The sequence below is a fragment of the Mustela nivalis genome (genome assembly GCF_964662115.1).
Source record: "Mustela nivalis genome assembly, chromosome: 5".
Classification (NCBI taxonomy): Eukaryota; Metazoa; Chordata; class Mammalia; order Carnivora; family Mustelidae; genus Mustela; species Mustela nivalis.
Window position 1 is genome coordinate 19856127 of NC_139024.1, and position 144179 is coordinate 20000305.

Consider the following 144179-nt stretch of genomic DNA (forward strand, 5'->3'; position numbering starts at 1 on the left):
ACACTGAGCCACCAACACACTCTTAAATAGTTTCATTTTGATGAAAAATTATCAGGGAGGGAGATTTGGTTTACTAGGAATTAATTCTTGCTATAAAGATAGAGGAATAAGCAAATGGAATGGAATAACGTGGCAGAGTCCAAGATGTGCCATGCGATCTGCCTTTCTCCGGAAGGGACTTCTCTCTCCACTTCCAATGCTGTGGGCAGACATCTTCCAGGGTCAGTTGCTTCAGGATTTGCCTCAGCAGAGGCCTGCCTTCCCCGAGTGGCCCACATCCAAGGTCTGATCATGGAGGATATAAAAATCAGAGCTTTTCAGCCATGGGACAATTTTTAGGGCTTTGGCTATCCGGAGCCCCCGTAGGGTTGGCTGAGGCTTTCCTGGCTCCGTATCACAGACTGCCTTCCCATCTGCTTCATCTTACTTTCTCCTCCTCCTTCCATAGGTGCCAATCCCTAATAAATATCCTGCAGACTGAACTCCATCTCAGCACTGCTTCTGGACATCCCAACCTGTTACATAGAGGGCCAGAAGAAATCCACTCAGGGAGGAATCCTGATAAATGATAAGCATTGCATTGCAAATCAGTGGAGAAGTATTTTGTTCAGTGTACAGTGCTAGGACAATCAACTCCATGGGAAAAGTTAATTGTGTCTCACATGGTACACATTGCACATAACAATCTATGGATTCATGAACAAAGTTTGAAAAGGAAAAACTTAAAATTTTAGAAAAACCTTGGGCACAATTTGTATATGACAAAAGGCACTGTAAATAAGATTGGAAGAGAAACCTCAAGCTGAGACAATTTATTCAATGCACATTTAAGTAAGAAACCTCAGTACCTGAAATTTATAAATAACTTCCACAAATCATTAGGAAAAAGCAATCAAATAAACAAATGAGCAACGGTGGAGAACAGTCAATGCACAAGGGAAGAAATTCAGATTGTCAGTGACTGTGGAGAAAGAGGTTCAAATTCATAAGCAATCAGGAGGAAGCGAATTAAAACAAAAGAAGATATCATTTCTCTCCTGCTAGTTTGGTAAGAATTTAAACATCTGATAGCATCTAATGACGGAGCAATTGGCTTCCACATACGCTGCTGGTGGGATCATCTTTATTGACCTTTGCAGAGTGATTTACCAATAATTCCCCATCAAAATAGATGTCTTAGTGATAGTCTCCTGCATTTTCACAAAGAAATCCAACTAAACTATTCATTTAGCACCACTTAGAAAGAAAAAGAAAGAAAATTTGAAACAATCTACAGCTGACCCTTAAACAGCAAGGGTTATAGCTATGTGGGTTCATTTACAGTTAGAGTTGTTTTGGGTTTGTTTGTTTCCTTTTTCTTTTTTTTTTTTTTAAAGATTTTATTTTTTTATTTGACAGACAGAGGGCACAAGTAGGCAGAGAGGGAGAGAGGAGGAAGCAGGCTCCCCGCCGAGCAGAGGGCCGGACATGGGGTCCAATCCCAGGACCCTGGGACCATGACCTGAGCTGAAGGCAGAGGCTTTAACCCACTAAGCCACCCAGGCGCCCCTGTTTTGTTTTGTTTTTTTAATAAATGCAGTAAAGTACTGTAAATGTATTTTCTCTTCTTTGTCATTTTCTAATAACATTCTCTTTTAACTTACTTTATTCTAAGAATACACGATATTAATACATATAACATAAGAAATATGTATTAATCGACTGTTTATCTTATCAGTAAGCCTCCCAGGCAACAGTAGGCTGTTCAGAGTTAAGCTTTTAAGAGTCAAAAGTTATGGTGGGGTCGGGATTGTCAATGTCCCAACCCTCATGTGGTTCAAAGGTCAGCTGTACATAGCATTTAATAGGAGATGGATAACTATATTTGGTATGTTCACAAAGGAATATTATATGGTAATGACTATTCATGAAATAAAATCACTGATATCATTGAGAAAAAGATCATAAAAATAATGTGGAGGGGAAAAAGTTGTATAAATAACTGTACAGTATAGTACTCTTCGTTGAATGTTTTAAAATAATCCAAACAACAATGTATACTTCTTATGTGTGTACATATAAGAAGTAGTACAAAGACATAATATAAATAACAAGCCCCAAGTTCAGAATGCAGGTTACTTTTGAGTAGGCAGAGGAGGCGGCGGGATCAGAGAAAAGTATACAGTGGCTTCAACTCTATCAAAATGACTTATTGTTGTTCTTTCAAAATCTAAAGCTGATGGCATTTTTTTATGCTAAGTACAATGCTGACATGTACATTTTAATCTGAAGTTTATATGGCAAAAAAAAAAAAAACAATTTAAGAACCTAAGTTGAGAGTTAAATGAGTATCAAGTTATTCACCGGAGTTGTTTCTGTTTAATGAAAAATACAATCTCTAAAAACAGTAAAGAAAATAAGTTTAACAGTTACAACCTAGTTTAAAGTTGACTAAAGCATCCTTAACAGTCCTGCAGTGAGTCTGTGCTGAATCATGTATTATCTTTAATTTTTAACAGTCTATAACTATTATTCCATGTACCATTGGTTCACTCCAATGATAGTTCTAATTATTCTTACCTCCTAAAAATGTTCTACACTGGGGCTGAGTCTTATTTATATGCAAAACAATATTTTGTGTTTCCTTCCTTCCTTCCTTCCTTCCTTTCCTTCTTTCTTTTTAGATTTTATTTCTTTATTTGACAAAGAAACAGTGAGAGCAGAGGGAGTAGGAGAGGGAATGCAGACTTCCCGCCAGGCAGGGAGCCTGATGAGGGGCTCAATCCCAGGACCCTGGGATCATGACCTGAGCAGAAGGCAGACGTCCAATGACTGAGCTACCCAGATGCTCTGTACAATATTCTGTGTTTTCAAACCTGGAGACTTTTTGACTCTAATGATCTTGGTTAATGGAACTTATCAGGTCAGTAAAGCAACAAACACTAAAAAAAAAAAAAAAAAAAAAAAGCTCAAATGTTGGGAAAGAGCATACTGGCTACATGCATATAGCTCAAAATAAAATTTTATACCCTTTTGCATACTGTTGATGTGGATTCAGTCTTCATTTTAATTCCAAATACTTTTCTTATCTTTCTTAAAGTAAATGATATCTACCAATTATCTGGCATTAAAACAGAGCAAGATAAGATACTGGATATGTTTATAATTCTCTAATTTCTTAAGTACACTCAATGAAAATGCTTTTTCATTTCTTGATAAATTACTCAATGAAAAAGAGCCCTCAGGACATATTCTTGGATAAGTTATATTTTGGATTTAGAATGAAATGTTTGTCTGACTCTGGTGATATTCCATAAATAAATATATGGCAAACATGAACTCAAGCAATCCTTTTACTTTATTTATTCTGAACTATATTTTTCCTCTTCTCATTACAAAAAAAAAAGGAATAATAGAAAAATAGAGTACAAGAAAAAAAGGTATTCATAATTACACTATTTCAATAAGTCAAACTGTTGTTAATGTCTCGTCTTTCATTCTAGCACTTGAGCATGATTGTATATAGCATGTTGTTCACATAATCAGAAACAGATCCATCAGGCACTACTGCTTAAAGCAATTTGCCAGCTTAGCCAGCCCAACCTCATGTCCCAATATTTAACTTTAATTCTCTGTTTGCTTCTCCTTAATGCAAGGTTTCTATGGGGCCAAGACTCATCGTGTTTACCCAGATGCATGTTTTCTTCTCCTCCATGAGCTAAACCCTCCCACATCCAGGAAAAATCTGGCGACTTGTTCTTGCCAGCAGATGTGGGGGAGAGTGCCAAGCCAACACAGTAAAGCACATCTGTACTTTCTCCACAGGCATTTTCTCATCTCCTGTGCTGGCCCAATGAGGACAATTCAGGGAGAGGCAGGGGTCTGAGCAGTTAAGACACTGGAGTTCATTCTTAGCCTTTTTTATTGTAGTAGGTCTTCAGCTAATTGGATGAGAGTCACCCACATTAGGGAAGAAAATCTGCTTGACTCAGTCTACTGATCCAAATGTCCATCGCACACAAACAGCCTCACAGACATGCCAGGATAGTATTTGACCAAATGTATGTGCATTCCGAGGTCAATTCAAGTTGACACAAACTATTAATCACTGCAGTCTTAAAAAAAAAAAAAAAAGTAAGCTGCCGTAATGCAACTATCTGCACTACAAATAAAAGGGAGATAGATCAAATGTCAATATCCAGTCTGTCCTCAGTATGAAAATGATAATATAGGGGTGCCTGGGTGGCTCAGTGGGTTAAGCCTCTGCCTTCGGCTCAGGTCATGGTCTCAGGGTCCTGGGATCGAGCCCCGCATCAGGCTCTCTGCTCAGGGGGGAGCCTGCTTCCCTTCCTCTCTGCCTGCCTCTCTGCCTACTTGTGATCTCTGTCTGTCAAAAAAATTTAAAAAAAATTTTTTTAATGATAATATACTTTGCTAGAAATGTCTGAGAAATACATCTTTGCCTTATTCCTCCTTAAATTCTCATCATTTATCCTACTTCTGTGTAGTATGTGATCCCCTCTCCTGGGCTAGTTGATCGCGGCTTCCTTGTAACGGACCTTATATGCCTCCTTCTGAAAATTCTCAGTAAACAGTGTTCAGATTTTGAGCATTAAGTCTACCTACAGATATCCTTCTACAACCCTCATAAGCCCTACTCTTTATTTGCATTGCACAAATCTTTGCAACCCTAGAACTTAAGGGAAGCTTGCTGCTGTTACTGAGTTCTGAAAAACGCCCAGAGCAAGCCTCCACTTGCCAGCAACTGCTGTTATCCTCTGTATAATGTCTAAGTAAATGGTTTTGGAATCACACAGTCCTGGCTTCAGACACTGGCTCTGCCACTAACAATTTGCATCACTTTGGGAAATAAAATTAATCACTCTGATCTTCAGTTGTCTCACCTAAAAAAATTGGAGTAGGTAAGCCCTTACGAATTTATGGTGACAATGAAAGAAGATGATGAATATTAAATATTGAGCACAGTGGTGGACAGAGTAGAATTTTAAGGGCTGTCAGATATTATTGTTATTTTTGTTGGTTGTGGTTGTTACTTATGTCTTTGCCTTACCGGCTCTGGAAGAAGGTTGATATAGGCCACTTTAATATTGGCAAGATGAAAATGGTTTCTAGCCAAGGGACTCACTCAATAAGCCCACAGAATGCTTGACTCTGTGAGATACCCTGGCATGAGTAACATAAGATAAGCAACCCCATGGCCTATGAAACTGGCCAAAAGTTTACTCTTTAACTATTATTTGTTACATGTTAGGAAGAAGACAGAGAAATAACATTAATTAGACTTGGGTATGTCCCTGGCACATTAGGAGGAACTTCACCTTTTTTTTTTTTATTAATTTTTTATTTTTTATAAACATATATTTTTATCCCCAGGGGTACAGGTCTGTGAATCACCAGGTTTACACACTTCACAGCACTTACCAAAGCACATACCCTCCCCAATGTCCATAATCCCACCCCCTTCTCCCAAACCGCCTCCCCCCAGCAACCCTCAGTTTGTTTTGTGAGATTGAGAGTCACTTATGGTTTGTCTCCCTCCCAATCCCATCTTGTTTCATTGATTCTTCTCCTACCCACTTAAGCCCCCATGTTGCATCACCACTTCCTCATATCAGGGAGATCATATAATAGTTGTCTTTCTCTGCTTAACTTATTTCGCTAAGCATGATACGCTCTAGTTCCATCCATGTTGTCGCAAATGGCAAGATTTCATTTCTCTGATCCTCAGTTTTCCTATCTCTGAAATGGGGATAAAAACAGCACAAACCTCAGAGTGTTGCTATAACAATAAATGATATAATGGATCAAAAGTACAGCACTCAAGTAAACAATTACTATAGATAATGAGATACCATGAAGGTAGAAGTATATATACACATACATATACATTGATATATAAAATATTGCGCTTTCAGGAAATTACAAATAAATGCAAGTCCAATTGTCAAGTGTGAATGAGCCTGAGGAACTAATCAGAAAAGTCAGTAATTTGTACAAGGTCACACTGCCTCTAAGACAAAGAGCTTTTGGGGGCCTGGGTGGTTCAGTGGTTAAGCATCTGCTTTCGGCTCAGGTCATGATCCTAGGGTCCTGGGATCAAACCCCACATCAGGCTCCCTGCTCCACAGGAAGCCTGCTTCTCCCCCTCCTGCCTCCCCTGCTTTGTTCCCTCTCTCACCGTCTCTCTCTTTCTGTCAAATGAATAAAATAAAATCTTTTTAAAAATAAAATTAAAAAAAATTAAAAAGACAAGGAGCTTTGACCCAAATCAAAGTCTGTCTGTACCTATTTTAATACATTGCTTCCTCCCATGCATTCATATAAGATAATTATCCATAATTTTTAATTGGTTGTTATATTAGTCTGTGGAGATCAGCAGTTAAAAACTTTCAGTCTGAGGACTCTAAAATTCTTAAAAATTACTGAGCATGTAGTGCTTAGATCTTACTAGTTTCTAATACTATTCTCCAGTAAAAGGAAACAAGTATCCTTGGAGAAATAGTGGATTCTAGCTTGGGGCAAGAAATATAGAGGATAATCCTGGAGTGATTAAAGGGAGTGATAAAGAAACAAACAAGCCTACAATGGTAGAAGTACTTCCTCAGCACATAGGAGCCAACTGAAAGATTGGTCAATGATCAAAGTTGTGGAGCAATTTTAGCAACCAAAATAAATAAAATAGGAAGAAATTATAACTCAGCATATAAAATAAGTGTTCAAGAGTAGTACTGATACAGAAAAGAGACAAACCTGCCATGCAGAAAAATTCCAAATAATCTATGTAGATATTCTGCTTTCAATGAACGGGAGACTTCAAGTGTGAGCCACATAAAGACTTTCCTCCAAAGAGTACAGTATCAAAAGGTGGGAGAGAAGAGGATAACTACATAGGAGAAACCTGAATGTATGACCTTACCAAGGTTACCAAGCTCAACATCAAGGTGTATAAATCATATTGATAGTAGGTACCTTGATATGATATGATGAACACGACACTTCATCTTTGTGTTCTTTGTCCCCAAAACATGTCACTGCAACCTAACCATGAGAAAAACACAAGGCAAATTCTGCTAGACAAGTATCCTACAAAATAGATCACCAGTACTCTTCAGAACTGTTATGGTCACTAAAACCCAGGAAAGTCTGGGAAACTTCACAACCAACAGACACCTAATGAGACATGAAAACAAAACATAATGTGGTATCTTGGATGGGATCCTAGAACAAAAAGAGAAAGAGAGACAGAGAAACAGTACATCAGGTAAAAAACTAAGAAAATCTGGATAAAGTATGGACTGTACAAAACAATAATATATCAGTGTTGGTTCCTTGATTGTGACATATGTCTCCTACTAATGTTAAGATGTCACTAATAAGGGAAACTGGTACAAAATACATAAGAACTCTTTCTATTATATTCCCAATTTTTACTGTAAATCATAAACTGTTCTAAAAGATCATCAACTAAAAAAAATCTGAAGCAAATAAGAAAGAAATTGATTAGAATCGAGCTGCTGGCATAAGCCTCTTCATTGTCTTATTTCTGTACTTGTAATTATATATGAAATATTTTTTAGTAAATACAATTTTAGAGAATATTTTTGTCAGAAATTCCCAAAACGGAAGTCAATTAAGTAAAAGTCAGTTGATTGAAAGAAAACAGAACTTGGACTCACAAATACTAGTAATAAGAATTGTTAGAAATTTCTGGATGTAAGTTTCAAAATAAAAAACAAAAAATTTCTAATAAGAAAAAATATTGAAGACTCCAAAGAGCTTTTATATATGACATGTGAATTATATTTACCACTAACTTCCTTATTATAACTTAAAACCAAGGAAATTTTAAAATACAAGAACTATGAGGCACAAATTTCATGAGTTATCAAAACTACTTTGTTATCACACATCATGTAGTCACTGGAAAACTCTACTGAACCGTCACAAAAGAATAAAGTGGAAAAAAAAACTTTATAATTTTGGGATAAAGCCCAATTGGCTTGGAACTATTTTTTATTTTATAATTGCTGGGTTTGAATTGCTGATAATTTGATTCTTTATTTTGTCATAGACAGAAGTGCTGCAACAATCATCCTTACACATATATCCATACATGCAGGTACCTTTATTCTGATGAATGGTTTCCCCAAAGTGGGCGGAATGGTGTGAACATTTTGATTATCAATGGGTACTGCCAGATTTCAAACCCAAAATATTATAACAATTAATTCTTTCTCTGGTCTATTTTTTCATAATCTTAACAACACTAAAAGTTATCCGTCTTTTTGTCAATTCTTGTGAAAAAAATTAAATCAGGAAATTCTAGTTTTGACATAAGTGATGTTAATACATTTTTGTAGAACAGTGTGTAAATATCTCATGCTTAGAGCCCTTACACAACTATAAAATAAAAATCAAGATTACAAATTAAATATACACTAAAACCCCAAAACAATTAAAACATTAATTCAATGTGACAGATGACACTGATGTGCTAAAACAGATACCAGACGTTGGAGTTAATATTAGAGAAATGTAGCCTCAGGTCTGTTTCTACATTTAATCTGTTTCCTTGTTTTCACTTCAATTATACTAATGTAGAGAATGAATGCCTGTTCACATTAGCATGCTTTACAAAATGACATTCATAACTTGAAGGTTTTGTTGCTGGTTTATGATAATCAGACTCCACACTGAACTAAAATTCTGCTAATAAGCCATTTGCAAAGCAGGTTTTCTTGTAGTATCATTTAACTCTTTAAAACTCTCATGTGAAGATAAGGTTGTCATGTGGTTCCTTTGAAGCCTACATGAAGTATTACCAGTTTGTAATACTTGGTTATGTGCCTTTTTCTTATTTATTTAGTTGTTTGTTTTCTGATTCTTCTCACTCTCACAGTAAAATGTAAGCTTCGTGTTTATTGTCATAGCTTCCTACCTACTGAATCCCTGGTCAAATAAATACTTGAATGAATAAATATGCAATTTAATTACTGCTGAAATGAGATGCAGAAATGACTTCATTGCCTATTTACTTGCACAGAGGTAATGGATTAAGTAAGCGGTATGTACACAAACACTATCCATATAATGTCCTGTTTTCAAATTTTAGTTATAGCATCAATGACTGTGGCACCTATAGCAAATTTCACTTGGCAAATCCAATTTTGGATGAATATAAACAGAAAAACTGAAATTGCCTAGCATTGCTCCATTAGAAGGCGATTATTTAACTCACCAAGAATTAACTTATATTAAGGTTTTATTAGGGATAAACTTTGAAACAAACAAAAAATTCTCAAAGACAGTATATTTAAGAATTTTATAAAGGTTATTCCTTCTGGGAAATATTCGTGTATGGCATATCTATGTATGGTCCTTTGGTCTCCATTGGACCAATTTTTTGTCTCTAGGAAATTTACAGTTTCCACATTCAGAACCAGCTACATTCGAATTATGGAGAGGGCTTGTGAGGTCAAATTAATTTGAGAAATTATGGATGGTTCAACTCAGGTAGAGACAAGGGGCAATGGTGACAACCCCAGAGTTCAGAGCTACACATAGAAGGTCAAGGGGAACTCAGTCTTGCAAACCTGCTGCTGGGAGTCAAAATCCTAAAGGAAGATTTTTAGATATAGGGATTAAAAATAGGTGGCTTCAGAGGAATATCTCCTTCTTCTTTTCATATCTGTGGAAATTAAATTTCTTGACCTGTGAAAGGTGGTTGGACTTGATAAACCCTCAAGGTCTTTCCTATTTTTATGGAGTTTATGCATAATTCTAAGTCTGTGTATAGACAAAATTAATAAGAACTGTCACTTGTTCAGTCCTAAGTTATTTTGCTACCCATATCATATTAGAGTGACAAAGTCTCAAAATTAGGCAGAAGGACCTAAAAAATATTTGGTAGAGATTCACTTTATTTAAATGCTTATAGAGAGTATATTTCTTTTAAGCTTTACATGTACTTTATTAGCAAAATCTTAAGTATTTTCTTCAAGAATTCTAAAGAGATTTTTAAAATAATCATTACAAACAAGTATTGTAATGGAAGACAGTTTACTTTGTAATGCCTTTATACTTGAACATGTAAATAGATCTGTAAATAGAACTCCAATTCATTTTAATAAAACTGCTTTTAATTTTCCTGTATGTTTTGAAGAAAATGTATACCCTTGCTAACATTTTTAAAATTAGTACCTTCTGATACCTGTAAGCTACCTCTTATTTTTTTTTTTTAAGATTTTATTTATTTATTTGACAGAAAGAAAAATCACAAGTAGAGAGGCAGGCAGAGAGAGGAGGAAGCGGGCTCCATGTTGAGCAGAGATCCTGATGTGGGGCTCAATCCTAGGACCCTGGGATCATGACCTGAGTCAAAGGCAGAGGCTTAACCCACTGAGCCACCCAGGTATCCCTAGCTACCTCTTATTTATACAATATCCTAATATCCCAATTTTTATGACACTTCAATTAAATATACACTCTGTACTTATCATTGTCATCAAACTAAATAAAGCTATTAGCTATCAATGACTCTTTATTAATTAGAGAACATGTATTCCAAGGTATTGTTTGATCATCGATGCAGAAATAATCAACTCTGGTTCTGCCTTCTGTCTTCCAAATGGATATAGGGACACATCTTCCAAGTCAAAAATTAAAATACCTGATCTGAAATGAATATTTGTTTCTCTCAAGTTTATAAAGGAAAGTCTTGGATTACACTGAAATTTTGACAATTTCTAGGACATTTTAATGTTTTGAGAGTAATAAAATAACTTACATTAAGTTAAAGACCATGATTGGAAGGTTTTCCAATATCGCTAATGGGTGTATATTATAGGGTCTCAATATATTTGAAAAGAATAAATTGACTAATAAATGAGTGAATGGCAATGACAACAATAAGAAAGAGAGAGCACCAAGACTCAAAAACTATGTGGCTTTCAGGAATCATGAATGGAAGATAGAGACTCAATTTCAATGGCTCTCCAAAAGGCAAAATAGTACCCTGTGATTAGCCAAGTGTGAACAGGGCTTGAGGGCTGGTCAAGAATTCACAGATTCCCCAGCCTGGATCCACCAAAAGTTTCTCAGATGAAGTTGCAGATGGGGATCTACTGTGATGGCTCATCTGCAATGCAGCCACTGGGCATGGAAGACAGAAGTAGAACCAATAGTACTGGTTGACTCAAGAAAAGCAAATAGCATGAGGAGAAGAAAGGGGGATAAACAGAAAGGCAATGCGGTTCTTGTCAAGAGAGATTTTACATTATGCCTGTATAAAAGAATTTTGGAAGGTTTGAAAAAGTGGTTGTATTATAGCACTTGAATATTTCCCACTGAGTAATAAGTTCTACTTTTCTCCCTGCCTGACAGGATGATCCATTTGGAAAACATCTACATGGCCCCTGGCTCTCCAGCTTTCACTTGTCCTTGGCCAATGGAGAGCCCAGGATGACTGAGGGAGGAGAGTGAGGTCAGGGTGTTTCTCTCCCTGGTGCCCTCCCTGCAAAGCCTCCTAGAGCAGGCAGCATGATGCTCCTTTCAAGCTACTCTCCTCTACCTGATGCTCCCTTTCCAGGTTAAATTGTCCCTTTTTGTCCTTAACGTTGGATTGTGATTCTGGTACACTTGATCTGTAAATGAGAATTTTGGAAAAAGTTTCCTCAAATTATCCTATTTCAGGTGAGCCTATGTTTCCTTACTGGTACCAGATTGACAGAGCAACACATTGCTTTTTTCTGACTTTAGCCAACTTCAGTTTCTATCTACAAAGTTCCATCTCTTCATCATCTCCTCCATCTCTAATTTCTAAGAGAAGACAAAATAGTCCTTGCAGCTTGCACCCCAGGAAGTCTCATAGTAGGAGTTATCACTTAGGTCACAGATTTCTTAGGTCACACGGGACTCAGAAAGCTTAGGTTTAAATACTTTTCTGGGTTGGGAAACAAATATATTTGCTGAGAAAATTCACTTTCTCTTAAAAAGTATGTATTTTTTAAATTGATCTGAAATCCATCTTCTTATAGCTTCTCTATACTGGTTTTAGACAGAATTCGAAGGGATTGGAGAGAATATGCACACTGCATTCTCATATGCTCTTAATTACAGAAAAAATCAGAAAAATCAGCATTGGTTGAGGACCTACTAGTTGCCATATGCTTGCTCTCCATTCACCACCAAGCACAGGCATGCTACTGATGAACCACTCGTGAGGTCATAGCTCCTGTGTGTACCCAAAAGTCATCTGCAGTCACAACTTTTCTGCCTTCAAATCACATACTTCTGCCCAGAAACCATACTGGTTCTCTTCAAATACCTGAAAATAATGACCTTGCTTTCGATCTCATAGTTTTCTCCTTTGAGTTAAAAGTGTACAGATGCTTAACCATTTCTGTGTGACACCATTTCTTTTTTTTTTTTAACATTTTTTTTTAAATTTTTTATTTTTTATAAACATATATTTTTATCCCCAGGGGTACAGGTCTGTGAATCACCAGGTTTACACACTTCACAGCACTCACCAAAGCACATACCCTCCCCAATGTGACACCATTTCTAATTGCTCTTCCAATTGGCCACTATCTACTCTATCTCATCTCTTATACAAAATATTACTTTTTAATTTTGCATTCACATGGGAATTCAATCCACTCGGGACCACCACCCTTTTGTCTTACACAATACCACCTGCTCACACATACCTGTGCTTTGAAACTCACATCATATCTGTAACTCATGTTAATGAAAACCTTCAATTCTGTCTGATATTTAACACAACCCATGATTTTTCTTTTGGGAGTTTGAAACTGAACTCTAAAGAATGTGATTTTTTTTTCCTATTAGCAATCCCTGTAACTATTCAGCCTGTCCTTGTAGCTTCCTGAGATGCTTCTACATTCTGAGTCTATGTTCTATTAATGTCATAAAGCCAAACAGATTTATTATCATCTGAATATATCACCAAATTCAAATAAGCATCTGTATGATCCTCAAGGGCCTTGAAGGAAAAGTATTATATAGGAATACTTCTCTAAAATCATTGATGAATACATCTCTCTTTCCCCCAAAATATCACCCTTATGGCAAGAGAAGAAGTCTCACCCTTTATATCTTAAGAATTTGTTCCTGGCCCTCAAATCTCTATGATTCACTTTCTGAAGCTCCCACTCTCTCCCCACAAAGCTCTTTACCCCTGACACTCCTCTGAAGCCCATCACCTGTTATGGAAACTTGACTTATTTCCACTCTACTTTCTTCCCACTAGCAGGTCTCTGGAAATCTGAGGAATTAATGCTCTTTTTCTATCTAGCATCATCCTAAATACTGCAGTGGTCTTGTCTAGCCTCTTCTCCTATACAAATTGAATGAGTACACCTTTCGTATCTTTATCCAACTCAGAGCTGAAAATTTTTGTCTAGTTATTTACCCCCATGACGTTCCAAAAAAGCTCAAGAGTTTAACCTTATAATAAAATATCTATCCCTTAATAATAAGTATATAAAGTCAAGGCCATACAAAGGAAAGGAAGCAATTAAAGCTTATGTAATTATAGTCTATGAATGGTACACTTGGTGCTAAGCTTTCTGGCAGCAAAAGCAAACAAGAGAAAGATTCTAAATACTATAATTTCCAATATCTGACAAAAGAAAACATACCAATTCTTTGGGTGAAATAAACATTTTCCTCACATAGTGAGGCTTAATAAATGCATTCTTTGTGACAGCCAAATGGATTTTAGGCTCCTTAAAAATGGGGACTATTTTTAGTTCCCTCCTCTATCCTCATCTCTCTCTGACTTCTGCTGTGCTGGGTGAGCATGATGGTGGTAATATGCATTCTTTAAGAAGAACCACAGGCAAGTGGCTCTTTCCCATATGTGGTATAAACCAGGGAGGAAGTGGTTGCAGTTTATGGATATGGCAGTTATGAGAGAAGTAAACAAAATGACTAGGTCCATGAGATACTCCAGAGACACCAAAATGGTAGGGGAAACATCAGTCAGTGCCAGAGATACAAAAAGAAGGAGCAAAGGGGAAAGATGCAAAGCCAAAGTGAGAGGGGAAGGGAAATGGATGCTGTCAAGTTTTGAGCATTGCAGAAGTTATACAGGGCAGGAGCAAGTTCAGCTGTAATGCCTTACATGATTACACATGGCCAGCATCCATTAATTTGCTGGTAGCTCCTGTTTAAAGAGTTAATTTGACCCAGTTACCATGGTGTTCGACTTTGTCCGACTTCCCACACCTAGTTGAAATTCTTTTCTTTCTGAAAGCTATGATGGTGGACAAAACAACACATCCTTGTAGGGTAGTCATTGGATTTTAATGAGCATCTGGGCAGATCCTGGGAGAGAACTGTGTTCTCACAGTGCAAGGACAGGCTTGATGCTTTCAGCTGTTGGCACTTCTCACAGTAGATAGTGTTCTCAGGAGAAAGGGTGTTAGTAAAACTTCATTTGTGTGTGTGTGTGGCGGAGGAGAATTGGCTGCAAAAAGAGAAGTTCAATTCTCTTGTTTCTGAAAGCAGTAAAGAGATTTCCAAATGACTTCCTCTAATGCATTTGGTAAGTTGCCCTCAAAGACTATTGCTTGAACATCTCAAAATACAAGCTTTAAAAAAAAAAAAAAAAAACAAAGTTGATCATTTCAAATAATCTGTTTAATATTTGCAAGATGAATTTGTTAACAAATCTTACTAATGTCCATATTTGGGAATAATCCATTATTCCCAATAATATTTTTAATAATATTATCCATTACTGGGAATACTGATCACTTGAGAAATCCTGGAAGAAGAAGATGAAGAATGGGGAATTTCAGTGAGAGTTGGTGTAATCGATCCAATATAAGAGCTATCCAGAAAAATTCCTTTGACGACTCCACCACTGCAATGGTGGAGGTGCTGATGGTGTCCATGGTGCCTCCTCAGGAGGAGAAGAATCAAATATAGCTAGAGGTAACTACAAGTATGGAGTAGCTCACTCTGTAGCTTCATCTACTCTATTTCTTTTACCCAGAATAAGTTTTCTTCCTTATCCTAGTCCCTGTTTTTTTCAAACTCACTCATCCCTCAAATTCCAGCTCAGTTTGTACTTCCTTTGTAAAGCTTTATCTAGGTATCTTAGGCAAAACCTCTTCTGTAAAGCTATACCCAGGCAACTCCCATTCTTTTTACTAAGTCCTATGCGTTCCCAAAATATTTTTATCATACCTCAGTTGAAGGCCATATATCTTTCATTCTTCTACTTAAAGATCTTCCTTCTATCAGGTTATGAGTTAGTTTAGAACATTTCACTTTTCATTCTCATTTGCAGGACAGTACCTAATATGGCTGAATGAATGAGTCAATGAAGAATGAATGAATAAATGACTTAATTAATTTGTAAAAAGTCAGGGCAGAAAAAGGCAAGACAAATAAAGCTGAAGAGAATGGACAAAAGAAGAGAAATAAGCAAACAGCATAGGCCAAAAGTATGTTAGTCTGGAGAACCAGACCAAGTTTAGAAAGGGCAGAAAGAACATGTGGTATGAGGATAGGTGATAAAGGTCAGTCTGTATCATAAACATAAAAAGTAGGGAGGACAAGGAAATTTCCTTAAGGCCAGGAACTGAGAAGCATGGGATAGGGCAAAGCAGATCCAAAATGTGAGAAGACCTCAGCTCCTTTCAGGAAGCCAAATTGGTGACCTACCAGCTGGAGCATCAGCCTCAGATCCTAAACCACTGTTCTTCTCCAGGAAGTAAAAAGATGAAGACCCTGGTAAAAGAATTGCACTTGTTGCAGGTAGAACAGCTCAACTCAACACTGAAAGGAAAATGAGACCTATAATAGGAAAGCAGTTACTTCCAAGGACAAGAAGAAATGTGCATCAAATCAGCATTCCATGCCTATTCTGATTTAAATAAAGGATGGAGTGACCAATGAGAGTGTTGCTGCCTTCCTAAGTACTGACCTCCCACAGGGAATCTCACCCAGCTCTGAAGGGGTATTGCAGCCATGCTTTACTTGGGGTCTCCTTTAAATCTGGGAGGCCAAGAGTTCTATTTCTATTTTGATTTTTATCAAATTATAAAATTCTCAGTAAAAGAGACTAAGAGTATGTTTCTGGTATCAATCCTGGCATGAAATTAAGAACCACTTCAAAAATTGATTGGTTCAACATGGTGATGGTTTTGTTATTGTTCTAATTTGACCATGAAAGTTAACATTAGATGACAAGATTTTAGCCCTCTGAGACCTCTTTTCCCCATTGCTTAGTCTCTATTTCTAATTATTTCATACTCCAGTTAAGGGAGGAATGATCATAAAATTTTGTGCCTGTATTATCCCTCTCATTTTTTTCCCAAGCTTTCCATGCTACTGTTAATTTTATGGAGTTCCATTTTCTTCCTCAGAGACCTACTACTACCCAGAGCACCTCCAACCTTCTCTTGATTGAGACGTCTAGGCCAGTCATGCAAGTTCTTCTATCCTTTCACTGCTTTCTGGTGTAGAAATTATTCCCTAAGTCATTCTTTCTTTTAATCAAGACCATTATTTTGTTAACATGCACCCCAGATTTCTGAAGAAAGAGTATTTGGCATATTAACTTTCTTAATTTTATAGTGGCCACACTTTGCCGCTACCCCTGAATGGTATTCTGGCTACATTTAGGATTCCCCATGGGAAATGATGTGCCTTCATTTTTTGGAGACATCATTTATTTTCTATCACAATAACGTGAATGAAAAACCTTAAACCAGTCTGATTGCCATTCCTTTGTAGCTTAACTACTCCCTAAGTTTCCTTTTTTTTAAAAAAAAAAAAAAAGATTTTATTTATTTATTTGACAGAGAGAGGGGGGAAAAAGTGCACAAGAAGAGGGGGCTGCAGGCAGAGGGTGAATAAGGAGTCTGACATGGGGCTTGATCGTCGACCCCTGGATCATGACCTGAGCCCAAGGCAGGTTAACTAATTGAGCCACTCAGGTGCTCCCCTCCCTAAAATTTTCTAAATATCTTATTTTTATCATTGATGTTCCAAAATTTCATATTGATATGTCTCAGTATGGGTCTTTTGCAATTTAGCATATTCAGTAGTACACAGGCCCTTTTGGATATATTTCTTTTCACTCTGATAAATGGCTTTGCATTGTTTCTTTCATAATTTCCTTTCTCAGTTTTCTGAGTTGGCACAGTTTCTCAGTTTGCTCTTACTATTCAGCTATTGGATCCTAGACTGAGATTTTATGTCTTTTATATTTTCTTTTATTTTTATACTACATTCTAGTTGACTTCCCAAATGTTATCCTCCATTTCTTTTTTTTTTTCTTTTGTATTCCAGCAAGCAAATTTTTAAATTACCAATAGCTCTTCTTGTTCTCCAAAAGTTCTTTTTCGTATCACCTTGTTCTTTTTTTGAGGATACAAAATCTTCTTAAATCTCTCTAATTCTACTAATAAGGGCACATGTATATTAGCATCAACCAAGAAAAAATTCACTGAAAATTCAAGCAAATAGGCATTTATTTGGACAATCCAAAATTTGGGAGACACAGATTCAGGTAGAAACCTGACTCAGGTTCTCAGGAAGACAAAGAAGGGGCAGAGTTTTATAGACAAAACTTTGTGAGTACAGTTCTCATTTAGGTACTCTACGCAAAACAGAGATTGAAACTAAATTAATTGGGCTTGGTTGGATTAATATGCAAACAAAGGATTGCAACTTGTCAAATCCCACTGGAGAGTGAAGAATTTTAGCTATTCAGTTTCATGGAAAGATTATCCAGGCTGAAGGCTTAAAGCTGCCATAAAGTTCATAGTTGAAGAAATGAGGATGTGCATAAATTCCTCCTCCTTTATGGCCTTCTGACCCTATGTAAAAACCTCCTAACCCTCCTGTTGGGGCCCTGGGTGGTTCCATCCTTTAACCAAAGGACTCTTGGCTTTGGCTCAGGTCATGATCTTAGGGTCATGGGATCAAGCCCCACACTGGGCTCTATATTCATCGGGGAGATGGCATCTTTCCCTCAAATTCTCCCTCTACCCCTCTCCCATTCACACTCTCTTTCTCTCTCTCTCTTTAAAATAATTTTAAAAGTCTTTAAGAAAAAGAGAGAGATTCTCTTAGCTAAGCTTGCTTGTTTCATTTTAAAATTTCCTTTTATATTAGTTTGTTGTTTTAAGTTCTTTTGCATAGCTTGAATTTTCTTTTTCTACTGAAACCCACTTTTTTTTCAAATTTTTAAAACTTCATCTTTCTTTTATATATTGCGCAGTTTCCTTGAGGGTTAGATGAACCTTGGTTGACTATACATTTTAAAATTAGGAAGGGTAGGGGTGCCTGGGTGGCTCAGTGGGTTAAAGCCTCTGCCTTCCGCTCAGGTCATGATCCCAGGGTCCTGGGATTGAGCCCCACATCGTGCTCTCTGCTCAGCAGCGAGCCTGCGTCCTCCTCTCTCTCTGCCTGCCTCTCTGCCTACTTGTGATCTCTGTCTGTCAAATTAAAAAAAAAAAAAAAATCTAAAAAAAAAAAAAATTAGGAAGTGTACTAGAAGAACTAGATGATGGGACAGACTTCACTTTACCATGAAATATCAGGGGGCTACTTCCAACACTGCAGGGATCCCAACTGCCAGAATGAAAAGGACAGAGGTAAACCTCAATTACTATAGGCAGTTCTTACGAGGAAGGGGTTTGGTGTGGTTGTCTCTTCTCTCCACAAATCTTTAACAAACAATAGAGACTGAGCACCAGCATCAGGGCACCAGAAAGATGGAGGAAAAAGGAAAAAATAGTGACTAGGAAGCCAAGTGATGGATGGGGATAAAAATATATGTTTATAAAAAATAAAAATTAAAAAAAAAGAAAAAAGAAAAAAAAATAAATGAATTTCAAAAAAAAAGAAATGGTCATTCCTGCTGTTGATAAACCAAGTACATTGTTGCATGACCCTGTCTCATAGCCAGTAGCGATTTTTCCATGGGTGGGTCATTTGACCAAAACTGGGCAATGAGTAGTTCCTTCTCCTATTTTTGACTCTTTTATTTGTTTTAGATTAAAGAAAAAAGAGTTAATGCAATATTTCTCTACTGGCTTTGGCCATAGCAGACAACATTTAGATGCTATCATTATTCATGTTTCAACTGTGTGACTAAAGCAGGTCTTCAGTGAGAAAGAAGCATGGAGCCAAAGAGCAGGGACATGCGGAGGTGAGTGGTGCAGAGCATCCAGGCATTATCTGAGATCTTCATTAGATTTTCCCTTCTCACCACAGTGCTATTTTCACCTCCAGGTTCTGTGGGTACCCAAGCCAGCCCATAATACAAATTTCCCTTTGCATAATCAAGCTTGTACTGTGTTTGTGTCATTTGCAATTAAAAGAATCCTGATCCAAACAATAGTATGTCATCTATCCCTTGTCTCAACTTTAGAATTTCTTAATACACTAGGATATCTTTTTTAAAAATGTTGAAGGAAAGAAGCTTGAAAATGGTAATGGAAATATATAGGATTTTCTCCTAAATATGGAACATGAGATGTAAAAGCAAATTTTCAGAAAGGTACTACCCCTTCCAAGATGATAGAAACATTATAAATAAGTTATAGGTGAGTACATGTTGGGGTTCCATATTTGTTATAATTCTAAGCTAATAAAAACCTCATTCCTTCGGCTCCCAATATTATATAGGACATGCTGTGTATTAAAATGGAAAGAATTTTGCTAGGAAAAAAAAATCTGAAGTCTATTTGTTAAGTTTTGAGAAGCTCGTAAAAAATAGTTCTCCTTGTTGACCATTTGTTTTTTAAAAAATGTGATTCTGCCTTTTTCAGAAAACTGTGTTTGTAAGATACCTACAAGAGCAGAGAAAAGGCATTCTTTAGTTGCTGTAGCAACAGCAGAATGAGTAAAGCAACATGAAAGTTAAATACTTAAGCTTCATCAGGAGCCAAAAGAGTGGAGGAGGAGGGGTGTTTCATTTATATTCTGATGCACACATCAGCTAAGTGGTGATTTCTGCTAACATTTTGTCTCCTTTAGGATACCTATTTATGGACTTCATCAGTTACTATTGAAAAAAATCCAAGAGGAAACCCCACGGCTTCATTGTTTACTAGCTAAAACCAGATTAAATCTATGTTTATGTCTCTCTCTTTCTCTCTCTCTCCCATTTACCTCTTTATTTCTCTCCATATTCATACAGGAAAAGACATAGTACCCATATATTAATAACCCCTCTGTGCCTGTGTTTCCTCTCATGCAACCTAGAGAAAAAATAATACTTCTTCATAGGGTTGTTATAGAGATTACATTTGTTAACAGATGTAAAGCACTTAGAATGGTGTCTGTGACATAGTAATTCCTGTGCATTAACTCTTTTATCAGTAGCACATCAGACCATAGCCATTCACAATGTCAAAGAATGTAAATAAAGAATATGAGAGAAGGTGGGCTGGCAGCAAGTAGCCTGACCCTGAGAAGACACTGCTGACTACTGAAAGCTTCTGGGGGTTACTGTGCATTCATCCAACAAATATATATGAAACACATGTCATAGCAACAATACTATGCTGTGCTGGAGAGAAAGTATGAAGATGAATGTGACATGGTTCAAATATCTTTTAGGAAAAGAATAAGAAAAAAATTGAAAACATTAAAGAAAATGGGGGATGAATGATGGCATATGAGAAAAGGCAGGAATATACAGTATGAAGAACACAGAGGGGAAAGATGGCCTTGAACAGAAGAATAGACATTTAATCTCTGGCACCCAGGCACAAGGCATTAAGGATGAGAATAGGCTTTGCCAAATTTGTAGGTTGACTGGACAAGACAAAGAAATGGAAATGAGATCCCACCTGATGGGCCCAATTTTCCCAATTATGCTTGTCGGATGAGTAAATTATCTGCAGGGGGAATGAGTGGAAGAGAGTCTTGGGGTGACTTGAAGACAAAGGGAAAAGTTTGAAATAGACAGTGAGGGGAAGGGAAGTGAAAGTTGAAGCAGGAGAAATAAAAATGCTGAGAAGCCCTGGAGATCCAGGTGATATGAAGGCCTTGATTTTACAGGAACATGATTCAACAGACTTACATCGTCTTCCCAGCAGTTTTCCACGGATCAGATAGAGGAAAGATAAAGTGAATAATCACACTGACCCAGGGTTGGGAATTTGCCTGGTACCAGGAAACACTAACAATAACACTTACGGAGAATTTGCCATATGCCAAACATTAAATGCTAGATGTTTTCCCTCCTTAATCTTGTCTCCAAACCTGTACCTCTTTCTAGGTAAGAGGCTCATTGATCTGCGACCAGAGTGCCTCCTCTAAATATGCAGCTTTCTCAAACCAGTAGAACATGAGAAGTGGCAGTGTGCCACCTCTGAGCAGAAGCTTCAAAGGGGGTCCTGATTCCACGAGAGCACTTGCTTATTTTCCATCTCGACACGGGATTGTTCCTTCAGTAGGAGTCCCAGGATGAAAAGACACATGGAGCAGATCCATAGCAGCTGACTCACAGCTGCTAATGTGTAGCCTGCACACACACACACTCACACACACACACACACACACACACACACACATTTTTTAAGAAGCCAATGAGACTTGAGAGGGGAGAGGTCATTTATTACCCAACTATTATATGTAGATCCTACCCATCCTTATTTTACATACAACCTCCCCACCAAACTGAAAGATGAGGGCACTTTTTGACAGCATGCCAATAAACACTTTGGGCACTTATGTAACATGATAGGAAGTATAACTAAGATCAATGCAGCTTAGTGCCTTGGAGAAGAGAGCTTGACACCACTTAGGAGACTGTCTCCATTCACTGAACAACAGGTGCAGGGTGGAGAGGTCACTGGGGAGGAGGGGAGTCCCGGACTCTGGCACTAGCAGAACAATGGAGACAAGAAAAAAAAACTAAAATGACTACAAGAACAGCTTTGATATTTCAGAACAAATAATATAATCAATGTAAAATATTCTCAGAGTAAAAATTGTATCAAGAGGATATTTTAAAATATTATTAGATCTCTTGCCCAATTAAAGTTAATGCTGTGCCATTACATCTCAGTTGTGGGATTTATAGCTTTAGAGTTATTTTGAATTCATTTCTCTGCTGATGTTTTCACCAACTCATTAATTCTTACTTTTCAAGGAGAACTGCAGCCCTATAGAAGCTGGGTGCAAAACTAGATGAGACGGTGAAGAGGAGATTCCATGTTTTCTCCTAAACTCAAAGGAATCCAGTAAAAATTTGATTTTGTACCATAGAATCAGAGCCCTTTCTAGCATATGGACGGGGGTCCAAACTGTGTGTTTAGAGGAAAGTTGGCCTTTTTAGTCTGAAACCAGCCTGAAAGGCAGTACTGAGAGGATGTGGGACTCAAGGAGAGATTGAGGAGGGAAGGAAAGTATGGCATGTGGGGCTCAAGGCTCATTTTATTTATTTATTTTATAGGAAGTATTACAAATATCCAGATGCAGCCAGCTTCAAGCATAAATGCTAAGTAATTCTAATATTAAATAAATAACTGAATACAACATAAGGATTCTCATTATACTGTTTCATTGCCTGGAACATTCCTTCCCAGAGATTTCTGTGACTCCATGTCACCTAACAATAGGACCCTCCCCATGCCACCCCTGGTTCTCCTTTCTTAACTCCCCTCCACTGCAAGAGCTTTCTTTCCTCCTAGAGTTCTCTCAATCTGACATATATTTTTTCCTTGTTATTTATCCTTTGCTCCCTGAGAGTGTCAACTTTGTGGGGACAGGAACCTGGTTTTATTCACCGCTATAGTCCACTTTGAGACAGCATTGGGCATATGTTAGGCACTTAACAAATATTTGTTGAATGAATGAATAAAAATATCCATAAACTGAAACCTATAAACTTTGAGAATCATTCTGGAGAAAAATGCCTTATTCTATGTTAAAGACAGACACAAAATAAAAATAAAACAAAACAAAAAATTTGAACTCCTATGTCCCCATGGGGGATATAGGAAATCTAAATGTATTAATATTATCTTTTAAAATATTCAGACTCTGGTGACAAGTCATTTCGTGTCTACTTTTGAGTCTACATTTTTTTTTTAAAACAGGTGAACTTTCCTGTTTAGTTTTTGTATGCATTTACTTTGTTTTTGCCAATTCAACTGGACCAAGACCAATCTTTCTCGTGTTCATCATCGTGCCTTGAACCCTTATTCTGTAGAAAGGTTGTTTGAAAACACAAAGGTTAAAGCAAAATGCTCTTTTCTCTTCTGTATTATATCATCCTGGTAAGTAGAATTGTAAGAATTTTCTGAATTCTGAAAAGAATTATTTTTATTTTGAAACAAGTACTATTTCTACAGCTAGAAATTTTGGCTGAAAATATAAAAGATATGCCTCTGTTTTTAGGGTGAGTCTGTGCTATAATTAAGCTGTTCCACAGAATCAGTGAATTCTAATAACAAAGGCTTAGTAAATTCTTTTCCTCATGCATGAATTTGGCACTTACAAGGAACTGGGTATTAAACGAATAAAATAAAATTCTTCACTAAATCCACCACCTCTTTTCTCAAAGCCATTTCTTCTCCACATCAATCCACATCCAATCCACCCCCCAGCTGAGACCATTTCAGATGCCTTCTCATCACTAAACCCACATGAACTCCATCAGGTGCCTCACCTGTCAATGGGTCCTCTTCTTCATTTCCCCCATACATCCCCCCTCTTCATCCCTACTTCCAAGATGTTAATTCACCTATAGTCATTTCTCCCCTGGATTTCTGCCACAGCCCCTTGACTGGCATTAGCCTCTCATCTTGTTCTCCATAGATCGAATCCCTTTTTGACACCAGAGCCAGACGATCTTTTTAAAAGATCAAAAGACCAAACCTCATGATACATCATTTACTTGCTGCAAATTCTTTGGTTATTTTTAATATGTTTGAGGATACAATTCACAGTTTGGTTGTGTATGGAAGATCTCCATGATTCCTACTGAAGTTTCCAACTCTAGAATCAACAAGTATGATGGCCCGCACATCCTAACTTTTAAGTCCACTCATGTAAAATGACTGGTGCGTTCTGGTTTCAGAACACATTTCATGTTATTTATTCTTACTTGCCTCACAAATTTCAGGGGAATTATTTACATGTTACTTTCTTCCCATAGCATCATGTAAAACCAATCATTGTACTTATGGCAAAAACAGTTAAAGCCTCCACAAGCTTAGAAACCACAGGTAGTCCTAGGTCAGTGGCCCATGATACTAAATTTGCTAAGAGAGAGAGGCAAGATGAGGGGAAGAAGAAGACTGCTTGGGACAACATAAAAAATGGTGAGAAAACAGCTTTTACAGATTCCTTGGGGAAAGGAGATAGAAAGAAGATACTTTTAAGAAGCTGTCAGACTAGAAAAATATCAGAGATATTTAAAGATGATTTACAAAAAAGTTGTGGTGCGGAAATGAAGAAATTACAATCACCTCGCAAAAGTCCCTTACCAATAATATTATCTTGTGCTTTAGACAGTGTTTTTAAAACATTTTATCTGATACATTATGTGTGTGTGTGTGCATGCATATACATGTGCCCTGAGGAAGAGCTGGGACCGTCTGATTCCCACTGCCTGAGACTCAACGCTCTTATGGGGTATTTCTAACATGCAAGGTCCAAGGGGTGGGATAATCATGTTCTGAGATAACCCCCCAACTTTGCTTCTAGTGGGGAATCTGGAATCTGAAATCTGGCAGTCACCCTGGTGCCTCACAGGCTCTAGGACAAAAGGCTAATCCCATGTCAAGAGGAAGCCAGAACAGATCAAGCCATCCACCTGAAACATCTCCTGTGGTCATTAGTCTAATTAGCTGCCTTGCTGCATATATTATAAATAGCTTCAGTTCAGAGCCAGGATTACAGTCATTTGATATCTAAGACTCAGTACAAATAAATATTTTTAAATGAATAAAGATCTAACCTTACCTGGCAACTGTCACTAGTAATATCAGACCTAGTTCATGGAGAATGGAATTTCTGTAATGTCTAAGATTATAAAACCTTTACCTAAGGAATGACAAGTATAATATAACCATCGCTGGGTCCCCTTTCACAGGCTCAAGGTTTAGAAAATGTTACTATTTGGGCGCCTGGGTGGCTCAGTGGTTAAGCCGCTGCCTTCGGCTCAGGTCATGATCTCAGGGTCCTGGGATCGAGTCCCGCATCGGGCTCTCTGCTTGGCAGGGAGCCTGCTTCCTCCTCTCTCTCTCTGCCTGCCTCTCTACCTACTTGTGATTTCTCTCTGTCAAATAAATAAATAAAATCTTTAAAAAAAAAAAAAAAAAAAAAAAAAAAAAAAAAAAAAAAAAAAAAATGTTACTATTTTGTGTTAAATATCCAGACAGAATAAATACGGGTTTCTTTAAATTCCATGAGGCACCAATGTCAGGGTTCCTATGTGAAAGGCCTTTGTTGTTGCCTCCATTAAAACTCTGAAATGATTGTCAGGTGTTCTTTATTCATGCAATACCCCAAAGAGGGGAGAGGAGACATGGTTAACCCTGAAAAGAAGAGAAGAAATTGTATGACACTCCTGTGAGTTAGTACTACTTCAGACATAGAAACAAAGGACCTCTTTGAAATCACTTTGACATTGAGAACCAAAGTTTACTTTCAGAACTGAGATTGAACATTAAGCTCCTGCCTCCCATTTTTTGGTTTGATCCAAAATTCAAGTTTATCTGTAATCAATTATCATAGTTAATCTCAGTATTACATCATACTATAAGTTCTATGAAAGATTTCCACTCTCATAACTTTTTTTTTTTTTTTTTACTTTTGATGACATTTAACATATCTATCCCATTCTTAATCTGGGGAAGATTTTGTGGCTAATTTTTACATTAAAAAGTGAAAATAGTGTTTTCAAACCTTCCATTACATCTTCATGATTTTTGGCATATCAGCATGCACGTGGTGTTTGCTTACAGTTCTCCATGATTGAAATTACTTTTGCCACATTTATTTTTAAAAAAATTATTGTTGTGTAAGTGAAAAATCACTCTTATTATATAATAGAATATAAATATAAAAATAAATGAGATTAAAATGTTATCAAATAGGAATTAAATTTAAAGTGTAAAATAAAATGCACATAGTACTGAGCATTATTAATTTTAAAACAGAATTGAAAATGTTTTTCTCAATAATAAAAATAAAACACTTTAAGATTAGTCAGTAATGGAAGGATAACAGATAGATATCATTCAGTTTTATATGAAAATAAGGTTTGATATCAATGGAACAATTCCACCTTTTGTTTTCTTGTTCCTTATCACTGAGAATTTCCTCTCATATGTGTGCATTCTAAAATGGTAGAAAGCATTTCACTCAGTTTTTTTATAGCATTGGACATGGAGAAGTCTTTCCTAACCAAAATGGTGCGACTGTCATTCAACAAACTGAAATGGTATCTTGAATGTATCAAATTTGGTTTAAAAAAGAAAGGGTGAAAACAAACTGCTTCTTAGCCACTCAACAGAGGTTGTCTTATTAAGGAGAAGGATTAGAAAGTTTATTTATCATGTGTTTTTAGTACTTCATCAAACTCAGTAAGTGTTTAGAAAAACCTCCATGGGTATTTCAGTGAGGAAGAGCTCCCCTACGCATACAGGATTGAGTGGAATTTGTTCTGGGTGTGCCCTCTTGAATACAGAGAAATGACCTCTGAGCAGAGGATTCAAATCACTTACAACCTACCATCTATGTTGCAATTTATCACAGACCTACCGATGGGTTAAAATTCTTTTCTTCAGCTGGACGAATTATCAAGTTTGGCCAAACAACAAGTTTCAATGGATGCTCTTATATTCAACTTGTATTTGAAAGAAAAATATTGCATAGAAGGTCGAGTTCAAAAATACATGGATCCATCAGTCAGTGATGACTTTATGGCATAAAGGTTTATATTTGGTGAGAATTGTAAGACTATCACAATCTATGTTTGTTTTATAAAATTCCCAAATCATCTTTTGGATATTTATTTTTTAGTTTTATTAAGCATCCACCAATATTATTTGTAAATGTAGATCAAGCAGCAGTTTTAAACAATTGCTTTTGAAGGGTATGTTAGTGTTTAATAATCTGCAGTCTCCCTCTCCCACGAACACAAGCCATCAACAACAACAAAATACCTGTAACATATAGTACATCATAAGTTTTTGATGTAGTGTTCAACAATTCATTATTTGCATATATGCTAGCTAACTGAACATAATAAATACATAAATACATAAACAAACAACCTATAACAAAACAGAGACTATATTTCCAGTTTTTGTGGGATTTATGACCTGAGTTAGTGGCTCTTGCCTTAATTTGTATGTTATACTGTGAATAAGGCTGCTGTGGATTTTTCCCTTCTATCCTCCTCATATTGTTCATTACTGATCAGGAGGTCAGAAGGTTAACTATCTGTCCTTCTACTTTGCCAAGAAAAATTCTATAGGTTTTCTTGGTGTTTGTTGTGTGTTTCAAAGTTGCACTTGAGTTTAGGTGGATTTATACTAGAATTTGAGAATGTCTAACATAACAAACATAACATAACATAACAAACATAATAGAATATGTTTACTCTGTTAACAGTTAATAAGACTTCTCATTTCAAATAATTTTTATAATAAATAAATAAATTAATAAAATAATTGTTAAATAATTTTTAGCATATTTGTCATATTTTCCACTTGATATTTTACAGCAATTAATAAGATTCAGGCTAGGTGATTCTTTTTTTTTTTTTTAAGATTTTATTTGTTTATTTGACAGACAGAGATTACAAGTAGGCAGAGAGGCAGGCAGAGAGAGAGAGAAGAAAGCAGGCTCCCTGCTGAGCAGAGAGCCCAATGCAGGGCTCAATCCCAGGACCCTGGGATCATGATCTGAGCTGAAGGCAGAGGCTTTAACCCACTGAGCCACCTCAGCACCCTAGGTGATTCATTTCGTCCTTACCTGTGTCTGAGAGTACTTGCTGATTTCATCACATTAGCTACTAGTTCTAACATTTGCATCACAAATGTCACCTTTTCCAAACTTAAAAACATCTTCTCTCTAATGGATAATAAAAAATTATCATTGAACTCTAATATAAAGTCATGTATATTAATACGTTCTTCCCAATACCTCGCAATTTTCAACATGTGGAAATATGGTGTTAATGAGCTACAGAGGTGTAAACCTGGATGTGTCTCGCTATGGCCACACCAAAAGGCACATAGAGCCATTCTGCACACAGATATTTGAGAACAGACTAGGTTTACAGACACAGTGCCTCCGTGGAAGAGTTTGAGACAGGAAGTGTCTTGAATCCAGACAACTCTGTAGTTTCCAGGTCTCATCTTGCCTGACACTTGATAGCATTTTTGTCCTTGGGTTCTAAGTGATAATTTCATATCCTAACAACAAATTCCCCAGTTTTACTTAAAATAACTCTAGCAGATTACTCTTGCTATAATCAAATGAACCTCTTCTAAAGTAATTGTTGGCTGACCTTCATGTTTGTTTAGGTTAACTGAACAGCCATAAACTCCCAATCCTAAACTAAATTTGTTTCTGTATACTCAGGGTATGAAGGCTTTTAGGAATTGTTGGTATGAAATTACAGTATTTCCAATAATGAAATATTTTGGTACAGGCAGTGTACTCCCACCTCACACCTCACACCTTCTCCCAAAAAGCTAATGGCAAAGTAAAACACATTTTTCATAATTGTATTAGATTTGAGACTGAGTCAAAATTGAGAAAACAGACATATAAAATGAATATGGACAACATTTGGGTTACTGAAGTTTCTATGGAGATGTGGCTTAAAGTCTCAAGAATCCTCTGATAATTTTGAAAGACTGATGTAGATTTATTATCTAAAAAATCCTAAATTCACAAGAAAATTGAAAGTCAAGACATCAATTCTTATAATCAATACAAGATTTCACTATAAATTCCTTAAGGCCCTGGCAGACTTTACAAAGTGCCTGTGGCGTGCGTCCCTCTGACTATCCAAGAAATCGAGGTAGATGTGCACCATATGTGCAGCTCATTACTAAATCAGGCCTACAAGTCTGTTTTGAAAGCATATCACTAACCACTGGATACATTTTTTTTTTTTTAAATCACAGCAAATGTCTAGTACAAAGAAGGAATTCTAAAATAATGGAATATACAATGTGTTGGCTTAATTTCAATAAAACTAAAGAAAATATAACCAGCAAAAAGCCTAATCATATTACTATTTAAGGGCAAAAATCAATGTCCACATCCATTCTCAGAGCTAATAATGATGTTATGTAAAACTTCTATATTAAATAAAGTGTTCTCAAATAACCTACACATGTTAGACTCAAATAAATGTTACTTTATTTTCTTTCCCTCAACTTTTGGATGAAAGAGTAACAAAATTCTTTAGAGGATAAAGGTTAGAATTTAAATTTTCCCCTTATGAAATATGTACTTGAATGGTGAAAGAATTGGCAAAATTAAAAAATGAAATGCCAAATTTATAAACATGGCTTTGTAATTAAACTCCTTTCTTAAAATTATCAGATTGTTTTATTCTTGTGCTCTCATATGCAGATTTAACTGATTTCCATCTTTATGGAAACTGAACTGAACACCAAAACTTCAGTTTAGGACTGTACATTTTCATGTTTACTTCCAATAGCACTAATCCCTTATTCTTAGTAATCATCTTTAATGATAGTTGGAGGAATCTCTCCAAAACTTAGCTTTAGGTATTACTTAAGGAAATTATGTTAGCTCACAGTTCTGATTTTCATTTAATTATTTTTTATCTATAATCACATTACTCATTTGAAGTTAAATTAATTCGAAGTATGTGACTTTGGGAAAACCTCTGACTGCATATAGGGAGAAAAGATTTCTTTGATTCAATATTGAAGAGCTCAATCTTCCACATTTATGTCTCAAAAGCAGTAAACCTTTCCTTCCCTGGGATTTCAGCTGTGGAGATACATGGCATAGTACTCATTTAGGCCAGGCATTTATTTTGTAGTGTAAAAATAATCATGGATAGAAGAGTCCAAGTCCAGGAAATAAAGTAAACTCTAATGGCCCCAAATATATATTTCAAGCAATACCAAGAATTTGGACACAATGCCTATATTTTTTGCATGAAGGGCTCACCTGGCCATTCTACCAGGTATAAAGAATAGCTTAGTTGTTCCTAGCAGACCCACCCAAAGGATGTCCTGTCTCCTGGTTTACAGTATCATCTGGACAAGAGAGTAAATGGAATAGGGCTGATGAGTTAGCTGAATGAAATTTCATTATATTCAGTTCAATGACAACTCAGAAATTCTAAACACTGACACCATCCAAAGTCAGCCCCTCTTTGATCTGTTTTGGCCCTCATTCAGTGGGCCTGTTTCTGCTCAGAAAGTGTAGATATCCTAGGAGTCCTACACATCAGAACCCGTTACAACTACATCAGATTTCATAAAGCTTCTTGGACCCATGAACCTGTACCTGTATGTTATCTAAAAGCAGACCCTACTATGCTAGTCTCAGGCCTCTGAAAACACCCTGCACACTAAAACAGTAACTAACATCTTCTCCAATAATTTCATTTATCTTAACAACTTGTTTATAAAATAGGTAGCAAATTTAAAATTCTGTTCATATTTATAAATACACTCAGGACACAAATGAAGAAACTTGCTGGTTCTTGTCATCTAAATTATAGTCACACAAATTCTAGCATCCTTTCTCACACTCAAGACATCTTCATTTTTTTCTGATTCAAAACAAAATTATTTCTGGTCTTCATATGTAGTTGAAACCGTATCTCACATTGGTTGTATGTGACCCCACAAAGAGAGATCTGTTTTCATAAAATGCAATTTAAACAATGACCCAGGGGCACCTGGGTGGCTCAGTGGGTTAAAGCCTCTGCCTTTCACTCAGTCATGATCCCAGGGTCCTGGGATCAAGCCCCACACTGGGCTCTCTGCTTGGCAGGGAGCCTGCTTCCTCCTCTCTCTCTGCCTACTTGTGATCTCTGTCTGTCAAATAAGTAAATAAAATCTTTTTAAAAAATGACCCAAATTATACCCTCCCTGACTCCCTATAATGTACAATGAGTCTTTGAGTTGCCCAGGGTACTTGCCTTATTTAAAAAATTGAACAAAACAAAACAAAACTAGTTCCATGTTATACAATTTAATATACTTTTATGAAAAACCCACTTTATTGAAATCAGCATTTATCTAAACCACTATGTTCATTTTCAATTAGTCTTTCTTTTTTTCCTTATGAAAAGTGAAATCATAATTTGGGGCTCATTGTGGTGTTTCTTCCAGGAATTCATGTATTAAGTATTAAGAGACAAGTGCCCAAAGGGTTTCATTCACTCAGGCATGTATTAGAGTCAGATGATTTTTGCTATAGTTTACTATTAAGTATTACCTGTTGGAGTCAAGTCCATATCCTGGGTGATTTTACGCCGCTCATCAAAGAATGTGAATAATAATCACATAGAATGTTAATGATGGTCATAACAAAGTAGCTCTACTCAGTTACTGAGTGCCAATTTTGTGATGAATGCTGTAAAAAATGAATTTTTAATTATTTGAAGCTGATTCTGTTGTATGATTTATTTGGCAGAACATTGAGAATATTTCTTTGGTAGTTCAAGTTGTTAGAATTCCACACTAATACTATTTTAACTTGGTTTCTTTGAGGATACAGACCTGTGGAAGTTAATTACACTAGTAGAAAGTCAACCTGGGTTGAGATATATCAGTTCTCGAATTTGAACATTCATCAGAAGCACCTAAAGGAACTGTCAAAAAAATTTTGCTGAAGCAAGAATTTTTACAATAGGTCTGGGGTGGAATCTGAAAGTTCTCAGGGACAACACTTTGAGAATATTGAGATAGAGGGCACATATTATAAACTTCTAAGAAAAACCCTAAAAAAAATAGTGGAAAAAAATTTTTTAGAATAGAATTTAAGTAACTTACCTAAATTTTAGTATTGCCAGATAAAATACAAGATGCCCAGTTAAATTTGAATTTCAGATAAATAACATATAAATATATTGCATGGGACATACTCATAAAAAGAAATAGTCATTGTCTATCTGGAATTCAGATTTAACTGGATAACCTATATTTTTTCTCCTAAATCTGGCAACCTGAAACTGTACAGAGGTATTAGCAATTTGTTTCTTGGTTGTGTAGACATACACCTCCAAACTGTTAAGATCTCATACTGTTTTTCACCATTGCCTTGGTGTATATCTTAATTGCACTCTTATTTTTCCATAAGATCCAATAACAGAGCATTTGAAGCCCCAGAAAAATCTAAGGCTTCTTTAGTTTCTACTCATAAGGGAGGCGTTGGGCAAAAGGATTTAACACTCTTTGAGTGAGAAGTATTTATACACTCCTGGGAAATTGCTCATGGACACACATTTATGCCTCAAAACTCTGTAGAATGTAGAAGAAACAGAAATCTATAGATGAAGAATTCTATTCACCAAAAATGTTCCACAAGAATTTTGTACCACACACACACAAAAACAGAAGACTCCATTTTTCCATGGCCCTAGGTGTCAGGAATATGGGGCCACATGGTCCCTCCAGGTCTCCTATGGTACCTGGCAGAGCAGGATGACTGGAAAAGGAGGGAAAAGAGGGAAACCAAAGAAGGAATAAGTGAAAGAGGGTGCATAAATGAGAGAGAGAGAGCGAGAGCATATAAGAGATTTTTCCTTTGTGGTTTCTGTAAATATGAAACTATGGAGAAAAGTAGTAACATCTAGAAAATAATCTAGTGAACTTTCTGTAGGACACATCATGTAAAACTACAGCCAGCTTCTTTGAAGAAAACCAGTTGCAGTGATGAAATGATACATCCCATTTGCCATCTTTTTCTTCTTTATATATGATTTCAGCCAGAGTCTGTACTAGATTTATTTAAGGCAGGATTGAGTATATATATGTGTGTGTGTGTGTTACAGTGGATAGGAGATAATAATTATTAAGGATCTTGCATTTTGATAATTTTCTCACTGTGTTGAATCTTGAATTAAAATATGTGTCCTTAAACTTGGTTGCACATTGGAATCACTTGAGAAATTTAAGTATATAAAACCTACATTCTCAAAGATAATAATTCAACTGATCTGGAGCCTGAGTCTAGTCAATGAATTTAAATTATTAGACTGTCCAAGAGTATGTTTTCTATATGAACATCACACTGGTGGGATAATATAACAGAAATTGGGAGGCAGACAAGCCCCAACTCTAATGATTATTGAAATAACAACAGCAACTCAAAGGAATATCATACACATGATTCTGAAATTGAGGTTACAACTTTGGGGGCGTGTTGTCAAAATTGTAGAACTAGCTAGAGAACTAAACTTAGACTGTGGTATATGAGTTTATCAAATGTAGGAAGAAAATTGACAGAAAATTCTCCAGAAATTGAAAGCTAGAATTTTGTCTACTTATTTCCCAATTTTCCATGGTTATCTGGTTGCTATAGAAATTGAGAGGAGATTAATTTCTGATTTACTCATGTTTGCTAGAGCCTTCTACCCAGATTTATCAGCTAAAGTGGATCTCCCAGGATTAGTCACAACCCATGGTCTAGAATTAGGAGGCCTTGAATATTCTGCTAGAGGTTAGCTGCAACTGTAAACTTGAGCAGTATATGTTCAGTATTGTGCCAGGGGCAAGAGAAAAGAACTTGAACTGTGTTATAACATACTACGAAACAGCACAGAAATAAATAGACTTAAATGCCAAGATGGGCTATCATTTATGTAAAGGGCCAGGCACTGAGAGTGCACATGGATTTGAAGTTCTGAAAACAAGTATTTCTGTGCAGAGTCATCCTACTGTCCTAAAAGGAGGGAATACACAGAAGTTCAGGTACAAGGATTCACATCCTTGAGTAGTGAGGGTGAAAAATATGCTCCTTCTTCATGTTTAGAGTGGAAGAACTATATCAGCAGGCTGTTTACTCCAGGTCAGTGGAGAAAGACTTGGGGCTCAGAAGTTTGTTCACATAAGGTAGGAAGGAAGTTCCCTTCATAAATTTTTAACAGTTAACTGAAATCAACAAAGACCCATACATAAATTCCCCAAAGACCTGTTGCACCACCTAAGGGGAAAAAAATTCTGAGACTTTTATGTGATTATCTGTTCAAATTTAGGAAAAATGCTTCATAGAAGGTACACTTAATACATCTGAAGGAGGCCTTGAATAAACCACTACACATTCTAGGACCAAAAAAAAAAAAAAAAAAAAAAAAGAAGAAGAAGAAGAAGAAGAAGAAGAAAGAAAGTTCTGTTAAAATATGAGAGTTTTTGTCTACAAATAGTATTTTGTCTACAAATAATATTAAACCCAGTTCAAAGTAGATTAAAATTAGAGAATTTATTGGCTCATGGTATTGGAAGTCCAGAGAGAAGACTTTCAGAGTTGGCTTAATTGAATGGCTCTCATTCTTTTGTGTTCTCCCAACTGAGACTTCTTTTATCTGTTGGCTCATCCCCCTGCTAACTTCCTAAGTAAGAAAATTGGTGTAGCATTCCAGGCCTTATATCTACAGAGGATGGCACTCAGAGGAAAAGAAAGCTTCTTTTCTGGTGCCTCTGTTTAAGAATGAAGGAACTCACAAGAAGCCCTAAGGAAACTTCTTCCTTCCTATTTGGCTGGATTGGGTCACATGCTCACTCATTAACCAATTCTTTGGGATAGTGGAAATGCCGTACCTTAGATTACTTACTGTGGAAAGAAGTATGTGATTACCCTTTACCCAGTTAGGTCCATTAATCCTATCTCTATCCCCCTGAAGCTTCTGTGCTCCATGGCAAGGATTAGGCTTCTAAATGAACACCAAGACACTGTCCTGAAGGGGGAAGGGGGATTGATGACTAACAGGTAACAGAAATCCACTTCAAGAAATCTCCCTATCTACAGAAATGCCCCCTGACATTTTCCAAGTAAAGAAAAGGAAGGAGCCATTTGCTGTCTCAGTAATACATTTGACCCCTTCCATGTTCTGCATCATTTGATAAAAGTGCCTTGTTGACAAGTTTACACTCCATAGATTTCATGTTTCTCTGCATTCCAATGTAATCGTGCTAGTCCTCTCCAACTCAGATGCCATGGTGTCAGTTTGCTAGATGCCATTCTCCTTGATGAATCAGGAACGGAAATGTTTTGGAAGCTCATTTGATGTTTTTCCCAAGTATTGTTATTTATTTATAATGTAAAAACCTTTCCCTGGTTATAGCAACACTAATGTTATCTGATAGGTAGCCCCAAATGAGAATTGTACTATCTTAAGGATTCAGGCAAAGTTTACTAACCTCACTGTATATTAATATATGCCAATCTTATTCTGCAGGAAACTTTATAGTAACTCACATGTGTGACATTAATACCAATTTAAAATTATCTCCATTGTGATTGCAGGGAAACATTAAGAGAAAGTTGTTCTGTCAACTATGTTCATGAAAGTTATCATGCCATAACATTTTAAGATAAGCTGAAATGAAATTTATTGATAGTTTATAGTTTGAGGATGCTCACAGTAAAAGTTTGTTTATTTTTCATAGAGATTTTGTATATGACCAAGCATAACGCCCTTGAGGCAAATACTGCTGTAAGAACTAACTTGTGGCCTGAATCTTTATTCTACAGGTATTAAGTTGGTAAGTAGTGTTATGTTTATTTATTTATTTTTTGACCACACAAATCAAGAAGACACTTCTTTGTTAACACAACTGAATAAAAATAATAACCAATAATTCTAATCAGTATATTATAAAATATACTATTTTATATTTATATAAAATATTTATAAATAAAATATTTATATTTATATTTATATTTATATATTCTATTCTATGCCAATAGAACCCAATTAGGGAAATTCAAGTAGCTGTTGTTTTTTGTTTTTCTCCTTTTAATCAATCTTCAATGGTAAGAAGTCACAGCTTACTTAAAATTTTGTTTTCCCCCATACTTGAGTGTTTTAATAAAATTGCCCAGAATGTTTATTTTTCTGTTCAAGGATCTCTTCAGAAATATATACAACTTTAGTATTTTATTCTCTTTGAATATAACTTGGCTTTTACTCCTTGGTACCTGGTTTTGGGCTTTCTCATTTAGAGAGTGTTGTTGGAGACAATGACTAATCAGCCATTTTCTTCCTGTATTTTAGCAAAAGAAAGAAGTCATCTTTTAAGCCAGTTTGCAGATAAAAGGAAGGACTCTGATAAATATCTGTATTGGCCTCAGGAACTAGTAGATTTGCATCCCAGCCAGGTGTGACTGTACATAATGGGTGGAAGCCAAGAATATGATAGTTGGAATTACAGAGATTGATCATTTTAAGAGCAGAATTTCTTTAAAAAGCATATGGTAGAGACATATGATAAAATTTAAAAAAAAAATTAAAATAGTGATGCATAGCTTTATTTGTTAATCTAAAGAATATCCAGGACATGTCAAGTAAAATAATAAACTTTAAAGAAGTATGTAGAAAATGACTCTGTTCTTATGTAAACTCACACATATTTTTGAACAAATATTTTGTTAATAGCATTTATCTGGAGTTGATTACAGGTGATTTTTATTTTCTTCTTTATACTTTTCTATATTTTCTGAATTTTTAAAAAGAGCAAGTATTAATTTTCCTTTCAAAAAAGGTAGTAATTCTATTTTATTTTCTAAGTATAGTTTAAAGCTTTTAAACAGGAACAGACATAAAGTGATTTCAACAAATTAATCATGAAATCAATTATATGCTGTTGCTCTCCCCTCAACCTACCATATTAACAGTTGATATTTGTGTCTTTTTGCTTGGTATCAAAGCATAACCACTTCTCTAGGCAGCAACTCTATATCATACAGCAATATGCCTGTAATGCTTTTCTATCCCTGAATTCAAATCATCCTTAGTTAGCCTCAAGCTGCCTTTCAAATGAAAAGACATGTTCTTTACCTAATGTGTGGACTGTTATTTTCCAGAAGACTGATTTTCCTGATGGATCAACTGACTTTGCTTTTTCAGCGGCTGCACTCAGTCTCTTTCTTTCAGATGTAGCATGCCGGCCTCAACATCAGGATCAAGTGGAGGAAAGAGCTTCAGTTTTCTATGCCGGTGACCCTTCAACCATGGGTTCTCCAGAGGTTTCCAGCTTTCAATTCTTTCCCTTAATTTAGTTCTTCCTAGGAGTGGTAGGTGAATCTGCAACATTGAGTGACTCTTTCTAAATTTTGAAATGCCCACAGTAAACCAAACTTCTAGTGCTCCTGCTAAAAAAATAAATAAATGTTTTGCTACATTTTTTTTCAGTTAATATTATATTCCTTTGGTCAATATTTCATTTCTTTTCTTTTGTTTATATTTTTTAGCTAATAGGTTAAAAGTATTCGCATTAACACTCCTGTTAATATGCCTTGCAAGACAGAGCAGCTCAACTCTACAAAGGCAAACTGTACCCACAAATAAGTCTAGAGTTAGATTGTCTCAGGACCCTAAAGACATTCCTGTGTAGTGTAAAGTCCTGTTTAGTGAAAAGACAATCACTGCTCTAGGGAATTCAGCAGGGCTTCAGGTTAAGAAACTCTACCCAAGTGCCTCAGTGACTCAGCGGTTAAGTGTCTGCCATCAGCTTAATTGATGATCTCAGAGTCCTGGGATCAAGTCCCATGTAGGGCTCTCTGCCCAGGGGGGAGTCTGCTTTGTCCTCTCACTCCCTCTTTCTGCTCTATCTCTCAAATAAATAAATTAATAAAATCCTTTAAAAAAGATTTTTTTTTAAAAATCTACTCAACATGATATAAACTAAATCCTAATATAGCTTAGAAGGGCTACCAAAATATTGATTTTATATCTCCTCCTTTACTGGAAAGTATATAGGCTACTAGTCAATTACCCTATAAAATGGACTGAGAAGTAAACAGAATAAATCACAATGAAAACCCTCAATGTACTCACCTCTCCAGTTTTAATGATGATTAAACTAAAATTCTTAAAATATTTCACAATAATTTTTGAAAGATATTACCAGTTATTTAAGATACTAGACTAGAAACAAATATTGTACTGTATGATCACTAAAATTGAAAGAAATAAAAAGGACCATACTGGAATATATCTTATAATGAACAGCTTTTTAGAAAGAAAATTTAGCTAGTATTCAACTTTCTGTCAGTTTAGTTTTCCAAAGGATTTTTCATGTGTACAGATATTCTCAATTCCCTTCCTCATCAGTAAAAGTCACAATGATGCTAATAAAAATGGAAATTGTCTTACCATCTTCAGAACTGAGGTGGTCATAATACACTCAGTTTTCTCGACATCTTTAAGCTGGCAGAACCCCAAACTTTCTAGTCATGCCTTAAACTTCAGTGTCTGTCAAGAGTAGAGACCCTGAAAAAAAAAAAAAAAAGAGTAGAGACCCTGTAATACAACTGTATTATGAAAAACTCCAAACTTCCATAAAGAACTTCCCCTTATGTATTTCCCTTAGAATAAACAAAGGACTGAGAAGAGAAAGGGGTCTTAAATGAAATGTAAGGTGAGGTCAATAGGCTCATGGATCACTGGCAGAGCACAGCTCTTAAAAATTAGAGGACAGATCAGTCTCTGATAAGGAATGAGCAGACGGCTAGAGTTCATTGGAGGATGGATGAGGAAGGGAAAGATGGTAGAGATGGAAAAGCCATTTGTGTAGAACGAAAGCCAGATGAGCTGCCATTGTTTCCATCCCTGCCCTCAGCACAGGGGCTGACCCATTCAGCCAAAAACGTGGACCTAGAGGGAGAAGCATCATTATTACACATCAGCCCAGAAAGCAAGGGTGAGGCCCGAGCCTGTCCCTCAAGGTATGCCAGAAGGTAGGAGCAGCTGAATGGGTTCCTCTCTAACTCAGAAGTTAAGTGGGAGCTATGTGGGGGAAGGAGCTAGGAATGAGAGAGCAGTTTTCTGAGACACCCAGAAAGTAGTGTGTTTAACAGTACCTTATTCTCTAATGTAATCTGAGTATTATATAAAAATTTTGGCTGGCCTTTGTTTCTGGTTCTTGGGAGGGAGCCTCAAAACCTTTGGAATTTTTTTTTTAAGATTTTATTTATTTATTTGACAGAGAGAGAGATCACAATAGACAGAGAGGCAGGCAGAGAGAGAGAGAGGGAAGCAGACTCCCCGCCAAGCAGGGAGCCCGATGCGGGACTCGATCCCAGGACCCTGAGATAATGACCTGAGCCGAAGGCAGCGGCTTAACCCACTGAGCCACCCAGGTGCCCCAAAACCTTTGGAATTTTTTAAGGGACAAGAATATCTTTGTTATTCATGATACCGTGCCATGGGACCTCAAGGGTTTATGCCAATGAGATCACTCCTAGTTTTAGGATCGGGGTGGGTGTGATGGAAGGACCAACTACATGATTAGAAAGTTGCAATTTTGGTGTAGTCCATCCTCTGGGAACCAGATGGTTGCTGGAAATTGAGTTCAATCACATAATCAATGATTCAGTCACATCTGTATTAGGAACCCCGATAAAAACTCTGGACACCTGAAGCTTCAGAGAATTTCCAGTTTGGTGATCAGGAAAGTGATGCATCCTGAGGACATGCATCTTAGCATTTAGAAACCTCCCAGGGCAAGGTCTGAATCTCTTCTTTTGGCTGGTTCTGATTTGCAGCCTTTTTAAATAAAATTGTGATGATAAGTATAATGCTTTCCTGAGTTCTGTGAGGCAGTCTAGCAAATTTTCAAACCAGAGGGTTAGTGGAAACCTCCAAATTTACAGCCAATTGGTCAGAAGTGCAGAAGGCCTGGGAACCCCAAAGTTTGCAGCTGGCATCTGAAATAAAGGGAGATTTGTTGGGATTATGCCCTTAACCTATGAAATCTGACCTAACTCCAGGTACAGTCAAAATTGTTTTACACCAAGAAGGCTTCTGTTACTCTTGAGTGGCTTCCAGATTATTTTTTTAAGAACTAATGTTTAAAGCAGTATGTTCTTGAAACATCTGAAGTTACATGTGTCAAATTTCTCAGTATCCAATTTTCACTTGATCATTCACAAATTAAACTCGACCTCCTTCTACGGTAATTAACTTACACCCCTTGCAGGCTAACAAACAATTCATCTTGCTCACCCCACCCTCTAACATCCATTCTTCCTCCCATTTATGTTGAAATATTTCCAAAGGGGGAAAAAACGTGAAACTTTCTTCTGTATTTACCTAAGCTATTATCAAACCTCTGCTCATGTTAATGCAGTGAGACAGACTAATAGGGCTATCTTCACCTTTGCCCTGATGTACCACCCCTTCGTTCTGTCCACCATGTCAGGAAGGATAGGCAACAACAGGCCATGACTCAGAAATAAGTCTTAACCAGAAATGAGTCTTACTTTCTCACATACCCTCAGGGGTCAGGGGTTGTGTCAAACATTTCCTTGCGTTGCCCATTGAGTTAGCTTTCAGTTTTAGAGGCCTCTTTCAGATGGTCGTTCAGAAGTCCCTTTTTCCCCTGATCTCCCCAGCCTTTTCTCTTCTCACGATCTCCTCAGAATACTCTATGCCCCTCTCAGACTCCATGGAGAGAGTCCAGAGGAATCCACTCAGTCTTCCATTCTACAGAAGGTGACTTTACGTCTTTCAGTTTCCTCAGAGGTAAACACCTACAAGAAAAACACATGTTCCTTGCCACCAGCAAAGCCCTTCCATAGCAGAATGACTTAACAGAATCAGTGTCTCTTTTCCTCTTTTACCAAAAGATATTCTCCAAGGAGTGGAGAGGAAGAAAAGTAAAGAAAGCGGTAAGTGAGTAAGAAAACCCTGTAGACAGGACAGTAATCATTGTACTTACAGCTTCTGACCCTGGTCTTATCGTAAAGACTATACTTCACTAGCTAAAACCCTCTAGGATGTAGTAGAACGGTAAACCATGCACTGAAACCTCTTCTTTCTAATGCTTTAAAGACTTGGCTTGGTAACAGAAAGGGGCAAGGAGCTGTGCAGCCACAGGCAAATTCGTAACTATCTGAATCTTAGTTCTCTGCTATAACAGGGAAATAATAATAGCAAACTTTCAGTATTACTGTAAGGATAAAATGAGATATGTATGAAGGATATGATGCATAGTGGGCTTGCAAAAAGGATTAGCTCTTATTATTGCTATTATTATTTACTTTTTAAAAAATCTTATTGCCGTAGTTAAAATTTTCAGTATAACATTGAATAGAAACAGTTTGATTTCAAAAACTCTAGATTTATGTATTTAGAAAAAAATGCTAGATGTGTAAATTTAGAATATTATTATAATAGGGGTACCTGGGTGGCTTAGTCAACTTAGCATCCAACTCGTGATTTCGTCTTATGTCATGATCTCAGGGTCATGAGATCAAGCCCTGCATCAGGCTCCACACTCAGCAGGGAGTCTGCACGAGATCCTCTCTCTCCTTCTGCCCCTCCCCCGGCTTGTGTGCTCTCTCTTTTTAAAATAAAAAAACCTTTTTAAAAAGATATTATCATAATATATTAAATATTGTTATACAGTTATGTCATATTAGAGTTTTATGTAGTATATTTGCAGCTGTTCAAAAGTGAGGTTGGTCCATACATTTCTTATCATGCTATCTCTGACTCTAGTTTCAAATTCTTTTAGTTCTATAAAATGCGGCACTGCACCCATTTGTAAAATTTTTTGAAACCGTTTGCTATGAAGCTTGGCAAAAGAAATATATAAAAACAGTGGGATCCTGGAGATTTGGGGGGCGGAAGTGAGGTCACTGGGGTGTAAGCTCTTTGATTATCAATTCAACTGATTCATTGGTTATTAGTTTACTCAAGTTTAAAGTTTTCTTGATCAGATGTTCAATGGTTATAAATTAAAGCAGAATGCTTAATAGTTATAAACGGACTGTTCTTGAATCTGGCAGCACAAGTTTGAAGACTGTCTTGCCCATTCACTAACTATTGACGTTGACCAATTTTCTAAGCCTCTCTAATCTCTGATTTCCTCATCCATTAAGGGAGGATAATAAATATTGCCTACTTCACACAGTTGTTTTAAACATCAAGTGAAATAATGCGTATAAAATGCTCACCACAGTGCTTGGAAGATTGTGGGTATTCAGTCAATGTTAGCTATTATTAGCAGTGGCTGTGGTGTAGAAAAGTGTGGATTTCAGAAAATAAATTCCTTTTTTATCAAAAACTCATACATTTTGCACATACAGCCATTTAGCTGGATAATTTTGGGGAAGGCAGGTGCTGGCTAAACAAGTCAACTTCTAACTGAAGATATTCTGCTTCTGTGCTACTTGCTTCACATTTAAAAAATAGTTTTGTGGGACACCTGGGTTGCTCAGTGGGTTAAGCCTCTGTCTTCAGCTTAGGTCATGATCCCAGGGTCCTGGGATCAAGCCCCACATTAGGCTCTCTGCTCAGCAGGGAGCCTGCTTCCCCCCTCCTCTCTCTGACTGCCTCCCTGCCTACTTGTGATTCTCTCTGTCAAATAAATAAATAAAATCATAAAAATTAAAAAAAAAAAAGTTTTGTCCTTCTGATTCTGCATGGTCTTCTTGGCTATCACAAAGACACAGTTACCCTGTATTCATGTACATCCAAATTCAAATATATGCAAGATAAGACTACATGAGTTCTCATAGGATTTCTCTTTCCTCTGCATTGAGGTCCCTGGTTGTACAGAATGAGTTTCAGGTGGCTTTAAGTCCACACCCAATGAGGACAACTGGCTAAGGCAGATTCCACAGTTGATTTCAGTGTTCCCTGGATTCACAGAGAGCTAGGTCTGGCTCTACTACCTACTACTCAGCCTGGGGCAGGTTAGTTAAGTCTTTAAACATCTGTTTTCATTCGTGGAAAATTTGAGTACAGGTTGTAATCCCTTATTGTCTAATATATTCTGAAACTGAGACTTTCACAGATTTTAAGACATTAATAGGGCACACGTACCATGTATTATGGACTATTTTAATTAGGGTGTTAAACAGTTCCCCATAATCACACTACTATTTCAGAAGAGAAATGCAGGATTATTCACAATAAATCAAATAAAGATTACAAACACTTTGCTATTAATTCCATTCAGGGATGGCTAGATTTTGCTATCAAATGTGTTAGGAGGGGCGCCTGGGTGGCACAGCTGGCTAAGCACCAGACTCTTGGTTTCCACTCAAGTTGTGATCTCAGGATTGTGAGATCGAGCCCATCAGCAGACTCTCCATTCAGCTCAGAGTCTGATTAAGACCTTCTGCCTCTTCTTCTTCCTTTACCTGCCCCCGTGCTCACTCCCTCTCTTTCACTCTCTCTCAAATAAATAAATCTTTAAAAATATGAATTAGGAAAAAATTTCAATGTTCAGTACTGTTTTCAATTTCAGTACTGTGGGAAAGAAACTGTGAACCTGGAGTATCAGTACCTGCCTCATGGTATTTTTGTACACATTGAATTAAATTGTACACAACAAAGTGATCCTAAACCATATTCCTGCCACTGAGTAGTGCTCTTCAAAGAGTATTTCTTTCTTTTTCTTTTTTTCTTTTTTTAAGTAGGCTCCATGCCCAGCGTGGAGCCCACTGCAGGGCTTGAACCCATGACCTGGAGACAAGATCTGAGCTGTGATCAAGAGCCTGGTGCTTACCCATCTGAGCTACTCAGATGCCCCCACACAAAGAGTATTTTTTTAATTAACATATAATGTATTATTAGCCCCAGGGGTACAGGACAAAGAGTATTTTTAACTCCAGTGGCATTCAACATCATAGAAACAAATACAACACATCTTCCTATGCCCAATTTTTTTTTTCTTTAATGAAACTTTAATTAAACTTTGCTTTAATTTGGATCACAATCAAGAAAATAAGGGACTTTTCATCTTGCCCCATGTGGGAAGTGTCAGTGTCTCCCATGAATAAAATGCTCTATGCCCAATTTTTATATAATTATCTTTTTATACTCTTTCCCTCTCTATATATGTAAATATATAGATATATATCTATAAGTATACATATCTATATAGGTATATAGATGTATACATTCTTTTCCTAGCATTCTACCTTGACCATGAGTAAAGGGGAGCCTCAGTGTTCCATCTTCTATAGACTGGCATTCTAATCTCCCCTTTCCTTAAAAAGGACTAAAAAGGGAGCTCCCAAACAAAGTGTGTTCCATGAAAATGTTTCTTGTGTCTTCACAACACCATTGGTGAAAATGAAAAAAAAAAACCTTCAAATTTTACATGCATCTAACAAGACCCACCCCTGGCCTGCCTCCCTAGGACACAGAGTCTTACCACTGCCTGCCTTGGCACTTTCAGAACTAATCTTACAATGCCATATATCTCTATTTACATCAAATTCTAGAAGGAACCCCAATACTCACAGGCCATCTCTCAGTTCCAAGACTCTGAACTCCATATACACCCCATCTCCCAACCTCTGTTCTAACTCCTGAAACTCAACCACTGTACACTCTGACACTTCTGGTCAGTTACCCACAATATTCCTTTCATCCTAAACATCTCCTTCATATGTTTTCTAGCTCCAACTGGAATAACAACATTCCTTCTCTTGTCATTTCTTAGAAGGTGATTTTCACTCCCACAAACCTTATATCCCATTGCAGCTTCCAGACCATCTCCATTCTCTCCTTTCTAAAAATCCCCGGTTTTGAATGCCATACTGTCAGACTACAGCACTCATTCATTCTTGTTATGGTCATGCTCAGAGGTACAAGTCCTTCTAACACAGGCCTTGAGGATATTAGCTCCCAGCTCACTTTTTCTCTGTCATTTAATTCTTGTCATAATTTATGGTGATTTCAAAATTTACATGTGTAATGTCTCTCATATCGTGTCATCTCAGTATCTTGACCATTTACCCTCTAAAGATTTGTTCTTCACTCTTTGAAGCCATAGACTTCTATCATTCCCTCTTGGACCATTTCATTATCAATAATTGCAACTCCTCCAAAATTCAATTGCAAGCAACACATCTCCTGTATAAACAGGATATTTCAACAATTCTCCAATGTACTGGAACCTAAAATCCATTTACTGAACTATCTTTTCACTATCTGTTGCTACCTTGGCATCTAATGCTTCTTTACCCAGCTCAAATTCCATGGTTCTCCATAATAATCACCTCTTTGAATTCCCCCATCTGCTTTCCCCTTTCTTCCTTCATCATTCTCATCTGTCAAAAGCCCATTCCTGTTAAATCTGACTTCCTACTCTCTTTGTAATTTTACTCACCCAGCTGAGCATTGCTGGAATAAGCAATACAACCACACTGAATGTGGTTCAACCACACTGAATGTATGACCTTGAATTCTTATTCAACAAAATTTTTGGCTGTACCACTCTGGTCCCACTACCATCTCGCTATTCTAGATGACTCTTTCCTACACCTCTTCTCTCAAAATTTCCTCTGTTCTTACCATCATCAATCTCAGATGATGACCATGCTTCTTACTTACTAAGAAACAAAAGTACTCAGAAAGATTTAATAACCTCCCCCACCACATCTACCTAACTATCCACATATGTGCCTAAATTCTCTGTGGTCCTCTGGTTATCAAGGAGGTGGAGTGCCCCTGGACCCAGATATTGGAACATCTGTTTTCTCTAGTGCGGTTCACTCCCTAAATGAGTATAAATGGCTTCTCAGCACCTCCACATGGAAATCTAACAGGAATCTTAAACTCAAACCATTTGAAATCCAACCTTTCATTCCCCATCTCAATAAACTGGCTCTTCCTTTAGTGTCCCTCCTCACAGTAAATAGCAGCCCCATTATTACGGTTGTTCAAACTAAAAAGTTTGTATAATCCTCAACTTTTTTCTTATCTCTCCTCACACAGATCTGAATCCACCATCCATTCATGTGAATTCACATGAATTCAAATCATGTGAATTCAACTTTCAAGCATTCAGACAAGAAGCTTGGTCCCAACTCTAAAGCCCTACTGATGTTAATAGTGTCAATTCTGAAATACTAAGAAGGATTGAAATGAGGGTCGACAGATTCTTTTTTTTTTTTCAAATCCAAATTTTGAACCTTTACTTTTGTATAACTGTTTTATTGAGATATAGCTCACATAGCATACGATTCATCCACTGATGTATATAAATCGGTGTTTTTTTAGTATATTTAAAGAGTTGTGTAACCATAACCACAATCTAATTTTAGGACATTTTCATGACCCCACAATGAAACCTCTATACCCATTAAAATTGTTCTCACTTTCTTTCCAATGCTTATGAACTTTAAAAGCTCCTGGCTGTAGTCTGGGCATGAGATTCAATGAAAATTTGCCAAAACAGAAAGATGGAATTTATTGAAATAATATGTTACCCAAATGTATGTACTGTATAATCTCATTTTGCTATTTTGTTTTAAAAATGCTTGTGTAGGTGTGTAAGTATGTAGACAGAAGGGTGGCAGGATAGATGGACAGATAGATCTAGGAAGATGCACAGTGGGGATTTCTGAAATTGTGTCTTTTTTTTTAAACTTTTGCTTGTCTGATTTTCTTCAGTGTAATTGTATTTCTTATGTAATAATAACAGACAATGTAAAATAAAATAAAATGGAGAAACTCCCAGAAATCAGTCAATCTATAAATAATATTTTTGATCGTAAATAGGCTGGTTCAAGATAGCAGATGAGGAAATCTTACTAAAATTAGAGCAAAGTAATTTTTAAAATATATGTTTGAAGATAAGACTAAAAATGAGGAAAATATGAGGGAGACCATTCCCACATTAAAACAATATGTATATATTTAAACTGGGAGAGGGAGGGAAATTATGGTGTATTTGGTAAATGAGGCAAGGCAGAGAAACCTGAAGACTTGAAAGCATACTTAGTGGCTAAAGCTAAGAAAGGAGATCTTTCCAGCAGAAATTTAACTTTTCTACAGCTTCAGAATTAGCTAGTATAGAGCATGGAGAAGAAGTGGGGCTAAAAACTGGAATTAATTAGAGGTTTTGGAACAAGATAATACCTCTTTATACTAAAAGTAGGGTCACTCAAGAATTTACCCCTAGGCAAAAATGCACAATAAATACATACAGAAGAACACAAATTTGAGAGAGAAGATCAGAGCCTTAGAGAATCCATTCAGAACATCCCACATCCAATTATTAGGATTTTCAAATAGAGAAAACAAAGAAAAAAGAGAGAAGAAAATTAAACAAAAAGATAATAGAAGAAAAATTCACAGATGTAAAGACATGAGCCTTCAAACTGAAAGTGCCCACCAAATACATGATTAATTTTAAAAGATTTGTTACATATAATACCCAAGTAACACTGGAAATTTTTAATACTATTTAAACAAAAGTCTTACAGTTCTTATGCATGAGTTACCTTCCCACTTCTTCAGACTATCAAGCATCAAAAGCAAGTTGTTCATTATAATTATTTATATAACTATGCTCTCAAAAAGAAGTGGTAGCTGGGGATAAAAATATATGTTTATAAAAAATAAAAAATTTAAAAAAAAAAAAGAAGTGGTTGGTAGGTAGAAGATTTGCTTTTAAAATTGAAATTCTTAGACTAGGGGAAACAAAGAAATCATCTTTAATTAGAATTTTTAAAAAAGGCAAAATTTAGGAAAATGAAAATTAATATTTTATTTATTGTTTTAAAGATTTTATTTATTTATTTGAGATAGAGAAAGTGTGCACAAGCATGGGGAGGGGCAAGTAGAGAAAGAGAACCAGGCTCTCCATGAGCTGGGAGCCCAATATGAGACTCCACCCCAGGACCCTGAAATCATGACCTGAGCCCAAGGCAGATGCTTAATCAACTGAGCCATCCAGGTGCTCCCAAAATTAATATTTTAAATAACACAAAATAATATTATGAGTTCTGGTTCTGTGAGAAAATGTATCCAAGCATAAAAGGAGACACAATGTGCTCTAATTTGAGAATGAATGTATATCTGCCATGAACAGAGTTCACTTTTTAAAAGATAGGATTAAAGATTGTCTCTATCATGTTTTCAACCTTAATTTATTATAGAAACACTAAAGAGTGTAATAAAGAATGAATCTATTACACAGAAGACCAAAAGTTGTAATCTGTGTTGTCTCAGTCACATGACAAGAGGAAATACCAAAGTTCGGACTCTTGATTTCCTCAGCTGTAAATGGGCATAAATCTCTGTCCTCCTTATCTTATAATAATATTGTTGGACTTTATTTGTTCACCCTACACGTATTTATCAAGTGCTTATTACATGCACTGAATATGAGTTCACAAAGTAAGCAGGCTTGCTGCTCTCCTGTGGAAAGAAATAATGATAAAACTTACATTAACCTCTTCTTAAATTATTTTAAAATGTAGACACCAGTGAAATATTACTAAATGTAAATTTATTTTTAAGTTGATTTTAGGCTTTCTAGCGCTCTTGTGCTGTGCTATTACAGTAAGTATTTTCAATAAATACATATATATTTCAGTATAAAGTTTTACAGGTACTAGACAACATAACGGTATTTATATAACACTTAAGTAGAACTTTCTCCTATCAACCTGACTTGCAAACTTTTAAGTAAACCAGGGTATAAATTAATAATCATAATAAATGTAGAAATTTTACCAGTACATTAGTGTTAAAAATAATTCTAAATGATTGGTCCAGAATAAACAACCAGAAGTAAATTATCTCTAAGAGATTTTGAGAAATTGTGTTATCTTGCTTTTATCTCGTGAGTAAGCATAGCATTTCTAATGCTGTTGTGTGACTAAAGATTATAAAAAGAGTTGATTTGCACATTAAATTTCATCTAAAATGTACTATAGTTCCTTGGGTCATAAAATATAGACATTCCATTTGGTTTACAATGCTTAAGCAATTTGGAGTCAGATTTTTTTCTTTTTTGCCAAGGGAGCTTGTGAGTCTCCCCCGTTTTTTCAAACAATAGATCTTTTAAAGACAAGAATCCAATGACCTTTTCAAGGGTCATTTGGAACCTTGGGCAAAATGTAACAGTTCTTCCTGATGGATTTCCACACAAAGTTACTGGAGACTCAAAGTCTATGGTAAATAGAGTCTAGGGAAACACAAACCTGGATCTGTCTGCCAGCTCATTATTAATACATCTGAATGGTCTGAACCCCTGACCTACGCACTGAATCTCTAAGCAAAACTTCCCTTCTTCCTCTCTCTCCTCTATGGCACCGTAGTCTTACAGGTTTTGCTTATTTTCTTCTATACTTTATATTCATGTAACCCCCATTACAATATTAAGTCAGATTTATTTTGGTTTCCACATCTGTTCTTCTCAGCCCTGTTGGTAGCATTTCGTGGCAAGATGAGCTACGGAAAGAAAATAAGCAGAATGTGTGGGGTTGCAGGAGTATAAATGGGGCTTTTTCCCTTTGATCTCCAAGTCATGTTTTCCCTGTAGAGTTTCCTCTACGCATTTTGACAAACATTAGATGCTGAAGTCACACTACTGTGAAGTTTGGGACCAGGAAAGGAGAAAGAACAGACAACTAAAGACTGGAATTAAAAATAAGGATTGTAGATAGCCCTTAAATATTAACCTAAATATATATAGATGTATAGATAAAGATATATTTAGTTTCTATATATATATTTTAAAAACTTCAAATGAATTTGTGCAAATAACTTTGTGCAAATAACAAGAGTACACATAAATAAAAATTTTGACATAAGACAAAAATGAAAGTACTATTCAAATGATTATCTGACAGAAAAAGAAGAATCATATCAACAGGAACATATTAATGCTGCTATAAAACTTGAAATCTTCTCCTGAAATTCCCTATTAATATTTCAATATCAAAGCTTAAAGAATTTAATCTTCTTTGATAATTTATCTCCACAGATTTAATTATCGACTTAAAAAAAAACTAATCATTAGTAGCAAGAGAGACATGTTCATTGACCAACTGATTCATGGCTCTTTGAATGGCTTCACCATGAAAAACTAAATTGTAACCTCTATTTTTTTCCTAGAAGAACTAACAAAAGTTCTCGGGGCACTGAAATCTGTACCTCAACATGATTTTAATTTTGCCCCACTAGTATTTTACTCCCCATTTTTCTTCAGGTGGAAAACACAACCATCAAATTGTAATTCCAGTTTTGCCCAGTTATTTCAGCCCTAAAGAGATTATAGTGAATCATTTTAAAAATTTAATTACATTATTGTTAGGCAGGAATAGTACCATTCCTCCCCTACGGCTCCCCTCAAAAAACTCCAGAAATGAGTTCATGGCTGTGAATGTGAACGAAGTTATGCATAGCGTTTAGAAGCTTTAAATCTGAGCTGAGAGAAAATTAGTCCTTTTGCAAGCAGTGAAAAACCAGGAGATCATTTCATTGTCACCACCCAGAAGCCACCAGATGCTTAGAATTCCACGTATTTCAGGGACAAACCATTCAATGACTCCTTTGACACCCAAAGTATGCCAATAATTCAATGTATTAGTTGGATGCAAATTTTATACAATAAGGTATGGAAAGCAAACTGTAATTGGGAATGCCGAGTGAATGGAGCTCTATCCTTTGACAGAGCCCATTGTTGAACTCCAGCCTGAACCTCCGACCCTTTACTTTGCAGGGATACAATAGCCTTTGATATGAGATGGTGGGAAACGGACTTAGAGACTCATTTCACATTCAGTTGCAATTCATCAGTTTGGCGAGGACTTTTAGCAGCTTTAATGACCACAGCAATTGATGGTTAAATCAATTTGTGCCGGTGACAGCATGGCTGGCCTCTAGACTGTAACAATCCAGGATTGCACCAGGCAGAAAAGACTCTGTTATTCAGATGTGCATGGCTCCTACTCAGCTCTGAGTGAGAACAACGGGGAGACAGTGTCTCACAGGGCAGGCCCTGGAGAATGCACACATTCACTCCAGTTGACTACACAATGGTGAGACTTCTTTGTAAAGTGATGCAGTAGATATTTTTTTTAAAGTATTGTTGCAAGTAAAAATATACAGTAGAAGACAAAGATTTCTAATATTTGACTATATCCTAAGAGAAAGTAGCAAACCAGAAAGAATTTAGTCTTTGTTTCCTTGATCGAAATGGGTGGTCCTATTCCCGCCACCACTAGACCACCCCTCCCCCTATTAAAAAAAAAAATTAAAAAAAAAAAAAAAGGAAAATAGAAAGGAGGGAAAAGAAAATCCACAGGAGAGATTGACTGAGGGGCTTTACATTTAGAGAAAAAAAAAAAAAAAAGTGAACTAAGAATTTAAAAAACAATGCTGCATTCTGTATCAAAAAGGAGGAAATATTGCTCCCTCTTCTGTTTATCAAAGGGATTTTTTCCAAGTAGTTGAAAGACATTTTTTTAAATGTTTAAATATAAATATTTATAATAAAGAAATGGCAGTACAGCATGTGGGATGACTAGTATGGTTTATAAGATTTATTTATAGTAAAAAGTGTTAAGTAAATAAATATTTCATTGAGCCTATTTTTTAATGTTTGAGAAATTTATATGCAAAATTGACATTTTAAAGGTGGGGGCAAGGACAGAAAGTCATTTTGCCAACAAAATGTTTTGTATCAGAATGAATGAGGGTAAGAATGACTAATTAAACCATACACAATACTTTACAAGTCTGCAGAAAATGTACCAAGGCATCTAAGAATAAATACACATAATGAGGAATATCAATATATTATTTAAACATCTGACTTAAAATAGTTGGAATGACCTAAAGTCCACAGATATACTTCAGTGGACTTCTAAGATATGACAGTGAACTTAAATAACTATTTAGGATTTTAGCATTAAACAGGCATTAATGCTACCGTTTTTTGCAAAACAGAAATTGTCTTCCAAAGTATGGAAATAATGTACACATAATATTAAATTTAGAATTTCATGAAACTGACTACAAGGATGGAATCTCTGTGATCCTGAGATTTTTTTTTTAATTTCTTTGTTAAATTTTGTTAATTTCTTTTTGTTAAAAATCAGGCCAAATAATGTTACATTTTTTTAAAGCTATTGTGGAAAGGAGAGAAAAAGGATCTCTTTAAGAACATGGGTAGATCCATGGGAAATGAATTGCATAAAACATGCAGCTATAGCACTGTGGAAAAAATGTAAACAACATTTTCCACCAGATTTGTCTAAACATTGAAAGAATATTGAGGTTGTACAGAGGAGGTCTTGGCACTGAGTCCAGAAGCTGTACTTGGTAACTGGGGAGGGGGAAGCAAAGGAGGCGAGTTTCCATGGCAACGCTGGTGCTGAGAGCAAATGAAACAAGCAAGCATCTTCCCAAGGGAGGAAGGGAGCATGAAAAGTGGAAATGGAGGGGGAAGGGCAGTGGCAGCTTCTGAAAGGCTGGTTTATGCTGAATAAGTGTTTTGTGTAAAGCCGTGACGTGATCCATAACAGAGCGTATATTCTGAGAGATCTGACATCCTCTGGTAATGCACTGCTTCAGTGATTAAAGATCACTTTGCATGGGAATGTATATTTGCCTTACAATTTTCAGTTTAGATGTATAAAGATATTAAACTCATCTTGGTGTGTACATTGTCTTCTGCCATCACAATAAAATAATACGAGGTGACTAGAATAGAACTTTGCATGCATTTTTCCTTGTCATTGTACCCAGGAGTGAAGTTTATATGGAGGAAAAAAACCTTTTATTTCCCTCTCTTAGAGGAAGAGAAGGAAACATAAAGGCAGATAGATATGGTTCCTCATACTTTTGACTATAAAACTCTGATTCACAATCCTGACAACAGTGTTTCATGTGTCACAAGGCAGTATATCGTTTCTAAGAAATACGACTGTGTAAAAGCTGATTTTATTTATCTGATTAAAATGATCATTATGAATATTTTCTTCCAATTATAAATGGCTTAGTGTAAAGAGTAAAACAGTAATGGTACCAAGAAGAGGTGACAGATGGAGGGCTAACTTTCCTCACTGCTCTGGAAATACACATTACCATTGAAGTAAAGCCCCTTTCATTAGAGGTCAGATTATATTGCAAATTAGCACTGAGAAGAATAAAATAAAATACAAGCGTGGGTGCACTGGAGTTAAGCTTACACCATGGTCCAATAATTTAAGTAGAAACAATCTACACCAGAATATATACTGGTCTATAAACTGTGTGAGGCAGCGGTTATGTTTACCCTTCTCGCATAATACTTCCAGCACCCCCACAGAGCCTACACATAGCAGATGCTCAATACACATTTGTTGACTATTCAAAGAGTAAGTAAGATGAATCATTTTTCAAAATTGTGAGACACAACTTGTAAATTCACAGGAAAAGAATGAACCTTTATTCACCATCTCCAACGTAACAAGCAGCACACTCGTGTTCTCTTTTTTAGCACTCACTAATACCTAGGAAAGTAGTTGTTTATCACCCTCACTTTGCAATCAAGAATAGAGAATCCCTGGAAGGCTTAATTACTTGCTCAAATTTATACCATTGAATGAGCTGAGACTCAAACCCAACCCACTCGTGATTTTTCAACTTTACCATGCCGCTTACTTTATACCAGATAGCATTGACTAACTCCCACTTTGCTCTAACCTAAAGAACTAAAATGCAAAGGATTCATCATCATACTCTTTGCACTTTCTTTGGGACCCCTCTAAAAACCCAGGGATCTCCCTTAGTCCTGCTCCTTGGAAGACAGTGAAGGCCAGGATCTGAAATCCAAAGCTAGATTAACCAAATACAGCTCTCAGCCCTTCACCTATAACAGAGTTAAAACTCCGTGGAAGTAAAAGTAGCTGTATTCCTAAGTTCAAATGGAAACTTGGTGCAACCTACATTTCCACTGTCTACTCTTATGTGTTGCTTCCTACATTCTGTGGTTCAGTCTCTGCCAAGACAGCCGCTCTGAACTGACGAAGCTCTACCCAGATCCAGCTCAATCCCTTTCCTTCTCTATCTTCTATTGACCCCATTTTAAAAAAAACCAATGCCAGTGAATCCAATAGCACTTCCATTTCATTTCCTATCGACACGTTTTACTCTACACTTAGTCTCTTCATCGAATAATTCCTCCACTACATGTTCATGATCTTCTTTTCTCTCTGAGTGTAAGCTGTTTTTCTTCTCCTTATACTCCAAGGATCATAACACTCCCAAATTACCCCCAACACTTTCAGATCATTATTCTTTCACCCTTGTTTAAAAAGGTAGGATGCGCCTGTATTTGTGTGTCCACTTACTATGAACAGATAATAATATGACAGGCATTGACTGAGGACATTATTTTGTTTCCCATAAATCTCACTTCACCCCATTTTTGTCTCCAGTAATACTCCCTGAAAGTAAGTTTCAAGCAGATTTAATAACTGACCTCGTTTTTGAAGTGGAGTGGGAGTTGAACTCCCACTGACGTTCTCCCCACATCATCGTATTTCCTCTCTGTCCAGTTAAACCAATTTTTTTCCACTCTTATTTCTGCCATTTCCCAATTTTCATATACATCCACAGACTCTGAAGACTCCTTCACTTGATTCAGATTATTCCTCTCCATTATTGGCATCTTGGGTCTTGCCAATGTTCACCTTGAGCACACATCTTAGTATATCTCTAAGCTCTGTCCTGATAATCTTTTCCAATATTTCAGAAACTTACTTTCATGAGTATAACCTAATCAGTTTCTCAAAATGTGGTCTAGAAGACCTTTGATGATGACCAATGATGTCAGCAAACTTGTGGTGATTTAAAGCAAAAGACAATGAAATTATCTTGTTGACTTTCATTTCAGAAATCTCATTCCCTTATTCCATATATATTCATCATGCACCAAGGAATTGCCAGCCACTATTGTAGGCATGAAGATATAGTAGTGAACAAGACAGATAAGAACTTGTTTTCATGTGACATGAACTTAGGGAGAAATAAATAACTATAGATTATCAAGAAAGGGAAAAAAAAGCAACATAATACCAAGTAGTCAAATGTAATATTCATCTACTCAGCAAATATTTATTTCCCTGAGTTCTTACTCTGCATCAATCACTGTTACACATAGTGGGATGCAGCAGTAACCACAAAATGCTAAATCCAGAGAACAGTCACTTCCAGGAGGGGTAACAGTATGAAGCCTATCATATGACCTTAACATTAGTGTAGAAATTACTTTAGTCAGAGTTGGCCCATGCTCTTCAACATATTACAAGAACTTGTCCTTTATTGTTACCAAGGTGTCTTGGATTAAAACATGCAGGTGTTTGTGTAATCATCTCTTCTTTTCTGTATACATAAGGATTAGCTCAAGTGTTTAGCTGAGAACTCCTCAGAAGCATGAGTCTTCTTGGTCAAGAAGTTGAGTAGGTCTAGGGTTTCTTACAAATCTGAACAGGTTGGGTTTTTTTTTGTTTTTGTTTTCTCCAGAATAATCAATGCTCTTATTCTCTTGGAGACTCCTTTTTAGTGGGGCAGATCATCTATATGCAAATAATAGCAAATAAATTTACTTCTGAGTACAAGGCATGAGAACATAAAATATATAAATGATAAATATAGTGTATATATATATGTATATATATATGTGATAAATAATGTGATAAATAAACATGTGATAATAAAATAATTTGATAGAGAAAGATGACGGTTAGGGTTTGAGATATGTGAAGTAGTATTGTTGGGGAGGCCCTTCAGAAAGAAAAGACTTGAGAGCTAAGGAATCAGAAGTTCCAGAAATTCTATTGTTTTTAATAATCAACACAGGCGGGACACCTGGGTGGCTCAGTTGGTCAAGCAGCTGCCTTCAGCTCAGGTCATGATCCCAGCGTCCTGGGATCGAGTCCCACGTCGGGCTCTTTGCTCAGCAGGGAGCCTGCTTCTCCCTCTGCCTCTGCCTGCCATTCTGTCTGCCTGTGCTCTCTCTCTTACCCTCTCTCTCTCTGATAAATAAATAAAATTAAAAAAATAAATAAATAAAATAAAAAAAAATAATCAACACAGGCTTACAGGGCACATCTAAGCAGTGTGGAAACAGTCAATATGTTGTATCCAACATTCAAGTTTAAAGTCTTCTCAGCTAATACATTTTTTTTTAGAATTTATCTGTTTTTGTTTGCAGTTGTCATTATGCTGTAACATATCTCAAATTCAGGAAAAAAAATGCCTCAATGACTGGGAAGTTGTTTATTAAGTCAGAAAGGTGACAAAAATAATCAAAAAATTTCCACAACCAGGAAAGTTACTTACAATAAACCATACTCCAGAATAACATCTGACATGAACCTCTCTGTGAAAGACAAGTGAATCTGCAAGTGTAATCATTTCACCTAAATAAAAGGACAAAATAAGAATACCCTACATAGTAATGAATATCTGAAAATTCAATTTTATTGAACTGGAGATCAATTAGTTTCAGTGCATTTCCTCTTGAAAGTACCTCGAATAAAGGTATAAAACCATAAAAGCTTTTACATTGCTTTCAAAAAAAGCACAGTGACCTCTTTGCTAAGTCAATTGAGTTTTTCTAGAATGAGGAACAAATAATGGTTTCCAGTAAAGAATAGATGAATTTGCTTGCCAGAGGCAGAGAAGAAACTAAAACAACAGAGACAACATTGAAAATCATACGCCTCATCGCACAAACAAGTATAAACCTACTATAGCTGAGAAGTTTATAAGACTATTAGCAAAGTCAATTTGAGAGAGAGAGAGTATTGGAAAGAAGGCCAAAAGACCTGCACACAAGATACATCAGCATATATTGCACATTATCATCAATGTATAATGCATAAGAACAATTACTGTTATGTTTGTGTGCTAACCAGTATTTTGCTTTATGGTTCTACAAATGTCATTAATATGTAGTGCATGAATTAGGGGTTCTAGTATGTGTGACATGTTTATGAGGGGAAAGTACTAGGTCCTTACTTGTTCTGTTTATCCCTAAAAATCTACTGATGACGATGTAAGCTTTAGTACATAATGAATATTCTGCAAGCCAGATATAGATCAGCAAAGTTCATTTAGATCAATGCTGACAAATTTCAACTGCATGTTGTATAAATAAAACTATTTGCACCTGCATATCAAGCAATACACATCTTCATTCACAGAGACTGTTGGTAATGGGCATCTCTTGGTGTAGATTCGGTATTGAAAGAAACATGGAACTTTTCGAACACAATTAAATGAAATCCTTGGGTGTATGATTTTTGAGTGCTTTAAGGAGAAACATGTTGGACAGAAACTATAAGAAATTTACTGTTGTTGTTGAAGTTGTTGAAGGGGAAGGGGAAAGGGGAAAATACATTTTGTTGAAGGGGAAAATACACTTATTTTTGATCTAAGGAATAAGTTATAAACACTTCGTAATGACTCTGATACTGCTCATAACAATTTCAAGTGGCTTTCTCAAATACTACCTCAAATAACCTGCACTTAAATATTAAAATTACATGTTTCAATGTTGAGAATCATTTTTTTTTAAATATTTACTTAACTCCTTTAAAAATAACAATAGTGATCCATTCCACATGAACAGAAATGACATATTTTTGAGTGATTAATTTTTTTTTTTTTAACTTTTTATTTTTTATAAACATATATTTTTAAAAAACTACCAGGATTTCTTACAAAGATGGAATTACTGTGTTAACGGGTCAGTTGCTCAAAGTTCTATGCTTTCCCAATACTTCTTCATTTTTTCACTCATTAGAGAAATTGATACCATATAACCAAGTTTTTTTTTTTTTTAATTATGGTTAAAAAAAAGCCCACTAAGCAAAATTTATCATGTCAACCATTTTTAAGTGGACAGTTCAGCAGTGTTAACTGTATTCATATCATTGTACAACGGATTCCTATAGCTTTTCCATCTTGCAAAATTGAAATTCATACCCATTAAACAACAACTCTCCCTTTCATCCTCCTCTTCACTCCTGACAAATCATTCTACCTTCTATGTCTAGGAGTTTGATTACTTTAGGTACCTCATGTAAGTGGAATCATATAATATTTGTCTTTTGGTGACTCACTTATTTCAGTTGGTATAACATTCTCAAAGGTCATTGGTGTTGTAACATGTGACAGGATCTGTTTCTTTTTCAAGGCTGAATAATATTCCATTGCATGTATATAATGCATTTTGTTTATCTATTCATCTGTTGATGGACACTTAGATTGTTTCCACTTCTTGACTATTGTGATTAATGCTCCATTAAATATGGGTATGCAAATAACTCTTGAGATTCTGCTTTCAATTCTTTCGGGTACATACCCAGAAATGGGAATGCTGGATCACGGGATAATTGTATTTTTAATTTTTTGAGGAATTTCCATACTATTTTCCATAGGGCTGCACCATTTTATATTTCAACCAACACTGCACAATGTTCCAATTTCTTCACATCTTTCCCAAGATTTGCTATTTTCTGGTGGTTTTCTGTTTGGTTTATTTTTATTTTATTTATTTATTTATTTTTTTGGCCTTTTTATTAGCCATCTTGATAGGTATGAGAGAATAACTCATCATGCTAACCCTAACCCTATCCCTAACAATTAGTGATTTTGAGCATCTTTACTTGCCTTGTTGACGATTGGTATGTTTTCTTCAGAGAAATGTTTCTTCAAATCCCTTGCTCATTGAAGTTCTTTATCTTTTCTGAATATTAATCCTTAATCACATATAAGATTTACAAATATTTTTTTCTCATTCCATTAGATGGTTTTTACTCTGTCAATTGTTTCTTTTGATGTGCACAAGTTTTTAAGTTTGATGTCATTCCATTTATCTATTTTTACTTTTGTTGCCTGTTGCTTTTGTTGTCATATCTAAGAAACTACTGTCAAATCCAATATAGTAGAGCACTTGTATGTTTTCTTCTGGGAGTTTTGTAGTTTCAGGTCTTACATTTAGGTCTTTAATCTAGGTCTATTTTGACTTAATATTTGTACATGGAATAAGGTAAGGGTCTTACTTTATTTTTTTGCATGTGGATATTCAGTTTGCCCAGCACCATTTGTTTAAGAGTCTGATCCTTTCTTATTGTTTTTTAAGATTTTATTTATTTATCAGAGGGGGGGGGAGCGAGCACAGGCAGACAGAAAGGCAGGCAGAGGCAGAGGGAGAAGCAGGCTCCTTGCCAAGCAAGGAGCCCGATGTGGGACTCGATCCCAGGACACTGGGATCATGACCTGAGCCGAAGGCAGCTGCTTAACCAACTGAGCCACCCAGGCGTCCCTGATCCTTCCTTATTGTGCAGTCTTGCCACCCTTGTCAAAGATATTTTACCATACATGAAAGGATCTTATTTTTAAACCACATTCAAATTCTTTAAAATTAAAAAATTTTTAAATTAATTTTTTATTTTTTATAAACATATATTTTTATCCCCAGGGGTACAGGTCTGTGAATCACCAGGTTTACACACTTCACAGCACTCACCAAAGCACATACCCTCCCCAATGTCCATAATCCCACCCCCTTCTCCCAAATCCCCTCCCCCAACCAACCCTCAGTTTGTTTTGTGAGATTAAGAGTCACTTATGGTTTGTCTCCCTCCCAATCCCATCTTGTTTCATTGATTCTTCTCCTACCCACTTAAGCCTCCATGTTTCATCACCACTTCCTCATATCAGGGAGATCATATGATAGTTGTCTTTCTCTGCTTGACTTATTTCGCTAAGCATGATACGCTCTAGTTCCATCCATGTTGTCACAAATGGCAAGATTTCATTTCTTTTGATGGCTGCATAGTATTCCATTGTGTATATATACCACATCTTCTTGATCCATTCATCTGTTGATGGACATCTAGGTTCTTTCCATAGTTTGGCTATTGTGGACATTGCTGCTATAAACATTCGGGTGCACGTGCCCCTTTGGATCACTACGTTTGTATCTTTAGGGTAAATACCCAATAGTGCAATTGCTGGGTCATAGGGCAGTTCTATTTTCAACATTTTGAGGAACCTCCATGCTGTTTTCCAGAGTGGCTGCACCAGCTTGCATTCCCACCAACAGTGCAGGAGGGTTCCCCTTTCTCCGCATCCTCGCCAGCATCTGTCATTTCCTGACTTGTTGATTTTAGCCATTTTGACTGGTGTGAGGTGATATCTCATTGTGGTTTTGATTTGTATTTCCCTGATGCCGAGTGATATGGAGCACTTTTTCATGTGTCTGTTGGCCATCTGGATGTCTTCTTTGCAGAAATGTCTGTTCATGTCCTCTGCCCATTTCTTGATTGGATTATTTGTTCTTTGGGTGTTGAGTTTGCTAAGTTCTTTATAGATTCTGGACACTAGTCCTTTATCTGATATGTCGTTTGCAAATATCTTCTCCCATTCTGTCAGTTGTCTTTTGATTTTGTTAACTGTTTCCTTTGCTGTGCAAAAGCTTTTGATCTTGATGAAATCCCAATAGTTCATTTTTTCCCTTGCTTCCCTTGCCTTTGGCGTTGTTCCTAGGAAGATGTTGCTGCGGCTGAGGTCGAAGAGGTTGCTGCCTGTGTTCTCCTCAAGGATTTTGATGGATTCCTTTCGCACATTGAGGTCCTTCATCCATTTGAGTCTATTTTTGTGTGTGGTGTAAGGATATGGTCCAATTTCATTTTTCTGCATGTGGCTGTCCAATTTTCCCAGCACCATTTATTGAAGAGGCTGTATTTTTTCCATTGGACATTCTTTCCTGCTTTGTCAAAGATTAGTTGACCATAGAGTTGAGGGTCTATTTCTGGGCTCTCTATTCTGTTCCATTGATCTATGTGTCTGTTTTTGTGCCAGTACCATGCTGTCTTGATGATGACAGCTTTGTAATAGAGCTTGAAGTCCGGAATTGTGATGCCACCAATGTTGGCTTTCTTTTTCAATATCCCTTTAGCTATTCGAGGTCTTTTCTGGTTCCATATAAATTTTAACATTATTTGTTCCATTTCTTTGAAAAAGATGAATGGTACTTTGATAGGAATTGCATTAAATGTGTAGATTGCTTTAGGTAGCATAGACATTTTCACAATATTTATTCTTCCAATCCAGGAGCATGGAACATTTTTCCATTTCTTTGTGTCTTCCTCAATTTCTTTCATGAGTACTTTAGAGTTTTCTGAGTATAGATTCTGTGTCTCTTTGGTTAGGTTTATTCTTAGGTATCTTATGGTTTTGGATGCAATTGTAAATGGGATTGACTCCTTAATATCTCTTTCTTCTGTCTTGCTGTTGGTGTAGAGAAATGCAACTGATTTCTGTGCATTGATTTTATATCCTGACACTTTACAGAATTCCTGTATAAGTTCTAGCAGTTTTGGAGTGGAGTCTTTTGGGTTTTCCACATATAGTATCATATCATCTGCAAAGAGTGATAATTTGACTTCTTCTTTGCCAATTTGGATGCCTTTAATTTCCTTTTGTTGTCTGATTGCTGAGGCTAGGACCTCTAGTACTATGTTGAATAGCAGTGGTGATAATGGACATCCCTGCTGTGTTCCTGACCTTAGCGGAAAAGCTTTCAGTTTTTCTCCATTGAGAATGATATTTGCGGTGGGTTTTTCATAGATGGCTTTGATGATATTGAGGTATGTGCCCTCTATCCCTACACTTTGAAGAGTTTTGATCAGGAAGGGATGCTGTACTTTGTCAAATGCTTTTTCAGCATCTATTGAGAGTATCATATGGTTCTCTAGTGCACATGGAACATTCTTCAGAATAGATCACATCCTCGGTCCTAAATCAGGACTCAACCGGTATCAAAAGATTGGGATCATTCCCTGCATATTTTCAGACCACAATGCTCTAAAGCTAGAACTCAACCACAAAAGGAAGTTTGGAAAGAACCCAAATACATGGAGACTAAACAGCATCCTTCTAAAGAATGAATGGGTCAACCGGGAAATTAAAGAAGAATTGAAAAAAATCATGGAAACAAATGATAATGAAAATACAACGGTTCAAAATCTGTGGGACACAACAAAGGCAGTCCTGAGTGGAAAATATATAGCAGTACAAGCCTTTCTCAAGAAACAAGAAAGGTCTCAGGTACACAACCTAACCCTACACCTAAAGGAGCTGGAGAAAGAACAAGAAAGAAACCCTAAGCCCAGCAGGAGAAGAGATATCATAAAGATCAGAGCAGAAATCAATGAAATAGAAACCAAAAAAACAATAGAACAAATCAACGAAACTAGGAGCTGGTTCTTTGAAAGAATTAATAAAATTGATAAACCCCTGGCCCGACTTATCAAAAAGAAAAGAGAAAGGACCCAAATAAATAAAATCATGAATGAAAGAGGAGAGATCACAACTAACACCAAAGAAATACAAACTATTATAAGAACATACTATGAGCAACTCTACGCCAATAAATTTGACAATCTGGAAGAAATGGATGCATTCCTAGAAACATATAAACTACCACAACTGAACCAGGAAGAAATAGAAAGCCTGAACAGACCCATAACCAGTAAGGAGATTGAAACAGTCATTAAAAATCTCCAAACAAACAAAAGCCCAGGGCCAGACGGCTTCCCGGGGGAATTCTACCAAACATTTAAAGAAGAACTAATTCCTATTCTCCTGAAACTGTTCCAAAAAATAGAAATGGAAGGAAAACTTCCAAACTCATTTTATGAGGCCAGCATCACCTTGATCCCAAAACCAGACAAGGATCCCATCAAAAAAGAGAGCTATAGACCAATATCCTTGATGAACACAGATGCGAAAATACTCAACAAAATACTAGCCAATAGGATTCAACAGTACATTAAAAAGATTATTCACCGCGACCAAGTGGGATTTATTCCAGGGCTACAAGGTTGGTTCAACATCCGCAAATCAGTCAATGTGATACAACACATCAATAAAAGAAAGAACAAGAACCATATGATACTCTCAATAGATGCTAAAATTAAAATTTAAATGCAACTAAAGAATGCTTGCATTTACCTCCCAAATTCTAATTTGAGTGGACAATGCTTGTTTATAGTACTAGAAGTGGTTTAAGTGAGGTATCTCTCTGAATTTCTGCACACATTCAATCCGTTTATTCAATACTATTTGACAGCTGCCAAGTAATTATGTCCATGCTGCAAACCCGTGATTGTGAGGCTAAGATTAACTTAATACAAATAGACTGAGAATATTGTTGAGTGCATTTCCTAATCTGTGCATTAATCTATCTATAACTGAGACTGATATCAAGACTTTGACGGAAAGCTAGGAAAATCACTTCACTAAAACTAAGCAATAATCATCATTCTTTTTCCCCCATTCTGCTTCACCCATTTTGTCCATCCCCCAGTGATCATTTTTCTGAATACACATTAAAATGTTGTATACCCTTTATTTTTTATACTATGATAATTTCTCTACTAATTTCAAATATTGGTTTATTATGCCCCATATTCCCATTAACTGATGTAAGACCTCATTTTGAAAAGCTATGTCTTAAATCTGACCATAGAACAGCTTTAATAGTGCCATTCGGTTGAAAAGAAATGCAAGCTGCATTTGTAATTTTATCTGTTTTAGTAAGGTGTAAAAATAAGATGGAACAGGTGACATTAACTTTAATAATAAATTTATTTGAAAAATGTCCCAAATATTATTATTTCAACATGGGATAAATATTTTAAAATACTGAGATATTTTGCAATCTTTTTTTCCTACTAAGTTTTCACAATCGGTCCACATTGTACATTAACAGCACTTCTCACTTGTGCTTACATCTCAGTTTGGAGGAGCTGCATATGACTGGTGACTACTGTACTGGACCACACAGTCCTAAAACTTTAACCTTTGAAATCAGATTCTCCTAACTTAACCTTCTATCCATTGACTTCTTCCAATATCTTTCTATCATTAAATCTAAATTTTAACCCCAAGGAGACCCTTTCTTTTGATGTTACTCTTCTCTGAGTCCAATGGCTTCCCTAGCCTTTTTTAGGAAAGCACTCAGTAAGAAAAACTCTCTAATCAATGTGCTTCATTGGCCAGACCATTCTCCAAGGCTGATTCAGTTTAAGCACTCACTTTCTTATTTCTTCTCCAGACCAGAGGCACTACCAAAGGAAGTTTATAGGCATGTTCACTGCCAACGTCTCACATTGATCCCTTTAACCTCCGCAGGTGTGAGTGGGTCTTCAATTCTCCATTATATATTACAGTCACTGTATTCATTCCTAGGGGGATTCACTTTCCACTCCTTCGCCAGATGGTCAATATGTGGAACCCCCTTCTCCTGTCCCACATTATCCCTTCACCTTGCAATCCTGGAAGACTGTCTAGCCCCCTATGTCAGAGGAAGTAGAGATGACCAAGCATACACAACAGGCAGACGCTTCCCTTTTCAAGACAAATTCCTTCTACCTGAGCTCTTCAACCCCTCCCCTCCGGGATTTCTCAGTGACTTTGGGTGAAAAGCAAGAGCACCAGTTGACATCTAAGTTAAATACTGATGGAATTACTCAGCTTTTTAAGGAAACTTTACATTATTAGTCCCATTCTGGCACTAGATATGTGACTTTAAGCAAATGTTTCCATACCTCAGCTATCTCATCTTGAAAGTCAAGCTGGGTGAATTCTGTTGTTGCTTTTAGTTCCTGTGTTTTAAACTCTACAGTCCAGCACGATAGAAAATGGGCTTTGAAATGCTGACCAGATACAGAGGAAAGGAAAATGAGTATGTTTAAAACTAGGTGGCCTCCTTTCCTTTCTGGCTCTGTAACCCCACATAGACCTGAACCTCCTTAGGACACTGTTTCTTCATCTATAAAGTTGAGATTAAAGTAACCAGTTCAGAGAATGGCTCTGAAAATTTGAAGGCACAACACCTTCGTGGGCAAGTCTCTCCTAGCACAGTACATATGCCAGAACAGGGACTCAACTTCCATTCTCTGTTTCAGGCATGGGCAGAGGCATCATGGAGGGCATTGTCTGTCTGCACACAGATGCAACTGCACCCTGTTCTTGCAAACTACATTTCCCAGGCTCCCTTGCTAACTGGCTTTCTGACATGTTGGCCACTCAGAAGCACTGGTTGATGACTAAGGGTAGGAGGAGGGGAAAAATAGAGAATTTCTCCTTCTTTTTCTATGCCTCGGATAGCATTTTACATGGCTCTAACTCCCTGCCAGACACCCCCTACCTTAATGGTCCTGTGTCTTTAGTCACAAGAGATAGGCCTTAATTCCGGGTTCCAACTTCTATGTCCTTCTCCACCTCCCTGAGGTTTCTCCTTTGTTTAAAATTCTCTACTTCCTGGCTGGACCTTGGCTGACACAGTGATGAGAGTGCCATCTGTCTTTGGAGAATAGGTGAGGATTTTAACACTGAGAGTAAAGGAATGAGCCAGGTAAATTATCTAGACCCTTTTTCAGTTTCAGTCACCTAATTCTTATATTTTTGTTACAGGCAGACATTCATTACATTAATTTCATAGCCGAATGTTTAATTTCAAAGCTTTTCAGAGAAGTGCTAGGTTCACAGAATGAGCAAAATTTGGGAGTATAAAACTTGGTGAGTCCAATGCACCACAGCTGGTCTTAATAGCAAAGCCACAGGGTAGAAATTGTATGCATCAAACTACCCTGTGCCAGTCCAACTGTATTTTATGATCCCAGGTCTGGTTTTCCCACAGCATATCCTCCCACAGCTAATGGCTTCCATGACTCTTTCCCCATTCCTGCAGGCCTTGCTGCATTGGAATGTTGAGGTTTCTAATGCTAATCTTAACCACATTCTCCCCTCTGTGTGCTGCACTAAGACAGATCAAAGCAGATGCATATGCAAAAAATAAGATTTTCGGGAAACAAAACTCAAACTTTTCTTGGGCTTATATGCTAAATGAGAGTTCATTTCTTGTATACGACAATATTTTTCAGAAATATATTCTGTCTTGAGCTAATAGTGAGTTGCCTTGCCAAAAGTTCAAACCTCTTAGAAAAGCCACATTAATGGTTTCCCCTTACCTCCTGACCTCTTCACCTTTGCCAGGCTCCTGTGTTGCAACGTCAAACATTTCAACATTAAACCTATCTGCTTCTTCCTTAATGAATTTGTCTAAGCTCCTGTATAGCAATGAGATATACAGTTTCTCATCTAGAGATAGCATTACAAGATCTTATTATATTCTAGTATTCCCTATATGACAATTGTCACTGCACAAAGAGGTTTCAGGATTCTAACAAATATTTATTGAACCGGGCAATTTTCTCAGAACTCTAAGGACCTTAGTTCAATCAATATTCACAACCATACTGCAAAGTAAGAAGCATTATTGTCTCTATCTTACAGATAAGGAAATAGAAGCATTTAGAAATTGATTCGTTTGAAAGTTATACAGTTAGCAGGTAATAAAATAGAGATTCAAACCCAAGAATGCTGTTGTCACAGTCTGCATTTTCAATCCCTACACAAACTGAGATATAGATTCTTTAGTAAATGTCTCCATAGTTGTAATGTTTTCTATCTAAAAAAATTTAAAATTTAAATAATTTTTATTTTAAAATTTAAATAATTTTAAATTTTTTATTTTAAAATTTTAAATATTTTAAATTTTAAATAATTTTAAATTTTAAAATTTAAATAATTTAATTTTAAATTATTTAAAATTTAAATAATTTCAAACTTACAAGCAAGTTACAAAAATTATATAAATAATTTCCATATTCCCTTCACCCAGACTCCCACAGCACAATTACCAAAATAAGGAAATTAATATTAATACATTAATTATTAATATATTAATACATTAATATATTAGTTAACATAGTTCTAATTTATAAACATTCAAATTTTGCCACCTGCCATGATAATGACCCTTTTACTGACCCAGGATCCAATCCAAGACCAAACATTACATTTTGTTGTCATGTCTCCTCGGTCTCCTTCATCTGGAACAGTTCTTCAGCTTTTGTTTTTCATGACCTTGATACTTTGACCCCATTATTTTGTCAACTGTCCACTTGACTATCCAAAATAATCTTAAGGCTCAGGAAAACTGACATTAACCAGAGGAAGGTGCTTGCAACATCACACAAAGATGTAACACGGGTGTACATTAACATGTGTCTAATGGGATGCAAGACCCAGCTTCTCAAGGAGAAGGCCAGTGAGGCTACTTGGCTCAGTTACCCTCTCCCTTGCAGGCACTCTTCTGACCAATGATCCGTTTTCAGAGCACGACTGGTTTAATAAATTAGAGAAATATTTCATTCCACTGGGTAATCTGTGTGAATATGATCTCTCAAGCATTTTCTACCATAAACCAATTATCTTGAGAGGCATATGAAGAAATTTAGTTTGTTTTCCTGTATATATTCTTCCTGAGCATTTCCAGATAATTGGCTCCAGATGAATTTCTTGTGCAGATGAAAGCCATAAACACCACATTTCTATTGTGATATAGATATGACAGGCATTTTTCTCATGTTTAAAATCTGAGTTAAATACAGTTATTTGCCAGTTTCAGGCTATTATCTATTTTAATTCTTTAGAGGATCAAGACAATACAGCAGTTGATGTTGCTTAGACTAGTCTATGTGTCAGCTATAATTATCACACTAGAATTCTTCTCAGTGGATATTCCAACACTGAATATAACAACTTGGGTAGAAGGGCAGAGATTCTTTTAAATGTCATATAGTTCATGTAATATAAAATAGGCATGCTTCAAATTGGTGACTGCTGAGGAGTGAGAGCTTTCTCATACAGTTCAATAAAGCATTACTCCTTTCACTACCAAGACCATTCTTGGCTCCTTCCTGGACTTGATCATGAAAATTGTCATCCATTGGTCAATGTGCTTAACTTAATACTTTTCCATATTTATAAGTAAGACTACATTAATTCTTTGTAAAGTAGCAATAGTTCTCATGCCTACTGGTTTTAGGACCCCTTTATGCCCTTAAAAATTATTGAGAACTCCAAATAACTGTTGTTTAATTAGGTTATATCCATTACTATTTACCAAAATTGAAATTGCAGCTGAGAATAGGGGTGCCTGGGTGATCAGTCAGTTAAGTGTTTTCCTTCAGCTCAGAGCATGATCCTAGGGTCCTGGGATGGAGCCCCACATTGGGCTCCCTACTCAGAGTTTGTGCTCTCTCTCTCTCTCTCTCTGCCAAATAAATAAATAAATGAATAAAAATTTTTATAAAAAAAGAAATTGAAACTGAGAGTAACTTAAAATATTTACTTATCAATTATTCACTTAAAGTAACTCTTCTTATATCATCCATAGATGGGCAGTACCATAATTTAATAAAATCCTTGCCTCCAGAAAATATCTTTCTTTTTTTTTTTAAGATTTTATTTTTTTATTTGAGAGAGACAGAATAAGAGAGAGAAAAGGCATGAGACAGGGGAGGGTCATAGGGAGAAGCAGACTCTCCCACTGAGCTGGGAGTGCCCCCCACCCCCCCAGGTAGGGCTTGATCCTGAGACATCAGGATTATGACCTGAGCCAAAGGCAGTAGCTTTACCAGCTGAGCCACCCAGGTGTCCTAGAAAACATCTTTCATCACCACTTTTAGCACATGAACTTCGAAGATATAAAATTGATTAGGGAAAATAATAGGTTAGGACCCATAAAAACTTCCAAAAATAAAATGGGACGAAAATGATCAAGAAATTATAAACTGCCTCAAGTAGCCAGAAGATGACAATGTTTTAGATTGTATTATATCATTTTGAAATTTGTTACCAAGATTTAAGTCATGTTCCTACTGCATATTCACTGATCAAAATCAAATCCTAAAGTCTTTGCTATCACTCAGTTCATATAGTAACTTCTTATGTATTACCAGACTTTAAATTAACATCACTCAGCTTCAATATTCTTACAGCAACCTACAATGTATGACTACTTGTCATAAACAACGCTTTTATCTTTATTAAAGTCCTTTAGAAAATAAAGGCTTATTTAAATCTCCAAACACAGGAAATCGATAGAATAATACTTTAATCACCACCATTCCACTAGTCAGGCCTGTGGACAGTTTCTGGCTCTGCACTAGCCTGGTTCCTGACCCAACCCTTTCTCATTAGAGGCTCTGTGTAATGTTTGCAATATTTAAATAAGTTTCTGGAGCATAACACAGCTCAATAGAAATAACCTTAACCAAAACAGTATTTTTAATTGTAGAGTTACCAAATCTTATGAAATATTTAATAGTTATTTCTGATGTATTTCTTCTAGAAATCACTTTCTGTACTACCACCACCACCACCACCACCAGACATTTTTGATAATAGAGTGAAGTGATAAAGTCAAGGCCTTTACTTTGTCTATTTCCTTATAAGCACTGCCCTAAACATAACCTGTTTATAAGTTTCAAGTCAGACTGACATACTTACAGATGAATCACTTCCAATTAATAATCAAAGCTTAAGTTTTTAGTTTTCCTAATAATGTTATCTCAACTTATTGGGAAGTATTCTGGTAAGGATTCTGGTTATAAGTGACAGAAGCACAACTCAAAGTATTTTACAAAAACAACAGAGGTCATTGGGTATATACAAGGCAATTCATTGAATTGAGGAAGAAATGCAGAAATTGAGACAGTTTTACAGACTTTGGGGCCACAATCAAAAGTTCAAATGCTGTAGGAGCATCTGGGTGGCTCAGTGTGTTAAACGTTTGACTCTTGCTTTCAGCTTAGGTCATGATCTCAGAGGCGTGAGGTCGAGACCCTGCATGGGCTCCACACTTAATGGGGAGTCTGTTTCAGATTCTCCCTCTCCTTCCCCCTCTGCCTCTCCCCTTGCTCACATGTGCTCTTTCTTTAAATAAATAAATATATATATTTTTTAATTTCACATTCTGAAAGTACTGTCTCTGTCTCTCTTAGTCCCTCTCTGTCTCCTTTCTCTTTTTCTCCATGTGAATGGTACATGCAGGTGCATCTCACCTTGACTGCTCTCTGCTTGTGGGTTATTCTCCCAAGTTTCTTCTCTTCCAGGAAACCATGGCCACCAGGAGCTCTGGGGTTCCATCCTTGCAACTCCAACAACAGAGAGAGAAGGCCTAGCTTGTGTCATGTGCTCACCATTTAAATCAAACTAGCTAGGAGTTGAGAACCCCCCATTGGACAAGTGTAGGTAGTATGACCACCTCCAGGGCAGGATGTGGAAGCAAGTCCAGCAGAGCTTCTGCCAAAACTACTTGTTTGGAGTCGAGGAGAAGGTTCTCAAGGGAGGATGAAAGGTACTTCTTCTGGAAGAACGGCAAAAAGTGGTGCTTTTCAAAAAAAAACCAAAGATACCAACTACAGATAGTTTCTCTTACCTACGACAAATGCTGTCTTTAAAATTACCAAGTGTTTTAAATTTAATTAATTGTTTAGTTCCATCAACTTCTGTTTTCCTTAAAATAACTAATCTTTGCTTTACTCCCCACTTCACAACCACTACTCTAGTAGAGCCCCCCAATATTTGGCCCCTTCAGATGTCCTCAGACCAATAGATTGAATCCTCTTTATTCAATTCCCTAATGCCTTAATTTCACATGTATCCTGCCCTTGTCAAAGAGATCCCACCAATAGGTCTTAGTTTCCCTTTCCTCCTGCCAGCTCATTTAATTGAGTGTACATTATACAAATATTTACTGTTGCAATTCTTGTGTATTAGACCAGCGGCCTGAGATAAGGTGCTATAGTTTTGTACCTGCTGTTATATCTACCTAGCCTACAGCTCCTCAAACTCTCATTAATCCTGAGTTTACTCTCATCATCCTTTGCTTAGATTTTGTATTTGCCTTATATAGCATGGTTCACAGTTTTTATCATATCTTTTCAATGGAATATTCCCTAAACAGCACAATGCCTTAGTAAACCGTGGATAGCTGGATATCATTCCAAGGCAAAACTTAAAATGCTCTACTTTTTAAATAGCATTTGCATCATTTGAATTGTCTGTGACTTTTTCTTACTGCAATACATTGCCAAGAGTTCAACTCTAGTTTACTGAGTAAGCAAAATAATGTTTAATAAGGGAAAGAATTCAAGGAAGAAATAAATGGAAATAGGTAATTATGGAATCTTATAGTACAGACCTGGATTTATTGCAGACCCAAGAAAATGGAGGAAAATGAGATAATTCCTAAATGAAAAATATATCAGTTGTGAGGAAAGACAAGAGGGAACATGAACTAACCAGAGAAAGAAGTAAAAAAAGATTATACACCATCACATGTTCTTCAGCTCTTTGATGTATCTGCTTTGAGCATTATAACTTAATCGTGTTTTCTTCTTAGAGCCCTCTCCCACTTCAAGTAGTTTCTGGATAATACATCTAAAAAAAAAAAAAAAAAAAAAAAGCTAAATAGAGCAAATTAAACTACCTCAACTGTACGATTTGAACCCTTAACACATGCAGCTCAAACGACTGCTGCTGTTTGGTCACTAGCCTGTCAATGACACAGCTTGCCAGTGTTTGCATGACTTTCTCTGTGCCATTGGAAAGGCATGCCCCAAACTCTAGCAATGGGATGTGTGTGAATATATTTCATGTTGGACCCTAGAAAACAAGACCTCCCAAGACTCAGACAAGCACATCAGGTGTTCTCTCTCTTCCTCTTCTGCTACCATACCAGACCAATGCTACTGACATTCAGGACAGGGAATACAATCAACTGTTTTGCTTCTAAATTATCCTTTCTGCCATTTAGGAAACCAAGACAATATCTTGGCATGCATGATGAGTTTGTGGTGTTCTTCTCTCTTTTGAAGCAGAAAGCAGATGACACTCTAGCTCTTATGGAATTGAAACATGACATTATTCCAAGTCATAGCAGCATTTAGATCATTTAACTCCAGTACTTGTTGAGGGCTTGCCTCCAATAACTATCACTGCTCTTAGTGTTTTGTTAGATGGGGCCAGGGTGGGGAGGGGGTACATTACACCCATTATTTCAAATATCTCCCATTACTGAGAATAGATTAGAAAAAGAATAAAAGTAGATCTCATCATGAGGAGACCTTAAAGAATGCCATTCTCTGCTGGTTTAGGATGCTGTGGTCTGTAATTCAATGATAGTTTTATGAAGTATGTAGTCTACAGAGGTGACTGTGTGAAGAGAATCTTGGTATAACAGTGTGAAGTGCCTTAAAATTAATTTTTTAAATGGAGGACAGTTCTTGCTGCACCATGTTTCCAGTAGAAGGCAAGGCAGGGGAAAAAAAATGCCTGATACTGGTTGCTATGGCAGCAAGTGCAAAAAGTGAGTCTGAATTCTGTGTCAAGGTAATGAATTTAGCATCTACAGGAAAAGAAATGGATTTCCTGTCACACACTGTAAATCCACCACAGGAAATGAACACATTGTAGTCATTTTGGGATGTTTAAAACCCATTTAAGATGTGCAAAAGTGGTAGATAGAGTGCATCAGATTTCCTCAAGGGACTCAGTTTTTCCCCATCAGTGTGTTTTCATCCACGTCTGTGATTGGGAGGAGGAAAGAACCTTCCACATGAATGTAGCAGTTTGGACTCAGCAGGTCCCAAAGTGATGATGGCATTGCCAAGAGTTTTCCTCAAGGCCTTATTTTTGCTCTGGACTGCAGAAAGCTTCTTCTCAGGGAATGAGTTCAGGAAGGCATTTCGTCCCTCCTTGACTCTTGACCATTCTCTTGTTCTTACTGTTGTCAGTGTGAAATGGTATGGTGGGCTCAAAATCTATGTGAGGAATAAACATCCTTTAATAGGAGCTGCATTGAGCTCCCTAATGCCAACATTCATCCTTCTCTATAATTTCTTTAGGTCTCCGCTAGTTTTTCTAAAACAGAAGGGTACAAAAAAGTATCTCTAGATTTTGTTGGAAAAAAAAAATTCTGTATTAGAATATTTCTGCAAGGATCAAAAACAAGGATAATGGTAATAATGCTCTTTCATTGTACTTTCAGACAAAATTGAAAACTTGCTATCCTAGGAACCTCTTTCCCATCTTTCAAGTATGCTTAGACTCAATCTTCAAAGAAGTCCACATAAAAGTGCTATTAGCACAGAATATCTTCACATCACTTTGCAATTCAGTAACAGCATACTGGTGCCAGTGAAATCATAATTCACACCACTGTTATTTCTATTGTCTCTGAGAATAATGCAGTCAGAATAAAGTGAAGTACAAAATCAAATCCTCTGTCAATTGTTGATATTGCTTTATCAAATGCTAATTAAAGACTAAAAACAGAAAGCATGAGTTGTCCCAGTCCACTTAGGTGGAAAACAAAGAAACAGAATTCCCAAGTATAAACTTGGCTGAACCCATTTGGAAGCCCAACTTGCTTATTGCTTTAGAAATTAATGGACTGCAGATGTCACTATATTTTAACAGCATATTGTACCCAGATCAGAGACTGTGCATGGTCCCAGTAGGACAGATGTTTTGTGCAGTCAGTGGAAAATTCAATCAAATAAGCTGTAATTGCAAAAGTAATTAAAGTTCATTACTTACAGTAAATACACTCAGAAAAATTCAATGGCTAAGAAAAAGCAACTTTCTTCTTCTACCAGCATACCAGACAAAATTGAAAATGAAAGAATTTGATCACTAAAACACGGAGGATTCTCTTCCAGTGTAGAGGCAAGTAAATATTTGCAAAGTAATAAAAGTTAAGTTAAAATATCCAGCAATGCTTCTTATAATGAATATTTGAGTTGACAAAATTATGGGCATAGAATATCACCAAACACAACTGAAAAAGATTTAGGCATATAATAAACTTCAAAATAGTTATGTAATTTCAAAATTGTACCATCGGGAATATTATATAAGAGGTTAAAAATGTAATAGATTTTGCCAGTTTTCTCCAATCTCAATATCTGGTCTTTTAGAATAGACCTGAAGAGTGTTTGAGGACTTTTTTGTCCTCAAAAGTTCAGTGAATTGTTACCAGTAATGCATATTATAATAGTAAAATAATATCTATCATTTTTATCTACCTCCCCTGTACTTAGCAAAGTGCTAAGAACTTTACAATAATCCAATGAGATGGGTTCTGTTTACCCATTTTACAGACGAAAATAATGAGCTTTAGAGAAATTAAATAACATCCCGCTATCACACCTTAGTGGAGAAACCGTGATGACAAACTACACAGTTATACTCCAGAGGCTATATTCAAATACTTGACTATATTGTCTCGGAAAATTGGGGGTCTTATTTATTCAAATGTTATCTATTTCAAATAGTTATTTGAGGTAGCTATAACATTTTTAAAATCACGAAAGTTATTCATGAATATTTAAAAATCTCTCTTGAACTTATTTACATTTTCACTCTGTAGTGATCATTATGTAAAGTGTTTTTTTTGGTACTAATACTTCAAGAGTCAAAGAGAGCCCCTTTATTTTACATACTCTGCATTTAATGAATTAAGAATCCAGCTCACATTTTCCATTAATTAAAAAAATTTTAGGTATGTCTTCATTTACTCTTGGTTTTTTTCATTATTTTTATTAAGCTCTCTTTTCTTCCCATTTGTACTAATATGGAACCCATTTATCTACTTTATCACACTATTATTATTCTTTAAATTATTTTTCATGATTTTTCAGGTCCTTTATCTCTTAACAGATGGCAAATTGGAATTATAAAAATCATTTAACTTGAGTAAGGTCAAGCTAATATTTTCCATATTGTTTTTTCCTGGTAATGATTTTTTATTATAATAACACACTGGTTAGGAGATTCAAGAAAAAGCAGCTACTTCTTCCTAAAAACTTTCCTAAGCTATAATTAGTAATATACTAGTTTCCAGTTTTTCTTTTCATTTTTTCTAAGTATCTCATATTTACCAACACAAAGGATTTAAAATTTCAAATACTGTTATCCTGAATTTTTTTTTTTTTTAAAGATTTTATTTATTTATTTATTTGACAGAGAGAAATCACAAGTAGACGGAGAGGCAGGCAGAGAGAGAGAGAGAGGGAAGCAGGCTCCCTGCCGAGCAGAGAGCCCGATGCGGGACTCGATCCCAGGACCCTGAGATCATGACCTGAGCCGAAGGCAGCGGCTTAACCACTGAGCCACCCAGGCGCCCATGTTATCCTGAATTTTTAAAATGCGCCAATTGAGAGGTTTTTTTTTTTAGTAGAAATGCTTGTTTTTGATGATGTTATTGATTCTTCTTTTGATTCTATTGACTCTTCTTTTAAACTTTCTGCACATGGTAGCTTAGTTAGCATTGAAACTGAGGTATCTGCTTTCAATTATGTTTCACTAGAAATAATTTTACCACATTGGAGGTAATTTACAAATATAAGGAGAGAAAAAAGCAAAATGCAAGTTAAGAAAAATAGCCTGAAATTTAACCTCAAAGCCATTCATATATAAATGTTGGGCTAATCCACTGCTTCCTAAATTATGGGTCTTGGTACACTAGCTCCATAACATTAAATGAAACAGTTCTATTGTTTGGGAAATCAGTAATTAAATGAGTTAAACAAGTTTCTATACCCCAGAACTCAGTTCTTAAATTATACAAAAGTTCATTAGGAATTTCCAAGGGAAAAACATAATATAAACTATTTTCCACATTCCTTTGGCCCCAAAGCCCTTGTATTTATGGATTTGCTCTCAATTCTAAAGCTCTATGGAACACACACTGGGAAATGCATGGGTAATTAATATATTCCACAAACTACCATTATAAACTAGAATGATTTCTACATACAAAATGTCTAGCAGTGGATATTTTGGGTATTGTTATTATATAAGGATTTATTCCAGTTGGAAGGATTCTGGAGATGGTCAACACAGAAGGAACATTGTTGAGGAAAGGCGAAGCAGGGTGACAGGCAACATGTACTATTTATTACCAACATAACCTCAAAACTTAGCTAATTGACTTTATTAACATCCCTCTTGTTTTCAGATTTTCATTCCCATGTAAGTATTTGAAATCATCAAGACACTTTTTTCACTAACTACATTTAGCTACTTCCATTTTCCTGTAATATACATTAACACAGACATTAAAAAGTATGTAAAAAGGTTGTCCTTTCCGTTCAAAGTATTTAAGTTGTTAAAGCACAATGTTAGCAATATTTTTAACAACAACAACAACAAAAAAAAAAACTGTGGTTCTCTTTAAATAGAGTAAGTCTCCAGCTGGCTCATTGATTTTTTTCTATCAAAACTTGCTATATTTCCTAAGATCCTTCAAAAATCTCCTGGGAAACTGGGGACCTGCCAGCTTATAAAAATACATCACTCCCCTATATATTACATCAAGTTGTTGAATATGTATGGATTGTGCTTACACTATCTGCTGAGCAATGAGAAAGCTGAACCAGTGGCAGTATGAAGGAAGTTAAGAATCACAAATTACTTAAGGTTTTTAATTTTTAAATGTTCATACTACTTACACTTTTTCTAATACAATATTAAAAATGCTGCAAGGTAAATGTCTTTTCTTCTCCAGTGAGGTCTTAGTTTCAATAAATATCATCAGTTCCTAAGGTAAAATTTGATATAGCATCTTTAACAAATTTTTCTGGTCAGGGGCGCCTGGGTGGCTCAGTGGGTTAAGCCTCTGCCTTCGGCTCAGGTCATGATCCCAGGGGCCTGGGATCGAGTCCCGCATGGGGCTCTCTGCTCAGCAGGGAGCCTGCTTCTCCTCATCTCTCTCTGTCTGTCTCTCTGCCTATTTGTGATCTCTCTCTCTGTCAAATAAATAAATAAAATCTTTAAAAAAAATTTTTTTCTGGTCAAAAGGAGAAAGATATTTTCAGATTTAGGGTGGCATTGGAGCAGTTTCTGAGCAGCTCCAGTACTCAGAATTTGACCTGATTGCCCAGCCATTTACCTTCATAAATAGCATCATTCTTTTGGATATAGAAGATTCTGTCTTAAAGCACAAGCTCTTAGAAATACAAATATCCTAGGGTAGAATAATGTCAAATGATAGGAGTCAACTAAGAACAAAGACCTTTGCTTTGAGGATGAGAGGGCAGAGGGGAGGAAGGAAAATGGTATGGGAAAGTATGGAAAAAATGTTTTACCTCCTTAAAACATATCTTCCCTGTGAGCACAAAATGTTCCACCTGCAAAATAATTAATGGCAAATAAAATTGCAGAAAAGCTCCCAGAGAGGCAGATAATGGGAAAGAAGAAGAGTCCCATTTTTACTTCGTCTAGCATCCTTTTGCTTGTTTGAATGATAGAAGTCTTTTTAAATGAAACAATTTATGAAATTTAAAACATTTTTTAAGTTTGAGGGTTTAACTTATCAACCCAGGAAACAGAACATAAAGGAGAAATAAGACCTCGGAGTTTCCCCCCCTCATACAGCTCTCCCGGAGTTCAGTTGCTGGCCTAATTGAGAAACCAAGACTTGACCAGTGGAGGCAGAAGTACACCCAACCCTCACTCTTCCCAAAGCAAAGATCCAAAGGAGGATCTCTTTTTCTGCCTAAATTTAGTGCAAATTTCACAACTGCATGAATGGTGAATGATATAATGAGATAAAATATGAAAACAGATGAGCATTATCAATTTTCTTTTCTCAGTAATGGAAAACTCAAAGAAAACACCTCTGAGTTAATGCATCAGCCCTGAATGTAAAGTGAATTTGGAAAATTGTGGTTAAACAACTTTAAAGTTTTCATATAATCAGGGGGCCTCAAAGAGTAAGGAATTTGGTGAACACGTTTAAAGATAATATTGTCACTCTTTAAAGAGTGATAACACTCTCTTTAAGAGTGATAACACTCTTAAGTGTTATCAGCAGAACACTTAAAAATGAATGAGTTGGGGCGCCTGGGTGGTTCAGTTAGTTAACTATCTAACACTTGGTTTGGGCTCAGGTCATGATCTCATGGGTTGTGAGATGGAGCCCCGCGTCTGGCTCCGTGTCCAGCAGGGAATCTGCTTGAAGATGCTCTCCCTCTGCCCCTCCCCCGCCCAATAAGTAAATAAATCTTTAAAAAGCTAAAATGAGATCAGTTACCCCTTTTTGTAATGTATGTCTTAAACCTGAAAACTTTTGTTACCATTGGTTTTCTCAATACATAATAGTGTTAAAGGATAAAAATCCATTTCTTCTTTCTATTTCTATTTATATAGAAAAGAGTAGAGCAACTGGACCAATGGAACCACCACTCATAATGGAGTCTGCCACATTTGACACTAATCTTTTTCCTCACTAAAGAAAATAAAACATTAAAATTAAATTAATCTTTGTCCAATTTTATTCCCTATTCCTCTTTCTCCCCAGAAAGCAATTAACCAGAATATCCAGGCATTTGAAAAATAATCATGCCACACATCCATGTATCCATATACAGTTTTGTTATTTTTGAATTTTACTTAGAGGACATCATTGCTAAATAGTTTTGTGCAAGTTAGACTTTTACTCAATATTATTTTTCATCTAATTTATCCCTGTTGGTACATGGATCTAGTTTATTCTTGTAGCTACATCAGAATATTCAAATTCTATTTTCATTTTATTTCTTAAAGAATTTAATTATTTTAAATGAGTTCTTACTTAATGACTTTTGTCTGCTTCCCTATCTCCTTCCCTTCCTAGCCTTTGATCCCAACACACACACAGACATACACACACACTTATTCAGTGTTTTTACTTTAGGCTTCCCCATCCCCAAATTCTATTGGTCAATGTTCTGGAGTCCAGCTTCCCAGCTCTAAGTGTACAACAGGCTGAAATGCAGAGGGTGACCAGGAAATAGCTGAACTTTTGTTAGGATCCCTTTTAGGTGCAGTAATTACATGTAGCTCAGAAAGTTTTTGCGACGGAGTATAAACAAATGAAAATTGGCGGGCTATGTTTGAAATGTCCTATTAGTTTTCCCAAAGGGTTAACAGTTAAAATGACACTTTAGCAACAAAAACTAACAGGGTGTATGAATCGCTGACTTAACAGGGTGTTTCCATTAATAATGCTTTTCAGCTGTGCAATTTGAAAAAGAAAGTGAAAAGGAAGGGGGGCTCCTCAGCTCATACAGATAACTGAACTCTCTCATAAAGCTTTGCTGGTGGAATTGACATTGTTCTGGATGGAAAAATGCTACAGCTTCCCTGTCCCTAGTTCTCTTTGATTCAATTTCTGCACTTACTTAGTATTACATTCTCTTCCTTCACACTGATACACACACACACACACACACACACACACACACAGTGTATCTACAAGGTCACACCACAAACCTGAATATTCAAAATAATTTAACTGTATTTTTATGACTTTATTTGTTCCACATATTGTGACAAATCTGTTACTTCTACCTATAGATGTTTCAGTACTGAATGTCAATAAATTAAAATAATTATGTGCATGAGAAAAAAGCAGCTCAAGCTAATTTTCATCCCCTCCCCTAAAAATTATGATTTACTTTTTAATTACCCCACAGACTAATGATTATATTTAGAGAACTTCATATATCACAGTGATTTTATATTGCACAATTTAAAAGAGGAAAACTGTTCTATAGATGCTATAAAATAAAATAAACAACAAAAAGCAAAAATCAACCTTGTTCTTGGGGATTTTACATTCTAATAAGTGAAATGACACCATCAGAAATTAAAGTAACATTGACTATAAATATATTTTAATAGGGAAGAAGAAAGAATTCTATCAACTATACACATAAGGAATTGAGGCATCCTAAGACAGGATAGGATAGGACACTCAGAATTCTAAAATTTTAGTCCCTTTCCTGACTCTATCCTTACTGATTAGCAGCATACCTGACACATGGTAATTTCCAATGAACATTTGTTGATTTACTGTACTGAATTGAGACATCACAGCTCCTCAAAGTCTTCTTTCCTCACCCACAAAAGGGGACAAGAGATAATTCATAAAATTCTTGTGATGATGGTGGGAGTGCCTGGGTAGACTAATCAGTTAAGCGTCTGCCTTCAGCTCAGGTCACTATCCCAGGGTCCTGGGACTGAGCTCCATGTCAGGCTCCCTGCTCAATGCAGAGCCTGTTTCTCCCTCTCCCTCTGTCATTCCCCCTGTTTGAACTCTCTCTCTCTCTCACTAATAAATAAATAAAATCTTCAAATATTCTTGTGATGATCAAATATAATATGTGAAAATATATTATAGTAAGTTTTAAGGTACTAGAGATTTATTGCTCATTCTGTGCAGAATTTAAAAGTATGAGTCTCAGAATTATTAAAGCTTGTGCAACACAATATTAAGGTGACTTTCCTGTCAGTAGCCTGTGGTGGAAATTTAAAAGAAGGAAACACTTGTTTCCTCCTTGTTATCCTTCTCCTATGGCTACCACCACTCCCCCATCCCACCTCCTTACCCTCCCCTAGTGGTTATGAGGTAACTGACCTTCCAAACTTGTAACTTCCTTTTCCATGGGTGAGTGGGACTTTCTCTCTGCAAAATGTGAAGCAGAGACTACCTCCATGCTTATAATCTGACCTTAAATTGAAACCAATCAATATTTCCTCTATAGGCCCCAGCACAGTGACCTTAGAGAGGAAGATTTAATAAATGGATTTTGTAAAGCTGTGGAGTCATCTGTGATTTTAAATTCTCATTCTAGGCCAAACCTCTGGCTAGGAATAATGGAAGATCTGAGTGTATATAACCTGCAATTTCCATGTTCTGTGGTAGCCTAAGAAAGAATGACCAGTCTGGAATAAAAGCACGGAATCATAACAACAGTGATCAAGAGATAATGAGAAAACTGTTCTCATGGTTTAAACATCTGAATCACACCTTCAGATAACATTTATTGTCCAAGAATAGGAACATTCTGAGCATTATGACACGGACCAAACTTTCTATACAAATCCTCAAAGCAGGCGTTGCACTACGACAGCATACCACGTATCAACTGCTAATCTTCTCCTGACATTCTGTTCTATAACATTTCAGTGATGGTGTACAAAAGAAGAAGGATCACTAAACCTACAAGGGAGGTGGTAAGGATTATCCAAAAAGAAAGAAGGAAGAATGTGGGGAAGTCAGGAGATATGAAGGAAGGAATGGAGATGGGATGATCCTTGGATAAAACAGTTTAAGAAAAGAAAGAAAGAGAGGAGAAAAGAGAAGAGAAGAGAAAAGAAAAGAAAAAATAATATATGGCATTCAGTCCAGCTTGGCATATTTGAGAGAGACGATTTTATTAGGATATTTTACTATTGACAGACTTTTCATTTAAATGTAAATTGTGTATATATTCGTAGTAACCCTCCACACATAAATCAACTTGCTTCCAGCTACATGCATTCCGCTCAGATATGCCAATAGAATGTTGGGATTTTGGCAAAAATTAAAAATGCAGTAAGACTCTGTGAACGATGTCATTCATTTATTATCAATCCAGCTACTTAGAATTTTTCAATCTTTGGTTTAAATTTATTCTTCCTCATATATAACATGTATCTAATACATTTATCATTATGACATTTTTTGCAGTGCTCAACCCAAAATTTTTATTCTCTCTCCTTGTTTTCATCTCTCTCTCTCTTCTGTGTTATCTGTTTAAACTGGTATGTATGTTGTGGCATAAAACTAAGTAGCATAAGGAAGGAGTGATTATGAAGAAAGAATAGGGGTGATTTTAGAAATAGAAAAGTTCTTGGGTAGGTGGTTTTGAAACAGAGTACACTGGGTTTCTGATGATATAGAAGCTTTTTTTCTGAAAGTGTTTTCCTTATTTTACCAATCATCTGGCCTACATTTTTCTGCGTTTTTCCTCTCTCTACTCTCCTTTGCTTTCTGATGACCTTTTTTCCTTTTTCTCTATGTTTCTGTCAACATTGGAGACTACTGCTTTAAGATTGTTTTCTCTCTTCCTTCTGACAGGATCTTTCATGGGAAGTCTATTTGTGGGTGAACCCCAGCTTCTTCAGCTGTAAGCAAAAGAATACAGTCCCAGATTCTCACCACAAGCCACATCTAAAAGTGAATCACACTCAAGCAGATGTTTCCCACAGGAACAATGTACTGTTTGAGGTGGTCATTCCTAACGAAAGAGTCAGCCTCAAGTGAATCGTAAACATGACCAACAATAGGTTTTAAAATGAAAATACAATAATTATCATATACTGGAAAAGATCGCTAAGATCCAAGTCCCAAGAAACGGATTTTAGTGCATTAATTATATTGGTAGTTATAATACGGATCCCTACTATAAAGTGAGCATCCAGATAAAGACAAAAAAGCCTTCTTTAGCTTAGTCTAAATCTGATATGCCAGTTACTCTAATTAAACAAATGGGGAGAAATTTCACAATTACTAATCCGGATAAACATACACACACATACATTCAGCTTCTTTAACAGTTTGAAATTACATACAAATTTAAAAGTATATAAAAAACTAGGTGCCAAGATCAGCCCTCCAAATTACCAACCATCCATCTTGCCTGGGACCAAAGGCATGCCCTTGGATGCCCTTTGGCGCCCTTGGGTGCAAACTTGAATCACTGTAACCATGAAAGTTCCCCAGGTTAAGCGGGCGATTGGGTTACCCAACTCCCCAAGTACAGGGTGAGAATTTACCATGGACCTGAAAGAAAGCATTTTTTCTTGCTGTCTGGTTTGAATGCTAAGAATTATTTATGCATTTACAGAAGTATAAAATTAGGGTAAGAAAACAGAGCTATTAGGATGAGACAGAAGACATGAATTGAACTCTTAAGAGTGTTTGGCAGGATGGAGTAGGAACTTGTTAGGGGAAATTATGGAAATTGATATTTACTATGCACCCTCTTTTTAAAGAATGGCATTTAGCCTATAAATGTGTACGTTCAATCATCAAAAAATACAATCATTATGCAAAATTCTGTATTTGCATATAAAGAGATAGCCTCCTTATGTGGAAGATTAAAAGAAACCAATTTCCCTCATGCTGCTGTTTAGTGTCTAATGAGGGATTTCAACCTATTTCAACTGAGATGACTCTTTAGCATTCCATCCAAGGCAAAGTGCCCTAGCTGGCATGCATGATACGCTGATTCTAAAGGGAAAACAAGTGAATAGCATAATTGTATTTTCAAAACACTTTAAACAGCTTTGATGTCTGGAAAGTCACTTCACTTTTTGCCGACAAATAATGTCAATTTTCCTTTGATCTTAAAAAAAAAATGCAGGTATAAAGCAAGATTCTCAAATCAGTATATTTTTCAGTTCAAAATTTTTGAAAAATAGAAGCCAGAATCTCATCCTATTACTACTATGCATTCAGCACAAAGCCCATTATAAATTCGTGTGGAGCTAAATGTAGAAGGGAAATTCTGAAGGATTTTTCTGGACGCATGTCTCAAGTATCTGCCCTGAAAGTCTCCTGCAAGAGGTGATATTAAATAAGCTCATTGCATTTCACGAGGATCTTCACACCAGCCAGTGTTTTCTCCCTGCCAGCCTATGAACCACACCTCTCAGACTTGGGGACAAAATTTAAGGAAAAGCATCTTTCATTTCTCAAACTGTAGTTTTGCTTTTAGAGATGCAACATTGACTAGAGGAAAGTCATGTGGATTTGGGATCCTAAGATTTTCTTTTTCTGAATCTTAGCTTCACTAATACGCTTGAGATAAAGCAGGTCCTACGAGTCTCTGAGCCCGCTTATGCACCTGTAGCACTGTACAGTGCCACTTGATCTATCCACCTCACAGAGGAACTTTGAAGCATCCACTGTACTATGTAAGATAATAATTGGCAAACTTTGGTTTTGATCTTTGGGATAGTTCACATATCAGCCAAATGCTGTCCTGATAGTGTTACGTAACGAATGCCACCCCTTGCAGTGTTCTCATTTCCTTTGTTCTAACTGAAGGATAACTACATCTAATAACAAGGATGCCATCGTGTGAGCAATTCATGTATGTAGTGCTAAGGGGCACATGACTCTCTCTTCCTAGTGAGGAGTCCAGCCACTGTTCCACAACAAAGAATGAGCTGGAGACGTTCAACAGCACACTCCTGGCTTTATTAAAGCAATTCCCACCAACAAAATCTTCCATCAGAGCAGATCCAGCTCTACTGGCAGTAGCTCTGGGCTGGCTGCTTTTGCAAGATCAACTCTTAGCACAGACCTGCTAACTACCGGAGTTTGGTCTCAGAGGTATCCATGCCTGTCCTGCCCTGACAGGTGACTTTGGTCAGCTCTCCAAAGCAGCTCCCTATGTCTTGGCAAGTCTTAGCTCAGTGTCGCTATCTTGTACAATCTGTTCAACAAATGCTTATCAAACTCCTGCAATTTGCCCAATACTGTATTTGATGTTAGGGATAAACAGCGAAACATAATATGGCTGCCCTTGAGACATTTATAAGCTACTAATAGCCCCAGGCCCATAAATGGAAGAATGTGGTTAAATGTTCTGCAGTGGTCCAACCAGCAATCGGGGAGCATCAGAGGACAGATTCCTGCAGCACTAAACTTTATTGGTTGATTCAGACCTTGGTCCACTCTGAGCATTCCATGCTCAGTTCTTTCAAAGAAATAGATGAAGACTTCTAAGCCTGGGATCAACAGACAGAGTCTCTGGTATCAAGAGCATTCTAAGAGAATTTTGTGTATGTGCATTCTTTCATTTCAGAGATAATCTCAATTACGTAAACGAAATCAGACAACTTTTTTTGTAAAAGACAAGATGGTAAATATTTCAGGCTTTGTGGACCACACAATCTCTATCACAGCTGCTTGACTCCACCATTATAGCAAGAAAGCAACTGTGGGCAATAACAAAAAAAAAAAATTTAGGCATGACTAAGTTACAATAAAACTTTATTTAAAAAATAGGTGTGGGGGCTTGCAGATTAGGCCAGCAGGCCAGAGTTTGATGATCTCTGATTTAAGTCAACATTTTATAACATAATACTACTTACTATGTGATTTCATTGGTGTTTAGAGTGTGTTTAGGAAAGGGTTAGAGCCAAAAAGCATCAAGATACAATATATAAATATAAACTTTTTGTAAGTCATTCAGAGAGAGTGCACTCTTTCTCTCTCTCTCTAAAAAGAATAATGGGGTACCTGAGTGGCTCAGTCAGTTAAGGTCTGACTCTTCATTTCTACTTGATTGTCTCTCTCCCTCTGCCCCTCCCAGCTATTCTCTCTTTCTCTTCTCTCTCATTCTCTCTCTCTTAAGAAAAGGGGGGGGGGGGAGGGACAGGGGGCACCTGAGTAGCTCAGTTGGTAAAGTGTCGCCCAGGTCATGATCCTACAGTCCCAGGATGGAGCCCTGCATCAGGCTCCCTGCTCCGTGGGGACTGCTGCACCCTCTCCCTCTACCCCTCACCCCACTCGTTCACCCTCTCTCTCTCTCTCTTTCTCTCTCTAGCTGTCTATAAATAAACAAATATTTTTAAGAAACTTATTTTTAGGGCACCTGGGTGGCTCAGTTGGTTAATATCACCTCTTGCAGCTCCATATTCATATTGCCTTGTGAAGATATCACTATCCATGGCAACTTTCAATAATTCACCATCAGAAAATATATAAATGCAATGAAAGGGGCTTTTCTGCTTACCAGTATTTTTTGTGGTTGTTGTTTTGACATCATTTAGGAGAATATATGTTAATATTGATTTTCCCAACAAAACAGTTGATTCGTAGTTAAAAGTAAGTTTACTGTCAATCGTCATCATCATCAAAGTAATAAAAAAACAAAGAGGGTTTCATTACATAGACATGGTTGATTAATCATTGGCCACATGATTGAACTCAATTTTTAACCTCCCTTTCCCCACTGCTGTTGGGCTGGATCAAAGTTCCAACCTTCTAATTAGGTGGTTGTTCTTTCCAGTAAACAGTGTGTTTCTAAAGCTATCTAGGACCCCACCTTGACTCATCTCAGTCGCACTACGAAGACACTACTGTCACTTAGGAAACTCCAAGGGTCTTTGAAGCTCCCTGCCAAGAACTGAGAACAAAGACCATACACATTGTTTGTTATACCACAAAACTTGCAAGAAATGTAAAGAACACCAGTGGAAAAAGAGCATAGTAAGCAAGGGAGAATGGTGCAACATGGTAGGGCCAAACTTTGCTGCATGCTAGAATAATGTGGGTATCTTTAAAAAATAATGTCTGTCTGCTACCCTCAGACAGTCTAATGTAAATGGAAAAATGCAAAAAAAAAAAAAAAAACAAAAACAAAAACAGGGCATCAGGATTTCTTAAAGCACACCATATAAATCTAACGTACAAAATATTTGGAAACCACTGATATTAATTAAGGTTGAAAGACAAGAAATTAATCAGACAAAACCCTTAAGGGCAGGTAAGTACTTTAAATTTTCTTCTAAGTCTAATGGGAAGCTGAAAGAATTTTGTGTATGTGCGTTCTTTCATTTCAGAGATAATCTCAATCATGTAAACCAAAGTCTTAAGAAGGGAGTAATAAAACTATTTTTATAATAGCTATATGATACACCATGAAGTATAGTGAAATAGAAGTATGGAAGAATGAAGACCAATTAGAATCAGATTCTAATGCTAGAGTAGGCAGTTAGGTTCTAACAAGATACCTGGAGGTCAGGAAGAAGGAAGTCATGGTCAGCTAGGCAAGGTCCAAGGTCTGTCCCAGCAGCACTCCACAAGAAGCCCAATCAAACCAGAAAGGCCCAAGATCTCAAGTGCCATGACAGGAAACTGCTGACTGAATTAGGAAGAAAAAGGGAAAACCTCTGCTTATTGCTCTAAGTAGTAAATATTCCCCCTGCTAGTTAAAAACTACAGATAAAAGATAGTAACCCAAACCTCAGAGATACACCTCCCTCTCTCTCTCTTCCTCTCTCTGTCTCTTTTTCTTTCTTTTGCTAGCCTCCATCATATCTTGAGTGTACTTTTTGCTTTAATAAACTTTCCCACTTGTGTTACTCTTCCACTGTGCTGTGCGTCTGTCCTGAATTCTTTCTTAAGACAACCAAGAATGTTCAGCAATTCTTTTGGGTTAGGCTGGGTCAAGGTCCCAGGACCTGGGGTCACCCAGTAACTCTATGAGGACAAATCAGAAGACTTTATATTTCTTTCTTTTTTTTTTTAAGATTTTATTTGTTTATTTGACAGAGAAAGATCACAAGTAGGCAGAGAGGCAGGCAGAGAGAGGGAGGGGGATACAGGCTCCCCGCTGAGCAGAGAGCCCGATGTGGGGCTTGATCCCAGGACCCTGAAATCATGATCTGAGCTGAAGGCAGAGGCTTAACCCACTGAGACACCCAGGTGCCCAAGACTTGATTTATATTTCTTGAAGCATGGGTGATACAAGACTGGTGTCTGCACCAGCCCTGAGTAATTTAAAAGCCTAGAAGTGGGTAAGGCGGACAGTGGTAACTGAGAAGATGGCTTCATTGAGGGAAACTTTTCTATCGACAAGTTCAGTGTGTGTGTTTGCCCTTTGAACTGGGAAGACGTGACCTTGTGTCTAAAAGTGACTTTGTCCAGGAAGTGTGGTAGAGACCCAGGCATAGGTGGATAACAAGGAGTTTTAAATAGTCAGTGAGAAAATGTCAAAGAACTACCAATGAGCAATCTGCAGTAATGGGAGAACTTCCAAAGAACCCATGCAGCCCACAGTAGAAGAATCCATTGTAAAACACTAACCAAGCCAGAAAGTATTGCACCAGCTCCCAGCAGTACCGGAAAAGAAACACCTTTACTGTCCCTTACTTTCCCTTCTCTTCTCCGTTCCATTTGGGGGGAACAATGTCATCTTTGCTTTGATGTGTGGCGTAGAGAAGCAGGGACAGAAATACGAGGCAATAAAAAAGAAAAGAATTCTACATTTCCTCTTCCCAGCAGGTGTGAGCTGAGAGAGAGGTAGGGCACCCAGCACCAGAGCTCACCAACATCCCTCTATTCCCTTTTTCAGGAAAATGAAGACACATTTTCCAGCCCCTTTCAATTACATGGGGCCTGGGACTATAAATAACTGAAACTGGACTGAAAATGCCATGTGTCACTTTCAGACTGCAACAATAAGAACCCTCTGTGTGACTCTGTTATTCCCTCTTTCCCAGCAGCAAGGAGGTCCCTACTCAACATGGCACCATCCCAAGAGAGACCGCTTTGATTACTGAGTTATTACAGAGGAGTTACTGCTTTGGTACTAAAGGACTTAGAATAAACAAAGAAAAAACAAACAAAAATCCAGAACTTGTGTTGGGTCTGTCTGTTACCACAGCACAACTTGATCTGTCCTAATTAATATAAGGATAGAAGATTTAACCTAGAACAAAATTTGGAGTCTATATTACTACTTGAGACTGAACATACTAATTATTGATCTAAAAACCATTTTCAGGGTCAAAGAGCCTACAAGGCTTTTATTATCTAATAGCTTCTTTGAGATTTCAGCCAAGGGCAGGGAGAAAAAGAGCCACATGGACATTTGCAAGGTTTTGGGGAGGAAAAATTACATTGCTTTATTGTTTCAGCCTCAAAACTTATACTTCTATTGTGCTGATTATGGAAGGTTTCTGGAAATTCTCACTAACCTGGGTCAAACTATTTAAAAGATTACTTCATGTAACAAGGAAAATAACAGTATATAGATTTTTAAAAACTTCCTCTGAGCTTCCTCTGAGTGTAGGTATAGATAGCGTTAAGTCGCAAAGGATTGAAAAGGAATGCCATCCCCCAGGAGTTACAATTTTATGTTTCTGGAAGATTTTTATAACTTGAATAGACTGTCACACCATCAACTACTTGAAAAGACAGGCTTCGTTGTCTTAGATTACTGTTGGTTATCTCTGCCACAGCAGCAGGGATGTAGAGCTATCATTGCTTCAGAAATACAGCTATGCTGTTTAGATACCCATAGGCATTGTTGGACTAGTGTAGATTGCAAAAACAGCCACATTGCTCTGCTTTTTTTCTCTGTGCTGCCAAGACTCAGGTCTAGTCTTTTGCCTTGATTTAACCAACAGTCTGAGTTGAAGGAAGGAGCACAGTTCAAGTTCTGAGCTTGGGACTGATCTGGCTTCTTGCAACCCGGGAGTTGTCATCAGTCAGTCCAGGCTAGTGTGACAGAGGGTGAGAGATAGGCAGCCCAGTCACTTTTGTTGTCCCAGCTGATGACTAGCCATCCTCCTGAGAGAGATCTGCCCAGCAGACATTCGGGTGGCTGCCAACACATGGGGATCCCAGCTTAGACTGGAAGAACTAGAAGAATAGAAACTCCCAGCTGTGATCTCCACGCTGACCCGTAAGATTGCGAACAAAATTAACGGATGTTTTAATTCATTAACTTTTGGATGATTCTTTAAATGACAAAAGCTGGTTGAAAAAACAAGGATGAGATAAATACTGTTCGTAAGAAACTCTGCTAATTGTTTACGAATGGCAACAGAAAGGAAAGGCTAAGTGTCATAAATGCTACATTTAGGGAGAGAGGGTTAGATTTTATAGCTACTCATTTTTAGGTCTTGTATTAGTAATTTGTGCTGTTTTAACAAAATTCCATAGACTGGGTGGCTTCAACAGAATTTTATTTTCTCACAGTTCTGAAGGCTGGGAAGTCCAAAGTCAAGGTGCTAGCTGATTGGTTTCTGGTGAAAACTTTTCCTAGCTTGCAGAAGATTGCCTTTTCTTTGTGTCCTCACATGACAGTGTCTCCCCTTCCTAGAAGGGCATAAGCTCTATAGGATGAGTGTCTCAGCCTCATGACCTAATTTAACTTTTATCACCTCTTCATGGGCTGTGTCTCCAGATAGAGTCACATTGGGGGATATGGCTTCAGTGTGTGAAGGGGAACAGAAACTTTCAGTCCATAATAGCTCGAAAAACACTATCATTGTTGACATTCCTAGAGTAAAAAACCACTTCGTTATTATAGGATTGAACGTCAGTAGTCCTTCCCCACTAAATGATTTTCCATAACACACATTAATTTAGGAATGCAACTTTTACATTATTACACTGAACAGATTATACAAATAAGTCTTTCTAAAATTTTTGCTATACAATCCGGCATTTTATGAAATGAAAGGATTACATTGGAAGAAATAACTTGCGCTTTAGCAGCTTTTTGGAAATCAAGGTAGCCTTTAAAACAAATCGCATTTGATGAAGCAAAATAGATAAATAATTCTCAAAGGCGCACATACACATTCTGGCAGTTTAATTATCTCCCGTTCTTCTCGCACATTTTTATTTTTATATTTAGAAATAAATGGTCAACTTGTAATATTATTTGAATAACAAAATAGAAACAGTTACATTAAGTAAATGGCAAAGAATGTTTAAAATCTATTAGGTATTCCTATACTAAAAGTTTACTATAATGCATATAAAAAGGCCTTTATGCAAATTTTCTATTTCTTATTGTGCAATGCTGAGCAAATATTGTTGCTTGCTGCTATGTCATTTTACACTTGAAGTGTTTATATTTTCTTAATAAAAGAATACTTAAGTATTTAGCATAATATTTACATATTAAAATATCAAAGAATGACATATTCAGTTCTATGAATATTATTAGTGGTCTACTATTATGTGTTTTCATATTTTATACTCCAACTGCAGTCAATGGATATAGATCATTTACTACCTGACATCATGAAGATATTTTCCTGTGTTGATAATTTTGTCTTTTGCATTTAGGTCTTTAATCCACCCAGATTTGATTTTATGTGTGCATAAAGTAGCATTTTGATTTGTTGTTCATATGGATACATTTGATCTGAACAGTATTTATGGAAGACATTGTTCATCCTCCACTAATCTTCCATGCCATCTTGGTCACATATATGCCTGTATATCTATATCTGCTTTTAGGCTGTCCATTTTATTTCATTAGTCTATCTCTGCACCCATACCACATTACCTTAATTATTATAGATCCATAATAAATCTAATAAAGCAAGCCTTAGCTCTGATTTTTCTATTTCAAGACTGTCTTGATTTATGTACCCTCTTGAATTTACATATAAATTTTAGAATCAGCTTATTAATTTCTATGGAAAGAAAATGCTATGATTTTGACTAGACTTTTTTAGAGGTAAAATCAATTAATATAATTTATTTTTTAATTCATTTAGGTATTGTTTAATATCTTTCAATAAATTTTAAAATATCTCTCAGAGTTCTTGAGCATATTCTGTCAGATATGTTTTTATGTAACTTTTATGTTTGGTGTTATAAATATTATCTTCAAACCTTTTTGTTTGTATTTTTACCATTTATTACTGTTATTTGAGAACACTATTTTACTATGCAGATTTTTATTTAGCAACTTTTTCTTACTCTTCTACTAATTTGAATGATTATTTGCAAGTGTTTTTGTTATTCCTTATGCATAGCTATATGATTTGAAAATTAATTTTTATTTTTTTATTCTTTCCAATCATTACACACTTACTTCTTTTTCTTGTCATACTTCACTAGTTAGAAAAACTGGTAAAAAATTAAATAATAGAGGTATTACTTGGAATCTAAGTCTTCTTCCTGAATTCAGAAACAAAGCTTCTCAATATTTTGTTCTCACTGTGTATAAAGTTCACTGTTGACTTTCAGTCACATTAAGGAAATTCCCTTCTGTTTCTAATTTGTCAAGAACATCAACATCAATGCACATTATATTTTAATAAGTGCTGTGTGGGCAATTGTTGAGGTATTTTATGATCTTTAATTTTACAATATGACAAATTATATTAATGTTTCCATATTAATACTTTATCTTCCAGAAGTAAAAGCAACTTTGTCACATGGATTATACCATTTATACTTTTTGTATGTTCTAAATTCTTCTTGCTAGCAAATTACTTGTGATTTTTGCATCATGTTTCTTAAATAAATTTTGCTCATGTTTTTCTTTCTTTACTATCTTTGTTGCATTTTGGCACTAAAATTACACTAGCTTCATAAATAAGCTTTTAGTGCCCTAAAAAAGTATGAGGATGTTTGCAAAAATTTACTTGAACACTGGTTTAAACTTGTTGATAGAGACTCTGTACTTGGAATTTTCTTAGTGGAAAGATTTTTGACTACTGATTCACTCTTCTAGTAAGTAAAGGACCACTCAGACCTTCCAATTCTTCTTTGGGTAAATTTGTATATATATATTTTTTTCTTGAAATTTGTCAATGTAGTAGAAACATTTTAATTTATAGCATGAGGTTTTCATAAAACTTTCATAAATATTAAAAATCCCAGAAATACCCAAATGAATTATAACTTATGTCCACTCAAAAACCTACACCTGACTGTTTATAACAGTTTTATTCATAATTGCTAAAATCTGGAAGCAAGTAAGATGTCCGTCGATAGGGGAATGGATAAGGAAACTGTGGTATATCCATACAGTGGAATATTTCCCACCAATAAAAATAAAGGAGCAATCAAGCCATGAGAAGACATTGAGAAAACTTAAATGCATATTGGTAAGTGAAAGGATTCAATCTGAGAAGGCTACATACCATGTAATTCCCACTATAGGACATTCTGGAACAGAGGAAACTATGAAGGTTATAAAAAAAAATCAGTGGTTGCCAGAAGTTGGGAGAGGTGGAGGGAGGGATGAATAGACAGAGCACAGGGAATTTTTGGAGCAGTTAAATTATTCTGTATGATACTGTAATGTGTACATATAATACATTTATACATTTGTCAAACCTCATAGAATACACAGCACAAAGAGTGAACTCTAATATAAATTATGAATTTCAGTTAATAATAATGTATCAATATGGGCTCATCAATTGTAACAAATGTTCACACTAATGTAAGATTAATAGTAAGGAAAACTACACTCAGAGGAGAGAATGAGTATATGGGAATTCTCCATATTTTCTATAAACTGAAACTGCTAAAAAAATAGTCTATTAAATTAAAAAATTAATAAGTGTTGTATTAACTTACTTGTCATATGTAAGTAAGTAATTTACTTGTCATATGATGTTTCCTAGTTTCTTTTATAATTGCATCAACATTTAACCATATTTTTCCATTACTATATTACATTTTTATAATGATGGAATCCACAGCTGTCTAAATCCTGGACCTAGTTTCTTCTTTTACAAACTCTTTATGTACCATTAAAACACTACATTTTTCCTAATTGACTTATTTTACAGGTTATTACTTTGAGAAACAGTTTTAAGGAATGCTCTCATTAATGTTGGTTTCCTTTCTGAATAGCCTTTTTTTTTTAAATTAGAGCTTTATTATTGTTGGCAAATTGTGATTTTTTTCAAGATCAATAAGATTTGCTCAACACCAGCTGCATCAACTCAGGTAATTCTTACCTTACCTCAATGTACACTTGCCTAAAATGGTCAATTTAATAAATTTATTTATTTATATTAACACTATGGTCACATAAATCCAACAGAGTAGATATTCTACAACTTTAGACAAGTTCCATAACCCTGACTTATTGGTATTTTCCCCTTGATCATGGAAAACAGAAAAGAACCAACTTAGACAATTTTAAAAAAGTATATATCTCAGGACGCTCTGACTGTCCTATATTCTCTTTCCTTTTGAAAGCAACTCACTTGCGCAAAGAGGAAAGCTTATTTATATAGCCTTGTGGTTGCCCAAGAGAATCTGGTTGTGTTTTACTTGAGATGTTAGGTTAATATGATTTTCTTAAACTTCATAACTCAATCCACCTTTTTTATTTGGAGCAGAAATTTTTCCCTTGAATTACAAATGATCTAGTTCAATTCTTTTGCATTGACTTAAGCAAAAAGTTGGAAATATCAGGCTGACTTTATCATATTCTCTGTAATTAAGCAGAGAATTTGTTTTCTGATAGTAGTTATTTTTTCCCTAGTATTTGATTAGTATTTTCTTCTTTTGCTTATTCAATTTGTGGGAACTATAGGCATGAAAAGCATAGGGAAAAAAACTCTTACTGCATAAATTTTGATGTTTAGTTTAGAATTGCACACTCTGTTATTTAGGATAAACTTGAAACTAATTAAATTATTTCTACTTCAAATTCCAAAATATCAAGAGCTATAATACTAACAGGAAGAAATGATGAAAATGGTCTTTTCTTCTTTTCTTGGGAATGTGCCCCTGTTTTGGAATTCATTGTACTTTTTTCACTTATGGATCTTGGGCACAAAATATCTACTATTTAGATATTTGCTAATAAAATTCATTGTCAAAGTCTGGAGCAGGCATTTTTTTAACTTTCTCAAAAAAAAAAAAAAAACCTCATAATCCTATATTTACTTTTTTAAAATGTCCTCTGGAATTCAAGAAAATTCTATAAACAAAAAAATTCGAAAAATCAGATGTCTACAGTAGGTCAGTTGCTTAGAAAACAGTTGTAGTATTACCATAATTGAACCTGTCCTGTCTAAAAGGAGGAGAACCCAGACCAAGTAGTTTAATAGTACTGATCACTAGTTACAATGGAAGAGGAAGACCTACAAAGACAATCAGAGAATGGTGGGGACACCCAGGGTTTCAATCAATACCCAGAAATTAGTGTCAGTCAAAAGTTATTCTAGAGTTGGGGAGACAAAGGAGGCAATGATGCTGCAAAAGCTTGAGCATACAGAACATACGGACAGGAGCTGGAATCGTAGATGAACAGCCACTTGTGGAAGCAAGGCCCAGTTGGGAACTGGGATCATGGCAAGGTTTGGCTCAATAAAAATTATGGCCACAGAGAGAAGGTCTGCTAGAAAGAGAAGGAATTATGGGGACTCTGTCTCTACAAAAAATGTATCCCAAAGCCAAGAAAGAAGGCAACAAAGGAACCTGGTTTCTCTCCCATTGTCCTCCATTTTTTTTTATTTTTTTATTTTATTTTGTCTCCCTTTAGCTGTATCTATCCAGAAAACAATTGGCAAAGGAGGGTGTGAAAAATCAAGTTTGTGAGAATCAGGACCCTGAGACTGAACAGAAGAGTAAAAAAATTAATCTTTTCTCAGAGTGAAGTAGTCATGATTTGGGGAAATTTGGCAGAAAATCTAGAAATAAGGACTAGGAAAAAAATAAGAAATATAGGGTTGAAAATTCTATAATGACTATCAGTAATATTATAACAGATGGAAATATTTTTATGATTAGTGTTTATATTAAGTTTTATGGCAAAGAACAAAAGTCTCAGATACGTTTTTTAAGAATATCCATGAGTGCTTGAATCAGTAGAAAATCTTACTTCATAAAGTTCTTGACAAATACCTTCTAACACTTATTGAATGTAGATGATGGGCCATTCACAGGGCTATCCATGCTCTTTTTTATTTAATCCTCACAAAAACTCTAGGAAGTAGATACAATTGTCATTTTGCAGATGAAGGGAGGACTAATTCTATGAAGTCACAGTGGTAGTAAGTGGGAGAATACCTATTCAAAGCCTTGTTTCCTGATCTCTAAGCTCTGTCCAGATCACCATGTAATTCTGTCCCAGTCAGTGGCGGTCTGATGAGGCTTCATTATGTGTTATTCATAATCACCTTTCTGAGCAGATGGCTCTCTCCCACTTCACAAAGCTGGCTCACAATAAGGATGGTTAAAATTAAATAGATGCTTTATAACCAACCCACACACAAAAGATGAAATCATTCCTGCTTACGCGACCAATGATCTTCTAAAGGCTATATGTACATTTTTATCTCCTTAATCATCTGTAAATACTCTGTTATTCTAGAAGATGGCTAAGGGGGTAGGTAGATTGAAACAGAAAAGGAAAGCATTCATCTACAGGCAGAGGCATCTCTTCATCCAAAGCAGCCTCCCAACTTCCTCAGCCTCTAGAACCTTGCTGGGTTTGCCTTGCCAGTCCAGAAATGGAAAAGCATTTGGTGGTCAGTATTTACACACATTGCTACCTTTCCCTGGTAAAAGGAGGCTTATCTGACCATGGCCACATCCTGCACATTGGACACTACCAGTCAATGATGGAGCTTTCAGCAAGGTGTAGAAGAGATGAAGAATTATAAGACTCCACTAAGACAGTTTTGCAAAAGTCAAGGGAAATGGAATGTTCTATTTTAGAGATATTGTAAGATCTGTCACCTCCAGCTACAGGTCATCTTTGTGCCACCCAGCCATTGCTCTGTTGATGACATTAAAGAAGTCTTTGTTATCCAGGCACAGGAACAACAGATAGAGCTAGCTGTTGGAAATCCAGAGCACTCTGGCATCAAGCCTATTGCACAGCCAGGAGCAATGTATTTTTATGTTGAAATTGACAGAGGAAAGAAACTTTCCCACAAAATTAAAAAAAAAATCCCTTGCAGTTAAAAAAAGGGGGTACTGGCCAGTGAAGCCATTCTTAATATTCCCGACTGTCTGACTGGTGGCAGTGCCACATGAGCAAGGAAGAGGCAACCATGGCTCACAGCTTCTGGAGAAACTTTGAGCTCTTTGACTTCATTCTTGATGACTGAGCAAAGAGAAAGGTGCTTTGTGAACTTCACAAGAAGTAGTAGCAACCTGTTCATAAAGAAATTAGTCTCTCAGGGACTCCTGTGGAAACACCTGCAGCAAAGAGACCCAATATTGAAATGTTTTCTGGAAAAAATCACCTTCTAGGATGAACATCTTATGTTAAAAGCCTGTCTGTCATCCAGCTCTAAGTACAGATTGTGTTTACCTACATTTTCAAAAAAGCATTTAAATTATCAAATAAAATCCAAATGTTTTTTCCATGAAAAAAAAAAAATAAATGAATCATGGGTAGGGTCAACAGAAATTCTGTTTTTTTTGCTTTAACCCAAAGCAAAAAAATAATACCTAATTAGATAAGTACTTGGTTCGTTGATTATTTATTTATTTATTATTTATAATTTATTACTAATGCACTGTTTAGTGTGTGTGTGTGTGTGTGTGTGTGTGTGTGTGTTGTAGGGAAAGGTACAACACGCTATTACAAAACTCTTTCTCAAAACTGCATAAGCCAATGACATTTTAGAATCTTATTTTTAACAGGTATCAGTACTCAAAATAATAATATATATCAGCATATATGTATATATTAATCAAATCTAATCCTTATATATTCCTTTATAATGCTAGCCATTTCTTAGAGAAATACATCTAAAAAAAAGAAGAAAAAAATAAAGAGAGAAGCATCCATTCGGCATCAAGAAAATACATTAGGGCCAGCATGATATTGGGTAAAGGGCATTTGTCAAGGATTCAGGTGTCCCAACTATGCTTCTCCTTTACTCTGTAACCTTGGACATGTTACTTAGCCTCCTTTCTTTGCAGTCACTTCTCCATAGAAAGAGGCAACGACTTCCTGCTTTTCACCCTCAAACACATGTGAGGTAGGAAAATGTAAAATGAGATGACTGATGTAAATATACTTTGCAAACTAAAATGATATACAAATTCAAGTTGTAAAAATTCTCCTGAGTTTTTCTATACTGGTCTAGATACACACTCATGTACTAAAAATATTTCATACACAGACAGAAACACACACACACAGAGGCCTGAAAAACAAGTGCCATGCCATGTATATGATGCACACTTACATGTTGGAATATATGAATCGTGAGCAGTGTTGGAGGAGGAGAGAAACAAGACCCATAAGTTGGATAGGCTGCAGCAATTGCCTTGGCTCCTATCTTACTGTCATGTCTCTTCCTGTGTTGTTAAACAAACAGCAGAGGAAGGAGAATAGCATGCCATTCATTCACTGCTAGGAAAGGCATATATGGTAGAAAATCAAATTAAATTGTCAAACTATATGGTGGTTCCCTAAAGATTTTTCTTACTGAGATGGAGAGGAAAACCTCACCATTACATTTCAATTGAGAAGAATCTGGGATAGTACTTCCTCACATAAATCACAAAAACAACTTTATCATGACTGATTTCTAGAAAAATAATAAGAAATGTGAAAATTATCATAAAGAACAGAACTGAGCTCACTATTATTTTAAATAACAGTTCTCTATACAAGATAACTGTACTGCTGAAAATTAGAGAAATATGAAATATGAAATTTTTGACTTGGAGGATTTAATTTCAGCTAATTTATATTTTCCTTTTTATCAGAAAAAAAGATTGGGAAAAAAAAAGTACCATGCCCTGTGGTTGAATTATTGGATTATCCTTGCTGTAGCTATTGACAAACAACTTCATCATTACTAATTTTGCTTGTTTTTTTCCACCGTAGTTAAACTTATTTTTGAATTTTAATTCCAGTATATTAACATACAGTGTTATACTAGTTTCAGGTGTACCAATAGTGATTCAGCAGTTCTATACATTACTCAGTGCTCAACATGGTAAGTGTGCTCTTAATCCCCATCACCTATTTAACCCATCCCCCAGCCACCTCCTCTGCTAAGCACTAGTCTGTTTGTTCTCTATAGTGAAGAGTTTGGATTTTTGTGCCTTTTTTTCTTGTTTGATTCTTTTGTTTCTTAAATTCCATGTATGAGTGAAATCATAAGATCTTTGTCTTTCCCTGGCCAACTTAGTTCACTTGGCATAATGCTCTCTGGCTCCATCCATGTCATTGCAAGTGAGAAGATGCCTGAGTAATACTCCATTGTATATACAAACCACCTCTTCATTATCCTCTCATATATTTACGGACACTTGGATAGCTTCCATTATTTGGCTGTCATAAATAATGCTGCAATAAACATAGAACTGTATATCTTTTTTAATTAATGCTTCATATTCTTTGGGTAAATACCCAGAAGTGGTATATATCATATGGTAATTCTACTAGTAAATTTGAGGAACCTCCATATTGTCTTCCACAGTGGCCACACTAGTTTGCATTCAACAGTGCACAAGAGTTTATTTTTCTCCACATCTTCACCAACACTTGTTGTTTCTTGTGTCTTTGATTTTAGCCATTCTGACAGGTTTGAGGCAATATCTCACTCTAGTTTTGATTTGCATTTCCCTGATGACCAGTGATTTTGAGGATCTTCACATGTATCGGTTGGCCATCTGGATGCCTTTTTTGGATAATTTTGGTTTTTTGTAGTTTTCTTTTTAGACATGTCAAAGATCAGTCTTTCTGATTGTCTTTATTTTGGAGGTACTTTAAGGAAAATTTCAATCTACTCATTTCTGTGTTGGTCTTAATTTTCTTCTTGATTTCCGAAAGGTTGTTAGTTATTCTTTTTCCTAAATTCTGAAATAAAATATGTCACACACTAAGTAAAGGGCAGAGTATCAGAAAAACACTGTGTGTGAACAGACTTAACACCTTGGACTTCAGAACATTTTTGGCACATAGTAGAGAAATATAATTAAATAGATTTATCTACATGAAATGATAGCTACTGATTTGGAAATGCTGATTATCGTATTTTATTCTGGTATCTGTCCTAAAGTGGCAGAGGCTTCTTACATTTGTCTTGTGTAATCAACCTGAATTTATATTATGAATAAAAACTGACAAACTTTGGTGCAGAATAACGTGATTTATTTAGTACTGATACCAGGTCTCTAGATGGTGGAGCCGAATGGGTCTAAGGGCTGGCAGTAGGCCTTGAAGAAAGATAAGACCATCTTTTAGTTTCAGAGGACCAGAATGCCTGGGATGAAGCACAAGTAAGCCATTGTTCTTCTAAATATAGCACTGTCCTCTATCTAATTCATAGGGAAAGAAATCCTCACTGATAATCTAATAATTTGTCCATTTTTATTGTAGGTATTACTGTGGGTTTTCATCTTTTTTTGTATTTTCATAGACATATGTGTTGCCAGAATATGATTAAAGTAGACATTCAAAACCAAATGGAGAATAGAGAGAAAAATATTACTAAAGAATGCAAAATTCTAGTTATTGAGATATGGAAGGAATCAGAAAGGCCCAGAGGGAGGTTGGTGGAGTCCTGCTGTTGGGAGGAACAGCTGCTCCTCAGAGACAAGTCCCTCCTTGAGGTCCATGTTTGGGCACCATAGACTCCGCCATGCACTCAGATGAATGACATGATAACAGAGTTAACTGAAGCACACCCTCAAGTTTTGATTGTGGAGTTGGAAGTTGAATTTCTTCCTTAACATAGAGGCTGCTTTCAGGCAACGGGTTTGAGTGATCAAGATAGAAAGGACCCACAGCAGCCCCCTGGCTGACAACAGGTCCATCAGGGGATCCACCTCAAGATATACATAGGCTCTAACAGACCACTGGGCTACTTCCAACCAGGCACAGTCACCAAAAAAGGAATAATTCCTATGTCCCATACCTCCTCACCTTCCCACTTTAACTACACCCCCTGACCTGTGGCCTCATGTCACACAGTCTTTCCTCTGCTGTCCTGCCCATGGTTCCCTTGTGGAGTATTCAATAAACATCTATCTCCTTTTTCTCTGCCTCAGGTGAATCCTTTCATAACCAGGCCACCAACCCCCACTCTATCGTCATCCCACATTTGGGGTCCCTATCCTATCAAGACAGATACCACATTTAGACACCAGCCTTAAGGATCTGAAAAATATGAAATTAGTTTTCTGAGAAAAATGACCTAATCAATGGTGCACATGCCCAAGTTGCCCAAAAAAGTTCAGTGCCATGAATCTAGAGGCTCCTTCCTACCCAGGGGTAACAAGCATCCTAAAGAAGATCTCAAGCTTCACCTGAAGGGATGAACTCCTGCCGCGCCTTGCATATTTTCATGAACAGAACTCCTCAAGAGCCCCACTGTGGTTTCAGCAAGCAGGTGGTAGAAACTCTTTTTTTTTTTTTTTAAGATTTTTTATTTATTTATCTGACAGACAGAGATCACAGGTAGTCAGAGAGGCAGCCAGAGAGAGAAGAAGGGAAGCAGGCTCCCTGCTGAGCAGAGAACCCAATGCCAGGCTCGATCCCAGGACTCCGGGTTCATGACCTGAGCCCAAGGCAGAGGCTTTAACCCACTGAGCCACCAGGCACCCCAGGTGGTAGAAATTCTTAACAAACATTTAGTATTTAGTTGAGCAGTTTTGGTATCTTCTCACATGACCAAGTTTCAGAAACTCAAAACCTATTCCAATTGGTCCACTTAACCCCAGCTCTATGTTTCTGGAGAGCTCATAGGAGGACTAAATATAATTAAGGGGATGGAAGTATCTGACAAACTACAGACAATTTTCCCCAAAGCTCCCAAATTAGAGGGAAGGCTCAAAGTACTGACAAATAAAGCTTCTGTCTTGCTCCTTATGGAAGAAAACAAACAGGAAGCAAAATGTGAATTCAGCAAATTCTGGAAATAAGAAATAGTGCTGGTGTCGAATATGAGACATTTGCTATATCAGAAGCCAAAGAAGTTCTGCAGGGGTTTAAAGCTTACTCGAATCAGTCCACGTACCCTCAGCTGTCTATAAAAAAGAAGCTTATTGGAGATTCGGATATTGCTAAGAAACTAAAAGACAATGGCAAGTTGCCGCCAATACTGAAAGGGGAGAATTTGTGAATGTTCCACTTGGTGCCCCACTGTTGCAGGAAATACTTCATCCCAGTGGGGCCTCCTGACTCAGGTCTCAGAGGAGGTGAGGGGCATGGACTGCTTCCTACCCAGTTAGGCTTGGTGTATTTCACAAGTTTGCACTAAATATAGATATGTTTCATTTTTTTTTTCACCACATACAGAATGCAATAAACATCTTCAAATCCAATTAAAAATACTTTGTGTAAAAAAAAATTTAAAATATTTGATAATCTAATAAAATAAAAATAATTTAATAAAAAATAAAATAAAAAGCAATTTAAAATAAAATGGGAAGTTAAAGTCTGTGTTATCAGTTATCTACTGTGGCATTCCAAAGGAATTAAAACTGAGCTTAAGACATTTACTTGCTCATGATTGGGCCATTGGATAGTTTTCTGCACATCCCTCCTAGAGTCACTCATGCAACTGCTGAAACTGAGATCTCTTCTGGGAATGGTTGGTCCAAAATGTTAGTGGTTACCCAGGACAGCCACCCAACGTACCTCAATATTTCTACTCAGAAAGTTATCCAAAAACTCCTATTTGGTAAAAGCAGGTAACTTAAAGCCTCTTTGGCCCAGGCATACAAATCACACAAAGTCACTTCTACCATTCTGTTCAAATCAAGACACAGGCCCACCCAGATCCACAAGGTGGGAAGATAGATTCTACCTCTTGATGAGAGCTGAGAAATTCACATTGCAAAGGGACATGAATACAGGAGGTATGACTCACTGGATGGTCTTATTGTAATAACCCATCAGTCTAAACATAAAACCATTCTTCCAGAATAATGATTATAACAACTGTTAATATATACTTTAAAATTTACAAGTATCTAATAACTATTCTATATAACATATAATAATTTTTTAACAGGGCGCCTGGGTGGCTCAGTGGGTTAAGCCACTGCCTTCGGCTCAGGTCATGATCTCAGGGTCCTGGGATCGAGTCCCGCATCAGGCTCTCTGCTCAGCAGGGAGCCTGCTTCCTCCTCTCTCTCTCTCTCTGCCTGCGTCTCTGCCTACTTGTGATCTCTCTCTGTCAAATAAATAAATAAAAATCTTAAAAAATAATAATAATAATTTTTTAACAACTCTCTGAGATAAATACAATTATTTTTACAATTTTACAAATGAGAAAACAAGATCATACGGATGTAAATGTATTAAATTTGTTTCAGTAATTAAATATTAGGAATATGATCTCAATTAAGAAGTAGACAGATATAATTAGAACAAAAGAGAAAGTCCAGAATTAGGATCAACTATAGGCGGGAATTCAATCTAGTAAAAAGCAGTCATTTCAATTACTAAGATAAAGTATACTGTGCAACAAATTATTAAGTTATCTGGTAATTGTTTAATTACATGGATCACACACAAAATAAGTCATTTGAAAAAAGTTAACATTTGATATACAACTCTTTCACGAAAATGAATGCAAATAGATCGAATGTATAATTAAATAAATGTTAATCCTGTAGAAGTACTGATACATGGTGTAAGCAAATATATTAGAGTGACCAAGCACATTTAGACCACAAAATCTTAGGGTAAGCCTGGCTGTGAAAACCAGAAACTCAAAAAATATTATAGATTTTTATTACATAACAATAAGCTAAGACTACTTTAAGACTTAGAAGTAATATTCTAAACACTTTACAATTATTATAACATTTGACATTCACACAATTTCTATGAGGTAGTTGCTAGCATTACTCACACTTTATATCTGAAGAAACTGACACATAGAGTTATCCATTATCTGTAGTCATATAGCTTCCAAGAAGACGAGCTAGAATAGGAACATTAACATTCTGACTCCATAACTTGTGCTCGCTCATAAAAATAACTTTTTTTTTTCATTTTTTTAATTAACATACAAGGTTAGCCCCAGGGGGACAGATCTATGAATTTCCAGGTTTACACTTCACAGCACTCACCATAGCAAATACCTTCCCCAACGTCCATAACACAACCACCCTCTCCCTAAAAATACTTTTTTTTTAAAGATTTTATTTATTTACTTGACAGACAGAGATCACAAGTAGGCAGAGAGAGAGAGAGAGAGAGAGGAGGAAGCAGGCTCCCTGCCGAGCACAGAGCCCGACAAGGGGCTCCATCCCAGGTCCCTGGGATCATGACCTGAGCCAAAGGCAGAGGCTTTAACCCACTGAGCCACGCAGGTGCCCCCTTAAAAATAACTTTTTAAAGATTTATTTATTTATTTAAGAAAGAGAGAGCAGGAGGGAGAGGCAGATGGAGAGGGAGAGAGAATGTCTAGAGGACTGCCCAGTAAGCATGGAACCTAACACAGGGTTGGATTTCACCACCCATGAGATCACAACCTGAGCCCAAACCAAGAACCAGATGCTCGACCAACTGACTCATCCAGGTGCCCCCCAGAAATAAAATTAAGTAAAAGGCCAATAAAAGGAAACATATGTTATAAAGTAGAAGGCATGAAATAGGAAATGGATTTATAATGGGGATAGCATAAAAGATAATGCAGTCAATGGCAAAGAACCTAACAAACAAACAAACAAAAAACAATAGGAAAAAAAAATGGACTAAGAATAGAAATGGGAAATTCACACAGAAAAAGAGACACAAATATTCAATAGAAACAAGAAAACATGTTTGAAAACACTAGTAATCAAGTAAGTGAAAGCAAAACTAGGGATTATCAATGCCAGTTATTGGTCTGGGAAACGTGAAAGTAGTGAATAATGCTCAGATCTTATGAAAATATAAAGAAATAGCTACCCATACGCATTGACGGAGGGATTGTAAATTGGAGGGTGATATGACAAAATATTCCCTAAATCAGAATGACCCTGAAAACTGTAGCATTTTCCATAGAAATTTATGCTAGAGAAGATATCTAAACAAATGTGCTAAGATATACATATATCACATTGTTGTTTGTAGAATGAAAAAAAAAAAGAAGAAGAAGAAACCATCTTAAAATTCCTCAATAAGGGACAGGGTAAAAAAATTTAGAACCACCATGTCATAAAATGGTCTCCTGTGTAGGCATTAAAATGGCTGATGTAAATCTATTCACACTGACACTGAAATACCCACTACCTTGTTGAAAGAAAGAAAGTGGGCTATAAAACATTCTGTAATGTGTGCTCCTCTTAATATAAAATTGTATGGTAATACATTAAGAGAGCATGAAAGAATAGTCACATTGAGATTAATAGTAGTTGGGGGTTATTTCTTTATTTCTTTACATATTATTTAACTTTTTCATAAGAAGCATTCTCTTTGTAAAACAGCAAGTTCGGCTTTTGGATGTGATAGCATGAAAATGTTGGAGAATCCTCTCTCCAATAAACAAACAAAACTGGACAAAATTGTGAAAAACACCCATTTTGGAGCTGTAAAAAGTTGACCAATAACAACAAAACTGACCACATTTATGTATGAAAAATGACAAAGCTTTGTGTAATAACAGGGGGAGTCTGTCTGCAGCCTCTTTTCCCTTACATGCTTCCTATACTCACACACACACACACATATACACACACACACAGAGTCAGCTGACATGGTAATTTTACAAGGGTGGAGTTTGCCAGGAAAACCTGCAGCTTTGCTGTCCACTGGAGCAGACTTGATTTGGAGCAAAGGGCAATAACTCAGGGATAGCAGTGCTGTCAATAAAAGCAGCAAACTCATTAGGTAATGAACAGGGAAAACCTTCTGCTCTGCTAACCTGCGTTTGCAATCTTAAGTGGAGAGAAACTCTAAAAATGAAAGAGCCATGCATTGTAACAGGCAAAAATGGTAGCACTGTATTGTTGGATTCATGACATACATAGAATATATGTGACAATAACAGCATAAAGTAGGCAGAAATTGTTGTTATATTTTACTGGAATTAATTCAACATTAGCTTCATCTACCTTGTGATAGTTAATATGTATAGTATATACATTAGTTATATATGTTAAAATATAGTTAAAAGATAGTTAAATGTGTAGTATCCTTAGTGTAACCACTCTAGGAAACAACTCAAAAATGTGGAGTTTAAAGAAAATAATAATGAAAAAGGAGAAATCACTATCAACCTTACAGAAATAAAAAAGATTTATAAGGGAATACTATGACCAACCATATGCCAACGAAGTACATAAATTAGATGAAATTGAAAAAATCCAGGAAGAACAAAAACAACCAAAACTATCTCAAAAGGAATATCTAAACAGACCTATAATAAATAAAAAGATTGAAAAAATAAATAAGTAAAAACTCCCTACAATGAAAAGCCCAGGCCCAGAGGTCTTCCTTGGTGATTTCTACCAAGAAAGAATTAATGCCAATTTTTCACAACCTCTTCCAAATAGAAAGATAAGGATTACTTCTCAACTCATTCTATGTGGTCAGTATTACCCTAATACCAAAATCAGAAAAATGTATCTTAAGAAAAATATCTATAGACTAACATCTCCTATAAATATAAGATGAGAAAACCCTCAATAAAATACTAGTAACCTGAATCCAGCAACCTACAAAAAGGACTGTATACCACTACCAAGTGGAATTCATTCCAGGAATGCAGGGTTTGACTTCCTAAAATTAATTAGTGCAATACATCATAACAACAGGCATCAAAACAAAATCACATGGTTATCTCAATTGATGCAGAACAATCATTTGGCCAAACTTAACATCTTTCCTGATATAAATACTCACAAAGAAAGAAGAGAGGAGAACTTCCTTAATCTGATTAAAGGCATATATGAAAAACCCATAGCTAACATCATGCTTAATGGTAAAAGACTAAATGCATTTCTCCTAAGAAACAATACAAAGATATCCGCTCTTACCAGAATAGGCAAATCCCTGCAGATGGAAAGTAAATCAGTGGTTGCCTAGGGTTGGGTCAGGGAGGGATTTAGGAGGAAGTGGGAAGTGTCTGCTAATAAGTACGGGGGTTCTTTGGTGGTGACAGAAGTGTTATAAAATTTACTGTGGTGATGGTAGGCCAACTCTGTGAATACACTAAAAAGTACTGAATTGCGCACTTTAAGTGGATGAAACGTATTATATATGAATTAAACCCTAATAATGCTATTAGTTTTTCAAAGAAGAAAATAAAATAATATACTAAAATATTGATTCAATACAAAAACTGTAAAAGGAAGAACAAAGGGACAAAAAAAGACATGAGATGTTGAAAACAAAGAACAAAATGATAGAGATAAAACCAGATATATCAATGTCTTTTCAAGTATTGAGATGGCAGAGATGGTCAGATGGAATTAAAAAACAAGATCCAGCTATGTTGTCTGTAAGTGACACAATCTGGGTGGAAAGACACAGCTAAGTTGAAAGTAAAAGGGTGAGAAAAGATAGACTAAATATACAGGGCTGGGGTGGCTATACTGACATCAGGCAAAAAAAAATTTAATAGTGATAGAGGAGGACATTTTATGATACAAGAGTCAATATATATGGAAGCTATACATGTACACACACCTTAGAGTAGAGTCCCCAAATATACAAGCCAAATACAGACAAAATTAAAAAGAAAACCGACAGTCCAACAATTATAGGTGATTTTAACACCCCATTCTCACAATTGATAGAACTGGGCAGAAAATTAATACTGGTGTAGAAGATTTGAACACGATCAAACAACCTAACCTAACATTTATAGAATGCTCCACCCCAAAACAGTAGAATGCTCATTCTTTTCAAGAATAAATAGAAATTTCCCAGGATAGACCATAGCCTTAGTCATTCACTAAGTCTCAGTAAATCTAAGAGAATTAAAATCATATAAAATACATTCATTGAGCACGATAAAATTAAATTAAAAAATGACCACAGAAAGAAATTTGAGAGATCTCAGGTATTTGGAAATTGACCATCTGTAAATAACCCAAAGGTCAAACCAATAACCACAGGGAAAATAAGAAAATCTTACTTGAAAAAAAAAAAAAACACAACATAAAAATTGGGGAATGCCCCTAAAGAAGTGCTTAGAGGGAAATTTAGTCATTTGACTACTTATATTAAAGAGAGAGAAAAAAAAAGATAGAAATAAAAGAAATGATCTAAGCCCATACCTCAAAAAAAAGAGAAAAGAGAAACCTAAATTAAATAGAAAGAAAGAACAAATAAAGAGCAGTGCTGAAATCAATGAATCAGAAAAATAAAACCAATAAAGAAAAACAACAGAATCAGAAGTTGGTTCTTTGAAGAGCCAACAAAATTGATACACTAAAAAGATAGAGTGACAGAGAAAAAAAAGACTTTCCTCAAAAGCCTTAAAGATTCTTGTTTCAGAGCGCCTCAGTGGCTCAGTTGGGTAAGCAACGGCCTTCAGTTTAGGTCATGATCCTGGGGTCCTGAGATGAAAGGGAACCTGCTTCTCCCTCTCCCTCTCCCTCTGCCTGCCACTCTCCCTGCTTATTTTCTCTCTCTCTCTCTCTCTCTCTCTCTGTCAAATGAATAAACAAATCTCAATTTAAAAAAAAAAAAAAAAAAGATTTTTGTTTGTTTTAGAGTAGTCTTAGATTCAGAAATAGTATCCAGAGTTTCAGGATACGCTGCCCCCAGTTCCCCCTATTGTTAAAATCTTACTTTATTTTGGTACCTCTGTCACTACTAATGAATCAATATTATTAGCTAAAGTCCCTACTTTATTTCGAGTCCCTTCATTTGTATGAAATGTTCTTTTCCTGTTGCAGGACCACATTCAGGTACCACATCGCATTTAGTCAGGATGTCTCCCTGGGCTTCTCTAGACTGGGACCGTTTGTCAAACTTGCTTTGCTGTCTTCTATGACTTAGGTAGTTATGAGGATTACTAGTTAGGTATTTTGTAGAATGTCCCTCACACTGAGATTGTCTAGTGTTTTTCTCATGTTTAGACCGTTATGCATGTTGGGGAAGAAAGACTACAAAGGTAAAGTGTTTTTCATACCCCATTATATCAAGGATACACGTTAGCAACATGACATGGCTGAATATTTTGACTTTCATCACTTGACTGCAATAATTCTTGTCCGATTATTCTAGGGTGAAATTACTCTTTGGGGCCTCGTGCATACTATACTCTTTGGAAGGGAGTCCCTATGCGCAGTCCTCACTTAAGGGGGTGGAGGAGTTATGCACTGCCTCCATAAGGTAGTTATCTACATAAATTATTCATAATTAATAACTCCTTGGTAGGGGATATTTATTTTTTCATATTTATTTGATCATTTGTTTATATCAGAATGAACTCATGAGGATTTACTTAAACTCTGGATTATAATCTAGTTTATAATATGGATTATAATCTGATACTACATTATTTATTTTGTTCTTTAAATCTTCCCAGCTTTGGCCATTGGGAGCTTTACACATCATCTCCTGTGTCACTTTGAAAAATTCTCATCATTTTGTCTTTTAAGGACTTTCTTACTTTCCCACAGGATCTCTGGGTTTGTCTTGTATTTTCCTGATCCAGACCTAAGATCCAACATTTCTCCAAGGAGCCCTGGTTCCTTTCATTGGAGAAGAGTATTAAAAACCAACATCTAGACGTCAATGAGCATGTTGTTTGTTTCTAGACCTTCTCAGAAGACAAAGCTGGGAAATATGTGTGTTTATATTAACCCATGTACACACAACCTATAGTTTATATATATATGTATATGTATACATATATATGTATACATTTATATATATGTATACATTTATATATATATGTATACATTTACATATGTGTATATGTATATACATATACACACATATATATACACATATACACCATTATATATATATCTGTATATATAATGGTGTAATGTAAATGAGATAGATAAATAGATAGGTCCATCCATCAGTATTTATATTAAGGTAAATGTGTTTATACTGATAGTGTCTCCATCGCTAATTGGGTACCATATGGTTCATTCTAGTCTTCTTCCTTAACTGTAATAATCAGTTGCTTTTCAAAAATGTGCCAAGATAATTTGGTGGAGGAAATGAGTCATTTCAACACATGATGCTGAAACAATTAGATATCCACAAGAAAAATCTTTAAAAACTAACTTAAATTTTTACCTCACAGCATTACAAAGATTAACTTAACATGGGTCTTTGGCGCAATTGTAAAGCTAAAACTGGGCAACAAATAATGAGACACTCTTAACTACAGAGGACACACTGAGGGTTGATTGAGGGAGGTGGGTGAGGGATGGGGCAGATGGGAGATGGGTGTTAAGGGGGGCACTTGTTATGATGAGCACAGGTGTTATATGTAAATGATGAACCACTGAACTCTACTCATGCAACCAACATTGAACTGTACGGCCACTAACTAGAATTTAATAATTAAATAAATAAATAAATACTAAACTAAACTAAAACTATAAAAATTCTATAAGAAAACATAAGATAAATAAATATTTGTGCCCTCAAGGCAGACAAAAAAATTCTTCAATGTGACACAAACTGCACAATCCATGAAACAAAAAATTTGATAAACGGGATTTCTTTTTAAGATTTTATTTATTTATTTTTGTTTTTGGCAGACGGAAATCACACATAAGCAGAGAAGTCAGAGACAGGGAGGAGAAGCAGGTTCCCTGCTGAGCAGAGAGCCAAATATGGAGCTCAATCCCAGGACCCTGAGACCACGACCTGAGCAGAAGGCAGAGCCTTAACCCACTGAGCCACCTGGCACCCCAATTAACAGGATGTTATTAAAATAAAAATCTTTTGTTCTTCTAAGGTTAACATTAAGAAAATGAAGAGACAAATCAAAGACTAGGATAAAATATTTGCAAATCATGTATTTGTTTAAAAAAAAAAACGTAATTATTCAGTATTAAGAAGGCATCAATTCAATTAAAATATGAGTAAAAGATTTAAATAGACACATCACCAAAGAAGATATATGAATAGCTAATAGGCACACGAAAAGATGCTCAATATCATTAGTCACCAGAGATATCCAAACTTAAGCCATAATGAAATACCACTAAATACCCACTAAACTGACTAATCCAAACAACCATCAAAACGGAGTTTTAACAAGAATGTGGACAACTGGAGCTCTCATGCATTATTGATTGGAATATAAAATCGTATAGTCACTTTAAAAAACAGTTTATCGGTGTTGTTGTTGTTGTTTTTTAAGTTAACTTTATACTTACTTTAAAACCTGACATTCACTTCCTAGGTATCCTCCCAATGAAAATGAAAATTATGTCCACCCAAAGACCCATGAATGAATGTTATAGCAGCATTATCCATAATATCTAAAAGGTGAAAGCAATCTAAACATCTATCCGTTGGCGAACTGGTAAACAAATGTGGTATATCTCTGCAATGGAATACAAGTCATCGTGAAAAATTATGAACCATGGTTTCATGCTGTAACGTAGATGAGCTTCAGAGACATTACATACGCTAAGTCATTAAAGTCCACATATTGTAAGAATCTGTTTATATGAAATCTCTACAAATGGGAAATCTGTAAGGGACAGAAAGCAGATCTGTGGTTGCCAGGGAGGGACTGGTCATGGGGTGGGGATTGGTGGCAAACAGGCATAACGAAACCTCTGGGGATGACGCAAATGTTCTAAAATCCAGGTTGTAGTGATGGTTGCACAGCTGTGTAAATTTATTAAAAATCATTGAGATGTACACCTGCACGGAATGAATTTTATGGTATTTAAGTTATGCCTCAATAACTTAAGAATATGTAATAATAGCTTTAAGCATAGGGTAGTATTTAAACAAGAGAGTAGAGTAACCAGCAATGGTTACAGACAGAAATTTAACATAGAATGAAATGACTTTATAAGTCAATGGAAAAGGGGTATGCTACAAATGATGCCAGGACAATAAGATATCCATAGGGAAAAAATACAATTATTTTTATTTCACACAATATGAAAAGATAATTTCCAGATAGATTAAACACTGGAAAGTAAAAAATAAGTCTTTAATATTTTTAGGAGAAATTATAACCCTTGGGGTTAAAAAGGTTTTTTTTTGAAAACAAACAAACAAAAACCTATGAAAGAAAGCTAGGTAAACCATGAAAATTTCTGATCTTAATACAGTGATGCATAATAGAAACAAGGAAAATGAAGCCACCAAGAGAAAAGAATATGTGCAGTTCTGATTTTGGTTAAATGACAAAAGACTAGAATATATCAAGACCTCCTAAAACCAACAAGAAAAAGAAAACCCCAAACATGGATAAAGTATATGGCTAGATCATTTAGAGAAAAGAGAACACAAATAAGCATTGTATATATATCAAATGATGATATACATCTCAAGAGATTACTTTAAAAAAACACATTAAAACAATATGTGATCCCCACACATCCATCCAATTAGCAAAAATGAAGAAAAGTCTGACAATACAAAGAATTGGCAGGCAGGTGGAGAAATGGTAACATTCAAACACCAATAGTAAGGATATGCAAATACTTTTTTTTTTCAAGATTTTATTTATTTATTCGACAGAAAGAGGAGACACAGCTAGAGAGGGAACACAAGCAGGGGTAGTGGGAGAGGTAGAAGCAGACTTCCCACTGACCAGGGAACCTTGTGTGGGACTCGATCCCAGAACCCTGGGATCATGACCTGAGCCGAAAGCAGATGTTTAACAATTGAACCACCCGGGTGTCTCAAGGGTATGCAAATACTTTTAAGAGCAATTTGACCATGGTTAGCTGAATCAAACAGCAGTCTTCAGAATACAAACTTCTAGAAAGATGTGAAGACATTCTAAATAGTACATATACAAGGAGAGGTTTTGAAAATTAATTTCCACACTAAATTTTACACCTGAAGCTTTATGTTAACTAATTGAAATTTATTTATTTATTTATTTATTTATTTATTTATTTATTTATTTTAGATTTTATTTATTTATTTGACAGAGAGATTACAAGCAGTCAGAGAGGCAGGCAGAAAGGGGGTGGGGGAAGCAGTCTCCCCACGGAGCAGAAAGCCCTATATAGGGCTCCATCCCAGGACCCTGGGACCATGATCTAAGCTGAAGGCAGAGGCTTTAACTCACTGAGCCACCCAGGCACCCTAACTAACTGGAATTTAAGTAAAAACTTGAAACTATAAAAAATTAAATTTAATTTAATTAATAAATTAATATTATCTGAAAAACCTTTATCTTCCATACATAAATAGATAAAAGCAAAGAAAAGGGAAGTTATAAAAAATTACATACAAGTTTGCCTTATTTAATCCATAGACATACTCATGCCAAAACTTCATGTTTTATCTTCTTAAAATTAGAATATTAAAGATAAGTGAACAGCATGTTGGCAAATACCAATCCACCATTAAATGTGTCTTCTCTGGTGTAGCCATTGTCTGTGATGAGGAAGAACTTGGTAAGCATTCTCGCTCCCTTATGTCTTGAGTAGTGCCTATGTCTCCAGGATATTAACAAAATTATTTAGAGGGCATGATAAAATAGAAAGGTTTCATCAAAACCACCCGCAATCTCTAATGTTACAGAAAACAAAGAGTTTTGATTTTTCTAGGTTTCTGTGAGTAACTGCTTTATGTAGGGTAACTTTAAGTGAAAAATTAATAAATATAATCCCATATTTGTTAAGTCTTGGAAAAGCCTTTTTGGAATACTTCCCAGAAATGGAGAAAATTGATAACTTTTATGAAACACTTGTATTTGAAAGAGAGATGACTTCCCTTCATGAACTACATGGGTGATAGCACATATTCTACCCCACCTGTAGCCCCCAAAACCCAAGGTAGTCCTCATTCTAGGCTGACCCTTGCCACCACTGCAGTGCTGACCCCTGCGAGAAGATTCAGAGAGACTTCAGTACACCGACACTCCAACTGGAGACCTAGTTATCAGAATTTAATGACCATCCTAATGTGTGTTAACAATGTGATAATATCTTGATAACCGTGCTCTCATTTTTGGACTGCCTTTCTTCTAGAGTTGTTCAAGGAAAGTTCCATATGGCCTTTTACATTTTTTAATTACGTATGACCAACTCTGGGGTGAAATGTAAGCAGAACCAGCAAAAAAGAGAAATCCCAGCCCTCTTCACCATAAAACCCGAACTAGGGTCAAGATACAATGGTCTCTCCTTGCTTTAATATTGCAGAGATAATTTTTCATAATTGTAATCAATGTACCCATATTATTTTAAAATTCTATTTTAGTTAACATTACAGAATCTAGATTTTTTTGCATCCCTACCTCATTTACATATTTTTAAAGAGCAGTGTGTTATTCAGTTTATTAATACACCAGATTATTTAATTTTTAAAAAAAGTGAAATGGCTTCTAATTCTTTACTTTCAATGAAACTGAAGAACTTAATTAAATTTTTGGCTTAAGAAGCTTGTTAATTATTAATATGCTCTATCATTATTTTAATTTTTGTTTATACACAAAAGAAGTTTGGAGAAATATATAATGCTGTTAATTCTGTTACAGCAAAAGATTTGTGTTCTTATCTAGACATTTATTTGAATAATGGGGATTAAGTTGATGTTGAAAATTATTTCACTTAACTTTATATAATATTCATTTATATGAACTAATTGACAAAGTCCATCTCATTTAGAAATATATTCCCAATACAATTTACCCTTATCAAATTTTTTTAACATATTTTGTGGACTTGAGCACTTATGTAATAGTAATTAACTATAATGCCATCCCAGTACAAAAATGTTTTTAGAGCCTAATGTCACAAGAAAGTTAAACGTACCTGTATATTATTGTTGAAGAAAACTATGACAGACTGATCAATAAAACACTTTCAAATATAACAGTATGTTATATATTAACATAAAATTACTTGAGAAACATAAGATGCAAATACAAATTTGCAAAGTAAAAGTCACAGTGCAAAATTTTCAAATCTTAAAGAAGAACCTGCTCTTGTATCTTTAAAAAACCCATAGAGGGAAATGTTACTGATGTTTCTATTACATTTGGTACAGTTTAAAGACGACTAAATGAACTTTTATTTTAAATGTCAGTACGGGGGCACCTGGGTGGCTCAGTCCTTAAGCACCTGCCTGTGACTGAGGTCAGGATCCCAGGGTCCTGGGATTGAGCCCCATATTGGGCTCCCTTCTTAGCAGGGAAACTACTTCTCCCTCTCACTCTTCTTCTGTGCTCTCTCTCTCAAATAAATAAATGAAATCTTTTGAATTTCATTCATTTGAAAAATTAAAAGATAATAAAATAAAATAAATGTCCGTACAGATCTTTCTGGACTTACAATGAGACTACATCCCAATAAACCCACTGTAAGTTGAAAATATCATTAGCTCAAAACACATTTAAAGTACCTAACCTACCAAACATCATAGCTTACCCTGATAGACCTTAAACATGCTTAGAACATTTACATTAGCCTACAGTTGGACAAACACACAAAGTCTAATGTATAAAAAATTGAACATCTCATGTAATTTATTGAATACTATAAAAATACTGTTTTTAATGAAAACCAGAAGGATTGAATGGGTAGAGAGTGATTGTAAGCGTATTGGTTGTTTATCCTTGTGATAGCACGGTGGCCTGAGCGCTACACCTTGCTGCTATTGCCCAGCATCATAAGAGAGTATCTACCACATAGAGTTCACGGGGAAAAGATCAAAATTCAAAATTCTAAGTATGGTTTCTACTGAGTGCATAAATAGTGCTTTTGCACCATCATAAAGTCAAAAACTTGTAAGTCAAATCATCATATGTCAGGGGTCGTCTGTATTTGCAAGATAGCATTCATATCTTCTGCGACTAACTGAACTCATGTCAAAAGATTTTAACTATCAGCTTAAGAGGTGTGAGGGGCTTAGTTTTAGCTTTTAGTTTAGGTTTGTAACGTTGTTTAGATTTTAAAGTTCTTTGGGGAAATGCAAGCAAAAATGTAGAAAGACCATTAAGGAAGAAGATGATAGTCTCTTCTGATCAAACAGTTGCATTTTGCCCACAGTGCCTCCTGCACAAGGAGAGGTGATATATCGGTCAGGATAGTCATTGCCGCACTGTTTGTGACAGCAACAGCTAGAAACAAATACTTACCAAAAGAGGAATGAATAAACAAAGTGTACAACTGCGTAATTGTGTGTGTGTGTATGTGTGTGTGTGTGTGTGTGTATGTGAAAGTAGATGCTTAAGACCAATGTCACTCAAAGCACAGTCTATGAACCTGTATCAGATGGCAAACTATTTGTTACCAATCTGTGTCAAGATAGTACTAAAACTGAGAGGAAGCATTTAAAACTTTCACAGCAGCTTGATAGAGTAATTTTTATGTTTTTTTTTTAATATTTATTTATTTGACAGAGATCACAAGTAAGCAGAGAGGGTGGCAGAGAGAGAGGAGAAAGCTGTCTCCCCACGGAGCAGAGAGCCTGATGTGGGGCTTGATCCCAGGACCTGAGCCGAAGGCAGAGGCTTTAACTCACTGAGCCACCCAGGTGCCCCTGGAGTAATTTTTATCTGTTAAATGTAATAATGAAAAGTGTAACTTGCCTTTAGTACGTCTTTTTTTTAATCATATTTTCTAATAATCCATTGTATTGTGTTTTAATTAGACAAATGGTTCACGATCCACTGAAAATTTAAAAAAAAATCTATATCAGAGTTGAAACAGTGATCTTTAATCAAATAAGTAAGCATGAATAAATCTGGAAAACATAATACTGAATGTAAAGAGAAAATTTGAAAATCATAGGTACACTGTGTTGCCAATGATTTTATACATAAACATGTACATAGTAAAATATATATTACCCAAATAGTAAAATATAAACAACTTACATAGTAAAAAATGTAAGTATGTACTGACAAGCCATGAATGAGAATGATGTATATCAAACTCTGAGTAGATGCTCCCTTTTCAGAAGATGGGTGTGGAGGAAAGCAGATTCGTGGAGGGATGGGGGCTTCGGCTGCGTCTTCAGCGTTTTGCTTCTTTTTAAAATATCTCTAAAACAAATATGACAAAATTTAAGATTTTTTTTAAAGATTCCTTGTAGGTATGTGGATATCCATTATATTGTTCTCTAGCTCCTTTTATGTTTGAAATATTCCATAATAAAATACCTAAGAGTAAATCAAAGTTTTTTTTTTTTCCCCAAACACAATATAAACGGTAGATTGTTAGAAATTTTCCACAAAAGAAAAAAAAAGGTAAAGAGATCTAAGAAAAGATCAAAGCTCTTCTAAAGTATCAGGCAAACTTAACAGATTATGTGCCTCTCCAACATCATCTGTTGAATATGAACTATGTGCAAGGAACCATACGAGGTATTGAAAATATAAAAAATAAAACAAAAAAACTATGTGTTGAGGATATAAAATAAACTATTTAGAAGAAACCCAAGACTAAGTCAAGGGTTTATTAAGTCAGATATCTTGATATGTACCCAAAAGAAAGTTGGATCTCTGTATCTTAGACAGAATTTTACATTCTCTCCTGTGATACTGGTTTTAGTAGTGTCACCTGATGAACTGATATTTCTAGGAAGAGTCCAAGGCTTATAAGAGAGATTACAACAGATGCTGGGCAGATGTTTCCCTCCGCCTTAATTTGATTTTATTTTATTTCATTTTTAAATTCAGACGTTAGGCAAGCGTGATCTTTATGCTGTAGCTTAACTCTGCAGGCCAGCTGCCTCTACAGCAGCCCCAAACAAGTGGATTTCCTTTGTGTGTCTGAAATCATCTAACACCAGACGTCAGCCTAGAGGTTTCCATCACTCACAAGTGCCGGGCTGCTCTATCACCAAGCGCAGGGAATGAAGGCTCAGTAACAGTGATTTCCTTTCCCTTTTCATTAAATTGAATGTGAAGTAAAGGGCATTTGTCCTCCTTGAGAGGATGCTTTTTTTGACCTACGAGAAGTTTGTTGTTATAAAATGAAAATACAATTACTGGAGAGATGTAGAAAAAATGAAGCTAAGTTGGACAGCTTGCAAATCATTTAACAGTGTGCACATGATTTAATAATAATAGGGTCAAGGTTTCCAGAGAAAATAATTTGATGCTGATTACATGATACTAAAAAATAGAGATGCTTCTGTGTGTCACTGAACAATGAGGACACAAGAATAGCAATAAATGTTCTTCATTATGGCTCTGTCCCTCTGGGGTCTGGTCACTTCAGATACCCTTCAGTGGAAGCTGGAGCAATTAAGATGGCTGATTTCCCAGGGAAAGAGCTTTGTTAGCTCAGTGCAACCAGCACGAAGGCTTAGGAGACTGCCTTAACATGGCAAGCCCTATTGGAAGGTCAGACATTCCTCTTGCCTGTATTCACAGCCTAAATTAAAATAGACTATTTATCAGAACTAGGTATCCAACTGTTAAATTAATCTGAATGAAAACTGAGATATTTTCTTAGATTGTTTGCAAGGATTTAGAAATTGGCCTCAAAGACTTTTGCAGCAACCATTTCAGAGTCCCTTTTCAGCTCTGCAACAAAAATCAGAGCTATTTTACTGAAAAAAAGGAAAATGAAATCTGCCTCAAGTAAGTCTTCAGTTATTCGTGAAATCCTCTTTCTTCACTATTGCTGTTGAAAAACCAAACACCAAGGCAAAAAACTCGGACTGAGAGGAACACTGAGATCCATGGTTCCTTTTGCAATACTACAGCACAGCCTGCAAAGAACCTCAAGGCCACCTAATTAATTTTCTGCCACTTACATGTTTATGTTAAAACAGAAATGCGGGAGCAGAGAGTTACAGGGAATTGTGTCCTGTCCACTCAGCCCCAAGTGGGCTCTTATGGCTGGTAAGAACAACCTTCCAGCAGGCCTCGAATCTTGCTTCTGCTACAAAGTAGTAGCAAAATCACTCAAACCCTCTGTCCCTCCTTTCTTCATCAATTAAATGGAAAATAACAAAATGCCCACCTCGTTATTTTGAAGAGCAAAAGCCTCAATGTGTGTCAAGCACATAGTGTCTACTATAGGCAACATATAAATGGTAGCTATTGTATTGTCAAATTTAATTGAGTCATTGCTCCAACTAAAAACAACATCTTAGACAGCAATGGTGTCAGCTAAAGCGAGTCACACAATTATGGGGCTTAAAATTTTGTAAATATCTATATGCATTTCAACATTGACATGTAGACAAGCATATTTTAAAACAGAAGAAAATACTACAAAATACTAAATGATTGTGAATATGGTGATATTTTCTTTTTGATTTTTTAAACATTTTCCCCAATTTTAAAACAATTTTTCTATTTTCCAAAATTTACCTTTATTTTTAACTTTCTAAATAAGTGCATTGTATTGCATAGTAATTACACTGCACTAATGCTGATTTTAAAACAAAAACATAAAGTTGGTCCCCATCCAACCCAACTTACTGAAACATATCTGACCTTAAGCGAAACCATTATTTATATACATATTCAAACTAATTTTTATTCAGCATACTTGACTATAGATTCTTCACAGAATTTACTTTTGTAATAAGAAAATAGAATTTCAGGATGTGCCTGGGTGGCTCACTTGGTTAAACTTCTGCCTTTGGCTCAGATCATGATTGCAGGGTCCTGGGATGGCGCCCTGCATTGAGCTGAGCAGGGGGTCTGTTTCTCCCTCTCTCTGCCCCTCCCCCCACCACACTTGTACAAGCACATGCTCTCTCTCTCTCAAATAAATAAATAAACAGAATATTTAAATATAAAAGAAACAGAATTTCAAAAGGAAATAAAAGTTAACAAAAGTCTAGCTTTTGGTACTTGATCTTGGAATACTTTCATTCCATGCCCACTTGAAAAACCTGGACACTGATCTCTTCTTACTATTTCCAAGTTGAGGGACAGCTTTCAATTTGTTTCTGAACTTGATTTCTCTAAGAAAAGATTCCTAGCTACTTCTAAGACTGAAGTCTGTTCACAACAGCTTCAGGAATGGCTTTCCCATTTAATGTAACTCTAACTGTTTGGGGCTTTTCTTTTGTCTGCATTAGAAACACCTACAAATGTAATTGCAAATACTGGGGATTAGTGCGAAAATAGCGCATCCTAATATTTGGTGTCAGAGTATTCACTTTATTTACTCATTTCCAAAGGAGCTAAGGTGCCAAGCCAACAGGTAGTCTAAGTGAGGAGATGGAAAATTCAGTTCCTCTTCAGAAAGACTAAGAGATTTTTTTTTTTTTTTTTTTTTTAAACACAGTTTCTGGAGACCCTCTCCAATCCTAATGAATCAGAAACAGCCAAGAAGGAAGTGAAGAGGAAAAAAAGACCTGTGTTTTGGAATGCTACATATGTGATACCATGATTGTGCAGGTTGGTCCAATTAAAGTTTGGGACCAGTTAACATTAGGAGAAAGTGTTTGAAATTTAACAATTACAGATAGCTCTATTTTACATCATATGTGTTATGTACTAGTACATGTATATACTACATCTACACATGTTCTTTATATGTGATACATTTTCAGATCAACTTGATTAATTCTCCATCACCTTGAGTAAATTGAAATGTTCATAATTGTTGATAGGCAAAATAATCCTTATTCAAAATGTTATCTGAGTTTTATTCATTTGACCCAATATTTGGGTGGTAAGTCCTTCACAGTTTCCCTTAGAAGATGTCTTTGTTTTAAGCCTATTGGTTTCCAGTAACAGAAATGCAAAGAGATTTTCTGGCAGGACACTTAGTTCTTTTGGCTCTTTGCACTGGACCAATTCTGAAGTTAAAAGGTGTTTGGAAAAGAGTTCAGAGGAAGTAGAAAGTGACTCTCTAATAAGGCATTATTACATCAGGTTTATGTGAACAGCAACTGAATGTTCAATTATTTGTATGTGAATTGTTTGGCTATCTTCCAGTCCAACTATAATATCCACGCATTATATAAGTATGTTCTGATCCAACTCTACTGACTTTAGATCCTTTAATTTTGGCCGAAAAACATCTTTTCAATCAAGTTACAGATGCTGCTGTTACTTAAGGAATGGGTAATATGAGCGAGTCCCAAATATTTTGCCAATTCCTCTCTAAACAAATAAGCTTTCTGACTTTTCTACTTAAATTATGTAAAATGTGTGTGTCTTTGGAAACGAATATAAAATAAAAACAAAATCAATTTTTTTTACTACTGGGAGAGAGAGATACTTTTGGAAGTAGAAAGTAGTAGTTTCCTGCACTTATTTTTTCTTGTAAGAATGACTTGACCAGGCAAGTAAAGTGCTAGACTCTACCTCCCTACCTTGGATCTTGAGCACATCAGTCCTAGTGATTGAAGTCAAGCATATCTGTTTCCAAATATTTAGAATAACAAGATCATTAAACTATAAAGAAGATCCTTGAAGAATTTTATCATCCACCAAAAGAAGTGCATGGCTATATCATTGTTTTCTAGGTTGAGACTGCTTTTTAACTAGTTCCCCCAGATTCCCAAGGTTAAAAGTATACACTCCAATGCCACACTCTCAAAAATAAAATGCAAAAATTTCCATCAAAAGAATCATTTGAGGAAAAAAATGAATGGTGATCCACAGTGCCCTGGTATGCCAGTTTTGATCACTGTATCTTAAAAGTGATTCTAAGATAAAAACTTAGTGTTTTTTTTTTTTTTTATTATGAGATAATTTATCATGAACTTGTTTCAGAAGACGAACCAGGTCTGAAGAGATTCCAAGTCAATAATTGAAAAAACCTAAGTCTGAATCCAAAGATATTCTGAGTCAGAAGTGTACTGCTTTGCTAAATCTCACTTGAGAACCCTTTAGAATCTGAGGACTTTGGGACAAAGCAGTGGCTCGTTGTAATTCCTTTCCAAGTCACATTCGCTGGAGAGTAAGTGACCATCCAAGCTGGAAGAGACCAAAAAGGGGGCCCTAATAGCTTCAAGGCAAATGAGGGAAGGAGCAGATCAAAGAAAGTAATATAATTCCTTTCTTGATAAAAAGCTGATACTTTTCAAAGTTGCCCCAAACCAAAGGCCTCTTGTGTTCCAATTTATTTAGAATTCTTTTTAATACCATGCATTCAAAGAATTCTTTCCTTCTCAGGGAAATTCAGGAGGAAAAAAAAATCATATTTAATTAACTAGTCAAATGAGTGAAAATTTCATTTGAAGTTAAATATTTTTGAAATATTTGGCTTAGCCCCATAATGCAATGCCCAAAGTGCCTTCCGATTTTTATTCCTAAGTGGGTTTTCAAATTCAATTAAATTCTCTGGCTTCAAAGCTACTTAAGAAACATTCTGGGCCAAAGATATTTCAGTTACCTTTAAGCCCTCTGGGAAACGCCCCTCCAAAAAAGTCAGGTCATTTATTCCTGAAACCCATAAATGTCAATGCAAACATACCCTGAAGTTTCATTTATCACATAGAGGTTGAGTGAACCTATGATTGGAAGTAAAATGAATAGTAATAACTTCTGAATATGTTCCATATTTTTGCACGCTCTGCAGTCTCCAGTATCAGTTTTCATTTGCTACTCCAGAGCTGGAATTTATTAAGGTATATTAGGGATACAACCCAGATTCATATTTCAAATATTTCTGCCAGTCTCCCATGCAAAAGCAAAAAATAAGTGCTCATTGATACTGATAATTCCCACCACTGCTGACAAGTTTCACTGTTTTTTCCTTCTTTTTCCCAGCTGAGAAAATATTTGCTGTTGAACATCTGGCTGTGGAATGTTGAGAGTCCAAAGGCCTGGCATAGGATCTGAAATGGATTTTTGAAAGACACGTAACATGGAGTATGAAGCAGTTTCCCAGAGTGAATTTTCAGAGAAAATGCCCCATATCTTTTCATGGAAGTCAGAGCACCCTACAAATTGAAGAGTGGGATAACGAGGTTGGTCAGTATCAAGAGTTTATTGTCGTGTAGACGTTATGTGCCATCATAGGAGGTTCAACTTACAGCTGTATAACCTACTGACAGCCATGGCTGACAGACTAGACAATGACTGGGCCAAGCTGCTACCAACAATGGCATCAGCTACTCACAGTTGTGTCTGTCAGGAAAGAAAAAGGTAAAGCTCTCAGACTGAGGATGAGAATGTCCTTCCCCACCTGTGTTAGCACTCCACTTGGGAACCAAAAGGAAAGTACATAAAATTTCTCTTACTGACTCATCTGGTCAGACACTTGACCTTCTAGAGTTGAGTTCAATGAATTTTTGTTCAGAAAATATGTGGGTGGGTGGACAGAGTGGTTGTGAGGACAACTCAACATCAGGAGAGCTTGTGGCAAATTAAAGAGTAAAAATTTGTACATGTTTGTGCAAACATGTCCAAACAAGCCACTACAAACTACTATCTCTTGAGTTACTCTAAAACTCACTTCTAGAAGTTCAACAGCACAGGCTGAATAAATTTGTATAACCACACATCCATGCGTCTTGTATCCACCAAAGGACCATATTGATTGGCGTCTACTTATATCTCTCCTTTGTATTGATTATATCCATATGTTTCAGACACAGAGAGCAGAAATCCTAGTCATCTTACACAAGTGAGAACTACACGTAGTATAAGGTGATTATTAAAAGAAAGGATCATATCCTAGCAATCCTGAAATTCCCAGAATCTGGCAATATGAATATTTGCTGCTTGAATTTATCTGTAGCCATTTAACATACAGAATTTTAGATCTGAAAAAGAACAGAAATCATCTAGCCCAAGATTTTCATCTGTGAGAGGAAGAAACTGTGAAGGTGGGATATTTTTCTTAAAATTACACTAACAAGCAGCGGACTCAGAGCCCTTACCTCTTTCTACCGCACTCCAAAGATAGCTTCATGATCTTTGTCCTGATGTCCCTTGTCCTGTTAGTGAGCAGAGAGTTTTGGTTTAGAATCTCTATCAATTTTGGAAGTTGTTACATTCTTTTGTAATATATTTAGTAGAACATTCGTTTTTTAAATCCCGAAATGCTAATGTGGAGATCGTGAGATACACGTTGGAAAACTGAGGCCAGCGAAAGGGACGGAGGAGCGGCACGATGCGAAGTGAACAACTCCACCCTGGAAACAGGGCTCCCCGGGGGGGCTCCCGCACCAGACGAAGCTTGGGTGTCCTTCTCCCTTTCTTTCTCCTTTTATGATGTTCTTTCTTCTTTTTTTGTTTTGTTTTTGTTTGTTTGTTTGTTTGTTTCCCTTTGTGGTAGTTTGACAGAAACAGCTGTGACCCAACCAGGAAAAATTATTCTTTCAGAAATGTGTGGCCAGATACCCATTATATTAGAAAGAGAAATGTAAACACTTTCCCTTGAAAAATGACCATTTCTATCAGAATGGTGATAATTTTCTGATCTAGTTATTGCTAAACTGCATGGTGGGGGGGGTGCTGGGAGATTTCTCTTCCTTATTTTATAAAGGCTGTAAATAAATTTCTCCCAGAGTGCTTAGTGGTTTGGGTCTGGTTTGTGAGCTCTTCCGGGGAGAAGACAGAGGCATAAGCTGCTGCCTTAGAAGCCCAGGGTAGCTTGTGCTTCCCCTGAAGATCCCACAGACAATTCGCAGCACAGCAGCCCGATCCAGTTCCTGTTTTATCCGTAGCTTTCACTCCTGGATTCAATTTTCCTCGGCAAGTCCTGTTTGAACCCTGCATTCCCACACATGGGCTCCCATTTTCTCATTTTCAAAATGTACATAAAATGGACTATTATGAACAGAACCAAAGCCCTGGGAACAATGTTAGCCTCTTCCATGTAACAAAACCAAAACAAATAAGCAAACAGAGGCCCCAGCCCGTGGGAGGAGAGTCACTCCCGCCGTAGATGACAGCCTTCTGTTCCCTGGAGTCCTGAATTATGCAGAGACCTCCATGGACTATAATAAATTAGTTTGACAAATTATTCCTCTCACCAGACTTATCCATTCTCGACCTTTCTGAGAGGAGGGTTTTAGCAAAGGAAGCTTTGTCTGCAAGTGACATGCCGAAGGCATCTGTTTAACAGATTCATTTCTTTAAGGGTCTGTGAAGGCTGCTTTCATCAGGAAAGAGTGTGGGGGGCACCACATTCTTCATTCTCCCGGAGCTCACACGCCATGTGTCACCGTCAATCTTTCCATCACCTCTCTGATCCGTCCTTTCGCTGCCCTCCGGAGTCCCACGGCTGTTCCCAGAGGGACGACTCAGCCTCCCTCACACCCCATTGGACAGAACACATACCTCCACTCAAATATCTCACAGATGCACTTTTTTTTTTCTTTTATTTTGAGGAAATCCATTTCCTAACGATTATAAAACAAAAGCTAATATATTTTCATCAATAAATATGTAACCATAGGTCCCCTTGGAAGAATCATTAAGATGTGTTTTTCATCCTCTAGGAGATGAACAACAAGTACACCCACATCCAGACTCTTCGAGAACCCATTGCCCTAAATACTGGAAAAAACAAAACCTGGCCTCTGTTTTCAGCCTTGCCTCTCCAATCTGTTCCTCACAATGCGGCTAGAGTCATTTCTCAAAAGTGCAAATCTGAGCACTTCAGAGACCCTGGCTTAAAACGCCTGGATAATTCTCCATACCTCTCATCATAAGCCTAAATTCCTTCACAAGATGTAGAACACATTTTGTGATCTGGCTCCTGCCTCCCTCCAAGACCAGGTTTCTCTTTCAATACACTACCCCACCTCTCTTCCAGCCTGTACCTCAATCACACCAAAATGCCTTTAGTTTGCCTTATGGAATGATGCACCCCCTCGCACCACCACCTGGAGGGCTTGACACATGCTGCCAGCTCTGCTTGCTATTCTCTTCCCTTTCACCCTCTTCCTCTGAGCGGTTCCTATTTTTTCCTTTTTTTTTTTTTTTTTTCTGTCTCTGCTACCATTGCCTTGGGGAAAAATCCCTGGTCCTCCAAGGTTCAACTTAATGCCCACCGCTCAATCAGTTCAATTGCAACAATCAGTTCAATTACAATGGCCTATTTTCTCCTTTTTCTTTTTCATTCCTCCACCGTAGTCAAGATAACAAGTGCATCTAATAAGTCATTATAGCCTCAGCATCTAGAACGGTATCTCATACAAAAATGGAAAAATGTAATAATTTATGACACAGTGAGCTTACTGCTGTAAAAGAATTTTACCTACTGTCCTGCTCATAGTGATGGTAACATAACCTTTACTCTCAATCTCAAAGATGGTAACGTAGCCTTTACTCTCATAGGCTTTATTTTACTCTCTGATATTATTATCAAATAATAATACAAGAACTCAAAGAGCTTGTAATTTAGCTAGCGTGATGATAATGCATCCAAAAAACCATTAATAAAAGAAATGAGACACACCAGAATTAAATGCAAATGATATATCCATTTTTAAAAACTGCTATAGCGCTTGATAGGGGCAAGGCATCACAAACTGTGGAGCCAGGGGGCTCCCATGGGGGTGAGAATACATCTGCATTGTGAAAGCTGGACTATTTGAATAAAAAGACAACAAGGGAACAACTGAAGGATCAGTAAAGGGAAAGGTCCAGATGGAAATGCACACATATAAGACATGTTCAACAAACGATGATTAGCTGGTTAAATCTGGAAAGGAGAAAAGGAAGTGTTTTTTGGGGCAATTAATTAATTAAAGCAACCCACATCGAACATGTGTTAGATGCCAGACCCTGCTCTCAGGGCCTGATGTAGATGGGCCAGTTGGAGACCATGAACCCTGCTCTCTAGCACAGGGATGAACGTAACAGCTATATGCAGGTCCACAATTCTTTAATGGCAAAGCAAGGTCTAAACATGTTTAAAAATAGGAATTTCATCCTGAATTTGTCAGTAAAACTGGTCCAAACCAAACAGCTGTACATAGTCTTTACCCTAGTTAATATGCACATTTATAGATTTTGCTTCAGAAATATTCATGTATTTGATCACATTATTTTGCTAAGGATGAGTTATAATATATGGTATATGCATTGCCTTCTCTACTAAAATCTGAAAAAGGCTAAGTTCTGATATGCATCTGGGACCCCCAAAGGTTTGGGATAGAGATTATGGCTCTCTGAGTGTTGTTAGAAACAGTGCCATGGGAAAAGAAGACATGGAAATCCAGAGAACAGGGAGGCAGAAAGAGAGCTGGGGCAGTATTAGCTAGGGTGGCCAGGTAGGCCTCATCAGGAAGGGGAGGCACCTTTACTTACAGATGTGAGAGAGACATCCAGGGCAGGAGTGTGTCCTGCACAAGAACCAGGACAGCGGAGATCCAGGAAACATGGAAACACCTGCTTCAGCTGAGGAACTGTAAGGAAACAACAAGATAAGAACAAGGAGAAGAGTAGAAAAGATCAGGGGAGTGACAGGTGGTCAGATCACAGAGAATCACTAAGGCATTTCAAGGTTTTGGGTAGAAGAGTGACAGGATACGACAGACTTTAAAAGATCATTTTACTTGCTGTGTTGAAAATAAGCTATAGGAAAATAAGGGTGGAGTCATAGAGACCCATTAGTAGGGTATTGCAATGAATGAACCACCTAAGATGATGATGACACAGACCAGAGTGGTGGTAATGGAGAAGCTGAGAAGTAGTCAGATTCCAGATAGATTTTGAAGAAAGAGCAATAGGATTTCTTAACAGATTGGATGTATGTATGAAAGAGCGGAGTCATGAGTGATTCTAGAATTTGGGCCTGAACAATTGGAAGAATGGAGATGTTACCACCTAAAATAAGAGAAATTGCACAAAGTTTTGAAGGGATGATTGGGAGTGGTTTCATTTACGCTTAGTTCAAGTCATCTGTGGGACTTCCAAGAGGTGATGTGGAGTAGGCAGGTGGACATACAAGTCTGGAGCTCAGAAGAAAAATCGGACCTAGATATAAACTGGGGATTGTTAACATAACAAAAGCCATGTGACTAGATGAGAACCTTAAGGAAGTAGATGTAGCTAGAGAATGGACATCCAGAACTGAACTCTGAGACAGGCAGAAGATAAATACAGAAAAAGATTCCTAGTAGGGAGAGCATATGTGTGTATCCTTACAATTGAGAAATCACTCCTACTGCCACCCTTCCCAAGGAGTATAGAACTCAAAATAATGCGAACGAGTCCAATAATCCCTAGATATACAGTTGAGAGATGTAAATAAGACATCGTAGAAAATGAACATTCATTTCCTGATACTTAAAGTATTGGCTGGGAATGGAAACAGGAATTTATTAGGCCAATGCAGCTCTCTAATGCCTAATGTATTCCTGGCAGGATTCAAATCAACATAAAAGCATGTCATTCGGATCTAATTTTTATTCCCACAGAGATGGAAGAAATGTAATAAATGCTTTCCCTTACTATAATAATAAGTATCAATTATGGTAACAATGGTGTTTGCTGCTGTGGAGAGAACTAATATGCAGGCTTTAAAAGGTGCCAGGCAGAATTCTGAGTGCTTTAGGCTTGTTAACTCATAAACTCTCACTGCAACTCTATGGAATAAATAACACAATTAACAAAGAGGTTAGAATACTGCCCAAGATCACACAGCTTTGCATGATAGAACTTGGATTTGGACTCAAGCATTTTGACCCCAGAATCTACTCACTTTACCATCATGCTGAACTTCTTAGAGTAAACACTGGTTACTTGGTATCCAATTGCTGTAATCAGTTCTAAAAGTGAACCTATTTATCCGGAGTGATGTACTGTTAAACCAAACAACTAACAAGATATCTGATTGGCATCAGAAAAACAGACTCGGGTTTATGTTCTTCCACTCTCCACCTATGTGCCCTGACTTAATGTAATAGCCTTGAACCTGATCTCTCCTATGCAAGCCTTCTAGGATAACAAAGGCATCTGCCTCAAACTAGTTGCAAGGATTTAGGGCAAGTATATATGAAAATAGGGTTCTCTGTGTTGTAAAGCACACATATAAGTTATTTCCTGTCTTCTGACAAATGGGAAGAAATTCGGGGGAAAGAAAATGTCTTTTTTTACAGTAACACTGGCTCAGCTCTACAAAATGGCAAGGTACCATGCCCAGTCTTAGAGTGAAGAAGCTTCATTTTGTTATAATTGTCCCGAGGCCAGATTTTGGTCTTTTCTTTAGGCTTCTCCCACTCCCCTTTACTCTGTTCATTATGCTTCTAACCTGAGAAGGCAAAGGGTCAATTACCCTCAGCTACCTACGTCCAAAATATGGCTTTGGAACTTCAGCAAAGCACCAGTGTTCAGCTCTTTACCTAGATTTTGTGTCTTAAAGTCTTCTGGGGTAGCAAGAACACAATTATATTTTGCGAAAGTAAAACTGTGACGGACTTTCTTAACATACTAGTAATCTTTATAAAGTTGACTTTGTGCATTAAGGAATTTCCTCTTGGAAATTAGAGTAGAGTCATAGAGACCTGTCAATTTTCAGAGAGCTGTCAATTTTCAAAAATTTCACCTTGAAGTTATTTCCCTATTTGTTCTGGCTGTGAGATCATTGAGAAAGCTGTATGCCATTGCTTCAAGGTGTGAACAGGGAATGAAAATATTCTCTCGTTGAGAGCCGAGATGTTTAATAAGGACTTTCAGAAGCCACTCTGCAAGGCTAAAAGCTGTGAAATTGACTTAGACTGGTAGCCAATGACTAAATTTCATTCTATGCTCCAATGAAAATTAATTCATTTTTTTATAAGATTAGCAGGGAGTGAAATCTCTGGAGATAAAAGTGCAAAGTAACCAAGATGTCTTAACTGTCCCATTTATCAGTCCTGCAACCTGTGTAAATACTATCCATTGCTGCCAACCTTACACACCATGATCCTGAATTCCGCATTATTTTTCTGTATGGGATCCCTTAGGGAAACTCTCAGACACAGAATCAAAGAATACAGTCTCACTACTATGGAAGCCACCTTGACTTTTGGTATTTTGCAAGGCTGTATTCCACATCACCTTTGCTGCAAGCACCTGTTTGAGGTCTCACTGATATCACAAAAGTTGAAACAAATTCATGCCATTTCTGAGAGAACAATCTAGAGGAAGAGGAAAAATGACACAGGAAAGAAACTGATCTTTTTCTCTCTGAAATTTTCTGGAAAAAAATTAAAAACGAAAAAATAGAAGTAGAGCTCAGCTTTCTGCTGATGACACTTTGAAACAGGCTAATATGTTGAGGGGCTATTCTTTTGGTAAAGCTTTTAAAATTTGAGTTTGAGATTAAGAAATGATCCAATTATCCCAACCAAAACTTTGAGACACCGTCTGGCTCCACTGGTGGTAAGACATAAAAGAATCCTTCAAAAAAAGAATGATAAAATGCAATCCTATGAAGAGGAAGGGGCTCCTGAGAGTTATAAGCTCCTTTTCTATATTTATCAAACTTGAAGAAATCATGTCATAATCTTTAAAATGTTCCTCAGAGATCCAATGGGCACATCCTTCCTCAAGTACAAATTCTTATAATTATCCGATAACAAGCAGAATGTTCTCAGACATTCACTCAAAGACATGTCAGTGGGAGCAAAGGCTGGATTTTAATAAAATAATTGGGGCCTTTGATATCCATTGAAGCCCCCTTTGTTTGATTGACCTATCCAGATTCAGGTCTCTAAGAGACTTTGAAAATATTCTGTAGTCCTCCATCCTCATCCTAAACCCCCACTTTATACTTATAAATTTACAGAGAAGTATATGGTGGTCCCATTCTCTGCCAAAAGAGAATCTAGAATCCTCTTAAATTCTGCTCTCTATTTTTTACTTTTAAACACAGCTTTATTGAGATATAGTGAGCATACAATCAATCAACTGCATACAAAATATAATTTGATAAGTTTTCAGATATGTATACACAAATAAAACCATCACCAAAATCACAATAGTGAAAATTTCTATTCCTCCTCAAAGTTACCATGTGTCTTTTCAATTCCTCTCTTTTTCCTTATTATGTTCCTCCCTGTCCTGAGGCAGCCTCTAATCTGTTCTCTGTCACTGACAATTAGTTTGCAATTTCTAGAAGTTTATATAATTGGAATAATATAGTATGTAAATTATTTTTGTCTGGGTTCTTTCTCACAGCATAATTATTTTGAGATTCATTCATGTTATAAAGTTCCCTTTTTTACTGCTGAGTAGTATTCTATTATATGGATATATTACAGGTTTTTTTTACCCATTCACGTACTTACAAAAATTTGAGTACCTGTCTAATTTTTGATGCTTTGAAATAAAACTGCCATATATATTTGTATACAAGTCTTTGTATGGACATGCGCTGTCATTTCTCTTGGTTAAATACCTACCAATGGAATGCCTGAGTCATGCGACAGGCATATGATCGGGTTTTTAAAAGACTGCCAAATTATTTACCAAAGTGATTGTACAATTTTATATTCCCACCAAGAGTGTATGAGAATTCCAGTTCCCCCAAATCCTCACCAACACTTAATATGATCAGTATTTTTAATTGTAGCCATTTTAATGTGTGCACTAGTGTCTCATTATAGCGAAGTGTAATTATCCTACTTCACCAGATTTACATTTGTATAATTATGGAGGTGGGAAATACACCCATGCAAGGATTTTGAACATGAATTCAACTCCCGTGGGTACATAGTGTTTCAGGATGTTTGGTCCCGCTGCTACAAGACCTCATGAAAGTTTCTGACTTCTCACGTTGCACCTATTTCAGCCTCTCAGGTGCTGCTCCCTTGACCCCACTGTTTTTCTGTCTCTCAAATGGAAAAATGCTTCATTTATTATCCTGCTCTAAAAATGCTCATTTATTATCCTGTCTTGGGCACATTTCCACATCTGCACATATGGATTTACCCCATCTTTTTTCAGAGCTGCGTAACATTTCATTCTCTTTAATGGATTTAATGACTCTCTATGAGCATTTCAATAGTTTCCATATTTCTGCTATTAGACAAATCTTGTTTGTGCCTTTTTACATACATGGAAGTCTTGTGAGGAAAGCATCACACATTTGTTATTGGTTCTGTCCTTGCATGTTCTCCAGAGCACTTCCTTCTCAATTATGTCTCCGCTTTCCTAGCCTCTCATTCCACACATATTCCCCACATATGAAGAGATGCCAGTTAAATTCTCTAAATTAATGGCCAATCTGCTGAGTGGTGAGAAGAAAAAGCAGCCAGCCAAAGGGAGGCGAGTACTCTCTGCCATACCCTGAATTTCTCTAGCCTCCTTCTACCTCCATGAGAGACAGAGGGGCTTAGTGGGAAAGGCTTAGAATCAGATCTGTGCTTACAATTCATCCCAGGCTCTCATTATCTTTGCTTCCTCCAGCAAGTCACTGTAATGCTCTGAATTTGCCTTCCCCACTGTCAGCGGGATAATTGAGGTGATATTCAAATAAAGAATGTCCCATAGTACCCAGGTACAGAACAATTACCAGAGATGTTGACTTCGGTACTAGAACAAAAACTGAAAGCACCCACTGGGCCAGGCACGGGCTCTTCAGTTGCCAGACCCTGGAAATTTGGAGGGATACCCCTGAAAAATTCTTAGGAGCTGGTGGAAGGGCATTCTTGAGAAGCTTTGGCCAGCCATTATTTCTAACTAATGCTAATAATATTTTAACCACTACCACAGCCTACTTATATCCACCTACAGAAGAACATCAGTGCAATGCATTGTACCTAAAACTTGGTAGAAGCTTAAATATTAGATCTTTCTCTACATGTTATAAAACTCAATTCTTGTATACTTCTTTCATTAGTTCTTCTGTATTCTGCACATGAAATTTTAGTCTGTTATACTTCTAGCATAGAATTGTGTCTTCATGGAAAGTATTCTGTTATCTTTCTGATGAGAAATGTTAATATCAGTTGTTAATTTTTATATAAAACCACATCTATTACCCAAGCAAAAGAAACTATATTTGATCCATTATGTTTATTTCTATAATCAGTATTACTAATGAATAACTACCTTAAGATTTTATATTAAGGCCAGTGTGAACACTCTATGCACTTATGTGAGTGAGGATTTGTAGCTACAACAAGCAGAGTGGCCAGTTCAAGGTTAGAAGAAGGTCCTTGGGTATGGACCCATTGAAACAAAAACCCATTGATCTCTGCGGCTCCCAGCACCATGCCTAGATGGAAGGAAGCACTCAAGAAAAGACTTGCAGAACTGAAGTGAACCCGTGATGAAACTTGGTAGAGCAAAGATACTAATTGGAATGCCATCACCTCTATCTAGCTATGGAAGAGCCAAGAAAAACTGGAATGGGACCCAGGCAGAAAAGAGTAGTAATGAAGATAACACAACACAGCACAAATTCAGCAATCATCATACTGCATTACAAGGCCTGTAAACATCATGACCTATGAAAGCAGATGTCCAGTTGAAAACCTACTGGTGCCAACAAATCTGCATTCACACTCCCTCTCTCTTGTTGTCTATGTCTTCACAAAGTTAAGTCAGTGCACACACTCTAAGCTCTACAGGTGCCCTTGAAACTCAACATTATCATTATGGTCTAGGAATGGCATCAATAGTAGCAAAGGATCAACATGGAGACAAAATGAGTGATTTTACTCATCTAACCTCTGGCTACACTCCCATTATAATCACTTTCCCCTTGTAAGGAGACTTTATTTCATTCCTAGTAAGTCAGACTGCTTCTGGCAATTCTTGCTTCTCTAATTAGGCACCTTTCATACTTCAGGCCTAATGTGGGCTTTCCATTGTCTCAGCTAATAGGTTTTTAATATTTTAAATTCTGTTTCGTTTGTTCTTCTTGGCTTCCTTCCACAAAAGTAATCTTTCCTCGTGTTGGGTTTCCTGTTGTGGTGAATGCTGAGGCAAGACCCAGGTGGCCACACAGAGATGAGCCAGGCCCCAGATGTGGCCTCTGGCCAAAGGAATCCAGGTGTTTTGAATTAGAAGTGGAATGAAGTGTGCTTCTGGCGTGGGATGCCCAGATCCGAATAAACTTTCGACTAATGAAGTGAGAAATGACCATGTCCAGAAAGGTTAACTGAGTGGTTTCTGCCTCCAAGGTTGCTATCCCTAGCTGAAGAGCCCATCATTGTCAGGCATCTAAATGACCTAACCCTTTTCTCACTGCTATGAAAGTGATTCTCCAGGCCTCCTTCTCTAACCCCCTTTCCGGTTCTCAACTCATGTGACTTAAGGGATGGGAATATAATAAGAAGTTGGCTACTCTCTAGATATCCCAAACTCCAGGAAAGGAATAAAAGGTTTTCAGGCACTTGGAGATTTAAAAAAAAAAAAAAAAAAAAAAGTGAATATAAATGGTCTTCAATGAGAACAGGTTGAGTAGGAGCATATGCATTGACTCAAGGGTATCATTATGCTTATCTCATAGCTAATGGAACTGAAACCCTAGAGATTAGGTGATTTTCCCAAAGATGATACAGTTAATTGCTGGTTGGATTCAGAATAAAAGACAGATTTTCTAGCTGCAAGACAATGTTCTCTCCTCTTCTTTCCCCCACCAACACTCTTTAACAACCTTTACCATTTCTCTGTTCTTCAATTCTCAAAACAATAGCAATATGAATCTTGCACATTAATTTCCTCATGATAATTTTTTTTGGCATAAGCTTTTCTAAAAAGACCTCACTGCATGTAGGATAGAAACAGTTGTATAAAATATTGTCATACCAACAGTAAATAGGACCCACACCAGAATACAGGCAGTGGAATGACTTGAACCACACATCATATGATTGTGAAAGTTGCTGAAGGTCTCCCATGGGCTCCACATATACGAACTTGCTTACTCTTAACAGAACCCAGTGAAGTAGGTATTGTTATTCTCTTGATTTTATATTATACAATGAGTGAGCAATAGAGCTGAGCTTTAAATCTAGTGGGCCAGTGTCCAAGTTTGCACATTAAGCATTCTACTTAGTGCAGATTCTTAATATTTATTAAATAAAAATAGATACCAATGACCCTTCTCCAGAGAAATACATTTTCTTTTTTCATCCAACCAAAATAGGCTGAGATAAAAATACAAAATACTATAGATGAGATTCTTTCTGAATCTCTTCCTACTCAAATTTTGTCTATAATTTACCTCTCCTGAATATTTAAATGGATATAAAAGTTAATACTTCATACTGAACCATGGCTAGAGTCAACTTTAGCTGAAATCTTGAATATACTTTAGCTGAATTCCTTGAATAAAATAGAAGAGTCTGCAAAAATGTCAGGAGTTCCATGTTATTCATATTTCAAAATATTTTCAAAAGTTATTCTTATCCTTTGTTAAACTAATTCTGTCACTCTATTGAATAACATACAGAATTTAACATCAGCTTGAATGAAATTTTAGCCATAAGCTAAAAACCTGGTTTTCATACTTGGAACAACATTGTTTCTCTATCCTATCACTGGTTGCATTAACCAACTCCTTAAAAAAATCAATTATGGATTATAAACTCTGGGAACTCACCCAAATTTAAAAAAAAAAAAAATAGACCATTCCCTTGAGAGGTTAAAGTACTCATTTAGGGAATTACTTTCAACAAAACCATCCTCTATAGCCTCAATCACACTATTAATTAAAAATAAAACCTATAATGTCCTGAAGAACAGAATCATAATTTTATTCTCATGTTTCCAGAGCATGGTGGTGTTCAAGGAAAAGTCTTTTATGTCTGATGGAAGCTTGTAACAATGAGATTAGTCTTTCAACGATTCTTGCAAATAGTAAGCATTTCATTTCAGTTTTACCAAACAGTTAAGTTACCACTGACAATGAATAATGCTCATAAAGAGGGAAAATTATCCTCTGACTTGCAATTTCATTATTTTTCAAAAAATTTATTTTTCGTTTGGGCAATTTAAACCATTTTTCAAGATGTAAAAATAGATATTCTATTATTGGTTGGGACCTTAACAAGCTAATAATGACGACTTTCTTCTGAAGATACTGGATTGTAGCCCTATCTGAATTTTAATGACTCTAAGGATTTATGCAGTAATGGAGAATCAAATACATGATTTGAAGAATGAAACTATTGTTCTATTTGTCGGTTGTCTGCACTTATGCTACTTATGTCCAAAGAAAATTCTTCTGCTCCTTGTCTGGATGGAGTATAATCAGAGTAATATAAACGATGGCCTTCTGCATCACTTTCTTCTTGTGATATTTATTAAACAAATGGATGAATCCACATAAGCATATTAAGGTTCCATATCAGTTTCTATTGAAAAACATGGTGACTAGAGAAGACATTGCAAATATACTTAACCTCTTTGTCTCCAAAATAATAGAAGTCATCATTTGATACAATGCAAAGAATGAAACTTTCTGAAAGTCAGACCGGAGTTTCCGTCAAGGCTCTTCAACTTCCCAGCTATATACCTTCTAACGAAGAGCCTAAGCATCTTCAGCTTCAGTTCCTGAGCTGGATACCTTATACTTGTCCTCTCAGAGGCACTGTGCTCTCCTCCACTCTGCTTTCTGTCACAGGAAGCTGACCTCCTGTGTCGATAACTGTGTCGTCAGACCTCTTTGCCTACTGGCTTCCCTTCGAGTTTGGCTTATGGAGAACCTGGCAGGAGACTGGAAGGAAGTGAGATCCAATGTTTACTCTTCTCCTCCCTTCCTGCAAAGTTCCCTCTGGTCAGCTCTGTCATTAGATTAAAGGTCACAACATTTCTCAAGGCATCCTTCTCAACCACCTCCTTCCAGGGTCCCGTATCCCCCTCCCCTTCCTCCTCTTGTCCTTTGAGCCTGGGTGTGGGAACAACTCTGTTATGACAAACCCTGGGAGACTGTACTATCCCCCTGTGGGTTCCTCACAATGAGGACACATTCATGAAGATTCCCTTTATTAATCCTTCCTTGACTAATCCTAATTTGAGAGTCTCATCTGCTTCCTGTCAAACCCCGACTGTTTAAGATTCTCAGCCCATACAAGCAGGGATAATCACACCCAGGGTTATTGTGAAGAGTGAAAAGATAAATGTGTGCAGGGTCAGGCACTTCCTTGACATTCTGTATATGTTTGCTCTGCATATGATACTTTGGTTCAATTATAAATTTCTATTAAGTGCAAAAGCGAACGTGCTCTATGCTATGGGATGGCTCATCAGATTTCTCAGTTTAAAAATTGGTCTGATATCTATGTGTTACAAAGACTTGAATAATAGAATGTCAGAAATGGAAGAATTCTACTTCACCACTGGTCAGGCATTTTGGTTCCTAGTCACGACAACTTCTGTTATATAAATGGATTCTTATTCACACAGGCAGTTTCTAAATAAGAACATGAAATTACTCTACCAGATATAGCCAGATAGTGGTAACGTCTTACTACAGATATTACTAACTTGCTTCAGTAACATCTTACTATATGAGTACTACGGGGTAACACTGACATGTTAAGTAATATCTTACTAAATTAAATAGGAAGCTAGTTATTCCTCTGATCAAGAAATATTATATCAGTTTTTAAAAGATGATTGCTGGCTTTGGAATCCAAACATGCTAGGCTTATTTTAGTTCCAATGAAGTAAAGTAACGTTTTATTAATTTATCATTTTATGGCAAAGGAAATATAGAAAATTTCCCTTTTATATATCACATGGTTTATTCAACCAGTTTGCCAGGTTTTGCAAACACTGCCACTCATGTATACCTTTTTTAAATATATTTAGTCCCCATATCACATATATACAAAAATTTTTATATATTTCGATTCACCTAGCATACCTGATAATCGCTTTTATAACTTTATAAATCATTCTGACTCTTAGAACAGCAATTTAAATTATTCACTAGATATGACTTGGTTACATTAGTTCGAGAAACCCTTTTACTGTCTTCATTTCAAATATGGGGCTGATTATGATAATCGCTTCAAGGAATTATCTTTAAATAGGCTAGATATTTGAAGAAGTCTGAATTGGTATGTATTCTCTGAGCTGAAAAGGAAATTTTTAAAAGGGAATTTCATAAGAGAGAGAAACATTCATTTTGTCGCTAGGTCAATGGGAAAGAACTCTCCTTTATACCACACTGATACAATAGTAGATAAACATCTATCAAGCCCCTTTGTATGTGCTAAGAATACTAAGCACTTGATATCTATTATCAAATTCAATCTTTATCACTTTAAAAAAAGTATAAATGAAGAATTGCTTGGGGTTGCATTTATTTAAAAACCTAAGCAATGTTGATTTAACAAAATAATGGTGTGCTTGCTTTCACATGTAACAGGAAACTCTACAGGCAGGAGATCCTAAGCTGGTGCAGAAGCTCCCCACTGCTGACAGTGACTTCACCTCCTTCCGGCTGCAGATGTGGTTCACCCCCATGCTCACAAGATGGCTCAGAGTTTCCACTATGGCATCCACCGTCTAGGCAGGAGAAAGAGGAGAGAAAGGAACACAGGGGGCAGAGGGGGAGGGTGGGGAGAGAGAGAGATAATATGCCAGTCAGTCAGGTGGACCACATGTCAAACTCCTTATTCACCAACCTCCATTTACATCTCTTGAGCCAAAATATAACCATACCACAAAGCGTGTATAAAATGAAGTTATATCGCTAGGTGTGCTGCCAGTGCCATCGAATTCGCGGTTCTTTCAATAAGAGAGAATGTAGAATGGGTATCGTTTAGGCAGCTAGCTGCTTCTGTCACAGGGAAGTATGACAGTTATCTCCATTGTGTAGATAAAGAATTTCAGCAACTGGCCTTGGATACACCACTGGAAAGCAGCTAGTGGTACCTCTAAGACTAGAATCCCAGTTCAAAACTTGCCGTAGAAAAATGCCGGTATTTTTTTCCTATCCTCCCACACCAAAAGTTAAGCTTCAAACCTTTCCCTAATGTTATTTTAAACATTTTCAAACCACAGAAGAGTTGCAAGAATACTGGAAGAAATACAATTTTACACTTCACCCAGATTTACTCATTTTAAAGTTTCATCACATTTGTTTTTGTCTCTTTCTACTTTCTATTTATACACATATATACACACACAAACATACCCACGTATGTTTACATATATACACATACGGGTGTATATTTACATATATACATATTAAAATAGACATTAAATATACATATTAATATATAATATATATTATAAACTGAATCTTTTAGGAATTAGTAGTCAACAAAAAGGATTCTCCTTCATGCCAAATGCTTCTGATTGTTATCGGCTAAAAACAAGGACATTATCCTACATAAATAAATATAATTATCACCATTAGGTGATAATAGGAAATATTAGCTCTGTAATATTATCTATTATATGGTCCATATTTGGTTACCTCCACCGTCTCAATAATGATGCAGGGCTCCATCAAAGATCACACACCACATTTTGTTTTCCTGTCTCTTTAGTTTTCTTCCATCAAGGTCAGTTTATTGCCTTTCATGGGACCAATATTTTTTGAAAAGTCCAGGTGGTTGTTTTACTGAACGCCACTCTATATGGATTTGTCTGAATTGTTCTCATGGTTGGATGCAGGTTAAACATTTATGGGAGGAGTTATTAATACACTGGATTGGGGATGTTTCTCTTCTCATTGATGATACTTTGATCACTTGGTTAAGGCAATATCCTCCAGATGTCTACAATATCATAGAAGTAGCTTTTCCCTTCTGTAATTAGAAGGTAATCTAAAGGGATATATTTGAGACTCTGTGATAATATTATACCTTTTGCCCATGATTTTAGCATATGAGATGACTCTTGGCTGAATAAAATTATTGCTATTGTGATTATAAATGTGATTTTTCTCTATTTATTATTCATTCCTTTCACTTTTATAATGTATTCTATAAAAACAAACTTTTTAATTTGTAAATTTTAAAATTTTGTTTAGTATCATCGGTATAAAATTTAACCCTGTTCTTCATTTTTATGGTCACATTTTCCCAGATTTAGCCAATGGGAACCCCCTTTAAGCTATTCTCATGTCCTTTTGATAGGTCCCTATCAGTTTTTGTACAATTTACTTCTTCTGTACTCACCTTGTACTTTCCCTTTTTTAGTCCTAGAAATGATTATCTCTCCAAAGATCCTGTGTTCTTCTTTATTTTCTTTTGTTTAGAGAAAAAGTCTAAGGGGCTTGGGGAATAGAGAGAGAGAAGAGAGAATCTTAAGCAGGTGCCATGACCAGGGCAGAGCATCTGTGTGGTTATATTATATATCTGATATTTAATTCAGTTTATTTGTTTATATTTATATTCAGTATTAGGACTTTTCCTATCCTGATTGATTCAAGATCATTTTTAATGTAAAAAATTAATACAGCTCAAATATAAATATATGTATTTATATATTATATATATATTGTAAAGTTTTGCAGGCGAGGTCAACACAACACCAGGCGAAGTAGGTGCAAGGCAAGATTTATTAAAGGCATCTCCAGCAAAGTTTCAGGGCTCAAGAGAAGGGGAGCCAGGAAAGTCGTGCCAGGAGGAGGTGGGCACCCTTGGGGGAGGTTCTGCAACTCTGGAGAGGGGAGTCGGGGAAGTAGCGTTGGGAGGCGGTCAGCGGGGTCTTTTCCTGGGCCAAGGCAGGGCATGGGCTCACATCCATACATGGTAAGATATTTGGTGATCGGAGGGTATGGAGGGGGCTCCTGATGCTCCTGTTTCCTTCATAGTCATCAGGTTACCTATGGAGACATGACCAGGGCATACATCCTTTTGGCGGGAGAGTCAAGGGTTAAGGAAGGGAGAGGCAGCTGGAAGATGGCAGCCCCTGCGGTCATTTCTATTGTTCCTCCTGCATTCCCGGAGCCGCCGACCCAACATATATATTATATTTATATGTTATATATAACATAGATATTATATATAAGTAAGTATTTTATGTAAAATATACAATTTGTGTATATGTAATTATATTATATAATATATACAATAGGAAATGTATAATCATATATAATCATATGATATTATATTTACAATATTTTATATTATATAATATCCTATATATTTATATTAATATTATATATTATAATATCTTATATATGATAATATATTATAATGATTATGCTATATAATATAAATAATAATATTTTATATATGATTATATTATATAATATACTCAGGATTCCTCGTGAGTTACAAAAATTACTTTTGATGGCAAGGCTCCCTTCAATGAGACGTTAACTCTGACACTTGTAAATGAATGTGCAGAAGCCCTCCAATGCTGGGGGGAGGATTTGGAGGGGATTTAATTATAATTGAAGAGGACACAAGGAAGGCTTTACTTGGGGGATGGAGTAATTCAGGGTTATTTTACTCCTGTGTGTAGCTGACTTTCTTATATTCTTTTTTCCTCTTCTCTATGCGTAGCGGATATCTGAAGTTACCAAGTGTCATCTCCTCTGTTTGGCTCCATTGTTTATGTTAACAAAACTTGCCCCCCACCACACCCACACAACAAACACCCAACCACTTTTTTAAGGAGCTATTCTCTCAGACTTCATCTATCAATATCATAGCCATTCCTTTTGTATACACAAAACAGATCACTGACCCAGCTGTTTTCCTCTCCTTTTCCTGTTTGTCCTTGAATTAATGACCCTGCAGGTTACCCTCGGGCCTACTTCCTTCCTGTCCACGTCCTTGCTGATTCAAGCTTGTATCCATCTGGAAATCACACTGAGAAGGTTCTAAAGAGCCTTCGTTCCCTTGGGTTGTTTCTCCTGCATGAGAGAACCTGTTCTTTTTGTCATTTTTTTCCTTTTTTCTGACCTTTCAGTGTGAGTTGGCAACAGAGGTGGGAAACAAATCTTTGTGATCAGTTAGTGACCTCTTTCCAGAAGTTCTGTACACCAGTTCTAAGTCTTCCCAAAAAAGATATTTAATAATGTGATCTGTAAATTTCCAGAGATCAACATCAAGCCCTGCCTGAAGTGGACAGGGTATGTTTTCCCCTTATAGAGACTAAGAAATGATATAGGAAACAGAGGCAGAAGAAAACTTATTAACTTTCCTTACTATCTAGAGCCCACTGACAAGTCCTTGAAACAGGCAGAGTGACATTCCTCTGGGACTCAACTGCCTCCACCTTAATACTTTGCAAAGGGCAAAAGGCAATTCTAGCCTGACCACCCTCTACCCCCAACCAGGATCTTATAAATCTACTTTAACATACAAAAATTCCTTTGGAAACTTCCTCTATCTGTCAAACCCCCCAAGATATGTTTTGGCAGTCATCCCCAAGCATATGGCCCACCATTATATATCTGAAGGGTCTCATGACTAAGGTTTTATTAGACGGTAATAAATGATCTTTTCCCAACAACAGCTAGTCCCTGAAGGTCCTGGAAACCTTGCTTCCAAAATTCCTTAGATACTGATGCTATCCCTGACCCCCTCCCAACAGTATATAAAGGACCATGCCTCACAACCCCAGAGCAGCTGCTCTTTCTGCCCACAGGTCCTGTCCCTGTGCATTTTGCACCAAAGATGTCTGAAGAATTCTTTCTTGGTCATCGGCTCCAGACCTCACCCCGCCTAACCTCACCTATATTCTAAAACTTCATCTAAATAATATTTCTCACACCTTTCCTATGTGCCATGATTTCTGCAAGATGAAATCAGGTCTGTAACATCTTTATTGTTCTGGAATATACTTTAGCTTTTAGAATTGCCAGATGATCTTACTTCCTCAGCTACCTGACATGTCTTCTTCCCTGACTGTGGAGTCCTACAGGGTGGAAATACTTTCTAATAAAGAAGAGTGTATTTTGTTGCCTAAGTCTTAACTTCATCTGAGTCTGCCACACAAAATTCGATCTTAAACGTATTATGCAGAGGAAGACACCAAAATTCACAGACAGTGAGAAACAGAATCAGACAGGGTGGTAAGCTGGAGAAAGGATTTGCAACTGTTTCTGGTTTTAAACATCTCAAGTGTTTACGACTGATGGAAGTTTCTGACAAGGGAAGTTAAAGGAAAGAGAAAGACTCTCCATCCTATTCACCTCATCTGGATTTCTATATCTGGCCTAATTCCAGCAGTGATTTGAGACAGGCTTTAGTGAAATATACACATGATATAAAAATCTAAAAATAGTGATTGAAAAAAAAAAGATGCATGTATTGAAAATGAGGAGGAGTTGGGGCCTAGTTGTCACCAGTGCAGACTGGGGTCTCAGTGTCTTTTGGATGATTTAAATCTGTGACAACACACACTGGGAAGTGTATGGCTCAAAGACAGACAAAATGCAATTGAATAAAATGATCCTTCTTTTAATATCGGCCTCAACCTTGTCAAACACCCCGGCTCCAAGTAAAGCAAGTGTTGTTCAAGATGGTATTATTTTTATATGTAAGCCCTAGTCTTATCAGGAACCCAATTCTGTTGCATACAACTAACTGCAAGAACTCAAAAGGAACCAAAACACTAACAGGAAACCACAGAATGTCAGGAGAATGTCTAATAAATAAGGATAATGAATTCAAAGTGTGTGTGGGGGGGTGCGATTAAGAGAAATTCGCAAGTAGGTAGGCAAAGGCTGTTTAAAACAATTGAGAAGAAAATGGTGTCCTTGCTGAGCAAAAGACAAAACTTTGCTATTTAAACCCTGAAGCTCCTATCTGAGAGTTTTAAAGAAAAAAGGAAGAAATGGGATAATATCTTGGGCAATTAAGATAAGGAGGAAGACACCAAGTCATACTGAAAAGTCCCAGAAAGATGAATGTAAGCAGATAAACATGAAGTAGAGGTGATGCAAACTGAGGTAAAGAACATATTAGGAGTGGAATCTGAGATAGAAAAAAAAGAGAGAGAGAGAAGGAATTTATTAATAACTCATTAAAGCCACACAAAGATGTATGAGAAGGAACTGCAACTTACATTAAAAAAAACACAATATTAACTCTGAGAAATAGCAACAAAAATGTCTTTCCGTACATTGACTGAATTTTTGGAGATTTTGTGGGAACCACGGGACCATGACTCAATAGTATATTTTTAAAAGACCACTTAAATACAAAGGATCAGAATGAACAGAATAATATTCTTTTCTCTTTTTTAAAAAGATCTTATTTATTTATTTGACAGACAGAGATCACAAGTAGGCAAAGAGGCAGGCAGAGAGAGAGAGAGGGAAGCAGGCTCCCCGATGAGCAGAGATCCCGATGTGGGGCTCCATCCCAGGACCCTGAGATCATGACCTGAGCCGAAGGCAGAGGCTTAACCCACTGAGCCACCCAGGTGCCCCCAGAGTAATAGTCTTGAAGACACCCTGAAAAGACAACTTCTTAAAAAATACTCTACCTCCTCAAAATATAATGTATTGTATCACATACCTTTATAGTAACAATGGGCTAGGATAATAAATTTGTTTTCATAAAGGTGGCAGAAACTAGAAATGTCCCCCAGTATCTAGAAACCCTTGAGTCTTAACTGGATTTAGAGTTGCCCAGCCAAGAAGACATTTTTTTTCTGCCTCTCACATAGCTGCATACGGCCATACAACTGAGTTCTAGCCAATAGGGAAGCGCAAAAGGAATGTGTGCAACTTCCGGCCTTGCTCTGGGTCTTACCTAACCTCTTTCTATGGTCTCAATGCGTGTTCCCTCCAGCCCAAATCACATGTTGAATTCTAATGTCCAATGTGATGGTATTAGAATATATTCTAATATATTAGCTGTGTAAGACCCCTATAGAGTCTTTGGGAGATGCTTAGGTCATGAAGGCGGAGCCCTGATGAACGGAATCAGTGCCGTTGGAGACCCCACAGAGCCCTAGGCATTCATGTGAGAATACAACAAAAAGTCTGCAACCCAGAAAAGGGCCCTCACCCAACCATGTTGGCACCTTGATCTAGAATTTCCAGACTCCAGAGTTTGAGCAATAAATGTCTGCTATTTATAAGCTATCTAGTCTGCAGTATTTTATTATAACAACCTGAATGGACTGAGATGTTTCCCCTTCCTCTGTTACTGACTGGAGAGCTGCAACATGAATGTGATGGTTCAAAGCAGTC

General features: G+C 36.5%; 1 pseudogene across 1 annotated transcript; it reads left to right on the plus strand.

Moving 5' to 3' along the window:
* Positions 1 to 38713: 38713 nt before the first annotated feature.
* Positions 38714 to 101299, plus strand: LOC309864094 (glutaredoxin-3-like; annotated as a pseudogene). The gene is made up of 4 exons: positions 38714 to 38913; positions 40582 to 40711; positions 100355 to 100567; positions 100785 to 101299. The product of its transcript is annotated as a glutaredoxin-3-like (transcript).
* Positions 101300 to 144179: the final 42880 nt, after the last annotated feature.